Source organism: Halichoerus grypus, chromosome 14, assembly GCF_964656455.1.
Source record: "Halichoerus grypus chromosome 14, mHalGry1.hap1.1, whole genome shotgun sequence".
NCBI lineage: Eukaryota > Metazoa > Chordata > Mammalia > Carnivora > Phocidae > Halichoerus > Halichoerus grypus.
In genome coordinates, this window is record NC_135725.1 from 66625750 (window position 1) to 66769928 (window position 144179).

Here is a 144179-nt window from a genome sequence, read left to right on the forward strand (position 1 = left end):
TTTTTTCACCAATTAATTTGTCATATATTTACCTAGTGCTTACTCTATGTAAATCGTAGACCTAAGTTTTTGCAGGTGCTGGACACACACTAGGGAATGGAACAAATGAATTTTCTGCTTTTATGGAGCTGAAATTTGAGGAGGAGGAAACAGAAAATAGATGAGCAAATAAGTAATATAATTTCAGGTATTTTCATGCAGGATGCAAAAGAAAGGAATCAAGGATGACTTCTAGGTTTTGGAGAATGGTTATGCCATTTACTGAGATATAGAAGTGTAGGGTTTTCAGTGGGCAAAATCGGGTGTTTGGTTTTGGACCAGTATATTTTGAGATGCTGACTCAATATTAATGGAAATGTTGATTAAGCAGTTGGATAAAGGAGTCTCTGGAGCTTGATGGATAGGTTGGATCACAGCAATGACTCTCCACTGCAGCAACCCTGGAATTAGGGATAGGAGCATTGGTAGTGCAGCCTGGGGCAGTAAATAAAGGCTGACAGCCCCTGGTACCCTGGACTGACTTGTAGTCCATATATCCCATCTAGGGGCATTCCCATATATGCTCAGGGATGGTTACTCTGAAAGGAAAGGAGCTGGAATTGTTGGAGAAGTATGTGGGAGCTTGAAGCGAGCAAGGAGATTTGAGGGCTAATGCTGATGTGATCTCATTGATACCTTCAAATTAGGAAGGTATGGCATGTTCTGGTAATAGATGTACATGCAAAGTGCTATATAATTGCTAAAGTGTCCCAATGTGATTATATATTTTCACTGTATAATTAATTCAATTAACATTTATTAATGTCTACAGAGTAGTGATGTTATATTAGTGGAGACAGTATGGTATAATACGAGGGTACTGGATTTGGAGCCAAAGTAAGTAATTCTCCCTTAATGAAGAACTTGTTGCCTCAGCTGCTGGGAGTCCTGCTGGCAGACGGTCATCAGCTGCCACCACCTTCAGGGACTGCTTCAGCCGCAGAGAACCATGTTTGCTAACTTCATACCCCTTCCTGGGGTGGCCCACATCTAAAGTGGAAAGACTGGGGCACCTGGGTGGCTCAGTCGTTAAGCATCTGCCTTTGGCTCAGGTCATGATCCCAGAGTCCTGGGATCGAGCCCCGCATCGGGCTCTCTGCTCGGCGGGAGGCCTGCTTCTCCCTCTCCCACTCCCCCTGCTTGTGTTCCCTCTCTTGCTGTCTCTCTCTCTGTCAAATAAATAAATAAATAAATAAATAAATAAAAACAAAAAATAAAGTGGAAAGACTGTGGGCAGGCCACAGAGAAAGTTGGGCCTGAGAAGCCCCAACAGTTCTCTTATAGGATGTTTGAATCTTCCCAGCCCAGGCATCAAACAGTGAGTGAAATCTCTGAGGTGACCTCAGCCCCAGTGATCACGTGATTGCATGATCCCAAGTGAGGATTGACTAGCTGAGCCCAGTCAGCCCTCAGATGAGCAAAATAAATGAGTGCCATTATCTTAAGCCACCATTTGAAGGTGGTTTGTTCACAGCTATAAATAACTGCAACTATAATTAAATTAAATTATTTCTTTCAGCCTCAATTTCTCTATCTATGATATGGGAATAATTTTATTAAAACTTCCCGAACCTATTTCATGAGCATGTTGTGGAAATAACTTTAATAGTATATGTAAACTTGCTTTATAAGGTGTAAGAGGCATTAGAGGTGCAATTTATTGTAATTATCACCATAAATCATCATTAACTTGGAAGAGAGTGTACAGAATACCAAAAAAGCATGGCTCCTGGTTTCAAGGAGCAATGATATTAACTTTCAGCTCATTATAATTTATCCTAAGCACATGAAGATTTGTGGTGCTGTATATGGGAAAAAATTTTAGATGTAAATAGAAAGGTCTTAAATGGGAAGGGGGAAATGAAAATCAAGAAGTGGGTTTAAAAACAATAGTATAACATCACTTTTCCTTATCTAGCTCTTCTATATAGCTCAAATCAGAAGAGTATTTTCTTTTTTTTTAAGATTTTATTTATTTGTCAGAGAGAGAAAGCGAGAGCACAAGAAGGGGGAGTGACAGGCAGAGGGAGAGAGAGAAGCAGACTCACTGCTGAACAGGGAGCCCAATGCAGGGCTTGATCCCAGGACCCTGGGATCATGACCTGAGCCGAAGGCAGACGCTTAACTGACTGAGCCACCTAGGCACCCCAGAAGAGTCTTTTCAAGTGTATTTGTAGAGGGTACAGTTTTGTCCTGTCCAGCTTCAAACACAAAACTTGGCACTTAACAATTTCCTCCTTTGCATTCACTTAACATTGCCTCTATCTTGTCTTTGTTCTCTTCTCCTATATACTTCAGATGCCTATATCTCCAACTAGATACAAATGTATTTAAAGAAACATTCCAGAGTTATTTCATAGTTATGCTACAAGAGTAACAATCATAGCACTTTTTAAATAGAAGGTACCTAACACATGTTTATAAAATAAATGTAAAATCTAAACAGTGCAAATATGATTTAAAAGATAATAAAGGATAATAAAGGTACTTACTACCAAGCTTTTTAAAAATTTCATTGAAAATTGAGAATTCAACTACCACCTTAACCAGATTTTTCTTTAAATTTTTTTTTTTTTATTTTCTAGAGAGAGAGAGAGAGTGAGCAAGGGGGAGGGGTAGAGAGAGAATCTCAAGCATACTCTGCACCAATGGAGCCTGACACAGGGCTCTATCTCACAACCCTGAGATCATGACCTGAGCTGAAACCAAGAATCAGATGCTTAACTGACTGAGTCACCCAGGCGCCCTGAGATCTATAAGGTTCTAAGGGAGAGACTACTCCATTAGACTATCTCCCATGGTGACTATAAGCAGCAATATCTCTTCCCCCTGCTGGCCTACAGTGGATATATAGCATGAACAAGAAATAAACTACTGTTGCTTTTTAAGCCTTTGATAATTTTTGTTTGGTTTTGGTTTTGTTTTGTTTTCCCACAGCATAACTTCGTGGTACAATCTTACTGATAGAGCTCTTAACACTTAGTGACCAGAACTGATTGATGGGCTTGGTAAAGCTTGAGGACAGCGAAATCACAGCTCAAGTACAATTTCTCTCCTTTCCAGTTCTTTGTCAGTGGAATATAAATCGGCTTAGTAATTCAGCACTTAATTTGCGATGCCAACTTGTTACCACAGAGACCACAAGCCAGCACTTCTAATCATATATACTATTTAGGCTTTCCCAATTCTTTGTTAAATGTTGTTAAAATAGCCTATAGTGTCTCAAATTATATCTGGAGTTTTCTTAGGGGGTTCCCCAGAGAATACAATGAGACCCAGAGATTGCTATGCAGAAAGCCAGTTCAAGAGTGCTGTCCAGAACAACACCTGTGACCAAGTGCAGAAAACAGGACTGGCCCCAGGGAGATGCTGAACTGCGAGGCTATCACAAGGCCCCTGCTGACTGTATGGCCAACTGTTTAGATGACCCTTTATATTTGTCCTGGTTGAAGCAAAGGGGCTTTTGTGTCCAAGCATCAGCCAGTCATTGGATGTAGCTGGTCACAGAGGAGGAGGTGTAATTTCAGCGAGGCAGCTTGCTTCAGGGGAGAGCAGTGCTGGGAAGGGGCTCAGCTGTGTGCTATCAGCAGCCATCACTCCTGGCAGCTGAAAGAACTTCTGCCTCTGTCCTGAAGGGTATTCTGTGTGGGACAACACATCTTCCACGACAAGAGTAATATAAATTCCTAAAAAAATTATTGGCGCCTGTACCAGGTTATCTCTTACGGAAACCGTTACCTCTTAGTTTTTGTCCACAATGATCTGTCCACTTGGACTGTTGTTTCCCAATCTCCAACTGTCAAAAGCGTATTTACCTTTAAGGATTCAGCTCAAAAGCCATCTAGGGAAACCCTACCAGGAAATGATGCTGTTTTCAACCATAATTTTTTTTTCCTCTTTTGGACTCTCTTGGCACTCTACACCAGTCCTGTGTTATGTTTGCTTTGAATGGGGAAGTCCCGCTAAGTGAATGACTATGAAGCTGCTCCTCAAGCCTGAGACATAGAGAAACTAAGATGGAAGATGGTGGGGGGTGGGGGGTATAACATGAGAAATTAAGACAGGACATTCTAGTGCCATTTGATTCTCTGGGGTCTCGCACAGATGACCCTAAACCTGGGAGTCTCAGAGTATCTGCTGTCCCGTATCATGACTTGTAAGCTAGGTTCTTCTCTCTTTCACCATATTCTATGGACTGTTTCCCTGTTATTCTTCAGTAGAAGCTTCAGTAGAAGATTGGTTAAATGTTCCATTCTTGACTTGGCCTTGTTTCAGAGACTTAAAGGGAGAGCAGGTCATTTCAAGGCCTTCTGTCCCCATTCCCCACCTCTGACCCCATCCCATTCATGGCTGAATCCTGCATGGTGGCTGTGGTAAGTATGGAGGAATTTTGCCAAGGGTGAGGGAAATGTCAGAGAGTAAGAATCTGAGCTGTCAGGTCTAACTGTTCTTTTCCAAGTGGAATGTCTCCCTACAGAGTCAACCTCTGATTATCTGTTTTAATTTTTATTTTGCAGGGAAGTAATTTTTTTATGCTTTGAATTAAAATTATTCATACGCATGTTTTATTTCTTCATTAGACCTTAATTTACTTGAGATAAAGAGTAAATTTAGGAAAATCACTAGAAGACTTAATTTTCCCATTGGCAAAATGAGTGGCTATAATTCTTCAAGGGTTCTTCCATCTGCAGAACTTATTAATTTTATGTGAGTCAGCCTAAAATGATAGGATGTCACAATTCTAGAAAGGTTGAGAATACCTTATCTCGGGTTTCCGTATTAGTTTGCTGGCAGATATGCTGCCCACATCTTTTTGTTACTGTCAAGTGAAATAACTGCTCTGGAACAGAGGGCGAGAATAACACAAAGAAAGTAAAACAAAGAAATTTCACAACAGCCACCATCAGGAACTCAGGGGCAATTTGACTTAAAGCAGCTTGAAATTTTAAAAGAAAAGCAGAAAATGCAATCTTTTCTTATTTGCTTTCTGTTTCTTCTTTAAACAAGCACACTCTACCTCCCCAAAGACTTTCCCCTAAAAAGAAAACACATTGCACAGCTTGACCTGTAATTTAAATCACAATGAAGCTTCCAGTTAGAATGTATCTTCATCATAAATCTGCTATAAATCCCCCAGTGTTTGGTTAAATTCCCTTACCCTCTTAAACAGCATGACCCCAGTTTTATTTTCCCTAGATGTAAAATGTTGAATTATAGCTTATTTATGAGCTTCATGAATAAGACTAATCCGGTTGCCGTTTATAGAGAAATTCTCACCAGGTTATTACACTCCTAGATCCCATTAACTAATAAAAAATATTCAAAATAAAAAAATTACTCCAAAGTAGCCTAAGCAGAATTGCTGGCAACATTTCTTTGTATAAAAAGAAGATGCCGGGCGCCTGGGTGGCTCAGTCGTTAAGCGTCTGCCTTCGGCTCAGGTCATGATCCCAGGGTCTTGGGATCGAGTCCCACATCGGGCTCCCTGCTCGGCAGGAAGCCTGCTTCTCCCTCTCCCACTCCCCCTGCTTGTGTTCCTGCTCTCGCTATCTCTCACTCTGTCAAATAAGTAAATAAAATCTTTAAAAAAAAAAAAAAAAAAAAAAAATTCATCAAAAAAAACAAACAAAAAAAAAGAAGATGCCACTGGCCAGCACCATGAAGAACATTTCCTCCCATCGTCCCTGCTCAGCACTTCCACCTATGCTAAATCCAAACTGCTTTTTATAAACATTTACAAATCTACCTGTCTAGCCTGTCACTTATTCTTAGTGGGATATTACTTCTTCACTAAGAGTCCACTCCCTGTGAGCAGTGGTTAAAATCGTTCAGGTTTTATGTTTTTGACCTAAACCTGGGTACCCACTATAAATCCAAACTTGACTGAGAATGTCCAGCATCTGGTGAAATAGGTCAGCTGGGGTTTCAATGACCTGAGGGCTTCGGTAGTCACATGAAGAGGAAAATTACTGGAGGCATTAAGACTGCTAGTTATTTCTAGGGCAGTATAAGATTATTGCAAAAAGTTATGCTTTGTAATCAATAAAATAAAAACTGATATCCACTACAATCTAAGCTCCATAAGGCAGAAATTTTTGTTGTACTGCCCACTGACATTGTAAGCATTCGAGCATTTGTTGAATAAATGGATGGACTTTAGTCCTGGCTTTTCTCTGTGATCAAAGTCTAGTTCTATGATCCCGCTTCTTCATCTATAGAGTGGAGATAATAAAAGAATTGTTGGGGTGCCTGGGTGACTCAGTTGGTTAAGAGTCTGACTCTTCACCTCAGCTCAGTTCTTGATCTCAGGGTTGTGAGTTCAAGCCCCACATTGGGCTCCATGCTGGGCATGGACATACTTAAAAAATAATAATAATAATACATAAATAAATACTTGCTGAGTTACATAAAGTAACTTAGGAAAAGTGTTTGGAACTTGGCAGAGCACAAGTATACATCAATATTTTAAGCAATAGAATTACTTAATAACAATAAGATGACTCAAGCCAAGTCTGAAATAAGATTATTTTAAATCCTTGAAGACCAGTGATGGGCATAACTGTTGTCTGAAAGTGGCAAGGCCTGTTTTTTCCCCTAAAATGTGAAGGTTTAAACTTTTAGGGATTAAAAGGCTTTGTTTTTGGAGAATCATCTGAATGGATACTCAAATTTACACAAATGTAGAGCAATGGTTCTCTGCTAGAATAGAAAGATTTTAGATATATAGCATCAAGAAAATAAACAGCTTTGCTTAATATTATAACATATTTATATTACTGTAGGCAAAATCTGTTTCTCTTAAAAACATGGTCCTTGGGGGCGCCTGGGTGGCTCAGTCGTTAAGCGTCTGCCTTCGGCTCAGGTCATGATCTCAGGGTCCTGGGATCGAGCCCCACATCGGGCTCCCTGCTCTGCGGGAAGCCTGCTTCTCCCTCTCCCACTCCCCCTGCTTGTGTTCCTGCTCTCGCTATGTCTCTCTCTGTCAAATAAATAAATAAAATCTTTAAAAAAAAAAACATGGTCCTTGGGGCACCTGGGTGGCTCAGATGGTTCAGCGTCTGCCTTGGGCTCAGGTCATGATCCCAGGGTCCTGGGATCAAGCCCCACATCGGGCTCCTGGCTCAGCGAGGAGCCTGCTTCTCCCTCTCCCTCTGCCTCTCTCCCTGCTCATGCTTTCTCTCTCTCTCTCTCTGTATCTCTGTGTCTCAAATGAATAAATAAAATCTTTAAAAAAAAAATGGTTCTTTACTATGTATGAATCTAGATTATTCTATGCCGTACATTATTGCTTGTCTTTATAAAAGTCAATAAGCAATTTCTTTTTTTCCAAACAGTGACTCATAGAAATTGGAAGAGGGGAACTGGAAATGACAGAGAAGACTGGGAGACATGATTTTCATTGCCCACTGACAAAGGATATAAAGAATTAGATCTGGATTGCTGAAGCCCCATATGAGCTCTGCCGTGAATGTCCATAAAATGCTGTATTTTGAAGGAAAAACAGCCTCAAACTCTTAGAAATGTATTGATGTTACATTATCCTGGTCTGAAGTCCCTTGGGAAACAAAGGGCAAGACCCCACCCTTATGTGTAGGAGTGGGATTTGGGGAGAGGAAGAGTGGAGACTGAAAGGGAATAGCCAGAGATATCATATTTCTGATACAGAAACATAAGTATTTTGTACAACTTTAGAGGGGGCAGAGACTGGTACTAATACATATTTATTGAAGTGGGAATTTAAGTCAGAATTCAAAGAATAAGAAATACTTGTGACTCTAGAGGACTGAAGAATGATGTAGAGGAGTACAGGGAAAATGTTAATTACAGAAGACGCAGAGTTTGTGAGATAAACATCCAAAGGTGAAGAGTCTGTTTGAATCTAATAAGAACTAACTTAGTAATAAAAGGAAACCAGTTGGAGGAAGATCAAGCAGATGTGTATGGATTTGAAATAAAAAGATACCATGATGACAAAGAGAACAATGAAATGAGAATTACATTTGAGAAAGGGGAGCCAGTAATCATCTTCATAAAGGAAGGGGTGTGGCAAAACAGAAGAAAGGAGATGAGTAGCTTTGGCCATAAGCCAGCATGGAAGTGATAAAAGCCAAAGAGAGCTGAAAAACTGAAATTACAAATATGAAATAAAAATTTGCATTTTATGAGTACTGTGTGAAAATATTTTCTTAAGAGCTAGTTGGTACCAGACTTCTTTCTGTTTTTTAGGAAAAGCTACTTTCTATATGGAATGTAAGAATCTGAAAGCAATGCTTGGCAGGTGCAAAACAGAGATCATTGATGTTCTTCATGAAAAGTAAATGAGAATGATGAGGGAACAGAAGGCAAGCTGAGGACAAAGCACAAGCTGACACCCTGCAAACCTCCACCCCCACTCCCACGTGGGATATATGTGACATTCCTCAGGCACTCCTGGCTGCCCTCAAACTAAGGAAAGGGAAAAAAAAAAGCAACAAAAACAAATGGTTAACTAATAGAGATCACAGTCCCACAAGACATGAGCCTCTATCAGTTTACAAATGTCTCAGTGATTTACAAGGAAAAAGCATTCTTATCAATAGCCCAACTTCCATAGACCCATAGACTCAATTTCCTGGAGCCCTAACATCACCTACCCATCCACAGTGATGTGGGAAACAAAGGTAGAAGGGAATGTAAATAAAATAAAATTTCCTTGTAACCTGCAGCCCATGGACAAGGACTTGTGATAGGCAGAGTATAACATTAACCTCCCAAGTGTCTTAATGTTAATGATTTGCTAGAGGGAAAAACCACCTTAACTTGACAATGGCAAGGTCTCAATATCCTGTGGGTCCTCGTTAGCATAAAAATGTTCTTTTGAAAACTTCCCTTCTCCCTTACCTCCCCGCCAACTCCCAGGTATGTAATCAGCCATTCCTCAAAACTTCAGTGCAGCAACTCTTTCTGCCCATGGGTCCTGTCCCCATGCTTTAATAAAACCACCTTTTTGCACCGAAGAGGTCTCAAGAGTTCTTTCTTGATTGCCGGCTCCAGATCTCACCCCACCAACACCAACTCATCTACATTAAAAAACTACATCAAGAAGACCTCCTCTAATATGGTTGACTGAACTTCCCTTTATACAGTAATACTGGATAAAATATAATAATAATTATATAAACCATATGCCCAGCTCAATAACAAAAACCAAAAAAAACCCAAAAAACAAAAAACAAAAAAACACAACAGGAAATTCTCAGTGCCAGAAACAAACTGAAAAATTGCAACGCTCCCACATTTTATAACCTGGCTATATGGCTCAGGAGCCAGTGGCTGGGTTTCAGGGCACAAGCATAAGGCCTGGACAGTGAGGCAGAGGAGCAGGAACTAAGCCCTTAAGTAAAACCTCAAGCCTTAAGCAACTGCCAGTCACTGGGACTGAAAAATCCCACCTGCTAGTCTGGGGAAGAAGAGAAGTTTGTTCTTTGCCTGGGGCTTTGAATAGGGGTTACAAACAAAAGGTACCTGTGAGAAATAAAAACCCCAGGCCTGCATGACATAAATTTACAATATCTGCATAATTCAGGAACCACAAACTGAGAAATAATCATTCACAAATGCCCCAGGATATTTAAGAGGCAAAAAACCCTGGCAGAAACAAATACATAACTGTTCTGAAGGGACTCTTTCACAACTCGGCATAAGAGACTCCCGTAAACAAAACCACCCCATCCCAGAACAGTACCAGGGGAGGATATAAATCACTATGAGTAAAACTCAGCAAATGTTGTAAATAGTAGAGTTAGGAACTCAAAAGCTGGAAGTACCTGAAAGAGAAGATAAAGATATTTGATTAAAGAGGCAAAATAGCAGAAATTATGATGAAAGAATATAGGCAGATTTCACAAAGAACCAAACATAACATGTAGTACTGAAAACAGTTTTGTCATTGAAATGAAAGTGAATGGGCCTAACCGGATCCCACAGGTGAATGAATGGTCACGTCCTTTTCTATTACTTAAATTATGTTCAGCTATATTTCTTGTCAAACAGGTTATACTTGGTGTATTCAAAATGTGCTGCTATGCAATACAGTTTGACAATATGGACTTCCCATCATTATCAATTCATTCCTTTGAACCCCAAGTTAATCTCTCAACAAAATGAATCAACCTTTCCTTATGTCTGCAGGGAAGGTAAAGTCCTTTCATTTTTTCTTCGGTCCTAAGTTGCAGGGAGAGAGGATTCATCTAAGTCCCAAGAAGAGCTACTTTAGAACTCTAAAATTAGAAATGTGCACCCAGGGAAAGACTGTCCTTCCGTGTCCTGGAAGAGTAGACCAAATCTTTTTCCTAGGTCCCCCTTATGGCTTTATCAGTGCCTTTGTTGGTGCTGCCCGCCTTTACATAAGGACTAAAACTCCCCCGGCCTGTCAATCTTGAACCTTTCAAAAGATTTTGATCCATGGTGATGAAACAAGAACAGTGTTTTATTTTTACTACATTTACCCTATGGTCTATCTTTACTTCCAGCCCTTCCCTCTCCAAGTTAGGGCAGTATGAGTGGCTTTGTGCCTTGATCTTCTCCACTTCCCTGTGATCTCGGGAGGCATTAGTTATTTCCTCAAGTCCATCTGTACTAACGGAAATTCCTTACTGTTCCTGGCATGCTGGAAGACTAAAATGGGTATAGATCTGTCCTTTAATAAGCAATTTTCATTTTAGTAAATACTTTCAGTAGAAGTAGATATGTATATTCTTATAACAACTCAGAAGTGCTCATCTGGCAAAAGTGCATTTGCATCTGTTTTCATCCATTTGACTTAAATATATAAGCTAATAATTAATCTATTAAATAAGTGCAAAGGCGAACAGCGTCCATTTTCACCCCCGAAGAAATGTTTATTTCACAACTTGGTAAAGCCCACTTTAGGGTTTGTTGGCAAATTAAAATTCTTTCCTCACAAAGTGATGAAGGGGACATTGTTGAAAATAAATGTATATTAAAATTGAATAGACCACTGCAATGACATGGATGGAGCTAGAGAATTATGCTAAGCCAAAAAGTCAGGGGCGACTGGGTGGCTCAGTTGGCTAAGCGACTGCCTTTGGCTCAGGTCATGATCCCGGAATCCCAGGATAGACCACATCAGGCTCCCTGCTCAGTGGGGAGTCTGCTTCTCCCTCTGACCCTCTCCCCTCTCATGCCCTCTCTCACTCTCTCTCTCAAATAAATGAAATCTTTAAAAAAAAGTCGGAGAAAGACAAATACCACATGATCTCACTCATATGTGGAATTTAAGAAACAAAACAAACAAGCAAAGATAAAAAGAGACAAACCAAGAAACAGACTCTTAACTAGAGAAAAAACTGATGTTTACCAGAGGAGAGGTGGGTGGGGAATGGGTTAAATAGGTGATGGGGATTAAGGCGTGCACTTGTAAACACTGGGTATTGTATGGAAGTGTTTAATCATTATATTGCACCCCTGAAACTAATATAACATTGTATATTAATGATACTGGAATTAAAATAAAAAATTTAATAAAAAACTTGAATAGGACCAATATATGTGAGTTGTAGAATGCAGCGGATGTAGGAATCAAAGTAGACAAAGATAAATACTTAAAGATGTTAGGCCAGTAACCATTGACAGTACAGAAGGGGGTGGGATATGAGAGTAAATTATTCTTTAGTAAACAAACCAAAACCACCCCAAACTTACTCTATCTTCTTAAGTAGACAAAGAATTTCAAAACACAGGCCCATTCTTGGTAATTCTTGGTAGTCTGACCGGTGTCCAATGCTGCAAAGCCATGGGGGGGGCGGAGTTTTAAATAAATGGTTTAAAATAGTATACCGGCTGCAACATCTTTTTATACATCACCTAGGTATAGTACTACAATGCACTCTGAAGCGGTCCTTCCTAAATTACTATTATCAGTACGCTCAACTGTGAGTAAATTGGTCAGTTTTGTTTGTTAAGAACAATACACACTAATAAATGCAGAATCTGTTCTTAGTGGTCCTGGATTCTGAACACGAAGAGGAATAGTATATAGCAATTTAAGAGTACGCGCTATGGAGCTAGACTGCTTGGGAACAAATCCCAGCTTCTCCAGTTACTACTGGAAGTAAGTTCGCTCATCTATAAAATGAAAACAGCGTCACGGATTTCACAGAGTTGTTGCAGGATTTTAAAGCCCTTGGAACCCAGCCTGTCACGCAAAGCTCAATAAATATTAGCTGTCGGGTTTCCAAAGAAATTCTCTGAAATGTTAGTTCTGCCACTGCTTTATCGAAGTGCAGGGAGGGGAGCACCTATTTGTCCACCTCCCGCTGCCGGCCCCACACAATTTCTCCTCTGGGATCAGCACGGCTTCCCGCAGCGTCCGCGAAAACTAACGTCCCTCCCCATTGCGAAATTTGAGATGAAAAAGCCCGCCAGGGTCCGGAGCCAGGAGGGGCGGAGCCAGAACGCGCCCCACAGTCCGCCCAAATTCCGCGCCTCCCCAGCCCGGACAAAGCGCAGCCTCCCATTCTTGATAAATGTGAGCCAAATCGGGTAAATCCTGAGGCTTCTGAAGTACAACGAGGACACCGGCAACAAGGATTCCCGCCTCCCCGCCTCCACGACTCTAAGGCTACAGCGTCCGTACAACCAAGCCCCGCCAAACCCGCGGGACTCCGGACGGGGCGGGGCCGCTGGGAGGACCCGAGGCCTACGGGGCCTGGGGTGGGGCGGGGCCGGCGCGGCGCGAGGCCCCGAGGCTGAGGTGCGTGGCTGCCCAAGGAGTGCCGGATGCTGAGTTCAACACATGCCACTTGCTCTTTTAGTCCTCAGGCCCCAGCCGTCGCATCCCCAGAGCTGCCCATGTCGTGACGCTCTTTCCTATCTCCCTGTCACTTTGGTTGTTCGATGGGAGGGAAAAATTGAACCTCTAAGTCAGGCATATCCTAGGCACCGGCCAATGAAATAGGCAGTGGATGTGGGGTCCTTTGCTCGCGCCGAAATTCAAAGGTATAAATATTTCCGGCCCTGATGCGGAGCGCGGGGCGAGTGTTGCAGCTGCTATGGAGGGCTTCTCTTGGTAGCGCCCGAAGCCTGGCAGAGTGGGCCGGCTTTCTGCTCTTGTAACCAGGAGTAGCTTCTAGGGCGCCTCAAGCCGGGGCGGCCTGGCGCAGCGGTGAGGCGGGTGCGTGCGCGCGGCTGGTTGGGCCTAGTCTGGCATTCCTTGGCTGGAGAGGAGGAAGGGTTGTTTTTTTGTGTGTGCCAGGGGAGAGAGGGGTCAGCAAGAAGGGCCCTCAAACTAAAGTGAGTCCTAATGGGTTCCCTGACAGAGTGGCTACTTCCTTTCCAGCCTTGGAGTAGGGCAAACGTGTTGATAGAAAGGCCTGGTGGGGCTAGGGAACAGGCAGAGTGAAAACAAGCTGGAGAGTATGTGGGATTCATCTATTTAGTGAATATTGATGGCACTTCCCTTTCCCGGCGCCCTGGAGTCAGGCACTATTCCGGCGTACAGCGGTGGACGCAGGCAAAGATTCTACAGGAACTTGCATTACGATAGTCTGGATAGACGAGTAAATAAATACTGTGTAGTGTCATCCTAAGTACGATGAAGGAAAAAGCAGAGTGAGGGGATGGGGACAGGTGCGTTTTTAAATAGGGAAGTCAGAAAAGACCCTAGTAAGATTACGTTTGAGCAAGGACTTGAGTGTAGTAAAGAGCGAGTCATGTCATTTTTGGGGAGCAGGACATTATGGGCAAAGGGAGTGGGATATGAAATAATCAGTTTCTGTTAGAGTATGATAAAGATGGAAGGTAAGCCTAGAAAAGTAAGTCGTTGACTTCAGGTTGAATTAATGGTTTAATTCCAATTAATTAAGTTGGAAAAAGGTGTCTTTACATCAGAGGAAGTAGCTCGGCAAGTGGCTGTTTTCTATTAAGCTGTCATTCTTACGTTTTAGTCTTTTACATACATTATGATTACAGATTTCTGTCCCACTTAATGTATTTCTGTTTTATACAGAGCTGCTTTGTGGCCTGTTGGATTCCTAGCAGACGTTTACCTGTCCAAGTCAGTAGTGAAAATGCATGTTAAGTCAATCATCCTTGAAGGATTTAAGTCCTATGCTCAGAGGACTGAAGTCAATGGTTTTGACCCCCTCTTCAATGCTATCACTGGTTTAAATGGTAGTGGGAAATCCAACATATTGGACTCCATCTGCTTTTTGCTGGGCATCTCCAACCTATCTCAGGTAAACTTTCTGATTTATGTGAATTATAAGTTTGGGGACCCTCAAGGGGATTCCACATTGAACTTAGAGACTATTGCAGTATTCTCTTCATTTGCAGTTTTGTTTATGCAAATTATCTTATACCTCACCACAGTCCTTTAGAGGTAGATATTATTACTCCGTTTTTCAGGTGAGAAAACAGAAACTTTGTGTTGCATAAGGTTCATCCCTTTAAGATGTTTGGAGCAACACTCAAAGTCAGGTATTCTTTAAGGCAGTCTTCTTCCAGAGTCTGTATTCCTATGCACTCACCCTGCATTATAATGCCTTTTCAGGATCTAAAGGAATTGGATGAACAGTGAAATTCTTAGATGCTGTCTTCCTAAATCTTTCAAATGAACTTCAGTTAAGAAATGAGTGGAAAACCATTCAATGCAGGGGTGGAAAAGTCCTGTGGAGAAAGGCACTCATTTTAGGTGTTTTCCCATTTTCCTTGCTTTTCTTGGTTCTGAATGCAACTGTCTGTCCTTGGCTACTTAATGGATACTACATGGGTGGTTTTCCAACAGCAAGAAACCCAATTTTAATGCCATTTTGTGCAGTATGGGGTTTTGTAATTGATAAACTTTTCTTTTGTTTTAGGTTCGGGCTTCTAATTTACAAGATTTAGTTTACAAAAATGGGCAGGCTGGTATAACCAAAGCCTCAGTGTCAATCACATTTGATAATTCTGACAAAAAGCAAAGCCCTTTAGGATTTGAGGTTCATGATGAAATTACAGTAACAAGGCAGGTGAGTGGTTTCAAAATATCTGGATATCTAAGAACTTATGTCTGAGGTGTTTTTTGGCTATATGACTTTCGTGGAGAGAAAGTTTATGAGCAAAATTGATCAAATACTGACTAGATTTCTTTTTTTTTTTTTAAGATTTTATTTATTTATTTGACAGAGAGACAGCGAGAGAGGGAACACAAGCAGAGGGAGTGGGAGAGGGAGAAGCAGGCTTCCTGCTGAGCAGGGAGCCCGATGCGATGCAGGGTTCCATCCCAGCACCCTGGGATCATGACCTGAGCTGAAGGTAGATGTTTAACTGACTGAGCCACTCAGGCACCCCCTGACTAGATTTCTTAAGAGTATCTTCCTTATGTTAAAAATTTGATCATGCAGTGCTCGCTTCGGCAGCACATATACTAAAAAAATTTGATCATGCAAATTCTACCATTTACCAAGAGGATTGAAAGGGATCTGAAAAGCCATCAATCAGTGTAGACACTCAACCATGCTTAAATCTTGAACCATACTTGAATCTTCTCTGTGCTGGAATACCTATAGTTGGGATCTTGTTATCTTCTGAGGTAATCTATTCTGTTACTGGACAGGTCTAATTAGTTATTCCTATAAAATGAGCCAAAGTATTGTCATCAACTTTTCCACATTAAATCTGGTTCCTTGAAAGCATCGAAAAGCAAATCTAATGTATTCCATATTTTAATATTTAGGTTTAATATTTAGGTGTTAAATATTTAATATTTAAGCTAAATCTCTAGGTCTTTCAACTGATAATTGTTTCTATTTCCTTCACTTGTCTGATCACACTGAATACAAACTTGCTCTAGTTTTTTTATGCCCTTATTATTTTTAATGCATGGCAACTTAAATTGCATTTACCAGAAATAGTCTCCTTAGGACAGGATTAAGCAGAATTGTCATTTCTTTAATTTTAAGTGTCCTTCTGTTTTCCCCTATATGACATTGGAGAGTTCATAATACATTATGAATTCATATCTGATTTACTTAAAATCACTCTAATTTTTTAAATGTGTGTTATTAGCTGTGTTACTGCCATTTCTGTATGCAGGTTTTTAAAACCAGTGCAGGACCATACATCTGTCCCTTTTTTCTTACAGTCATACAATGTTACTTTGTCAGTTTTATTTTTAAAAATTCTGTTAAGTCCTGTTTACTCTCCATCTTAGCATTATGTAACTTATGAATCCCCTTTCTATTTTAATAAAAACCTCTGGCTAAAAAAAAATAAGGCATTGACTAGGATAAAATCCTGTTGTGTGTCATTAAGTATCCATGAAATACTTTTAGGAATTTTCAGTAAGTCTGCTACTAATCTACCTAAAAATCCTTTCCTCATGCATTCCATATGCCTGTATTTTCACCAAAATTTTGTCATAAGGATTTTGTTAAAATATTTATGTATATTAGGTCTGTTCAAATATATTAATATCAGCTTCATACTCCTGTCAAGAAATGAATTAACACTCATTCAGTATTTTCTTAAATGTTTGCTGTGTGCTGGGCATTCTTGAAGGCACTGGGAAATACAGATAGAAGAGTGAGAAACATCTTATTAAGGACCTCAAAATACTATGGGTGAGATGATTATTTAGGTGACAATAGAAGTGCAATAGTAGAGTCTGAACAAGCTGGTGTCTGGTATAAGTTGTTCTTTGAAGCTCTATGATTACTCTTTTTCTTTCAAGAATTCACAAGTCATGTCTTTATTAACCCCTTTTAGAATCTTGTCAAGGATTGTTATCAAACTGCTTGCCTTTGGGGCACCTGGGTGGCTCATTCGGTTAAGCGTCTGACTCTTGATTTCAGCTCAGGTCATGATCTCGGGGTTGTGAGGTCAAGCCCCCTCGTGGTTCTTAACGCAGGGCGTGAAACCTGCTTAAGATTCTCTTTCCTTTTCCCTCTTAAAAACAAAAACAAAAATGAGAAAAACCAAAACAAAACTGCTTGTCTTTAGTATCTGACTTCTGTTCTTTGGAAATTAAAACGTGGAGGAAAGAGGGGTTAACCTCTGAGCGTGGAAAAATTGCAGAAAGAGTGATCAGGGTTAGAATATGTTTTACACATGCTTGGAAACAAAGTCAAAAGTGACCTTAGAGATCTAGTCCAATGCAGGGGAGGTTAGGAGGATTGTGCATGGTTATATAACTAGTTAGCAAAAGTCTTTGGATTGAGTCAGGACAATTGACGTCTATATTCTTGTTGACCATCTCACACTTCCTCCATTACTTACTCAGGATTGGTTTTATTTACCATTAGTTGGACAGAACAAACAAGTGAAACATATTTGGGAATTTATCATCTTAGTTCAAGATGTGTATGTTCATTTATATTTTTTAAAATACTTCCCTTTTAGGTGGTTATTGGTGGTAGAAATAAATATTTAATCAATGGAGTAAATGCAAACAATACCAGAGTACAAGATCTCTTCTGTTCTGTTGGCCTTAATGTTAACAACCCTCACTTTCTCATCATGCAGGTATTTTATTTATGGTCTTTATATAATGGTTTTGACATCGTTTATTTTTTAAGTTATTATAATAGGAGAAGTGCTTCTTTTTGGGTTTTCCATTTTTTGTTTTCTATTGTACTGGTATTTGGGTACCTGTTAAGAGTATAGGTTGTTTATATGTACTGATATGTTCTAAGATACACATTTGAAGAATGTCTAGAAGTAAATTTCCTTGACTTATTTTGTTATTGCAAGAATAATACACGGTCACTGTAAAAATTTTTAAAAATATATTGTCATAATGTATCCTTTTAAAGTACTGGATTCAAGCATTTCATTATTTCAAATATATACTAAATTTTAAGTAATTTTCTTCCTTAGAAACTTATTCAAATGAAAAATAAGTGCTAATACTGTCTTGCCCTTATATTACCTCACTTGACCCATCCATCTATCCTCTTAGAAAGTCACAGCAAGGCCAATGGCAGGATCCTGATGCAACCAACATTATTTTTACCACATCACAGCCTCAAAGCTGAAAATTGATTTCAAATGAATCTAAATCCTAAGTAATATGATGCCCCGAGAGTTGGGTTAGTAGGGTTTTGTTTTGTTTTTTGATAGTGATATGCTGGCATTGAAATAAAAGATTTTACTCTTTTATTTGAGGCCCAGAAGTGTGCAATGTATTTCTAGAAATTATCTTGGAGCACAGCCATTAAAAAAAAAAAACAAGAAGTGTTTAACAGTTATGCCAACATTTATATATTTATATACTTGCTGGAGACTTCTATGTCATTGTTGTTTCAGAAATATGGTCTGAGTTAACTTTGTATTATTTAATAACTGTATGTCACTGGTAAGTGAAAAGGTAAATAGCAAATTTCTGGAATTATAAGGTACCTTTGGTCTCAAATGTAATGTAGGTAAAAGAAAGAACTCCCAAAAGATTTGTATATTAGGATGGAACAACTTCAGGGCAGATAAACATGTATGCCTGTATGACTCTATCATTATAGTAACTGCCATTTTATTTTTCAGGGCCGAATTACAAAAGTATTGAATATGAAACCTCCAGAGGTAAGGATACTATTTGTGGACAGTAAAAATTATAATTGTAGATATTGTTTTTAATCTTTTAAATCAATTTTTTAAGCATAATTTCTTCCATTAAAATTCTTGGAAACATTACTAAGAGTGATCAGTAAAGAAAGTCATTTTTTGGTTTTTGTTTGTTTTTTACTGTTTGGCACTGTGTCACCCCACCTTTTTAAAGCTGTATAACATAACCCTTCTGAGCCTTTGTTTCCTCATCTGTAAATTAGAGTCAAAAGTCCTTATCTCAGGTATTTTGAGGATTAAATGAGAATGTTTAAGAAAAGCCACGGGTCATTGTTGAGCAGATATTTTTTAATGTAGGTGTAAGTGATATACTAGTTTCAAGTGTGCAGCATAGTGATTAAATATATGTCGTCATTGCAAAATGATCCTTGTAAGTCATTTAACATCCATCACCACAATTAAAATTTTCTTTTTTAAAGATTTTATTTATTTATTTATTTGACAGAGACACAGTGAGAGAGGGAACACAAGCAGGGGGAGTGGGAGAGGGAGAAGCAGGCTTCCCGCTGAGCAGGGAGCCCGATGCGGGGCTCGATCCCAGGACCCTGGGATCACGACCTGAGCCGTAGGCAGACGCTTAACGACTGAGCCACCCAGGCGCCCCAAAATTTTCTTTTTCTTATGATAACTTTAAGATTTACTCTCTTAGCAACTTTCAAATATACAATACAGTATTAACTATAGTCACCATGCTATATATTATATCCCCAGGACTTTTGTAACTGGAAGGTTGTAGCTTTGATCACCTGTACCCATATTGCCCACCCACTAACCCCTATCTCTGGCAACCACTAATATGTTCTCTCTGAGCTCAGTTTTTTCTTTTTTTCTTTTTAGATTCCACATACAAGTAAGATTATACAGTATTTGTCTTTCTCTGTCTGACTTATTTCACTTAGCCTAATGCCCTCAAGTTCCATCCATGTTGTCACAAATGGCAAGATTGTATTTTTTAAAATAACTGAATAATATTCCATTGTGTATATACATATCACATTTTTTTTATCCATTCATCTGTCAGTGGACACTTTGTTTCCATGTCTTGGTATTATAAATGAGGTTGCAGATACCTTTTCAAGTTAGTGTCTTTGTATTCTTTGGATAAATATCCAGAAGTGGAATTGTTGGATTATATAGTAGTTCTATTTTTAATTTTTTGAGGAACCTTCATAGTTTTCGATAATGGCTGCACCCAATTTACATTCCTACCAACAGTACATAAGGTTTCCCTTTTCTCCACAGCATCACCAACACTTGTTTTTTCTTGTCTTTGTGATAATAGCCATTCTGACAGAAGTAGTAGTTCATGGTTTTAATTTGCATTTCCCATGCATGATTAGTGATGTTGAGTACCTTTTATATACATATTGGCCATCTGTATGTTTTTTGTGAAAAATGTTTGTTCCCATACACATGTTCCTTATGTATTTGGATATTAACCCCTTAGCAGATTCATGACTTACAACTATTTTCTCCCGTTCCGTAGGTTGCCTTTTCATTTTGTTTGTGGTTTCCTTTGTTGTGTAGGTTTTCAGCTTGATATAATCCCACTTGTTTATTTTTGCCTTTGTTGCCTTTGCTTTGGTGTTAAATCCAAAAAAATCCTCACCATGACCGATGTCAAGGAGCTTAACCTCCTGTGTTTTCTTCTAAGAGTTTTATGTGCCCAATATTAAAAGAAATTTGACTGTATCAAGCAGCCTTTCTCAACCAGTGTTCTGTGTCAGAATTAAACCCTACAGAAGAAGATTTGAGTGAAATTAATTCATTGCATACAGTGGATTGCTTAGGGCATAGGGTATTAAGACTTAATTTTAATTTTTTTCTTGGAGCCCCCTTGGAAAGAGTTGGTATGAAGGAATGAATGTTTTGTATAAGAACAAAGTCTCTATAGTTACTCTTTTCTATTGAGAAGAACTAAGAAGAAAAAACTGATAATTGATAACACCAGTCTGGTTTGAACATAGGTCATGTATATCTTCTTTAGATAACATCTTAAGGGAAACTTCTAATTTGAAACCTGTCAAATACATAGAAATCAAAATGGTTTTGAGAGAAATAATCCTCTTGAGATAAGGATTGATGGTGAGTAGAAGCTTCTGAAAAAGGAGTGCTGGTAAAATTGTTCTACTTTTAAAACATAATTGATTAGTGTTTGCCTTTTTCAGAGTGCTTTTCACATGAATTACTTTGTGTAATTCTCAATAGTGTTGTGAGATGTTAAGTACCCTGTGGATGAAGAAACTGGCACAAAAAATTAGAAATTTCTAAAGTGACAACTGAGTGTTGTTAGTCTTTACTTTTTTAGACTTATATATGAAGGAAAAGAGGAGGGAGGAATTACTGGCTTCAATTTTATTTTTATTTTTAAATTTTTATTTTTAGGTAATTTGTATATCCAACATGGGGCTCAAACCCACAACCCCAAAATCAAGAGTCACACGCTCAGCTGACTGAGCCAGTCAGACACCCCTGGCTTCAATTTTAAGAGAGATTTACTCTGCAACCTCAGTGTAGCATGCAGTTTGATTTTAGGATTGGAGTAAAGGTCAGAAATATTTCTTGAATGTTAGGGCTATGGGTAATACATGCACTTAACATCTCTGATCCATTTGGGATACTTTGGTAAAATGCTTAGTGAAGTTAAGACCTTAAATTATATACTTTTTGTAAACTCCAATGAAGTTCTTTCTCTTGGATTCTAAAAACATTAATATAATTGTCTTTCCAGATTTTGTCCATGATAGAGGAAGCAGCTGGAACCAGGATGTATGAGTACAAAAAAATAGCTGCCCAGAAAACTATAGAAAAAAAAGAGGCTAAGCTGAAAGAAATTAAGACGGTAATTAAATTTACATAAAACGTTTTTAAAGACGAGAGTAATTTCAGAGTTTCTCTGCTGTAAAGAGGAAATTCCCCCTCCCTGGTTTTCCTTGGACTTCATGCTTCCTTTCCTTTTCAGTTTTTTTTAATGGTACTTTCATACTGAAAAATTTGATTTTCCTTTATTTTCCAGATACTTGAAGAAGAGATTACTCCAACCATTCAAAAATTAAAAGAGGTATATACTATATAGAGGATAGCCAGCTAGAACGTCTCTCAGATGGTGACATATTCAAGATTATACAAATAGAGATGAAATGTATACCACGTCTCAGGAATTTTTCTGTGGGAGAGATAGGAGTTAAGAGTTGGTACTTGATAATCAGCTTTCTGCTTGTAGAGGGCATGTTCTTCATATCTATTAATCATTGCTCTTCATAATCTCAGAAAATGATATGCCAGATTGTAATACTTTGTTGAAGAGAAGTCTGAATTTTCCTGGATAATTGGAATTAGTGAACTATTTCTTGAGGATATCACAGTCCTAGTAACCCTGTTGGTAGAGTGAATAACTTCTAGGATAATAGGGGCTATCACTGCAATTACTGCTGTCAAGACAGTTGATAAGTGAGGGGTACTGAAACAGATGTCCAGATTTTTTCTATAATCTTTGTAGCTTCTGACATCATCAATGTTTCAGTGAAAAAAATGCACTTAGAGTGCATTGATTTTAAAGTTACACATTTAGGAATTCATTAAATGCTCATTAAAATTCGATACTTCTCAAAAGTTGTCTTCTGAATCCATATAGTAGTGTGGATGTTATTAGAAAAACTGAAAAGTGATCTTGAAGGTATCCTGTTTATATGAACGGTTAGTAGAAGACACTAGATCATGAGTTTAAACCTAGGTTTTATACCTGATTTTGCCAAATTCTTTCTAAATCTGACAACATGGAGAGGTCATTTAACCACACTGAATTCATTTCTTCTCCTGCAAGTTCGAGATTTTAATTATTATTCTGTTTGCCCTAGCAGGTCCTTATTGGAATCAAGTTTAGTAATGTGTGAGCATATGTTTGTAAGTAGTTACATGGTTGAATGTTGGGTAGGCATCTTGGTAATATTACTACAAAATACATGTAATAGTGTATCATTGGTGGTTGTATAGGTCATATTTATAGACTACTTACTAACCCCAGTTTATGAACCTTATGTCTACATTTCTTTGTTAATTCCAACTGCCTGATTATATATTGGAAGAAATAGCCACATGGGATTCACTGGAGATGGTATAATTTTGTCTGAAAAGCCAGAGGTCTAATGTTAAAGTTTCTATAATCCATGATCACTAATCTAAGACAAAATCTATTATGGGAAATTTTATACATGTTGCTATAGTTTGAGTCTTTCTAAATTTGTTGAAAAATACGAAGTTTGAGTTATACTTTATTGGTGATTTCTTTTCTAGGAAAGATCTTCCTACTTGGAGTACCAAAAAGTAATGAGGGAAATAGAACATTTGAGTCGTTTATATATTGCCTATCAGTTTTTGCTGGCTGAAGATACAAAAGAACGCTCAGCTGAGGAGTTAAAAGAAATGCAAGATAAAGTTGTAAAGCTTCAAGAAAAATTGTCTGAGAATGATAAAAAAATAAAAGCACTGAGTCATGAAATAGAAGAGTTGGAAAAAGGAAAAGATAAGGTCAGATATATACGTAAGAATAGATAATATACTGTGAAAAAGTTATATACAATAACTAATATTCACTGGGCATGGTCTTCCATATTGATTTGTTAATCTTAATGTATGATAATAAATAGCTTATAAAAAGTAAATCTTCTAGAAGTCATACAAGAAGATAATGACATGAGTAAATTATAAGTACGTTGATTGAATTGGGTGCATTTGATTATAGGAAATTGGAGGTATACTCCGATCTTTAGAAGATGCTCTTGCAGAAGCTCAGCGAGTTAATACTAAATCTCAAAGTGCCTTTGATCTCAAGAAGAAAAATCTGGCAAGTGAAGAGAACAAACGCAAAGAGCTAGAGAAAAATATGATTGAGGTAAGTAAATACGAAGTTCAGTTTAATTCCAGTAGTATACATTTGTCTGTTACATTAATATTTATTGAGTGTGTGCTATGGACCAAGTATAGTTTGGGTTAGGAATATAGCAGTGGATTTTTGTCTTTGACAATTGGAAATATTGTTACCATTAGCTTAGTAGAGAATAGAAAGAAGTACAGTGTGAAGATAATAGGCTTGAGGTGCCTGTTAAACATCTAAGTAGGGATGTTGATTAGGTAGTTGAATATGGGAATATTGAATCCAGTCTAGATAGACAAACCACAAAAAGGCTTCTTTTATATGCACTCATTTTCTTAGGTAATCCCATCCAGCCTGGTAGCCCTAAAATACCATCTGCAGGGTGATGTTCAGATCTATAATTAACCTTGACTCCTTCCCTGAATATTTGTCCAGCTATTGGATTGACGTTTTTACATACATGATTAACAGAAAGTCTAAAACTTAATGTATCAAAAAGAGAACTCTTAAATATTCCCTGCCTACTCAAACCTCTTTTATTTTATTTTTTTTAAAGATTTTATTTATTTGACAGCGAGAGCAGGAACACAAGCAGGAGGAGTGGGAGAGGGAGAAGCAGGCTTCCCGCCAAGCAGGGATCCCAATGTGGGGCTCGATCCCAGGATCGAAGGCAGACACTTAACTACTGAGCCACCCACGTGCCCCCCAAACCTCTTTTAGTAGCTGAATTTTCCCTATGTTAGAAAATGGTACCAGACACCACTATTAACCTAATTGTTCGGTCCAGAAATCCTGGAGTCTTCCTGCATTCCACCTTTTTTCTCAAACTCCATATCTAATCCATCAGCAAACTCTCTTGACTTTAAAAGTACATCCTGAGTACAGCCACTTTTCATCACCTCCATCACTGCTAACCTGCAAGCCATCATCACCCATGAGGGATGCTATAATAGTGTCCATATCAGTTATCCTGCTTTTACTCTTGCTGCTCTACAGTCAGCTCTTTACAGAAGCTGAAATACAAATTGGATCACATCACTCTTGTACTTAAAATTCTTTAATGGTTTCAAAGTCATGTGTATAATTGAGCCTTTACCATCCCTACCTGATAGGACTCCTGGCTCCTTTCCACTTGCTCACTGTGCTCCAACCACAGTTCCTCAAACACCTAAGCATATTCTGCAGAGTTTGCCTAGTATTTGTCCCCCTAGTATCAGCATGATCATTCCTTTTATTTCATGTAGGTTTCTTCTCAAAATGTCACCACAAAAAGGCCTTCCCTCATTGTTCTTAAAATAGTAGTTTCCATCACTTTCCGTCCCTTTACCTTGCTTTATTTTTTCCTCTGTCTTCCATTCTAGAATATAGGGTCCCTGAGGACCATGTCTTTAATGTCTAGAACAATGCCTGGTACATGGTAAACATCTAATAAATACTTAATGAATCATGAGTTAAACATGTGGGCCAAAATTTCTGGTCACTTTCATGTAAATAATATAGCTGGATTCTATTTTTTTCCAGTGCTGGTATCTTAGTATATATGGTGTTATAGGGCATATAACTTAAAAGATGTTAAGTATTAGTAATGCTGTTCCCATAAGTATTTAATATTTAAATTTTATGGCCTTTGATAGTTTATAAATTTTCGTGTACACGCTCCTAATCCTACAGTCTCTACTTTGAAGCTTAGAGTAGAATGGTTATTCAATTTTAAAGCTCTAGAAAGTGATTTTTAGTTTCTTCAAATGGTTGGTTTGCACTATAATATTTTAGCTAATTTCTAGATTAGACTGTAACATATGGAATGAAAGTATTTCTGGTAGTATAAGGGCACGTTTATCTGAAAAACAGGGTGAATTTCAAAATGGAAATAAAGTATTTAAAGTTATGATGGTTAAATTATTTTCCTTTTAACCATGTCCACTTCAAAATGCTATGAAATTTGATGACCTAAAGGTATAGGTGTATAGGAAAAAATGGATGTCTTTCCTAAAACCTAATACTTTCCAATCTTAAACTCTTTCTGAAGGATTCTAGAACTTTAGCAGCAAAGGAAAAAGAGGTTAAAAAGATAACAGATGGGCTGAACGCCCTTCAGGAAGCAGGTAACAAAGATGCTGAAGCTTTGGCTGCTGCACAGCAGCACTTCAATGCTGTTTCCGCCGGCCTGTCTAGCAGTGACGACGGGGCCGAAGCAACTCTTGCTGGTCAAATGATGGCCTGTAAGAATGACATAAGTAAAGCTCAGACAGAAGCCAAACAGGTAAATACAGACATTAACGACCGTGTGATTGCTATTTTTTTTTTTTTTTTTTTTAAGAAGCTGCTTCTCATTATGCTTTAGCAGTTGTTGTAAAACATTGACAATAATCAGATCAGTGTCATGGAATTTGTTATTCTGCCACTCTATATCTTAACTGCTAAATATTGATGACAATAGTTTAAGATGCTATACAACATTAACTACCTTCATAGGTTGGTTGAAATTGTAAATTCAGTAAGTGCTTTATTTGTAGTATTGTATAGAATATTTGAGGTTAATTTCTTGTTCTTTCTTATTTCTTTTCCCTGTTTTTGTTGGCAACATAAAGTTGCAGTCTTAAGCTTTAACAGGAAAACAAACATCCTGTCCATTTCTGTGCCCACCACACTTAGTCCTTACCTTTCGTCCTTGGAAGTACCTCTACCTCCCTCTCACCCCATTCTAGTCTTCCCTTTCCCTACACTGATTTCATAATCTTTAAGGCTTGTCAGTGAAGGCTTTCAAATTTGTATATATATATTTTTTAAAGATTTTATTTATTTATTTGACAGAGACACAGTGAGAGAGGGAACACAAGCAGGGGGAGTGGGAGAAGGAGAAGCAGGCTCCCTGCTGGGCAGGGAGCCCGATGTGGGGCTTGATCCCAGGACCCTGGGATCATGACCTGAGCCGAAGGCAGACGCTTAACGACTGAGCCACCCAGGCGCCCCTCAAATTTGTTTAGATAGTTGTGCAGCTTTTAAAGTCCTATGGATGCAAGAGTTTTGAGGGCAGAAAGAAAAAATACATATATTTTTTCACGCATTTTTAAATTTTTTTAAAAGACAACTCCTCTTTAAAAATATATACAGATGTTCATGTCTGTGTTGGTATTAATCCTGTTCAACATTTTCTGTTACACGTTTGCACCTTTTCCATTCACAGATGATGGTCACAAAAATCTGTAAGAAATCAATAGAAAAACTTCCAGGTCCTCTCAGTTTTTCTGTTAACTTACTATATATTGGGAAAAGTCCACCATTATTCAGTTTTAGATGAGGTGACATCCACCTAGATCTCAGAATACTGGTTCATTCTTTTAAGGAACAGTGTACTCAGTTACATAAACTAGCATTTGAATATCCAACTCCTAGCACTGAAATTTCTCTTGTCACTTTAGTTTCCCATTCCAGTGTAATTTTCTTATTGCTCAGTACAGTTTCTCCACTGTTAATTGAACAACACTCACAAATACACAAATACAAATACACATATGAAAGGAAGAGAACTAGAGTTCTGATTACTAGCTTTCTATTGTGTTTTTAATTTAACCAGCTAATGACAGTTATTCTTGGATATAATTTTTGAACTCAGTAATGTAATCTTTAATAAGTATTAAAAATATGGACTTAAATTATAAATTATTCGATGAATTATGTTAAGCATATATTCATTTAGACTCTGAGTAGTTTTCTGAGGAGAAAATACTGGGAAATGATTCATCCCTTGAGATATTAATGCAAGTGACCTAACAGTTACATTTTCAAGGCTGATGTTTCTTAAACCAGTCTGCATTTGTGGCCATTTAATCATTAGCACTGTTTGCCTCACATAGTCTATTAAATTTTCAATAACAGGCTCAGATGAAGTTGAAACATGCCCAACAAGAATTAAAGACTAAACAGGCTGAAGTTAAGAAGATGGATAGTGGCTACAGGAAGGATCAAGAAGCTTTAGAGGCTGTGAAGAAACTTAAAGAAAAACTTGAAGCCGAAATGAAAAAGCTAAATTATGAAGGTTTGCATTTAAACACTTGATATTAAATCATTAGGAGGTAGTGATTGTTGATAGAAACGAAATTAAATAAAGGAAATAGCAAGTACGAATTTTTTTTTTACTCTATTAATGGGTGTTAGTGTAAGAAATATTTCTAAATACAGTTGATCCCTGAACATAAGCTTGAACTGCATGGGTCTGCTTACTTGAGGCTTTTTTTTGTTTTGATAAATACAATTTAGTACTGTAAATGTATTTTCTTTAACTTACTTAATTGTAAGAACACAATATATAATACATAAAACATACAAACTATGTGTTAACCATTTATCTTCTCCATAAAGCTTCTTGTCAACATTTGACCATTAGTTAAGTTTGAGGGTCAAAAGTTAAACACAAATTTATGGGTGTCTGCTTCAGTGGGTAGAGCATACAGCTCTTGATCTCAGGGTGGTGAATTCAAACCCTATGTTGGGCATGGAGGTTACTTAAAAAAACAAACTAATCATGGATTTAGAACTGTGTGGGGCAGGGCTGTCAGTGCCCCACCCTCCTCCCAAGTCACCCCATTGTTTAAGGGTCAACTAAGTATAAAACAGCTGTTCTTTTTAATCCCAGTATAGTTAATATACAGTGTTATTTTAGTTTCAGGCGTATAGTATAGTGATTCAACAGTTCTATATATTACTCAGTGCTCATCATGATTAAGTGTATTTTTAATCCACTTTACCTGTTTCGTTTCACCCATCCGCCTACCACCTTCCCCATCAATTTGTTAACTATAGTTAGTGGTTTTTTGGTTTGTCTCTTTTTTTTCCTTATTTGCTGCTTTGTTTCTTAAATTCCACATGAGTGAAATCATATGGTAATTGTCTTTTTTGACTGACTTATTTCACTTAGCGTTATACTCACTAGATCTATCTGCGTTGCAAATGGCAAGATTTCATTCTTTTTTGTGGCTGAGTAATATTCCATTGTATATCTATATCATATCTTTATCCATTCATCTATTGATAGACACATGGGCTGCTTCCATAATTTGGCTATTGCAAATAATGCAGCAATAAACATAGAGGTGTGTATTTTTTCAAATTAGTGTTTTCATTTTCTTTGGGTAAATACCCAGTATTGAAATTATTGGATTAGATGGTAATCATATTTTTAATTTTTTGAGGAGCCTCCATGCTGTTTTTCATAGTGGCTACACCAGTTTGCATTCCCACCAACAGTGCACAAGTGTTCCTTTTTCTCCACAACCTTGCCAACACTTATTGTCTTTTGTTTTGAGTATAGCTATTCTGACAGGCGTGAAGTAATATCTCATTGTGGTTTGGATTTGCATTTCCCTGGTGGTTAGTGATGTTGAGCATCTTTTCATGTGTCTGTTGGCCATCTCTGTGTCTTCTTTGCAGAAAGGTCTGTTTATGTCTTCTGCCCATTTTTAATTGGATTATTTGTTTTTTTAGTGTTGAGTTGTTTAAGTTCTTTGTATATTTTGGATACTAACCCTTAATGGATGTGTCATTTGTAAATATCTTCTCCCATTCCATAGGTTGTCTTAATTTTGTTGGTTGTTTCCTTTGCTGTGTAGAAGCTTTTTATTTTGACATAGTCCAATAGTTTATTTTTGCTTTTGTTTCCTGTGCCTCAGGAGACCTATCTAGAAAAATGTTGGTATAGCTGATGTCAGAGAAATTATTGCCTATGCTTTCTTCTAGGATTTTTATGGTTTCAAGTCTCACGTTTAGGTCCTTAATTCATTTTGAGTTTATTTTTGTGTATGGTGTAAGAAAGTGTCCAGTTCCCCAACACCGTTTGTTGAAGACTTTTTCCCATTGTATATTCTTTTCTGCTTAGTCGAAGGTTGATTGACCATATAATCATAGATCTATTTTGGGGCGCTCTATTCTATTCCATTGATCTATGTGTCTACTTTTGTGCCTGTACCATACTGTTTTGATTACTGCAACTTTATAGTATATCTTGAAATGTAGGATTGTGATACCTCCAGCTTTGTTCTTCTTTTTCAAGATTGCTTTGGCTCTTCAGGGTCTTTTGTGGTTCCATACAAATTTTGGGATTGTTTGTTGTAGTTCTGTGAAAAATGATACTGGTATTTTGATAGAGATTGCATTACATCTGTAGATTGCTTTGGGTGGTATGGTGAATTTAACATTTGTTCTTCCAGTCCATGAACCTGGAATACCTTCCCATTTGTTTATGTTATCTATAATTTTATTCATCAGTGCTTTATAGTTTTCAGTATACAAGTCTCTTACCCTCTTGGTTAAGTTTATTTCTAGGTGTTTTATTATTTTTGGTGCAATTGTAAATGGGAATATTAATTTTTCTTTCTGCTGTTTCATTGGTGTATAATTTTTCTTTCTGCTGTTTGATTATTGGTACATAGAAGGCAACAGATTTCTGTACATTGATTTTGTATCCTGTAACTTTACTGAATTCATTTATCAGTTCTAGCAGTTTTTTGGTAGATCTTTTGATTTTTCTATATATAGTATCATGTCATCTGGAAATTGTGAGAATTTTACTTCTTCCTTACCAGTTTGGATGCCTTTTATTTCTTTTTGTTGGCTGATTGCTGTGGCTAGGACTTTAGTATCATGTTGCATACAAGTGGTGAGAGTAGGCATCCTTGTCTTGTTCCTGATCTTAGGGGAAAAGCTCTGTTTTTCCCCATCGAGTATGTTGTTAGCTGTGGGTTATTTATATAGGGCCTTTATTATGTTGAGGTATATATCCTCTAAACCTAGTTTGTTGAGGGCTTTTATCGTGAATGGATGTTGTACTTTGTCAAATGCTTTTTCTCCATCTATTGAAATGACTGTATGGTTTTTATCCCTTATTTTGTTGATGTGATATATCACATTGACTGATTTGTGAATATTTAACCACCTTTGCAACCCAGGAATAAATAAATAAATTTGATTGTGGTGAATGATTTCTTTTAATGTATTGTTGGTTTTGGTTTATTAATATTTTGTTGAGGATTTTTGCATTTATATTCATCAGAGATACTGCCTGTAGTTCTCTTTTTTTAGTGTCTTTATCTGTTTTTTTTTTTTAATCAGGGTAATGCTGGCTTCATAGAATGAATTTGGAAGTTTTCCTTCCTTTTCTATTTTTTGGAATAGTTTGAGAATAGGTATTAACTGTTCCTTAAATGTTTGGTAGAGGGGCACCTGAGTGGCTCAGTCGTTAATCGTCTGCCTTTCAGCTCAGGTCATGATCCCAGGGTCCTGGGATCAAGCCCCACGTCAGGCTCCCTGCTCTGCGGGAAACCTTCTTCTCCCTCTCGCTCTCCCACTCCCCCTGCTTGTGTTTCCTCTCTTGCTGTGTCTCTCTCTGTCAAATAAATAAAAATCTTAAAAAAAAAAAAAAAGTTTGATAGAATTTGCCTATGAAACCGTCTGGTCCTGGACTTTGGCTTTTTGGGAGTTTTTATATTACTGACTGACTCAGTTTCATTTTTGGTAGTCAGTCTGTTAAACTGAAACAGGAAGAAATAAATTTTTGTTGGGTTATATGTTTCTAGGAATTTATCCATTCTAGGTTGTCCAATTTGTTGGTATATATTTCTTCATAATCTTGTCTTACAGTTATTTGTATTTCTGTGGTGTTGGTTGTTATTTCTCCTCATTTCTGATTTCATTTGAGTCTTCTTTATTTTCTTGCTGACTCTGGCTAAAGGTTTATCAATTTTGTTGATCTTTTTTAAAAAAAACCAACTCCTGGTTTCTTTTATTCTTTTCTTTTAGTTTCTCTTTCATTTGTTTCTACTCTAATCTATATTATTTCTTTCTGCTGGTTTTGGGTTTTGTTTGTTCTTTTTCTAGCTCCTTTAGGTATAAGGTTAGGATGTTTGAGGTACTTCTTGCTTCTTGAGGTAGGCCTGTATTGCTATAAAATTCCCTCTTAGAACAGCTTGCTGCATCCCAAAGATTTTGGACCAGTGTGTTTTCATTTTCATTTGTCTCCATGTACTTATTTCCTTTTTTTTTTTTTTCCTTGGTTGTCCCATTCATTCTTTAGTAGCATGTTTTTATCCTTCATGTGTTTGTACTTTTTGAAGACTTTCTTGTGGTTGATTTCTAGTTTCTTAGCATTGTGGTATGAATTTGTTGAGACTTCTTTTGTGGCCTAATATGTGATCTATTCTGTAAAATGTTCCATGTGCACTTGAAAAGAATGACGGCCTTGCTGGATAGAATACTCTTGGCTACAGGCTTTTTTTCTTTCAGCACTTGAATATAGCATGCCACTCCCTTCTGGCTTACAAGGTTTGCACCAAAAAATCAACTGATAGCCTACGGAGTTTCCCTTGCTTGTAACTGTTTTCTCTTGATGCTTTTAAAATTCTCTATAACAACTTTTTGCCATTTTAATTACTATGTGTCTTGGTTTGGACCCCATTGAGTTGATTTTGTTGGGGTCTCTCTTTGCCTCCTGGATCTAGACTTGTTTTCTTCCCTAGATTCAAGAAGTTTTCAGTTATTCTTTCTTCAAATTTTCTGCCCCCTTTTCTCTCTCTCCTGGAATCTCTACAATGGGAAAGTTATTACACTTGATGGTATTGCTGAGTTCCCTAAGTCTGTTATCATTTTTTGTTATTTTGTCTATCACCTGTTCAGCTTGATTGCCTTCTGTTACTTTGTCCTCTAGGTTGCTGATCTGTTCTTCTGCCTCCTCTAGTCTACTATTTGTTCCATCTTGAGTATTTTTAATTTCGTTTATTGAGTTCTTCATCTCTGATTGGTTCTCCTTTATGTTTTCTGTCTCTTTGTTAAGGGTCTCACTGAAGTTCACTCTTTTCCAGGTCCAGTGAGTATTTTTATGATCATTACTTTAAATTCTTTATCAGGCATATTACTCCTCTCTGTTTCATTGAGCTCTCTTGCTGTGATTTTTGTCCTCTTCTTTCCTTTGGGGATATATCCCTGCATCTCCTCATTTTGTCTCTCTGTGTCTGTTTCTACATGTTAGGAACATTAGCTACGTCTCCTGCTCTTGAGAGTAATGACCTTCTGAAGAAGAGTTCCTGTAATGCCCTCAGCGCAGTGTCCCCTGTTCACCAGAACCTGATGCTTCAGTGGTATCTCCTATGTGATATGTGTACCCTACTCTTGTGGCTAAGCTGCTTTTGCCTTCAGTCTAGTTGTCTGGAATGTCTCTCTTTGCCTGTCATGGACAGGGTTGGAACCCTGAGTTGTTAGTGGGCCAGTCTGGGGCTGCCTTGGGCTTGAGTTGAGTCAGACCAGGTGTTTGCCAGAGAGGAAGAAGCTGCTGAGACCACACAGATACCCCAACACTGCCCCTAAATCTGGGGTCAGTCAGCAGCTAGTGTCAGGGGAAGTGAGGGGGGGAGGGGAGAAGAGGTAGGTGGTGATGGCCCATTAGCACAGAACTGCTGGGGTAGCACAGAACTGCTTGTTGTTTTCCCCTGAGAAAGCCCTTGGTAGGTGAGGCCTACAGTCAGACCGGGTATCTGACCCCAGCCTACTGCTGAGGCCTCAGTAGGACTGGTATATGTAGTTATCTTTCCCCTCTCTGCAGCGTAGGGAGTTATTTTAGAGTGGGGCTGGTCCCTGTTGGGGCTGTTTGTACCCTGCCTGGCTTGGACTGCTTTGGATGGGCTCTGACCCAGGGCGTATTGGAGGGGCAGGTCCACACGAGAAAGCAGAGTGGGGCAGCAGTTTTATCAAGGTTTGCACAGGTCTGTTGTGGGAAGGGACAAGTCTGCCAAACTTGGGTGAGATGCACTGTTAGCAAGCTAGGTGGAGACCTATGCTGGTTCCTGCAAGTGTCTGTGTGTCTAGGATCCGGGGGGTGGCAGAGGAGGAAAATAGTGCCTGCCAGCTCTTTTGTTCCCGGAGAAGTCTCCCAAGGACCCCTGCCCCTCCAGCACATGCTCTGAGATTGGTAAACAAATCTCCCACCAGAATAGTCCAGGCAGCTTTTCAAACTGCTGCTTTTATGCTGTGTCTCTGTGGGGCTATTTGTCGTGCTATCTCTTTAAGGATGGGGAGTCTGTTTCCTCTCACCCTCTCAGCTCTCTTAGAGCTGAGCCTGCTGAGTTTTAAAGTTCCAAGTGTTAGTCCCTACAGATCATAAGAACTTGTGAAATTATGCCCCTCTGGTTTTCAAAGGGAAATGGTTTTTTTGTTTTGTTTGTTTTGTTTGTTTTTTAAGATTTTATTTATTTGAGAGGGAGAGAGAGAGAGAATGAGCACGAGAGAGCACAAGCAGGCAGAGGGAGAAGCTGACTCTGCTGAGCAGGGAGCCCGATGCAGGGCCTGATCCTAGGACCCTAGGCTCATGACCTGAGCCGAAGGCAGATGCTTAACTGACTGAGCCACCCAGGCGCCGTTCAGTGGGGATTTGTTTTCCCCTTGCGGTTCCCTGTGCTTGGGGTGCCTGGTGTGACTACAGTCCATTTCTCTCCCCTTTCTGTGCCCTCGGTGTCCCTCCCTTCCATTGACAATCCTGCAGGTCTGCTTGGCTCCTGACTGTATCTCTGCCCTTCCTACCCTGTTTCATGTGGCCTCTTTTCTACATTTAGCTGTGGAGGGTGTTCTGTCAGCGTTTGGGCAATTTTCTGGGTTACACTGATGTAGGTGTTATCTAGTTGAATCCATGGGATGTGGTGAGGTTAAGATTCTCCACTTTACCATCTTCCCAGCTCTTTGAATTTTTGAAAACTCACTACTGACAGTTTCCTGCTTTGGTCACCAAAGTGCCATTTGAAAACTCCCAAAATGTCATTTGTATATTTCCACATTCGTAGTTATTCAATTCATATATTGTTTTTGGAATGAAAATTTCTGTTACTTGTTGGTAATAATTGTCTACTTGATCTTTCATATTAAGCATGCTTTTTATTTAATACCAGAAATTTGTATTTTGCTTCTAGGAATGCTTTGGAAGTAGAGGTTACTGATAGTTTCTTTAAAACTGTAGAATATTTGCATTTTTAAAACTGTTTCAATTTACTTGTGATTTACTGTTCAGAAAACAAGGAGGAAGGACTTCTGGAAAAGCGCAGGCAGCTATCTCGTGATATCAGTAGATTGAAAGAAACATATGAAGCTCTCTTAGCCAGATTTCCTAATATTCAATTTGCCTACAGGTAAGAGATTTAAACCTTAAATTTTAATGTGGTAATAGCCAAGATATATTTTTATTTAAGCTCAAAGACAATCTGAAAATTTCATTACATCAAGATTTCTGTATGAAAAATATTGTAAGCTACTTTTCCTTAATTGGTATTTTTTCCCTAAACACTTACTGAAATGTTAACCAAGATATATTTTCATTTAAGATGGAAGACAATCTGAAAATTTTGTTAACATTAAGATTTTTGTATGAAAAATATTGTAAGCTGCTTTTCCTTAATTGGCATTTTTTTCCTTAAATGTTTATTGAAATGTTTCAAGTGTTGGCAGTGGGAATTCTTAAGACCAAAATGAGGGAAATTAAATCTCAGTCCAAAGTTTCTTTAAATATCTACATTAACATTTTACAATTTACAAATTTACATGGGTTTTTTTCATGGAATACTTAGAGTAATATATGTATTACAAAGATTATAGCCTCAGGGGAGCCTCGGTGGCTCAGGCAGTTGAGTGTCTGACTTGGTTTCAGCTCAGGTCATGATCTCAGGCTTCTGAGATTGAGCCCTGTGTGGGGCTCTGCACTCACTCTCTCTGAAATAAAGTTTTTTTTTTTTTCTTTTTTTAAAGATACAGAGAGAGAGAGATAGAGCAGGAACACAAGCAGGGGGAGTGGGAGAGGGAGAAGCAGGCTTACCACAGAGCAGGGAGCCTGATGGGGGGGCTTGATCCCAGGACCCTGGGATCATGACCTGAGCCGAAGGCAGATGCTTAACGACTGAGCCACCCAGGCACCCCTGAAATAAATCTTAAAAAAAAAAAGATTATAACATCAAAGTTATTTTTGTTTCATTGAAAACAATATGTACTGAAAGATCTTTTGAGTGACTTAAAACAAGAGTTGGCTAGTCATCTGAACATTAAATTTTTGTTTTTCTTAAAAGTTTACATGCTTTTGATGTGTTGCTAGGACGAGCTCTTGACTAGTAAAATACAACTTTTTCTGTTTTATTGTTTCAGATTAATTTTTGTCAACTGTTCTGTTTTAGGGATCCAGAGAAGAACTGGAATAGAAATTGTGTGAAAGGACTTGTAGCTTCCCTGATTAGTGTGAAAGATACTTCTGCAACCACAGCTTTAGAACTGGTGGCTGGGGAACGGCTCTACAATGTTATAGTAGACACAGAGGTAAATTAATTAAAGAAAATTTACAATTCCTCCTTAGCTGGAAAAATCATGAGCTGCTAGAATTAAGTACTTTCTTGATGTTTTAAGCTATTCCTAAGGTTGGTTGTCTTTACCTGTTATCTTTAGCTGTTCAGTTAATGACTTTTTATTATATTATTGATTATAGTATATTTGATAAACTGTATTCCCAAAGAAGTCTTATGCTTACTTAGGAATCCAGAATGCATATTATCAGTTTTAGACTTTCCATTGTTCAGGATACTTGCACTGTTTCTCTCTGAACGTTTTCTGTCATTAATATTTTATTTCCTTATTTCAAATGCACCATTTTTTAGGTTACTGGAAAAAAGTTACTAGAAAAGGGGGAATTGAAACGTCGATACACTATAATTCCACTCAATAAAATTTCAGCCAGATGTATTGCTCCAGAAACTCTGAGGGTCGCTCAGAATCTTGTAAGTCTATTCTTTATGTTTTATGTACATCTTGTTTTTTAGTTTGGTTTTGTTTTGTTTTAGTTAGAGGACATTAACTTGGGGTACATAATCATATGTAGAACCACAAAATTTTGTTGTTACCATGCCTTAAACATTTAAGCTACAAAAAAAGGGTTGGCTTTTGTGAAAATAGATGGAAGGACCAGTAGAAACAGTGGAAAACTAAAACTACCTTTGATATTACAAAGTTGTAATGTTAAAATGTCTTTAAACCTTCAGTCCGGTCACATGACAATCACATGATATTAAATTTCCAATCTCTGAGTTACGAGAATTACAGAGTTTATAAATACCAGAATTCTTCAGTTTTTTTTCATGCCAGACACGGTTAAACTGCCCACAGTGACATCTGTTATCTATCAGTCTTATAGAGATGCTTCTCTATTAGAGTTTCTCTCGGTTGCCTTCCAGCCTCTGGACATACAAAGCAGGGGACCAGGATACCCATTCAGCTGCTGAGGTGGATCTAAAGTGGTATTGCTATTAGTAAAAAAATAAAAACAAACCCCAGAGGAGTACAAGGCAATACATTTAAAAGGCAATTATAGTTGTGTAATATTGGGTAATAACATGAAGCCAATCCTAATGTTCAGCAGTGTTACCAGTTTGTTATTGAGCAGGCATTCCAAGTGCATCAGTTGAAAAGACAGTTCTGTGAAACTTAGAAATGCATTTATAATTAAGATACTAAATGGATACTCAGTGTTCTTGCTGCTATTGAGAAGCCTTCAGTGAAAATTATTTTAAAATACAGTTGTATTGACATGTATACTCTCAGGAGAAGGAAAATGAGTGCAGAGTAATTGAAAGGTAGTGTTTCTGGTTAGTACTTTGTTTACTTTGAAAACATCACCATTAGGTCTGGAAGATTTTGGAAGTTACTTCAGCTTTTGGACAAGTCCCAGTGTAAGAAGTGGGGTTTCAGGTAGCAGCAAAAATACTTCTAGCCAGGTCCCTTAGCCAAACCTTTTTAATGATAGCTGCTATGTCAGAGTGCAATGCTGAACATTTGTTATACAGAGCTGCCTTCATTTTGATTTCTCTTGCTGCTACTAAGCTCCTTAAAGGATGCTTAGTTGTTTTAAAAAGATGGGCAGAAGTACACATCAACAAAGGTTGAGAAGAGGCAGTTGAATCAAAATACAGCACTGAGGGATTTAAAATTTTTTTTACCCTCTCAATGGCTAGTTGTATTTTTCTGTAACTGATAGGTGGCTGCTTAGCATGTTTAATTTGAATGAAAAAGTATTCACTATAGAATAAGCAAATTAATAATTGAAATAAAACATTTTATATAATTGTGTTGATCCAGCAATTGCCGTATTTTAACTAAGAGTGTGTCCAAATAGTCCATTTTGGATTTAGAAACTTGGTACTGGCTCCTGCTTAATAGACACTCTCATAGTACCTGGTACTTTAAATATTTTACTTAGCCATAGAAGTTTCAATGTTTAAACTTGAAATTTTTTCTAAAACTCTTGTTTTCCATAGTATTTTAGAAAGTTCAAAAGGAATTGTAGTGCTAGGTAAGTGGTACTTAAATTTCTAGTATAGCAGTTCTGTTTTGTAAAATATTTGAAAAGAAAGGGGTAGTATGTACTATGACATATTTGTTGTTTTCCCACAGGTTGGTCCTAACAATGTTCACGTGGCTCTTTCCCTGGTTGAATACAAACCAGAACTTCAGAAAGCAATGGAATTTGTCTTTGGAACAACGTTTGTTTGTAATAATATGGATAATGCAAAAAAAGTGGCCTTTGATAAAAGGATAATGACTAGAACTGTAACTCTAGGGGGTGATGTATTTGATCCTCATGGGACATTGAGTGGAGGTAGGTTGCTTTTTTGTTTGCAAGGAATAAAAATAGCTAATATTTAATTCATTCTATGCCAGGTGCTATATATATTTGCTTTTTTTTTCCCCCCCCTCATTTATTCCTTACAACTAGTCTATAAAGTTTTATTTTCCCACTTTTTTAGGGAATGAAATTGAAATTAGAAAAGTTTAGTAATGCATTCAATAGCAAATAGTGTTAGAGCTAGTATTTTAACTCAAAGAGTTGGATTTCAGAGCTAATGTTGAACCTCTACTAAATATTCTTTCCTCTGTATGTTTACTGAGAACTTAGGATATGCCAGGAACCATACCATTAGTTCATTTAATGTTTCAGTAGCTCTAAGAGATAGGTAAGATTGTAAAAAGGAGAAGCAGAAACAGAGTTATTAAGCATATCAGTTATTAAGCATATCAGAGTTACTAAGCATATCAGTGACTTAAAAATCTAATATTGAAGTGCAAAGATTTATGGATTTGACTATTTATTTACTTTTAGGGTTGGTTGTGGTTTTTTTGGGCTTAAACCTAAATGACTAAAAAAAAAAAAAAAGTAAAAATAAATAACTAAAAAGATACACAAGATATGAGACAAACAGCAACAAAAAGAAAGCCTAGAAGACAAGATTAATACTCGGTACTAAATGTATTGAGTCAAAAGGAACTGGAACTTTAAACTCAAAATGGATGAAAGACCTAAATGTGAAACAGGAATCCATCAAAATCCTAGAGGAAAACACAGGCAGCAACCTCTTTGACCTCGGCCACAGCAACTTCTTTCAAGATGCATCTCCAAAGGCAAGGGAAACAAAAGCAAAAATGAACTATTGGGACTTCATCAAGATAAAAAGCTTTTGCACAGTAAAGGAAACGGTCGACACAATTAAAAGGCAGCCTACGGAATGGGAGAAGATATTTGCAAATGTCTTATCAGATAAAGGGCTAGAATCCAAAATCTATAAAGAACTTATTAAATTCAACACCGAAAAAACAATCCAGTCAAGAAGTGGACAGAAGAAATGAACAGATATTTCTCCAAAGAAGACATACAAATGGCCAACAGACACATGAAAGAAAAAATGCTCAATGTCACTTGGCATCAGGGAAATACAAATCAAAAACTACAATGAGATACCACCTCACACCAGTCAGAATGGCTAAATTTAACAACTCGGGAAATAACAGGTGTTGCCGAGGATGTGGAAAAAGGGGAACCGTCTTATACTGTTGGTAGGAATGAGAACTGGTGCAGCCACTCTGGAAAACAGTATGGATGTTCCTCAAAAAGTTAAAAATAGAGCTCCCTACCACCCAGCAATTGCACTACTGGGTATTTACCCCAAAAATACAAACATAGTGATCCGAAGGGGCACATGCACCCCAATGTTTATAGCCACAATGGCCACAATAGCCAAACTATGGAAAGAGCCCAGATGTCCATCTACAGGTGAATGGATAAAGAAGATATGGTATAAAATACACATATATACTTACACAATGGACTAACTCAGCCATCAAAAAGAATGAAATCTTGCCATTTGCAATGACATGGATAGAACTAGAGGGTATTATGCTAAGTGAAATAAGTCCGAGAAAGACAAAAATCATACGATTGCACTCATGTGGAATTTAAGAAACAAAGCAATGAACATAAGGGAAGGGAAGGAAAAATGAGGAAAACAGGAAGGCAAACCATAAGAGACTCTTAACTCTAGGAAACAAACTGAGGGTTGCTGGAGGGAAGGTGGGGGCGATGGCGTAACTGGGTGATGAGGGCATTAAGGAGGGCACTTGATGGAATGAGCATTAGGTATTATATGCAACTTGTGAATCACTAAATTCTACCTCTGAAACTAATAATACATTATGTGTTAGTTAAATTGAATTTAAATAAGACTCAAACAAAAAAGTAAAAAGAATCATTAGGCAATATTGATTGTATCAGTTTTTTCTTTGTAACATACAGTGATGTATTAATTTCAGGTGTACAATTTAGTGATTCGACAATTACATGCAATACCTAGTGCTCATCCCAACAAGTACGCTCCTTAATCCCTGTAACCCATTTCACCCATCACCTTACCAGCCCTCCATCTGGTAACCATCAGTTTGTTCTCTATAGTTTAGAGTCTGTTTCTTGGCTTATCTCTCTTTTTCTTCTTTGTTTCTTAAATTCCACATATGAATGAAGTCCTACAGTGTTTCTCTGACTGACTTATTTCACTTAGCCTTATACTTCCTAGTTCTATCCATGTCTTTGCAAATGGCAAGATTTCCTTCTTTCTTATAGCTGAATAATATTCCATGGTGTGTGTGTGTGTGTACGTACATACATACACACACATACACCACCTCTTCTTTAGCCATTCATCATTCGATGGACAGGTGGGCTGGTTCCATAATTTGGATATTGTAAATAATGCTGCAGTAGACATAAGGTGCATGTATCCCTTTGAATTAGTGTTTTTGTATTTTTTGTGTAAATACCCAGTGGTGTGATTGATAGACCATAGGGTAGTTCCATTTTTAACCTTTTGAGGAACCTCCATACTGTTTTTCACAGTAGTTGCACTAGTTTGCGTTCCCACCAGCAGTGCAAAAGAGTTCCTGTTTTTTAACATCCTCTGCCACACTTGTCTCTTGTGTTTTTCATTTTAGCCATTCTGACAGATGTGAGGTGATACCTCATAGTTCTGATTTGCATTTCCTTGCGGAGTGATGAGCATCTTTTCATGTGTTTAATGGCCATCTATATTTCTTATTTGAAGAAATGCCTCTTCGTGTCTTCTCATTTTTTAATTGGATTTTTTGGGTTTTGGGTGTTGAGTTTTATCAGTTTTTTGTATATTTTGGATACTTATTAGATATGTCAGGTGCAAATATCGTCTCCCATTCTGTAGGCTGTCTTTTAGTATTGTTGATCGTTTCCTTTGCTGTGCGGAAGCTTTTTATTTTCATGTAGTCCCAAATGTTTATTTTTGCTTCTATTTCCCTTGCCTTGAGAGATGTGTCTAGAAAAATGTTGCTATGACCTATATCAGTGACATTACTGTCGGTACTGTCTTCCAGGAATTTTATGCTTTTAGGTCTTACAGTTCCGTCTATTCCATCTTGAGTTTATTTGTGTGTGTGGTATAGGAAAGTGGTCTAGTTTTATTGCATGTAGCTGACCAGTTTCCCAACACCATTTGTTGAAGAGATGTCTTTTTCCCATTGGATATCTTTCCTCCTTTGTCAAAGATTAATTGACCATATAATTGTGAATTTATTTCTAGGTTTTCTGTTCTGTTCCATTGATTTGTGTGTATGTTTTTGTGCCAGTACCATATTATTTTGAATACAGATTTTTAATGTAACTTGAAGTCTGGAACTGTGATACCTCCAGATTTGCTTTTCTTTTTCAAGATTGCTTTGACTATTTGGGGTCTTTTGGGGTTCCATAGAAATTTGAGGATTCTTCTAGTCTGTGAAAAACCCTGGTTGGTATTTTGAGAGGGATTGCATTAAATGTGTAGATTGCTTTGCGTAGTTTGGACATTTCAATAATATTTGTTCCATTCCATGAGCATGGAGTATCTTTTCTTTCTGTCACCTCTATTTCTTTCATCAGTTTTTTGTAGAGTTTGGAAATATAGGTGTTTCACCCCCTTGATTAAGTTTCTCTTTCGGGTGCTTCATTATTAGTATATAGAAGTACATTTATGCACATTGATTTTTGTATCCTGAATCTTTACTGAATTCACTGATCAGTTCTAGGAGTTTTTTGGTGGAGTCTTTAGGGTTTTCTATATATTGTATCATGTCATTTGGAAATTTTGCAAGTTTTACTTCTTCCTTACCAATTTGGATGCCTTTTATTTCTTTTTTGTTGGCTGATTGCTCTGGCTAGGACTTCAGTACCATGTTGAATAGAAATGGTGAGAGTGGGCATCCTTGTCATGTTCCATACCTTCGAGTAAAAGCTCTGTTTTTCCCCATTGAGTAGGATGTGAGCTGTAGGTTTTTTGTAGATAGATGGCCATTATTATGTTGAGGTATGTTCCCTCTAAACCTACTTTTTTGAGGGCTTTTATTATGAATGGATGTTCTACTCTCTGGGATGCTTTTTCTGCGTCTGTTGAAATGATCATATGGTTTTTGTCCTTTCTCTTGATGATGTGATGTATCACATTGATTAATTTGCGAATGTTGACCCACCCTTGCATCCTAGGAGTGAATCCCACTTGATTATGGTGAATGATTTTTTTTAAATGTAGTTTTGGATTTGGTTTGCTAACATTTTGAGGATTTTTGCATATATATTCATCAGAGATACTAGCCTATAGTTCTCTTTTTTTGTGGTGTCTTTGGTTTTGGTATTAGGGTAATGCTGGCCTCATAAAAGGAATTTGGAAGGAATTTTCCTTTTTCTATTTTTTTTGGAATAGTTTGAGAAGAATAGGTATGTTAACTGTTCTTTAAATGTTTGGTAGAATTTGCGTGTGAAGCCATCTCGTCCTGGACTTCGGCTTTTTGGCAGTTTTTATATTACCGATTCAGTCTCCTTGCTGGTAATCACTCTATTCAAATTCTCTATTTCTTTCTGTTTCAGTTTTAGTAGTTTATGTTTCTAGTTTATCCATTTCTTCTAGGTTCTCCAATTCGTTGGCATATAGTTCTTCATAATATTTTCTTAGAGTTGTTTGTATTATCTGTGTGGTTGGTTGTTATTCTCTTTCATTTGTAATTTTATTTGAGTCTTTTCTCTTGTTCTTTCATGAGCCTAACTGAAGATTTATCAGTTTTATCCATCTTTTTAAAGAATCAGCTCCTGGTTTCATTTATTCTGTTCTTTTAATTTCTATATCATTTATTCCTGCTCTAATCCTTATGATTCCCTTCCTTCTGCTGGTTTTGATTTTTGTTCTTTTTTTAGCTCCTTTGGGTATAAGGTTAGGTTATTTACTTGAAATTTTTCTTGCTTCTTGAGGTAGGACTGTATTGCTGTAACCTTCCCTGTTGGAACTGCTTTTGCTGCATCTCAAAGTTTTTGGACTGTTGTGTTTTCATTTTTATTTGTTTCTGTGTATCTTTGGATTTCTTCTTTGATTTTTTTTTTTTGGTTGACCCATTCATTATTTAGTAGCATGTTTTTGTCCTCCATGTATTTGTGCTCTTTGTGGATTTTTTTCTTGTGGTTGATTTCTAGTTTCATAGTGTTGTGGTCTGAAAAGATGCATGGTACAACTTCAGTTCTTTTTGAATTTGTTGAGACTTCTTTTGTGGCCCAATATGTGATTTATTCTGGAGAATTTTCCATGTGTACCTGAATAGAATGGGTATTCTGCTATTTAGGATGGAATGTTCTGAATATATTTGTTAAACCCATTTGGTCCAGTGTGTCCTTCAAAGCCACTGTTTCCTTGTGGATTTTCTGATTGATCTATCCATTGATCTAAGTGGGGTGTTAAAGTCCCCCTACTATTATTGTGTGGCTATTGATGAGTTCGTTTATGTTATTAACTGTTTTATGTATTTGGGTACTCCCATGTTGAGTGTGTAAATATCTACAATTGTTATGTCTTTTTGTTGGATAGTCCCCTTTATTATTTTATGGTGTCTTTGTCTCTTGTTACAGTCTTTGTTTTAAAATCTATTTTGTCTGATATGTCTGTTCCAGCTTTCTTTTGACATCCATTTGTATGATAAATGTTTCTCCATTCCTTCACTTTCAACTTCAGGTGTCTTTAGGTCTGAAATGTGTCTCTTATAGGCAGCATATAGATGGGTCTTTTTTTTTTTTTAATGCATTCTGTCACCCTATTTTGATTGGAGCATTTAGTCCATTTACATTCAAAATAATTATTGATAGGTGTGTACTTATTGTCATTTTGTTACTTGTTTCTGAAGTTTTTCTCATCCTTTTTCTTTCATGGTGTGCTGGTTTTCTTTAGTGCTATATTTGCATTCCTTTTTCTTCTTTGCATTTCTTTTAGTCGTTTTTAATTTCTGGCTATCTTTTGATTTGTATATAATATCTTTTGAATATAGCAGTCTATATTAGGAAGCAATTTGCTTAAGTTTGAACCCATTTTTACCGTTCTCCCCCCATTTAGGTATTTGGATATTTTACATCGTTGTGTTTTGTGAGTTCATTGACTGATTTCTTACAGAAATACTCATTTTTATTACTTTTGTGTTTCCTGCTTTCTTACTGTCACTTTGGTCTTTCCTTCCTAGTCAGTTCTCTTGCATGTCTGGTTTAGTGGTCATGTACTGCTTTAATTTTTGTTTCTTTGGAAACTTTCTTTCTCCTTTTATTCTGAATGATAGCCTTGCTGGATAGAGTATTCTTGGCTGCATCTTTTTCTCATTCACTTTCAGTATATCATGCCACTCCCTTCTGGCCTTCAAAGATTTTGCTGAAAAATCTGCTGATAGCCTTATGTAGTTTCCCTGGTTGGTTACTGTCTTCTTTTGTTTTGCTCCTTTTTAAAATTTATCACTACATTTAGACATCTTAATTATAATATGTCTTCATGTGGATCTGCTTTTGTGGATTTTTGGGGGGGTTCTTCATGTGTCCCGGGTCTGGTTATCTGTTTCCTTCCCCAGATTAGGGAAGTTTTCAGGTATTATTTCTGCCCACCAGCAAACAGCATGGTAAGTTTTCAGGTAAACTTTCTACCCCCTTTTCTCTCTTATTCTTCTGGGATCCCTACAATATGAATACTATTACATTTAATGGAAGTCACTGAGTTCCCTAAGTCTATTCTATTTGCATAATTCTTTTTTCTCTCTCCTGTTATTTTCCATCCCTCTGTCTTCTACGTCATTAATTTGTTTTTTTGCTTCTCCCAGCCTACTGTTTGTTGCATCATGGGTGTTTGTAATCTCATTTATTGCACTCTTCATCTCTTGATTGGTTCTTTTTTTATTTCTGCCTTAAGGGTTTCACTGATGTCTTCCACTTTTCTTTAAAGTGCAGTACCTTTATGATCATTACTTTAAATTCTCTTTCAGGGCACCTGGGTGGCTCAGTTGATTAAGCGTCTGCCTTCAGCTCAGGTCATGATCCCAGGGTCCTGGGATCAAGTCCCACATCGGGCTCCCTGCTCAGTGGGGAGTCTGCTTCTCCCTCTGCCCCTCCCCTCTGCTTGTGTACTCACGTGCTTGCTCTTTCTCTCGCAAAAATAAAATCTTTAAAATTAAATAAATAAATTCTCTTTCACTCATGTTACTTGTATTTGTTTTGCTTGGATCTGTGGCTGTGGCCTTTTCCTGTTCTTTGGGACAAATTCCTCTGTCTTCTCATTTTGTCTAAGTTTCTGCCTGTTTCTCTGTGTTAGGAAAGTCATCTCCTTTTCTTGATGGTAATGGCTTGATGGAGAAGAGGTCTCTGTAGTGCCTAGCAGTATAGTGTCCCCTATTCTCCAGGACCTGGTGTTTCCACGAGCGTCTGCAGTGTGTCCTGGCCTCTTTATCCTTCAGGCCAATTGTCTGCAGAGGCTCTCTTTGCCTATTGTGGGCAACACTGTTTAGTCCCTGGCCTGAATGTGGAGCATTTTTAACTAGGTGTGCTCTGGTCTGTTCGTGAAATGAGACCTGTTGCCAGTGGAACCGAAGCCCTGTAAAATTCCCAGGTCGGGAGACATGGTGTTGCCAGGGGTTTGCACTGGTCTTCTGGGGGTGGGAGCCTGCTATTCTGGGATTGAGGCAAGAGTGATTGGGAAGGGGGAAACCACCTGAGCATGGGAGATGGAGTTTGGTGTAAGGATGTTAGGTAGCAAGTGTCTGCTGGGTTGGTTCTCACATGTGGCCCTATGTTTATACTGAGAGGTGGGAGAGGGAAATGATGCCTACTCGTTCCTTTGTTCTAGGAGGGGTCTCTCTGTGAACGCTGCCTCTCTGGGACATGCTTCCGGATGAGCTCACAACCTCCCCACTGCGTGCCCCAGGTGCTCTGCAGAAAGCTGTTACCATGCTGTTTGCTGGTGGGCTGTTTGCCCTACTCTGTCCAAAGAACAGTACCTTTGGGGCTCTCCCAGACCCAAGCACACTGACCTTTAAAATTGTAGGTTCTAAGCTCTGCCGGTTGCCAAAACTCATGAAATTTGGCCCCTCTCACTTTCGAAGCTAGTTGTTATGGGGATCTGTCTTCCCTGTGTGGCCTCCCCTGTGTGTTAGTCCAGCATAACTCCCACCCCATCACGGCAGCCGTTTCTCTCCCAAACCACGTCTCCACACTTCCTACCTTCTTTGATGTGGTCTCTTTTCTGCCTTTACTTGTGGAGTTTGTTCTGCCAGTCTTCAGGTCGATTTCTGGGGCATTTTGGATGATTTCATAGTTATCTAATTCTATTCATGGTATGAGGTGACCCTAGGGTCCTTCTATTCTGCTTCCGTCTTCCCCGCAAATCTGAGGTAGGTTTTATATTATTTTGTCCTCAAAATTCTATGTGGTAAATAGGATGGGACTTTTTTGTTTTGTTTTTTAAAATAGGAAATTGTGGGTTTGGAATGACTTAATCCAGAGTTTTATTTCTAACTTAAGGATTGGGTTTTCTTTTGATTACCTACCGTGTCACAGCTATTTAATTAAATACTGAGAAATTTTAAAGTGTTTTAGCCCTCAAGGAGCTCATAGTGTAGTAATCAGTCCTGTTGCTTTTTTAAATTTTTCTCAAGTAAGTCTGTTCCTGTTTTTTTGGGTTGTTTTGTTTTGTTTTGTTTTTTTCTCTTGCATTTTGCCCTATTAGGATATTCTAGTCACTGGAAAATTTTTTTTTTAATTCAGTACATTTTTACCCTTGTTCAGGAAACGCTAAGTTCTAATTTGAGTATATGCCACTGCATCTGTGAAAAGTAAAACAAAAGAATTAAATCTGCCCTTGAGAATGAGATAATGATCATATTCTTCTTATTCTAATATTTGCCACATTGAGTTTCCAGATCTATGTTGAGTGATCAAGTAGCTAACAAACACTGAATAGTACTTCCTGTGTACCAGGCAACATTCTAAGACTGTGCCATTCAGTACAGCAGCCAAATGTGGCTCTTTACATTTAATTAAGATAATTAAAGTTAAATAAAATAATTTACTTGATTGTCCTAGTCACATTTCAAGGACTCTGTGACCACAAATAGTTAATGGGTAACTGCGCAATGCAGATACACAACATTTTTATTATTTTATGAAGATCTGTTCTCAGGGCTTTAAATAATGAACTCTTTTCATCCTTATAGCAACAATGTGGCAGGTGTATTACTATCATCTGCAGTATACAGTTGTAGAAACTAACTTACAGGGTGGTTAAATAACTTGCGGGTAAATGGCAAAGCCCAGGATTTGAATTCAGGTTATCTGTTTTCCCAGTTTGTGCTTTTAACAAAACCAAGAGACTGTATAATGCCTGTTGAGGTATCAGGTGACTTAATTTCTTTCTAGGCCAAGAAAACAATAGCCAGCGAAATGAATTCCAGTATATACAGTAAGAGGATTAATATCTGTAATTGGAGGATAAAGAGAGATCAAATATTTTTAAATGTGTAAAATAGAAGAAACTTTTTAGATTTCATTGATTTGGATGTTCTTGAAGTTCCTACTTCAGGGATGGCAAATATCTGTCCCTGTATCATATTACCAAAGTGCTCATAATAGCATTGCTAATTGACCTTTGCATTCTCCCATCAAACCTAGAGTTTTCTTGCCAACATAACTCAGCCTGTTGTTGTCAGACAATTATAGTTGCTTGTAAAGTGAAACCAATTTCCTCTGCTTCCTCTGCTATATCAAAGTTTAGGCCAGATTATGATGCGGTAAAAAAGAGCCCCCAAATCTCAGTGGCTTAAAATAGTACCATAATTATGCTACTTTACCTGTAGGTCATTTTTCTCTCTGTTCTGTGTTATTCTCATTCTGGAACCCAGGCTGAAGGAAAAATAGCCCCTACTTTGAACATGCTTTTCTTAGGGGAGAGGGAAAACAAATGGTGAATTATGTGCTCCCTTTTAAAGCTTACTTTCAAAAGAGGCACATTTTCCATTTCATTGGCCAGAGAAAACTACATGGCTAAGCTGATATTGGAGAGGAAAATGGCCCTGAGAGGGATGGGCCCAGTAGGAAGGGGCAGTGATTATTTTGAATAAACAATCCACCACATCTGCTTAGAAGTATTTTCTTATCAAGTATATATGCCCTAAGATTCTAATGATAAAATGAATTCTATATCTTTATAAGCTTACTATAAAAGATTTGCCATTGAATCTTTTCAAGTATAATTCTTAGAAAGTTTTTGTCTACTAAATATGTTGTAACTTAATGTCTAAGGCCTGTTAAAATTTGTTTCTATCAGGTGCTCGATCCCAGGCAGCTTCTATTTTAACCAAGTTTCAAGAGCTCAAAGATGTTCAAGATGAGCTGAGAATCAAGGAGAATAAGCTACAGACTCTAGATGAGGAATTAGCAGGTCTTAAAAACACAGCTGAAAAGTAAGACTTCTGTCAGATTAAATTATATATTAAAGTTTCTTTCTGGTCAAAGACTTGCATGGTAGAAAATGAAAGAATTTTATCTAAAGAAATATAACTTTTGCCTTTTTTCATAATATCCTTGGTTTTATTTGAATAAATTGTGAGTTGATAACTTACATATCAGTTATTTTTTCTGATAAAAATAATGTCTTTGTTATAAGAAAATAGGGGAAGCTAATTAAACAAAAGGAAGAAAACATCAGCCAGATATTTTTCTTTCCCTGTTGAGATATACTGTTAACATTCTACTGGGATTGATGGGGAAATCCATAGATACTCTGGAGGTTGATACCAGAGGATACTAGAGTCCTTGATTTGAAATGATAAACAGTATAGCATCAATCACATGTCAACATTAAGTTTAGCAGCTTGTTGCTGTCTGATAGATAATAAAGATCACTGGGTTTCCCACTGAGGAAGTAAACAAGTTCATGTAGAAAGTCACTGTAAAGTGTTTCCTTAACAGTGTTTCTTCTGTGTAGGTGTGGATATGGGTATGCATGTGTGCTTTTCAACATTACTTCTGTTTGTGTATGATATAGGTAGATACATATTTTTACTTTTTTTGAAATTGGGATCATGCTATTTAATGTAACCTCTTTTTGTCAATTAATGTTATTTACTACTAAGTGTCTCCTATGTCCCAAGTACTCTTTTAGGAGCGGGAATATAGCAGTGAACCAAACAGATAAATCTCTTCCTTCTTGTTTTCATATATATAGCTGGGAAAACACAATAAAAAAAAGTTAAATTGGTAAAACATATTAGATAATGCTAAGTTCTAAGAGGAAAAATGCCACAAACTTAAAAAGTACATTATTTGAAACTTTCTGATTTTTTCCAGTCTCTCTGAAGATGACAAATGGGAACAGAGTTAAAAATAAAATCACTTTATTTGGAATTTGCAATACTGAATAAAGGTTAAAATATGTATGTAGATAAACTTTAATATATATATATTTGTAAATTTTTAGCTTTCATTTTCTGAATTATGAAAGCTTAGAATGGTGCCAAAACTTTTTTGGAATACTATACATATGGAAGAGATGGTCATAATCGTTCTAAGATAGAAATTGTATCAAAATGCCCACTTTCAAACATATACATGTGTAAAGCCTGATTTTACCTTCATTAACATAAATTACCAAAAAGTGAATGAACTTTTCTCGGAAAAAGATGGGAAGAAGATTTCTGAGATCTGTGGAAGCTTTGGCAAGGCAATGAGTTTGTAGTTGCATTTGGCTTCCGTTAAATGATCCAATACTACTGAATAAAGTTATTTTACAGAATTGTCTTGTGGACTGATAGTGGCATTGAGGTCAAGGAAAGGAAATAGATTGTTAAAAATATGAGAGTAGAGGGCCCCTGGGTGGCTCAGTCAGTTAAGCATCCGACTCTTCATTTCAGCTCAGGTCTTGATCTCAGTGTCGTGAGTTCAAGCCCTGTGTTAGGCTCCATGCACCTTGCATGGAGCCTACTTAAAAAATATGAGCGTGGAAAGGTCCTAAAGCCATTCTTTCACGGACTGTATTAGGAAAAAAGTTTCTAACTTTTTTCAAATTTCTGCATTCCACATTTTTAAACGAATTGAGAAATGGCTTGAAAATTATGGTTTTAATTGCTGTCAAGCATTCTCAGGCAAGAATACTCAAGGGAATATTTATGTTTTATAAGTTGCTTCCTTCCTTTTTCCTCAGACCTCATGAATTTCTAGTGCCAAGCTTCCTTGTGAATTTATTACAGCTTGAAATTTCACTGCAGCTGACTTAGCTAAATACCTTCCAAAGAAAGAATTTTCAGCAGCTAGAAATGGGCTAGAATTATAGGATTTGCAAGTAGAGCACACTGTAATGTTTAAGTTCAGTACTGTGCCTTTTTATTTTTTTATTTTTTTTATTTTTGCGAGAGAGAGAGAGCATGAGCAGGGGAGAGCAGCAGAGGGAGAGGGAGAAGCAGGCTCCCCACCGAGCAGGGAGCCTGATGCGGGACTTGATCCCAGGACCCTGAGATCATGACCTGAGCTGAAGGCAGACGCTTAACTGACTGAGCCACCCAGGCGCCCCAGTACTGTGCCTTTTTAAACTATCGGTCTCAGTACAAAATGTAGGGAACTTTAATATTTGAAAATGGGAATTGATAACCAGATTTTTGAAATTTTGTGTGGTGGTTACATTTTAATGTGTTTTTGTGGTGGGGAGCTATTGTGGAGTTTTTCTTCTTGGTAAGGATCAGTAGGAGAGACCATTTTTAAGGGAACCTATTTATTCCAAGGTTATTTTATATTGTGAGATTACTTTAGCTAAGAGCCTACAGTTTAAATGCATATCTCAAATATCAGAAAAGTTGTGATCATTTATTGTAAATTTCTTTTTCTAAGGTATCGCCAACTAAAACAGCAATGGGAGATGAAAACTGAGGAGGCAGATTTATTGCAAACCAAGCTTCAGCAAAGCTCATATCATAAGCAACAAGAAGAATTAGATGCTCTTAAAAAAATCATTGGTAGGTTAAACACAGAATGTTTTTATCTTATTTCTACTGACAACCTTTAGACATTTTAGATCTTCTCTTTATTATATATTTATTTGAAGTTATCACTCTAAAGATTTTTATTAGATATTATTATTATATTGCCAAGTTCTGCCCATTTGCAGCAGTATACATTTCCACCAGTGGCATATGAAAGTTCTCATTTCTCCAAATCGTTTCTTTTCTGGAAAGACTAAAATATCTCCAAATCTGATTGTCCTGAAGAGATAGCATATTAGTATTTTAACTTACAGATCCTTGATTTGCTGGTGAAGCTTAGGATCTATATATGTTCCTTGGACCTTTTGGTTTCTACTTCTATTTTCTGAATTTTCTATTTCTTTTCCCCATTTTTCTTTTGAGTTGTTTATGGTTTGTTTCTATTCTCATACTTGAGTGCTGATTTCTTGTAGACTGTCTGCATTACGAATATCTTTTGGTTTATGTGCTTGTCTTTTAACTTTGTTTATAGTATTTTTATTAAACAGAAATTTTTAATGTTTGACATAATTCAATTTATAGCCACCTCTACCCCTAATTTTAAGAACTTGTCTTACACTTAATTAGAATTTAATTGTATATGGTAGTTTTAGTTTTTCTCATTCTTTAGGACAATATTCCCACTAATATATTTTCTTCCCTTTTTATAAAAGTAATTTACCCATTTTGTTCACCCCCCCACCTCTGCCAACCATTAATCTGTTCTCTGTATGAGTTAGCTAAGATTTTTTTAAATTGGTTAAAATAAGATTCCACATGTAAGTGATATTGTATCATATTTCTCTTTCTCTTTTTTAACTTAGCATAATGCCTTCAAGGTTCATCCATGTTGTTGCAAATGGCAAGGTTTTCTTTTTTTGGCTGAATAATATTCCATTGTATATACACATACATTTTCTTTATCTGTTCATCCATGGGTGGATGCTTAGGTTGTTTCCATATCTTGGTTGTTATAAATAATGCTGCAGTGAACATAGGGGTGCATATATATTTTTTTGAGTGTTTTTTTCTTCAAATACCCAGAAGTGGAACTTTTATTTAGATCATATCTATTTTTTAATTATTTGAGGAACCTCCGTACTGTTTTTCATAGTTGCTGCACCAATTTGCATTCCTACCAACAGTGTGTGAGGGTTCCTTTTTCTCCACGTCATCTCCAGCACTTGTTATTTTTCTTTTTTTTTTGATAATAGCCCTTGTAACAGGTGTGAGATGGTACCTCATTGTAGTTTTAAGATTTGCATTTCCCTGATGCTTAGTGATGTTGAGCATCTTTTCATGTAACTATTGACTGTGTGTCTTCTGTAGAAAAGTGTGTATTCAGATACTTTACCCATTTTTTAATCAGACTGGCTTTTTCTTTTGAGTTGTATGGGTTCTTTATGTATTTGGGGTATTAACCCCTTATCGATAAATGATGTGCAGATATTTTCTCTCATTCGTTAGGTTGCCTTTTGTTGATGGGTTTTTTTGCTCTAGCTTTTTAGTTTGATATTGTCCACTTATCTTTGCTTTGGCTGCGTTTGCTTTTAGTGTGAAATCCAAAAAAATCACTGCTGAGACCAGTGCCAAGGAGCTTTTCACTCATGTTTTCTTCTAGGAGTTTTATGGTTTCAGGTCTTACATTCAAGTCTTTAATCTATTTTGAGTGAAGTTTTATGTGTAGTATAAGGTAGTGGTCCAGTTTCATTCGTTTGCATGTGGCTGTCCAATTTTCCTAGCACCATTTATTGAAGAAACTGTTCCTTCATTGCATGTTCTTGGCTCCTTTGTCATAGATTAATTGACCATACATGCATGGGTTTATTCCTGGGCTCGTTTTGTTCCATTGATCAATGTGTCTGTTTTTAATGCCAATTCCATACTGTTTGATTACTAAAGCTTTGTATTATAGTTTAAATCAGGGAGTATGATGCCTCCACCTTTGTTGTTCTTAAGATAGCTTTGGCTACTCAGGATCTTTTATGGTTCCCTACAGATTTTAGGATTGTTTTATTTCTGAAAAAATGCCATTACAATTTTGATAGGGATTTCAACAAATCTGCAGATTGCTTTGGGTAGTCTGAACATTTTAACAGTATTCTCCCAATCCATGAGTACAGCGTATCTTTCCATTTATTTGTGCCTTCTTCAGTTTCTTTTATCAGTGCTTTAGTTTTCTGTGTACACATCTTTCTACCTCCTTGGTAAATGTATTCCTTTGTATTTTGTTATTTTTGATGCAATTATAAATAGGATTTTTTTTTTAATTTCTCTGACAGTTCATTATTAGTATATAGAAATGCAACAGATTTTTGTACATTGGTGTTGTATCTTGCAACTTTATTGAATTTATTAGTTCTGACAGTTTTTTAGTGGAGTCTTTAGATTTTCTGTATATAATATGTCATCTGCAAATAGAGATAGTTTAACTCCTTTCTAATTTGGATGCCTTTGTTTGTTTCTTTCTTTCGCCTCATTGCTCTGATTAGGACTTCCAGTACTATGTTGAGTAAAAGTGGCAAGAGTCCTCCTTGTCTTGTTTCTGATCTTAGAGGAAAAACTCAGCCTCTCAGTATTGAGTACGATGTTAGCTGTGGGCTTGTCTTGCATGGCCTTTTTTATGTTGAGATACATTTCATTTATACCCACTTCGTTGAGTTTTATCATAAATGGATGTTGAAATTGGTCTAATGTTTTTCTGCATCTATTGAAAACATGCTCTTTATCCTTCATTTGGTTAATTTGGTGTAGCATATTGATTGCAGATGTTAAACCAGCCTTGCATCCTTGGAATAAATCCCCCTTGATCATGGTGTATCATCCTTTTAATGTATCGTTTAATTCAGTTTGCTAATATTTGCTGAAGATTTTTGTGTCTGGGTTCATCAGGGTTATTAGGCTATAATTTTTTTTTCCTCTGGTGTCCTTGTCTGGTTTTGATATCAGGGTAATGCTGGCCTTATAAGTTTCGAAGTGTGCCCTCCTCTTCTGTTTTTTGAAAGACTTCAAGATAGGTATTAAATCTTTGAATGTTTGGTAGAATTCACCAGTAAAGCCATCTGGTCCTGGGCTTTTGTTTGTTAAGAGGTTTTTGATTACTGATTCAATCTCATTACCAATTACTAATTGGTCTGTTCAGATTTTGTTTCTCATGATTCAGTCTTTGTAGGTTGTAGGTTTCTAGGAATTTATCTCTTTCTTCTAGGTTGTCCTATTTCTTGGTATATAATTGTTCATAATAGTCTCTTCAGATCCTTTGTATTTCTGTGGTATCAGTTGTAATGTCGTCCTTGTTTTTCTGATTTTATCTGAGCCCTTTCTTAGGCTAGCTTAAAGTGTGTCGATTCCTTCTTTCTTAGAACTAGCTTTTACTTTCATGGATCTTTTCTATTATTTTTTGGTCTCTTTCATTTTACCTTTGCTCTGATCTTTATTTCATTCCTTCTACTAACCTGGGCTTTGTTTTTTGTTTGTTTTTTAGTTCCTTTACATGTAAGTTAGATTGTTAGAGATTTTTCTTGTTTCTTAATGTAGGCAGTTGTTATAAACTTTACTCTTAGAACTGCTTTTGCTGCATCCCATTAAGTTTTGGTATGTTGTATTTCCATTTTCATTTGTTTTAAGGTATTTTTAAAAAATTTTCTTTGATTTCTTATAGTGATATGCACTGAAAAGTAGTATAGGACATTGTGTAGTCATGGTCTCCAGGGTTATATTTGTATCTACATTCTGAAACAGTGTATGGCAGTTGTAACAGTAATGTGCTCATTTTATCTTGGTTTTATTTTTTTCTTTGTAAATTAGAGGTATTTCTCCTATGCTTCATCCTAGAAAAGTTTTCTTAGTATTTCTCTACTTTAAGAAAAGGCATAAATGAGCAAAGAATACAACATAAGCTTATTTATGAAATTAACTTTAAGCCTTTGGCAATTAACTAAGGGGAAAATACCATAGTTATACTGTCGATTCTGGTTTAAGAAGCGTACTAAAGGTATTAAAGAGATGATCTGTGATCTTTTAAGTAAGTTGCAGGTAAAGTTTATTATGTTCCTCAAGTTCATATGCTTGGAAATACTTTCTTCATAGATCTTTAGATGATTAAAGTATGGCTCTTAGGTAGGATCTGTGTTTCAACATAACATTTCTAGAATAAGGTTGGAACAGTTAATTTTTTTAAATTTTAGCCTCCAGTTTTTCAGACCATTTCTTCTATTAAAAGGTGCATTTATAAGGCATTAATAAACCATTACCTGTAACTACTAATAGTTGGAAGACCATTAAGCCACATTTGCCTACTTTATGATGCAGAGGAAAGTGAGGAGACCTTAAAAAATACCAAAGAAATTCAGAAAAAAGCAGAAGAAAAATATGAAGTATTGGAGAATAAAATGAAAAATGCAGAGGCTGAAAGGGAGCAAGAACTGAAGGATGCTCAGGAAAAACTGGATTTTGCCAAAACGAAAGCAGATGCTTCTAGTAAGAAAATGAAAGAAAAACAACAGGTAATAACCTTTCTTGAAATGGAACCAATCTTCTATTGTCAATATAGAGCTGAAGGTGGCCTTACTCATCAGTATTCACCACAACATCTAGAAGCACACTATGGTTCTTTAGGAAATAAAGTATTCATCTTCTAAGTCATTTTGCTGAAAACCTTGTAATGTATGTCATAATTATAAGGATGGGTTGCAATGTCTTGCTAATTTTAGAGAAAGAGCAAAATTGCCTTTTTGTAAATGCTTCACTTAAGAGTAGACCAAAGCTTGTATCCTGTAGTAGAGCTATGTCCTATCGGCTTGAGTGGTGACATTTCTATTAGGTGATCATCTATGTGAATGGATACTGTGAAAGATAGATACAAGACAAAGCATGTTACTTTACAAAGTGCCATTCAGTTGTAGACTGGTGGTGATAACTGCTTTTATCTTTTGGATAGTGCCAAAACTGGAATTTGAACCTAGCCTTTTCTGTCTCCAAAGGCTGTGCTCTGAATTGCTTTTCTAGATGATTTTATTTAAATCTATTTTTCTTCATATTCTGTCACTAAATGCCTGCACAGAGTATTTTCTAACAAACTAAAGGGTATAATGGGAAAGAAGAAAATTGAGAAAACTTTTTTTTTTTTTACATTGAATAATTGTTTTAAAAAAGGCTTTTCCTCTGCTAATTTATCTCTTATGTAGAATTCTGTATTTTTCTCTGTAGGAATAAAAGGATAAAGGAAATAGTTTATGCTAATTTGAACCTGTAAAAACTACATACGTTTGTCATCATTTTTTTTTAAGTGTAGGAAAATAAATTTCCTTTCTCCTTCTTTCTTCAGGGGAAACAGCTTACATGTGTTTTGGTAGTTGAATAACTAAGCTGTGGGTCTTACCTGAATGAGAATCTTACAAAGTTTGTTGATATGTATGTATTCATTTTTCAGTAATTAATAGCCTGTTGAGTGTAGATAATGGTTTCTTATAGGAAGTTGAAGCTATCACTCTGGAGCTGGAAGAGCTCAAGAGAGAGCACGCATCCTATAAGCAACAGCTTGAAGCTGTAAATGAAGCTATCAAATCCTATGAAGTACAGATTGAAGTAATGGCAGCTGAGGTGGCTAAAAATAAGGTAATGTTTACTTACCATATTGGAGAAATAGCAAATGTTAATCACTTACGAAATGTTGGCTTGAAGATGTTTGACTTTAGAGGTCTCAATCTCTTCATTCTTGTCTTGATGAGAGGCAAAAACAGTGATTACTGATCCAGAAAGAGTACTGAAATAATACTAATTGTTTTAGTCTGGCTCTACTCTGAAGACAAAAAGTACACAGTAATTCGAACAGGCTAAGTTTAGAAAACTGACTGCAATAGGAGTTTGGAATGATGTGTGCTGGATCACTAAAGAGTAAAGAGAGTGTTCAATGATATAGGAGCAGCAGATATGGGGAGTAGGGCTGAGGAAGTTCACCCATGGAAGGAACGAATCTGGCAAAGAGCCTCATTGCACTTTGTAGGGCTGCAAACCGGATCTCGTTGGAGAAGACATAACTGTGGCCTCCTGGTGGTGAAGTTTGAAATGCCACATGGGATGCCAGGGGCATTGGCCATGTGAACATGCTGCAAAGCCCCACTCTCCTCTCCCCCCCCCCCGCCCCCCGCTTGATGTTGGGACAGCCATGCAAGCTGCTAGCCCTGGCACATGACAAACTTGCTTTTGAGAAAAGCATGCCAGAACTGGGATGTAAAACCTCTTTCTACAGTTTCCCTACAGCATCCTTTACTGGTGAGGCTGACTATAGTTGCTGCTGGTGGGGGAGAAATGTTCTGATATCAGAAGCGGGGAAGTAAAGGATTTAGGGCTGAGGGGATTTCCCATGTTAGACATTCTGTCACCTGCAAATTCATATTGTGGTATGTCTTTATTAGAGATTGTCCCTCCTGAATATTGGCTACTCTCTTGTCCCTTTCTTTGATTTTGACTTTGAATTGTTTCATATTGAGGTATAATTGATACGTATTAGTTTCAAGGGTACAGCATAATGATTTATTTGTATATATTGCAAAATGACCACCCCAGTGAGTCTAGTTAACATCTGTCACCACACAGTTATAATTTTTTTTTCTTGTGATCAGAACTGTTACAATCTGCTTTCTCAGCAACTTTTAAATATACAGTACGGTATCATGATAGTCACCATGCTGTTAAAGTTTTGTCATGTTGCTATTGATACTATCGGTAAATATCCTTGATTTTCATTGTAACTGAATGTAGATAGCTTTCGAAGAGGGAGTTGCGTTCATTTGACGTTCATTGTGGTGTTTTTGCCTTACTTGTGTCGTCTACTTCTACATTTTCTTTTATGTTTTTCCTTTGAAATGATTATTTTAATGTTGTATGTGGTATTTTGGAAAGTAGGTCTTTCCTCTTGATCCTCCTCTTGGCTAAATTCAAGTTTTTTTGTTTGTAGCACATTGTCATATCACTAGAATAACAGTTTTTACTCTTTTTTTGAAATTAAGAGACCAAAATGCTTCTCAGCTTTGTGTTTTGTGTTGCTGATTAAATTTTCTAGTTTCTGTTCAGTTTCTATTTTGCCTCCAAAGTAAATTTTAGTTTTTTAGAACTATCTTTAATTTTTTTTCTGATTTGTTGTCTTAATCCCATATTTTTCATGTAGCATTTAAAAATTAGATACGTGTTTCCAAAAATAAATGTGAAAATAATTAGGTACTCCTTTCTCAATCTAAATAAAGTCAAAGTTAGAACATGTACCTATTTCCATTTCTCTTTATGGAAAAGTATAAAATGGATCACTTAGTTTTTAAAGGTTGTTCTTTCAGGCTCTGCATTCTAAATTGTTTCCTTTCCTTGATGAGAGTATCAAAGGACACTCCCAGGAGGCTAAGAAAAGAAACTGCCTATAACTAATTAGACAAAACGAAAATTTCATTTCTGCTCAACCCTAGTGACAGATTTCTATTATAAAAAAGATTAAAATAGTCAAAACTGCAATGCAGTTTTTTTTTAAGGATTTTATTATTTGAGAGAGAGCAAGCACAAGCAGGGGTAGCTACAGTGGGAGAGGGAGAAGCAGGCTCCCCACGGAGCAGGGAACCCAATGCAGGGCTCCATCCCAGGACACTGGGATCATGACCTGAGCCAAAGGCAGACGCTCAACCTACTGAGCCACCCAGGTGCCCCTGCAATGCAATTTTTAACCTGTAGCCCTGAGAGAATCTTCATAAACATGTTTTTTTTTTTTACATATGGTGTTTGTTAGTTAATAAACCTGTGTCTGTTATTTTTCCCTTTGGTTAATATCACCAGAGTATTTTGCACTTGCTTTTCTTGTTCTTCAAAGGTTTCAAAAAGCTAAAATATCTTCAGGTCTTTATATGAATGCCATGATTTATTTTCCTTCCTCAAAAGACCCTCTAATGACACAGTTTAAACATTATAAGGAATTTAAAGCACTTTGAGAACATTCAATAACCTAACCATAACATTAAGTATTCTTTGTTGCTCAAAATGATAATTTCCTAATGAGCATGCCTAAAATACTGCTAGATTTTTTATTTGTGCTTTTCATCATGAAGAACCGTTCTTCCTCAGATGCTTGTAGCAAGTTGTCTTACTTAGGTTTTCCCCCTACCTAAATATGAGTTGAACTAGGTTTTTTTTGGTTTAGATATTTGTGTGAGTTCTTTTGAAGCAAAGGGGTTTGCGGGGCAGGGGATTAGTGATAGACTGAATTGCAGTTATAATTACCACTTTGGAGATTGAGTAGCTTCAACCTTGGGAACTAGGGGAAAATAAAAATCAAAGCAAGAAAGTTTTTCTTTGTGCCACAGATCTATTTATTCAGAAAGTTTCTCTCTTATTTTTCTGTTTTGACCCTTGTGCTAGAACCAAACATTATGACCTTCCATTTTCACTGGTAAATATGGCTTATAACTATAGAAGGGAAAAGTAGAAAGCCCCAGCCCACATTCTACCCCTCCTGGTAAATGATATTTGGGGATCTGTCATATTATCTTCTTGTTAAGTACCAAAAAATGCCACTTTTCTGAGACCTCAAAAGTCAGATTCCTATAGTCTCTCCTCCCCTCTGCAAGTTGATCCCAACTACGCTGTATCCAGCAGAAACTTTGTTGCTTCCAGCATGAACACTGCAACGCATCTTATTTCTAGTGGTAAAACAAATTTTCTCCTGTATGTAAATTAGCCATTTTAATGGGGATATGAAATGTAGAGGGTTAGGTGACCATCTGCCTGTAATCACATTCCCATCTTGCCCTAAAGTTTGTTAGATCTTTTAATAAACTAAAAATAGGTCCATATTACCTTGCTATATGTTGTCTTTGAATTATGTTTCAGGAGTCTGTAAATAAAGCCCAAGAAGAGGTGACCAAGCAAAAAGAAGTGATAACAGCCCAAGACAACGTAATTAAAGCTAAATATGGTGAAGTAGCAACACATAAGGAACAAAACAATGATTCTCAGCTTAAAATTAAGGAACTGGACCACAACATCAGCAAACATAAACGGGAAGCTGAAGATGCTGCTGCAAAGGCACGTTTGTGTTGTTTATTTTTACCCGTAATCAGATTTTTACTTCTAAGTTGTTGAAATATTCTGGTAAACTGCTCAATGAAGAATTCAATAAAATGGCAGAACTGTGTAACATAATTTTGAGGCTTACAGCTATTTTAACGGCTTCTCAGCAATGTTCATTTTCACCAAATGGCATAAATGTTTTGTTTCTAAATTTCAGGTATCCCTATCTCCAAGATGTTTTACTGAATAGTGGTCTCCCATGGAACTGACCATTTTTTAATACCGAAATATTCATAGAACTATTAATATGTTAATAGTAAATATTATTTCAAAATGAATTAAAAACTCAGAGAAATATATATATACAGGCACCTTCTAAAATAAGGACTTAATTGGCTTCCAGATGTCCTTGTGAGGATCTGTACAGTCAATTTTGCAGCCTCTGAAATCTGATTTTTTTTTTTTTAAGGATTTTATTTATTTGAGAGAGATACAGCGAGAGAGGGAACACAAGCAGGGGGAGTGGGAGAGGGAGAAGCAGGCTTCCCGCTGAGCAGGAAGCCTGATGTGGGGCTCGATCCCAGGACCGTGGGATCATGACCTGAGCCAAAGGCAGACGCTTAACGACTGAGCCACCCAGGCGCCCCTGAAATCTGATGTTTTGCTAAGCAGCTATCTTTTTGAGGTTATCTCAGTTTTTGGTCACTCTTAAAAAGTTTCTTCCTTCTATGTATCACAGTGTCTTAAGTACTTAAAAAGAATACATGCTTTTGCAGAAATTCATTGCTTGGTTAAGAGGCTGTACCCATGAAGTCTTAGTAATTCACCCATCATGTTTTCTGATGAGTGTGTAACAGTTTGGTGCCTTTTAAATCTTCTTTAGCACCTTAAAAGTAGAAGAGATTTAACTTCAAAAAAATCAGAACATACAAAACAGTCACCCTACCCTCTGAAAGAGCCATGTGTGCCTGTTCAGGTTCATTACTTAATTTAAAAAATACAAATATTTTCATAGCCACATCATTAATATCCTAATATTTTATTGTTGATTTCCCATTAGGCTGGTAGCCTAATATTAGTGGATTCACTGAAATATTACCAATGTTAATATTGTTAATAGTTTTTTGTAATTGAAAATGCCAGTATGGTGATTGCTGGGGGATTTTATTTACAGTTAAGGAAGTGAAAAGGAGACTCACAAGTGGAACTGCTAAAAAGTCAAGGATTCTTTGAAGTATATAATTTATCAAATATTTATTGCATACGAAGTAGTATCAGATAGTAGCCAGGCCCTGAAGATAAGGATAAGCAACATGTACCCAGAATGCCTTCATAGAGCTTATGGATCAGCAGGGAAGGCAGACTGGAAAGGATCCTCTTTGGAGCCTGGAGGTGAGACAGTACCCATGGAATTAATAAGGACAAACAAATGGACAAGGATTCGATTCTACCAGTCAGAACCAACCTTAAACAATTTTAGTAGAAGAAAGTCTTCCTTAAGCACTATAATTTAAAATTTTTAACTGTTTATATTATATAAAGTACATTACTGTGCCTTGTTAAAATGGAGCAGCTAAGGGAATGGAGTCAATGTTTAGGGAGTTTTTTATTTATCTAATAATTCTCCTCAGAATTGTCAGTCAAGATTAGGCTTCCATAAATTTACCAAATCTATGACTTAAGTATTCCTATAAGAATTTTAACTTTCACAACTTGTTTTTGAAGCAATTGATTGAATTTGACTTATATTTCATTCTAACAGAGGTGTTTTACATATGCTTTGTATAAATTTGAGCTAGCTGGCTATTCTTCCAGTGCTTAAGTAATGGGAAGATCTTTTTTTTGAGCCTATCCTCCAGGTAAAAATATTCATACTTAGTGTAGGTTTACTGTTCACAGTGAACCTCATTTTTACAAATGAGTCATTGATTTAAAATTACTAAATATTTAAGAAACTTTTTTTGAGACAGCACAAGCAGGGGTAGGGGCAGAGGGAGAGGGAGAGAATCCTCAAGCAGACTCCCTGCTGAGCTCAGAGCCCAGGACCCTGAGATCATGACCTGACCCAAAACCAAGAGTCAGAGGCTCAATCGACTGAGCCACCCAGGCGCCCCAAGAAACTCGTTTCTAAATGTCCATTTGCAAACAATGACAGATGCTTCTATTATCCTCTGTGGCTAGGTCTCCAAAATGTTGAAAGACTATGACTGGATTAATGCAGAGAAACACCTCTTTGGGCAACCTAATAGTGCCTATGATTTCAAAACCAACAACCCAAAAGAAGCTGGTCAGAGACTTCAGAAGTTGCAAGAAATGAAGGAGAAACTGGGGAGAAATGTCAACATGAGAGCTATGAATGTTCTGACAGAAGCTGAAGAGCGGGTAAGTCCTTTTCCTTGGACCGGCCACCCGAGTAGCTTCAGTGGCTATCTAGGACCCCGGCAACAAGTACTAGAGGAAATCTATTGCTTGATGCCCTTGCTACCGAATTGCTTTCTGTTTTCCCTTTCTTTTTCAGTTCTTTCTTATTTCATTGTTTTGCATCATCAATTATATATTCTGTTGTACCTTGAATAACTTTTCTATTGGCTTTGCCACAAACATATTCTACCCTTTTCTTATTCTTGGCGTAAATAAAAACTCTACTTTTTGTTCTAGTTAACTTCTCACATTTCTATCCTTTCTTTCACTTGCCTTGAAAGGGCTTTGAAAAATAAGGTATACTCTGCTGTCTGCCTCCTTACCAGTCATTCCATAACTATTGTCTTCCTTTTGACTCTAGGGTATACTAGAACCATTACCTAAGTAATGATTAATATTGTTATATCCATAACCACTCCTCTATTAATCTGTAAGTCCAGCAGCATCTTCTGTTTTAATGCTCACTTACTTGATAATGTTATCCATCTCCCCAACCCTGACAAAACTTTTATAGTCTGCCATGTTACTAGAAAAATCCACAGGGGAAAGCAATCCGTATTCTTGACAGCTCCATAGGAAATAGCTGAGTAATTTTATGTTATGCCTTATACCACCTTTAATTTTGCAAAATTCTGTTTGAATTTGTATCATAGAGTTATGAGAGCTCTCTAAAAGTGGTAATACTTATGAGCTCAATTACTTTTAAGAAGTTTTGCTATAATGGGGTTTTTTGTAACTGTTATTGACTTTTGTGTCTACAAAGAATATAATGTTAGATACCAAATAGGCTAATAACGCTCATGTTGTGATCTATCTATAAAATGTTCCTGGTTTTTATTTCTCCATTAAAGCTTTGCAATATATGCCATATTTGTGGAGGAGAAATCTTTGGTCTGAATTTGAACTGCATATCGTGAAACTTATTCACTTGTTTGCTTTTATTAGATAATGAAAACTGGTCTAATATTTTTTAAAAGAATTCTCCAATTCCCATTTCCTTACCAGAAGGAAAGGCTCTATCGTTAAGTAAGATGGCCTTTTGTTTTGTTGTATTTTGTGTTTGTCCAAATAAGAAACTACATGGAATTATGCAAGGAATAAGAGAAAATTGTAGAGAGGAGTTTTAGGAGCTTGGCCATTAAGCAGAGAGACAGCAAGGAAGCGAGCAGGACTGGCTAGAACTTTTCAGGGAGAATTTGAAGCCTCCTTTGAAGCTTTGAGGAGAAATGAGTTAAGAGGATTTTTAGAAAGTTCTGCTGCTACTCATGGTGTAATTATCCCTCTGCAGCCTCCCTCAAATTTTTTTCAGTGAATTTCTACATTAACCAGGAAAAGACCAATCTGAAGGTGTGCTGTTTGAGCTGAAACTTGAGGCACCAATTATGTCAGATACAGAGAAAGAGCATTCTGGGAAGAGAGAACAATGCAGGGGCTAGAAGGCTGTAATGAGCTTATTATGTTCAAGGAACTGAAAAAAAGACCATATGGCTGGAGCCTGGGGAGGAGTGGGATGCCAAAAAGTCAGATAAATAAGAGCCAAATTATGTAGGACTCATACATCATGATGAGGAATTGAACTTTTGTGTCACTGCTAAAACTGACCTTAAGAAGAAAGCATGCTAGGGCTACTTTTGAGGTTACATACGACACATTTTCTTTTTTGCCTTGGCTGTTAGAAAGATCTGGTGGGAGTATTAGTGGAATCAAAATACTTCAGGAGCTTGTCCTATAAATTCTCAATAGCAACTAAATTTTACCTATAGGTGATATATTTACTTTCATGATTTGGTTTACATTATAACTCTTAATGCAGTATATCTTTGTTACACAGGAGTGTACATATTATATATAAAAATTAAACCTCTAATCCTGACTGAATTCTAGAATATAAAGAAAATTTTATATTTTTCCAATTAAGTATGCTTTTTATCTTACTAGTATAATGACTTGATGAAGAAGAAGAGAATTGTAGAAAATGACAAATCCAAAATCCTTGCAACTATAGAAGACCTTGACCAGAAGAAAAACCAAGCCCTAAATATTGCTTGGCAAAAGGTATTTGAACCAAAAATATTATCATTTATTCTATATGAGGAAAGGATGAAGAATGGTCAGTAGGTTTATACACTGAGATGAATTTAAAATGGATGATTTGCACACACTCATGCTTTAATTAAAACCTTCTAGACTTGACTGCTACCGATTTGCAAAGGTAAATTTGTGTCCCTCCATCATACTCTCACAGTCTACTTCTCTGGTTCCTAAGTTATATTAAATTTCTGACTTTCTAGATTTCTTTATTTTTCATTCTTAACCTTGTTTCCACGTCTGTGTTACTTTCAAAGGAGATACCATTTGTCTGAAACCTTAGATTCTGTCCAATTTCTGCCATACCCCACTGCTGGGAAGCTGGAAGCAGTCTCAGTTTTGCACTGGGGAAGCTCTGATTGTTGGAAAGCACCTCCCAAGGACTCCTTTGGTTCTAACTTCCTTGGTTTCTCTGGCCCAGGCTCAAAGAGGTCAAATATTCCTTCTCAGAACATTACTCTAACAAGATTGGCATACTCCTTACCACTTACAAGTTATTAACTGCATTTCAGAATTCATAATTATGCATTCTGTAGGTTTTTTTTTTTTTTTTTTAAAGATTTTATTTATTTATTTGAGAGAGAGCACATGAGAGGGGGGAGGGTCAGAGGGAGAAGCAGACTCCCTGCCGAGCAGGGAGCCCGATGTGGGACTCGATCCAGGGACTCCAGGATCATGACCTGAGCTGAAGGCAGTCGCTTAACCAACTGAGCCACCCAGGCGCCCCATTCTGTAGGTTTTTAGCAAAGCATTTTATACGTTAAATTAACAATTCCATAACTGATAGTTAGCCATCCATATTTTATAGATGAAGAAATCAAAGCCTAGAAAGTTGAAATAGCCTAAGATCATATAGCCAAAGGTGGAAAAACTGGAATTCTCTTTTTCTAGATTAGAACCAAAGTTAAAATTGCCTTTAGTTGCTAACTGCTGTCGCCCTTGTTGCCCTTAAAAGGGCAGTGAGCAAGGAAGTTTAGAATTCTCTTTCACTGGACTGTCATTCAGCAAAATCCTAAGTGCCTTTTTTGTTTTATCTTATGACAACTTTGGCAGATTTCAGGATTCTTTACTTCCCTGACTGCATGTATTTGTCTCCTGTAGGATAATTCCTTAGCCTCTTATGTGGAAGTTTTCCTGTATCTGTCCTAACAAAAGACTCTCAGCCAAAAGATTCCAAACATAAGTTACTGTTCTGTTTGGTACTTCAACAGTCCCATGCCTCTGGGATTTAATTGGGCACCTTGCCTCTTTTTTTGCTTTTTATTTCTGTAATTATTCATAATTCTGAAAACCTCATTTTCAGTAATGGCAGCATAATTATCCCTTTCAGTCACCTTGTTTTTACTACTCTATAACTTATTTTCAGTGTTCCATCTCTCTGTGGTGTTTGTTTTAAAATACATGCAAAAAGTTGGTCCCATTATTCTTGTATAAATGTGGACTTAACACTGGATCTGAGAGGTTTTGTCTCTTGTTTTCCCCATGGGTCCTGGACTTAGTGCAAGTACAGATTTATCCTTTAAATTGATGTTCCCCCAATTTCCAAGGTTCTCTCAAAGCAGGTAAATTTATTGAATACTTATATGTCAAGTACCATTCTCATATTAATTTTCTCATTTAATCCTCACAATAACCTATTGAGGTAGTAGTGTTATTATTAGCATTATATATTTCCTTCTGGCTTCTAGCACACTTCATTCAGAAAGCCAGAGTATTTTCAGCATTGGCTATGTTTATTTTTCTGTTTCCTTCTTAACGTATTGGATTTTCAGAATTTGATTGCATTTCACCTTTATATCTGTCCATGAATGTAGTGCATTTTCTATCTTGAATAGGGCTGTATTCTTCTCTGCCCATTAACTGATGATAAGTTTCTCTTTTACCCTTTGGAGGAATTTCCACATGGTATCCATGGTCATGTTAAGGGTTTAGTAGTAGTCTACTGTTTTAATCCTCTGTTTAGTGCTTTTCTCTTGCCTGGCCAAAAAATTAAAGAAAAGAAAAAGAACCAAAGGTGTTTATAAACGCTGCTATCTTTATCATTCCCAAAAAAGACAGTGGTCCTCTCCATTGTGATGAACCTCACCTAGCTCTAGAAATCTATCCCAGATAAAAACTAAAACCTATTAACCCTGTGTAGAATATTACTCAGCATGTAATGCAGTTGCTCTTAAAACTGTATTCCTTAATACATCTGTATTCAGTAGCACTGATTGATTGTATCTGGATCTCATTAGTACCAATATTCATGCACTTGAATTTGGGGATTTCTCTGGAGAACATGACTGTCAGATCCTCATGGGTTTGTGCCTGTGAATGTACACACTCAAATTTGATGAACTCTAAGATTATTAGTTGTGTATTTGAAAATTCTCAAATCATTGATCAAGTGTGTATGCACAGAAATTACCCAATTACAATTCAAATATTGACCTAAATCTCTAGGTAAATCTGTGGCTTAATGGGGATAAACCAGACAGCTTCTTTAGCCTTTTTCTGTTGGGGTCTAGTCCTGTTCCTGTCCTGTTCCTGTCTTTTGACAACTTCTTTGGCTGAGAAGAAGCCTACAGAAAAGGACCATTCAACACCTTGAACAGATCTGGTGGTTTGATTTCATGCCTCTTTTTTTCCTAGACTTCACCTTGATCTTAGGCTTTTTAAGGTTGGCTGATAACCACTGGCCTATCAAAACAGTCAAAACAAGTTTTATAAGAGAACATTTTATGCCAAAAAAGAGTTTTCCTTTTCTGCCTCTCCCAACTGCAACTTCAGTTTCCTGTATTATACAGTTGTGTGTCTCTGAAGGTTCCTATAATACAGCTTACAACAGTATCAGAATTCCAGGACAGAGTTAGAAGTATAGCCTGTAGTTCCCCTTGGAAGTTAGAGCGGAGCTCAGTAAATTTTTTCTCTAAAGGGGCAGGTAATAAATATTTCTGGCTTTGTGAGCCATATGGTCTCTGTTGCAATTACTAGACTACTGTTTTAGTGCTAACAGCCATAGACAATATTTAAATGAATGGGCATGGCCAGATTTGTCACATGGGCCATAATATGTCAAAACCTGAGTTAGTAACAGACAATAAAATGCATCTGCTAGATTGAATATATACATACCAACATTTGATTTTTCTTGGAAAGCTTTCTATATTAATCTTTTTTTTTTTTAAATCCAGGTGAACAAGGACTTTGGGTCTATTTTTTCTACTCTTTTGCCTGGTGCTAATGCTATGCTTGCACCACCAGAGGGGCAAACTGTATTGGATGGTTTGGAGTTCAAGGTTGCTTTAGGAAATACTTGGAAAGAAAACCTAACAGAACTTAGTGGTGGTCAGAGGTAAGCAATCCCTTTGCAGTATTATAATTTCTCATTCCTCTTATTGTATTATAACCCATCATGATCTCACAGCTAAGCAAAACAAAATTGAAAATTGTTAGGTAATCTTTACACGTAGAATTTAAGGAGCTTAATATGTAAGACTGCAGATTTTTTTTAAGAACATTTGATTAAAATAGTAGGCAACAGGGGCACCTGGATGGCTTGGTTGAGCGTCCAACACCTGATTTCGGCTCAGGTCATGATATCAGGGTCATGGGATTGAGCCTCACATTGGGCTCCACACTCAGTTGGGAGTCTGCTTGGGATTCTCTCCCTCTCCGCCCGCTTGCATGTGCGTGCTGTCTCTCAAATAAATAAATAAACCTTTAAGATAGTAGGCAACAAAGGAGAAATAAGGGTAAGCAATTAGAAAACTAGATAAAATATATGAAAAACAACTGTTTTCAGACTTTGGGAAATGAATAGGCCAAGAATATGATACCTGAGAGCAATGAAACAAAACTGCTGAGCTCAGTGTTCACCCCAGCTTTCTCCATAGGAGAATTTCTGGTTTGCAGGTGCAGGGAGGGGAATCCATATGAAGCCTAGTAGTCTCACTAAGTTAAAGAAACAGATTAGAATTTTGGGAGGCCCCTGCTTAGCATTCAGTCTGTACTGTTCCCGAAGTGAAAGCTACTCTACACACACAGCAGAGTTCATCACATACCCTGAAGAGGGCAAGCTGATCCTTATGTAACTTGAGACTCTAACATAACACAGTGTCAGGCATCTGATAAAAAGCGCTGGACAGAAATCAAGAAAATGTGACTTATAGCCTAGAGAAAAATTATTCGATGGAAACAGACCCAGAAGTGGCAGGTGATAAAAATAGGAGACAAGGAAGTTATAGAATTATGTTAGTTATTTCCAAGAATTACGGGGGAAAAAGAACCTAGTGGAATTTCTGGAGATTAAAAAAAATGCCTGAAAGGAAAAGTTCACCACATGACATTAACAGATTAGACAGTGTAAAAGAAACATGAATGACTTTGAAGGCACAGCAAATAGAAACTATTAAAGCTAAACTGAGAAACACAAAACTATAAAAACAGAGCTTCAGTGACCATCAAGCCATCTAACATACGTGTATTTGGAGTTCAAAGAAGAAAGGAAGAGGCAAAACAGAAAAATACTTGAAATAATGGCCCCAGATTTTCCCAATTTGATGAGTTCTACAAACGCACAATCTTCATTTCTGTGAATGCTCGGTAGGATAAACACATCCCCTGCCCCCCCCCCATACATACAATAACACAGCAAAGCATGTTATATGAAATTGTGATTTTTATATGCCAATGATTAGAAAAATCTTAAAGCAGCAAGGGACAAAGAGAAAAATGACTTCGGGCTTATTGTCAAAACTGTGCAAGCCAGAAGTCTAGAACAACATCTAGAAAGTGCTAAAAGAAAAACATGTCAACCAAGAATTCTATGTCTAATTGAAATATTCTTTAAATTGAAGTCAATATAAATATTTTTTTCAGAAAAGCAAAAGCTGGAGGAGTTTGATCCCAGCAGAACTGTACAAGTTAAAGGAAGTTTTCAGGTGAAAGGAAAAGGATTTACCAGAAGGAAACTTGGATCTACATAAAGGAGTGAATTCAGATAATCAGCATACTAAGGAGAAACTTAAGAGGTCATGTGGCCTCCCTCCTTACCTGCTGCAGAGAACCAAATAATTAAAACCTACTAAGAGAAAATCGTGAATATTCACATTAATTAAAGATGGTTATTATTTATTTTTCCCTTTCAGGATGTGCAATCCTAGTCCTTAAATTGTTCTCATGTGCCATATGATGCCATCATGTTACTCTTACATATGTAGAAAATACTAAGACCTGTTAATTTTCCTTGTGAAATCCTTTGTCATTTTTATAATTAGAATAATGGTCCCTTGATTTATTTCATTGTAAGATTCCTAAATATTTTAACAGTATAAGACACATTCTGGTGACTGTTAAAATTGAATTCCACAGTTCAGATCCCAATATCTAACTTTTTTTGCCAAAGTCCTAGAAAATATTTTGAGGAAAACCTAAAATGTATGCTTATTTTCTTATTGGACCTGAAAATTATTTCCATAATTAAGATACAAAATTATTTTTAGATATATACCATTATTTTAGATGTATATCCAGCACAGTAGTTTTAACTCTTGGTGAGATATTTTTTTTCTGAAAAATTAAGTTGGAAGAAAGCTCAGTGCCATAAGCATTTGGCACAGAGAAGGCCAATGAAATATAATTTTAGGTTGCTTGAATGACCTCAGCTCCCCTCTATTGAGGTAGAGTCAGTCTCACTGTTTTTTGCACTGTTTCATACATTTCCCTTGCTAGATATTTTGGTTTCACCTTAAAAAAAAAAAGCCTTTTTTAAATAAAATGTTTAAGAAAAAAATATAAGAATTATTAGGATTCTGAACAAAACCAGCTACAGTTACAGGGGATGGTTAGCTAGAAGAGAACTGAAAAAGACCTATAGAATCTGAGATGCCTAACTACAAATTTTAAATAAGGTGTATTATTAGGGTTCTCCGGAGAAACAGAACCAGCAGGGCGTGTATGTGTGTGAAGAGGTTGTTTTTTAATAAGGAATTGGCTCGTCTTATTGTGGAGACTGAGAAGTCCCACAATTTGTTGTCTGCAAGCTGGAAATCCAGGAGGGCCAGTGGTGTAATTCAGTCTGGGTGTGAAGGCCTGAGAACCAGGAACACTGAGGCAGAATATCCATGTCCCAGCTCAAGTAATGAGGCAGGAAAGAACAGATTCTTTCCTCTACCTTTCTTAATATTGAGTCCTTCAGCAGACTGTGTGATGTCCACCCACATTGGAGAGGACAAACTGCTTTACTGAGTCTTCCAATTCAAATGCAAATTTCACCCAGAAATACCTTCACAGACAAACCCAGAAATAAAGTTCAGCCAAATATTTGAGTACTCCGTAATCCAAATAAGTTGACACACAAAATTAACCATCACATAATAATTGTTTGAACTTCTGACACTGGGAAGTAATGGGCTATAATCTATACAACTTACTCTTAAATGGTGCCAATAAGAATGTGTATGTACTCATAGATGCATGCATAGTAAAAGTTTGAAAGAGGGCACCTAAACCAGTTACAGTATCACCAAGCACTAGCGGTTGTCTTAACCAGTAAGTATATGGCCCTCACTCGCCTGCTACCTAGGCATCTAACAGCAATTGGGGAAGGAAAGAGAATACTTAACATGATCTTTCCTTAAGAGTAAGTGCCAATTATCCTGATTCTTTGATTGGAAAGAATATAAACCTGTTCAAAATAAAACTCCATTGAAGAGAAAAAAGGAAAAGCTAAAATAAGAGAACCATTTTAATACAGCAAAAATGTTGAAGTTTGGAACTTAAGATTCTTTATTTCTATGGTGATCTTTCAGTTAAATCTGCACTATTCCATAATAAGAGGATAGCAGATTTGCTTCAGTGTTTTGGTAAAGAGTGGTAAAATCAACTTTTGATAACTTCTCTTTTGGTCTTTTTTGCAGGTCGTTAGTAGCTTTGTCATTAATATTATCCATGCTCCTCTTCAAACCTGCTCCAATTTATATCCTGGATGAGGTAGATGCAGCCTTGGACCTTTCTCACACCCAGAATATTGGACAGATGCTGCGTACTCATTTCACACATTCTCAGGTAAGAACCAGAAAAAACGTCTCCGGGATAGTTTTAGTTATTTGTTCTTCTGAAACTATTCTTTAGTAATGGCCAATATGAAGATATTTAGGATTGAGAAATATTAAAGCGTTGTGTATCTCTTTAAATATATAGTGAATATTTACATATACTTACATTCAAATGGATATAGGAGGAAAAAAGGTTTGGTTTCCTATTAAAGAAAGAGCCAGGCATTACCATTGTTGGTTGTACCCTGAGGGAGAATCTTAAGTTTCCCATAATTTGGAATTAATTTAACATTATTTTTTTCTCTAGCTAGCTGCCAGAGGATACACACCCAAAGCAAGACTGTTTTAGGAAATCAGAAAATCACGTGGTACTTGATGGGGGCACTCGTCATTTTTCCTGGGTAGGAAATAGAGAAAAGCCCCTTTAAGAACAGTTTGTTTTTTATCGAACTGTTGCTGCAGGAACTGGGCCTGCCGCACATGGTTATATTGGTAATGCACCGTACAACTCCGGGGGGCTTCACTTATCGTAGTTATCACAGACTATTATTATGGTAGTCTTCTTAGCAGGTAACAGTGAAGTGGTACCCTTTCTTAATTCTGTAAATGTTCCATTTGAGCTAGTGGTAGTGCTTGTAGGAACTAGTAGCCTTCTTTGATACTCTTAAAATATCAGAGAGAAGGCTATTTCAGCGGGGCATTTAGAGCTAGCAGCAAAACAGTGATGCCAGCTAGCTGCAGAGGACAGCAACAAGCAGTCAAGCAGCAGGAATTAGTAAACCTGGGTGATGACGCACTCCAGGTAAAATTAAGAGACTCCTAAAACCAAATTTAGAAAGCTAGAATTCATCTACGTGCCCAATATTAGAACTATTTGTTACTTGCATTTGAGGATGGTGCATTTGCTTTGAGCCAAGCTTTGAAAGAAGTAACAAAATCAGCATATCTCCAGACAGTTCTTAACCCCAGAATAAAAACAGGAGTGCATTTCTTCAGATTACAAAAAGTATCTTTTATATTTTCTCTTTTTCCCTTAAGTTCATTGTGGTGTCACTGAAGGAGGGTATGTTCAACAATGCAAATGTCCTTTTCAAAACCAAGTTTGTGGATGGTGTTTCTACAGTAGCCAGATTTACTCAGTGTCAAAATGGAAAGATTCCAAAGGAAACCACATCCAAGGCAAAAGGACCCAAATGACCGCATCTGGAAGTTAAAAGTACAAATTTACCCCTTCACCTTGACCTGTTTTTTAAACAAAGAACTTTGGCTTTACTTATTTATGTAAAAATGTAATGTTTTGTTACTTAACCCGTATCTTCTCTTCCTTTATGTAATCACTTATAAATGAGTATAGATTCCTCTCTTCTTAATTAGTGTAACTGTGGTCCAATTACTGTGATTGTGATTTTATGCATGTCCTCAAACGTTTTCTTACACAATTCTTTTATATATATATTGGGGAGCCTGAGATACATGGTTGGTGGTAAATTCTGTTAGCAAAATTAAAAATCAAAGAAACAGATGAAATTAAATTATAGGATAAATATAGCTGATAGTCAGCTTTTAATTAGTTTAATTCCTAAGGTAATATTAGTGTGTTTTCTGTTGTTAAGAAAGTCATTTAGGTAAGGAAGACTTACAAAGCAAGTATCTGGACCAACAATGGGAACACAAAGGATGCTGTTAGGCATGCAGGAGCTGTTTGTGGTTAGTTCTGTGAAGATACAATGCCAGAGCCCTGATGTAGACTCAGTGATGTTTGGATATCATGTTTCTATATGCTTAGTAATTGGTCTGTGCAATCTTAAGTTTTTCAAAAGTCTTCACCGGTTTTTAATAGAAGTCTGGGAGAAGGTCTGTTGCATGCTGCCCTCCACGTTTATCTGAAGTCTCCTGTTTTCAGAGATTTTTGTCAGGCTTTTCATAGTCCAATCAGTACAATCTATTGGTGAATGAGAATGTATTTATCTTCCTTCATTCTTATACATTTATAAAAAGACCCATCTATTTTACCAAAAGAACTCAAAATTTGTTGATTATTATATTTCTTAATGTCTTCTGCTTTCCAGTTCAAAAGGTTGAATTTCCTTTAAGAATTCAAAAGAAGCACTACCACCCACCATAAGATTACTATATGTAGGTCCTGTTATTTCTAGGTACATTGCCAGAGCAGTGTCTCCAAACTTTGAATCTTGAAAGCCCTCATATGATCTAATCCCATCTTGAGTATGTTATTTTGGCCCCACATCCCTTCTTGATACTTGAGTCTTATTAGTTCCTTTATGTTATCCTTCCCCTATATATGCTTATAGTTCTTGGCCTTGGCTTTAACATTTCTCATCCTTCCTTCTCATGTCAGATAACACATCGGAAAGGATTGAATCTGGAGTTAGTTCTTGTCCATTGTGGGAGGAGAGGGAGACAAAGCTGTAAATGCTGAAGTACAGGAAGTCTAATACCACATATGAGACAGACAGGAGTTTATTTCCTCTCAAATGCATTGCAAATTGTTTGCCAGTCAGTTCACACTTGCAGCAAGGTCACATACCTGTTGACCACAACCCAGTCAGCACTGGCTATTAGTTTTATTACTTCTGATTTGCTAGTTATAAAATGGTACTTCATTGCTGTTTTAACTAGCACTTTCTCAATAACTTGTGAGGTTGAATATTTTGCCATATGAACCAGTTTTCTTTACTGCATATTTTCTGTGTTTGCTTCCCTAATTTGTGTCATACATAATCTTGCTCTTGGATGAAAATCCTCAAACATTAAATTTTTGTTGAGTCATGTTCATATTCTTTGACTAGAAGAAAACATGAAGGGGAAATGAGGACATTTATTTCACAGATCTGCAATAATAGGAGTAACTGACATTTACTGAGCTCTTTTCTACATCAGATGCTATTCTCATTTGCACATGTTCTCACATTTGAGGTAAGTACTGTTGATCAGCATTATATAATTGAGGAAACTGAGCAGACAAGTTAAGAAACTTGTTCACGGTGGCAGCACAGTTAGAGGCAGAGCCAAGATACCAGTCTTGGCAGCTGGTCTCCAGACTCTCTGATATATTATATATTACCCTTCTGACAGGTGGAACATTTGTGTGTGTTGTACATAATAAATTTAAGACCCACCTCGATGAGCAGTATGCAAAATGTGAGAAAATTATTTTAGGAAGAATGTCAAACATTTGAAAAGGATTCCTTTTTTTTATTGGGTTTGTTTGGGCATTTCAGGTACACTAACAAAGGCAAAAGCAAAAACTTGAGAATCCCTTTTCTAATATGGTGAAGCAATCAAATAGGCCAGCCACTTCCACAATCATGTCATCTGCAAATCGGGGCAGGTTTTCTTCCTTTTCGATCTGTGTGCCTTTTATTTCCTTTTCTTAACTGCCCTGGCTTGAGGTTCCAGCCCAATGTTGTGTAAGAGTAATAATGACAGCTGGCATATTTACCTTTTCCCCAGAATTCTGAGGAAAGCATTCAGTCTTTCACCACCTAAATGTTAGCTGTAGGCTTTTGGTTTATATTCTTTATCAAGATAAAAAAGTTTCCTTCTATTCCTAGTTTGATCGGTTTTGTCATGGATGCGTTATTGAATTTTCATTGCCCTTTCTGCATTGATTGATATGATCATGTAACTTCTTTAACCTGTTAATATTATGAATTACATTACATAATTTTTGAATATTAAACCTACCTGTTATTCCTAAATTAAACCCCATTTGGCCATGGTCTATAATTCTTTTTATGTATAGGCATACCTTGTTTTATTATGATTCACGGATAACTGTGTGTTTGTTTTTTTATACAAATTGAAGGTTTCTGGCAACTGTGCAGCAAGCAAGTCTGCCAGCACCATTTTTCTGACCGCCTTTGTTCTCTTTGAGTCTGTCAGTTTGGTAATTCCCATGATAATTTCACATTTTTTCATTATTTGTCATGGTGATCCGTGATCAGTGATTACAACCCACTGAAAGCTCAGATAGATGATGGTTAGCATTTTTTAGCAATAAGGTATTTTTTAATTAAGGTATTTGCATATGCTGTCGCACACTTAATAGACTATTAATAAATATTTTTATATGCACTGGGAAACCCCCAATTTTGCCTTGTGATACTTGCTTTGTTGTGGTTGTATGGAACAGAACCTAAAATAGCTCCAGGGTACGCCTTAATTACAGGCTTCTGTTTGCTTATAGTTTGGTCCTGATTTTTGTGTATGTTCACGAAGGACTTTGACCAGTATGTTTTCTTTTTCTTTTCTGTTTTTCCCTACTGGCTTTCTTTGGTTTTGGGATAATGCTACCTTTATAAAATGAATTGGGAAATGTTCTTTCTTCCATTTTCTGTAGAATTATATAGAATTTTTCTTAATCCTTTAAATATTAGCATTTTCCTGTGAAACTGTCCGGGCCTAGAGATTGGGGGGTGGGATGGGGCGAATGAATATAAAGTACAATTTCTTTAATAGTTATGGGGCTACTTAAATTTATCTATTATAATGGATAGCTTTGTGTTTTTTGTGGAATTTTTTCCTTCTAAATTGTCAAATTTGTAATTTGTGTAGTTTGTGTTTTTTTGTGGAATTTTTTCCTCCTAAATTGTCAAATTTGTAATTTGTGTAGCGGTCATGGTATTTCCTCATTATCCTTTTGATGTCTTCAAGCTCTGAAGTGGTATCACTTGTTTCATTCCTGGTATGGGTAATTTATGTTTTTTTCTCTGTGTCAATCTTGCTGAAGTTTGTCGATTTACTGTCTTTTCAAAGAACCAGTTTTTTGTTTCATTGACTTTCTTTATTGCCTTTCAGTTTTCAATTCTTTGATTTCTGCTCTTTCCTTTTTTTCTGCTTGCTTTGGGCTTACTTTGCTCTTTTCTAGCTTTATGGTAGAAGGTTAGATTATTGACTTGAGACCTTTCTTTCTAGCAAGCTATATCATTTAGCTTCATCTCACAAAATTTGATATGTTGCATTTTCATCTTTAAGTTCAAAATATATTCTAATTTGCTTTGACATTTCTTCTGACTGTTGGATTCTTTTGGAATGTATTTAATTTCCAGGTAGTATTTTCTTACAGATTTCTAGTTTTTTCTGTTATGGTCAGGAATCCCTTTTTTTGGGGGGGGGGGTTAAAAAAAAATGATAGATTTAGAAAACCAAAAGAGGTGCAAATTCAATGGTCTAATATTCCATTTTCTAAATAAATAAGAACAAAGTAAATAGAAAGGTGGAAATAATAAAAGGTAGAAGTCAGCATATATAGGACCGAAGAACAGTGGAGAAAAAATTAGTGAAACTGCTAACTGGTTCTCAAAAGAACAACAAAATCAGTCTAATATCAAGACGGAAAGAAGAGTTACTATTATGGCTCTTACCTAATTAAAAGGATACCAAAAAAAATTACGATTTTTTATGCCAATAAATGCAGCAATTTAGACAAATTGGAAAGATAAAACTCAACCAAAATTGACAAGAATAGACAAAACCAGAATAGCCTCACATCTATTAATGCAATTCAAATGACTAAATATCCTCCCACAAGGAACACTTTAGTCCCATGGGGTTTCACTTGTAAATTTTACCATTCAAGGAAGAAGTAACACCAGTCTTAACAGTCTTTCAGAAAACAGAGGGGGAGAGGAACACTTCCAACTTTTTTTATGAGGCCAGGGTTTTAATACTAAAACTTGACAAAGACATTACAAAACAAAATTACAGGACAGTAGTCCTCATGAACATAGCAGAAATCCAGAAAATATTAGCAGACTGAATCTAATGACATCTATAAAAGATAATAAACCGTTTTCATGTTTTTAACAGATGGTACTGACAGCTAGATATTTATACAGAAAAACAAACACTGCCCTTCACAACATACACAAAAAAATAAAGATGAGTCATAGCCTAAAAGCAGAAGTTTTAACACTTCTAGAAGAAACAAAATCTTTGTGACCTTAGATTAGGCAAAGATTTCCTAGAACGCAAAAAAAAAAAAAAATTTAAAAATGTATCATCCAAAGACTCTTAAGAAAATGAAAAGACAAAGCACAGAATAGGCAAAATTATTTGCAATGTACAGAGCTGACAGAATTGCATGCAGAATGTATAAAGAACTTGCAACTCCCATGTGAACATTTGCATGAAGGGTGGGAAAAACTGTCACCTGAACATAAAGCAAGGCAGGGCAGCGCACTGTATTAGCAATACTGACTGCATTTTTTCACTGCTGTGCATTTGAGTGTTTCTTAAGGGTAGGTTCACTTAAGAGTGTCTTTGATGAAGCCGTAAAAATTAATTTTTTTATCTCCTCCTACATCTTTCAGAATCTGAGTGATAAAGTGGGAATTAGATAAAAAGCACTCTGCATACCAAAACATGGTTATTTTAATGAAGCAATGCAGTTATTTCAGTTGGAGTCTGAAGTAATAGTTTTCATGAATACCATTTTTACTTGAATAGATGACTAAGACAAACTATGGTTATTGAGTCTATGGTATTTGGTAGACATTTCTTAAAAATGAACAAAGTGAGCCTGTCATATTAACCTGACATTTGTTGCAAATAATAAAATTGTAGCTTTCAAATGAAAATTAGAATTTTGGCAAACTTGTATTTGTCATTGTGAGCTGGACATCTCAATAAAGACTTTTCTGATAATACTGGCGGTAATATTAACAAGCAGGATTTTTTTTTTAATATATTGTATTCTGAAATGTATGTGTTAACATTTTGAAGATTTGTATAAATAAATGGTATTTTCCCATGACAAATGTAAGATGCTACAAAATCCTGCATGGGTAAAGTAGCCCTTCATTATTGTACCCTATAACATTAAAATTGTACTAATCTTGTACTCAAGACCAATTTTAATGTTACAGAGTATAATAATTTTATTGATAAGGTTTCAGATTCCACGTGGCAACAGACTATTAAGAAGTGATCACTTGTTGCATTGTTGTTAGTGTCAAGAAAGAATATCTACATTATCTAATACTCCTCCTTTCCAGCTACATACTTATTCTCAACTCTAGGTATGAAACTTGAAATAACTTGTCCAATGTTACACAGCTAGAAAATGAGGGGTGGGAGGGGGGAGCCAGGATTTAAACTCGGACTATCTAGCTAAAGACTCCACCCATACTCTTAGCTGTTAGAATACAACAAACCATGAGTTAGGTATACTCCTGTGTTTGTGCCTAGAGCTGAGATAACACTCCCACTCTACCCTGCATAGACAAGATTCTCTTGTTACTTGCCATGCATGGGTGGGAGCAAGGAGAGATACATTTAAATACATTGTAGAAAACAAAGTTGTTGCAGCTAAAGCTCATGCCACTGGTCATTTTATGCCAATCTAGGGAGATAATGTGGCTACTGTTCCTTAATTGTATGACAGAATGGTAGGCATAAGCTGCCCCATTTCTTGCCACCAGTTAAGGACCAGAGTTTTCTTTCATGGGTTGAGGCTTTACATGTTACCCAAGACAACTTTTCTTATGTGGATTGTAGGATGGGCTCTGTTACTCGATGGTCCTAAGTATCTTCTAAAGTTTACCTCAAGGCTCATTGCTCCTTTCTGTATATTGTCCCTTGTGTACATTACTGCCTTGTTTAACAGTTTGGCATTCTATACCTCTAAGCACCCACTTTATGGAGTTCCAGCCTATCCTAACCTAACTGCCTTTATGAACCCCACATGCCACCCAAGCTGCAACAGTTGCCACTCCTGGACACAGCTTGCTGCTTTGTCTGTTTTGGTTCATGTTCTTCTCAATTTGGAACAGTCATTCTGTACCATTCCTATCAACCCATCTTGCAGGGTTCTACTCAGAAAACATCACCTCTATGGATCATTCTCTATTCCCATCTTCCTTTCATAAGGCATCAAAAAATATTGCCTAATAGTAACTGTACTCATCTTATTAAAGTTCTAGTAGATTGAAAATTGCTAAGTGCAACTCTTTAGAGCCCATAACCTACTAAATGACTTGATCTCAAAGATGATTTCCTTAATGAAAGAGTGTAAGAACTCATAAAAGTTAAAGATGAAATAGACCATGGTACTTAGTTCATGTACCACACTATGGATTAGCAAACTGAGATTGACCCACATTCACTATGAAAAGTTACCATTGGGGTTTGACATATAATCATATGTGTAATGAAGTCCCACAGTAAAATTTTATAAGCAAAGATTTCATGCTAGAGACTTTTCCTCCAAGGAATTCAAAGAATCTATAGTATCAGCCCTTTTTATATGTTGTATCTATTACTTTCTCTTCTATGTTTCATAGGTGTGGGAAGTATATAAGTTGTCTAAACTATTGTGTTCCAGAGTTGAAAGGTTTTTATTTCACATCTGTCAGCTTTCATGAAAAATTGAAGATGACACACACAAATGGAAATATGTTCTGTGCTTATGGATTGGAAGAATTGTGTTAAAATGTCCACACTACCCAAAGCAATCTGCAGATTCAGTGCAATCCCTATTATACCACCAGCATTTTTCACAGAACTAGAACAAATGATACTAAAATTTGTATGGAGCCACAAAATAGCCAAAGCAATCTTTTTTTTTTTTTTTTTTTATCTTTTTTTTAAAATTTTTTTATTGTTATGTTAATCCCCATACATTACATCATTAGTTTTAGATATAGTGTTCCATGATTCATTGTTTGTGCATAACACCCAGTGCTCCATGCAGAACGTGCCCTCCTCAATACCCATCACCAGGCTAACCCATCCTCCCAACCCCCTCCCCTCTAGAACCCTCAGTTTGTTTTTCAGAGTCCATCGTCTCTCATGGTTCTTCTCCCCCTCCGATTTCCCCCCCTTCATTCTTCCCCTCCTGCTACATTCTTCTTCTTCTTTTTTTCTTTCTTAACATATATTGCATTATTTGTTTCAGAGGTACAGATCTGAGATTCAACAGTCTTGCACAATTCACAGCGCTTACCAGAACACATACCCTCCCCAGTGTCCATCACCCAGTCACCCCATCCCTCCCACCCCACCCCCCACTCCAGCAACCCTCAGTTTGTTTCCTGAGATTAAGAATTCCTCATATCAGTGAGGTCATATGATACATGTCTTTCTCTGTTTGACTTATTTCGCTCAGCATAATACCCTCCAGTTCCATCCACGTCGTTGCAAATGGCAAGATCTCATTCCTTTTGATGGCTGCATAATATTCCATTGTATATATATACCACATCTTCTTTATCCATTCATCTGTTGATGGACATCTTTAGCCAAAGCAATCTTAAAGAACAAAGCTGGAGGTATCACAATCCCCAGGATCAAGATACACCACAAAGCTATAATAATCAAAATAGTGTGGTACTGGCACAAAAGTCAACCCACAGATAAGTGGAACAGGATAAAGTGTTCAGAAATAAAACTGCTTATCTGGTAATCAATCTGCCACAAAGGAGGCAAGAATAAACAAAACTTTAAATCGCTTAGTAATTTAGATCTAGAAGTTTGCTTTTGTACTAATTAAGATTAAAAATTCAAGGCATATTAATTTGAAGAAGAGGAAAAAAAAATATCTAAAAAAATGTTTATCCTGAGATTGCTTCTAGCTCAACATAAGGAAGCAGGAATTAAACACATCCTGATTACCTCTGCTTTTGGGACCAGAAAGAGTATGAGTTAATTTACTTTTATAAATAATTCCAATGCTTTAAGCCATATTTTCCACTCCCTCTCTCATAATTTCTATCAGGGCTAAATGGACCAAAAATGTACTGTGCTGCTAATCTATGCCCATGCTATTCCCTGGTTGCTGCTTAAAAATTTAGACGGCAAAATGTAGATTCAGGATAAAGAGAAAAGAAAACAAGCATACAGTGACTACACCCAGTTTCATCTATGACCTGATTTTAACAGCTCAACAAAGTTGCCATTAGCATTCTCACAGATGAGAAAACACAGGCTCAAGACAAGTTACTTTCCTTGCTCAGTTAAGGTGCAGCCAATCAGAATTTGATTATGTCTCTTTAAGTCCAAAGTTCATGATCTTTCAACTACACAATTGTTTCCAACACATTATTTAGTAATGTAAAAACTAAAGGGAAAAATTTTTCACGGGAGATTTAAATATGTATGAGCATAAACTTTGAAATGAACTCCTTTTGCCTCCAGTCTCATAAAACTGTAAAATAACAAAAAAATACAAAATAAGTACAAACCACCACAGAAACAAAAGTTTAGCTCAGCATTTATCTAATTATGCAGATGAAGGGTAAAATAAAGTTGTTGCTTAGAAAGAGACTATGGTGTTATCTGCTGCAGAGCAAATTCTTTTAATTTTCACATGTTAATGTGAACCATGACTAATTTTTCCCACCACTGCCCTCACCTTGCACCACAACAAAACCTTGCACAGTGTGCCATAATGGCATTTGGTCATCACCTACTAGGAATACACCATATACAGATTAAGAATAATCCTGTTCTGGGCGCCTGGGTGGCTCAGTTGGTTAAGCGACTGCCTTCGGCTCAGGTCATGATCCTGGAGTCCCTGGATCGAGTCCCGCATCGGGCTCCCTGCTCGGCAGGGAGTCTGCTTCTCCCTCTGACCCTACCCCTCTCATGTGCTTGCTCTCTCATTCTCTCTCTCTCAAATAAATAAATAAAAAAATCTTTAAAAAAAAAAAAAAAAAAAAAAAGAATAATCCTGTTCTCCCCTCAGGCAAGGGAAGCAAAAGCAAAAATAAACAATTGAGACAATACCAAAATAAGATTTTGCACAGCAAATGGAACCATCAGCAAAACCAAAGGTAATCTACTGAGTGGGAGAAGGTATTTGCAAACGATATATCCAATAAGGAGTTAATATCCAAAATATATAAAGAACCTAGGCAACTCAACACAAAAAACAAACCAAAAACAAATAATCCTATTAAAAAATGGGCAGAGGACCTGAATAGACATTTCTTCAAAGAAGACTACAGATGGCCAACAGACACATGAAAAGATGCTCAACATCATCATCAGGGAAATACAGACCAAAACAATGAGATCACCTTAGTCCTGTCAGAATGGCTAAAATCAAAAAGATGAAAAGTGTTCGTGAGGATATGGAAAAAAAGGAACCCACTGTTGGTGGGAATGTAGATTGGTGCAGCCACTGCAAAATAGCATGGACGTTCCTCAAAGAATTAAAAATAGAACTAGTATACGATCCAGCATCCCATTACTAGGCATTTACTCAAAGACAAAAACACTAATTCAAAAAGATAGATGTGTCAGTTACTATTGAGAATTTTTTTGATGCCTTATGAAAGGGGGATGGGAATAGAGAAGGATCCATAGATGTGGTGTCTTTTGAATAGAACCTTGAAGAATGGGTATGCTGTTGATGAGAGTATTATGGAGGGACTGCTTCACTGAGAGAAGCAGAAGGAAAAACAGACTGGAAACAGAAGGCGATGCCATTCCAGGCAAGAGAGAAGAACATGCATAAGTCATGACAATGGGACACTGAATGTTGGGGAAATGAATTTTTTTCTATATGCCTGGATTATAGACTGTGCACATGTAATCAAGAAATGAAGCTGAAGGATAAGGAGGAAAAAGGAACCCTTGGTTCTGTTGGTGGGAATGTAAATTGGTGCAGGAACTATGGAAAACAGTTTGGAAGACCCTCAAAAAATTGAAAGTAGGACTGCCATATGAAGAAAACAAAACACTATCTGAAGAAAACAAAAATACTAACTTGAAAAGATACCTGCACCCCTGTGTTCACTGCAGCGTTATTTGCAATATCCAAAATATCAAAACAGCCTGTGCATCCATCGACGGATGAATGGATACAGAAAATGTGGAATATTATCCAGCCTTAAAAAAAAAAGAAGGAAACCTTGCCATTTGTGACAATATGGATGGAGTTTGAGGGCATTTTGCAAATAAGTCAGAGAAAGACAAATATTGTATGATCTCACTTAAATGTGGAATGTAAAATAAACCAACAAAAACCCCAAGCTCACAGAGAGTAGACTGGTGGTTACCAGAGGCGGGGGGTGTGCAAAATGGGTGAAGGGGGTCAAAAGGTACAAACATCTAGTCATGGGGATGTACAGCATGGGGACCGTAGTTAGCAATACGGTAGCGTACATTTGATAGTTCTTAAAGGTATCTTAAAAGTTCCCATCACAAGAAAAGAATTTGTAACAATGTATGGTGACAGATGTTAACTAGACTTATTGTGGTGATCATTTTAACACATACAAATATTGAATCATTATGTTGTATACCAGAAACTAATATAATGTTACAGGTCAGTAAAAGAAAAGCTGGAAAAGCAGTCAAGGACTGGACTGAAAAAACTATTCGACTTTAAACTGTCCTCTTAACAAGTCTGATGTGAATGGAAAATTGATGCTAGAAAATCTAATCAGCAATCAGGAAAATAAAAATGGAAACTCCCTCCTAAAATATAAAAAGAAATGGTCAGGGGCGCCTGGGTGGCTCAGTTGGTTAAGTGTCCAACTCTTGGTTTTAGCTCAGGTCATGGTCTTGGTCCTGGGATCGAGCCCCGCATCAGGCTCTGCATTCAGCATGGAGTCTGCTGGAGATTGTTTCCCTCTCCCGCTCCCTCTGCTCCTCCCCTGCTCGCTCGCTCTCTAAAATAGATAAAATCTTTAAAAAAATAAATTTAGGGGCACCTGGGTGGCTCAGTCATTAAGCGTCTGCCTTCAGCTCAGGTCATGATCCCAGGGTCCTGGGATTGAGCCCCACATCGGGCTCCCTGCTCAGCGGGGAGCCTGCTTCTCCCTCTCCCACTCCCCCTGCTTGTGTTCCTCTCTGTCTCTCTCTCTGTCAAATAAATAAAATCTTTAATAAAAAAAATTAAAAAATTAAAAAATAAATTTAAAAATTAAAAAAAGGAAAACGGTCAAACGAGAAAAACAATATGACGAAAGTCAATAATATGTGGATATGGACCCAAGATGCAACCTTGGAAATTTAGCACAATTCTAACAAAAGCAGTAACCAGATTAAAATCTTCTTGAATGGGGAGAAAAATGCTGCAGAGGCAGGTAAACGATATTCATGTATTTTTGGCAAGATCAGTGGAAAAGAAAACACAACAGAAACTATCCACTTCTGATTTCTTTTTGTCAAAGGCATCATCCATAACTAAATTGAAATTTGAAGTTTGATACATTCAGACTTGAATTCACAGTGTGTCAATTGTCAATTCACTAACTCCAGGCACACTATGAAAATCTACTACACTTTTTTGCTGCCACTTGCTTTGTGTAAACTACAGACATGATGACAGACCTAACAGTAACAAGGATGGGAATCAGGCTCGACCCATATTAGATGTTTAACCCTTAGAGATCTCTGAATCTGCCTGACAGAGTATCAGAATCAAGTGTCTTTAACCTGCCTCAGGTAGCCCCCTCTCTCCTTCCTTCCTCCTGAACCTACCCAGTCAAGTCTTGCTGACAAACCTGAGCTCACATTTTCACCCAGCCTCCTTTTGGTCTTTAATCACTGGCAAGCTCTTGTAGGTCCCATGCCAGAATTTCTGCAGGACATTTTTCCCCTCAAACCACAGTTTTCTCCAAAGCCCTGTTCCTACCAGACTCCCAGGTCCAGCCTTAGCTTCTAGAACAATAGTGCAGGCTAGGCTAAGCCTTGGATCCCCTGCTTGTCTGGGAAGGAAGTTTGGATAGTTGTAATATTTTTAACTAAAAATATTCTAAAGGGCAACGTGAGTCATTACATTTTTTCTTTATCTAAAAGAACATCAAAAGTTTGAGAGTGGGGCGCCTGAGAGTGGGGTGCCTGAGTGGTTCAGTCGGGTAACCTTCTGCCTTTGGCTCAGGTCATGATCCCAGGGTCCTGGGATCGAGCCCCGCATCAGGCCCCCTACTCAGCGGGGAGTCTGCTTCTCCCTCTCCCTCTGCTGCTCCCCCTGCTTGTGTTCTCTCTCTGTCAAATAAATAAAATCTTTAAAAAAAAAGTTTGAGAGTAATGCCAACTAATCTAAGCAAACAGTTATTGCAGAATCCCTTAAATCAATGATGTCCTCTAACATATCACTGGGAACATTAGCAAATAATCCAGATGAAAAGTCTTATTGCACGTTAAGTTTATATATGTAGCGACTGCCACAAATGGAAGGATTTCTTAGTGCTGAATCATTCAGGGTCAAAAACATCAGATTAACTAAGTGTACACAAGCCTGTTTTAGTCATGTGCAGTTTGTTACAGATTCCACTGAAACTGCAATTAGCAGTCTTTGTGTTTTTACATCTTTCCTGAGAACACATGCTCACAGCTTTTCAGTCCTAGTTTTTAACCTCACCCAAATTGCCATTCTTAATCTGAATTCCTGTTTGCAGAAAACATTCCATTTCAATTGGTATGTTCTTACAGCATGTACGGATTACTGAATGTTAAAAGGTTTCAGAATGAGTTTTATTTTTTTAATAAAACCTACATCTTCTTTTTGATTAATATGATTCAGGATATAAAATAAGTATGCAGCAATTATTTTGAGAGAAAACATGGAGGCAAGCTATACACTGAACACTTGTGCTATCGGACATTTCTTAAGAAAGCAAAACAGCCTCAAACAACATACAGGTTTTCCATTCCCTATGCATATGGAACAAAATTAAAATGTACTAACAGTAGTGCTAGGCTTTTAGAATTATTCTGGGGTATTCTCCTCTTTTCAAACTTTAAATTACATCATTAAAATCATGAAGTTTTAAAAAATTTATTCTGAGTTATAAGAAAAATGGATGTGCACAGCAAAAGAAGTGCAAAATTGATATCTGTAAATGAAAAAGAAAATGGTTTCTCCCCCTCTCCACCCACATTCCTATCTCCAGACTAACCCCGTTAGATCACTTCTGTTTTAGTCTTTCTTTTCTAATCAGTATTTCCATCCCACTGCATTAGGATCACCTGTCAGTATCGCCAAGTTCCAAGGTTTTATTTGAGCAAGTTACTTGTTGATCTAGAAGATATGGAAGTGACCTTCCTATTTAATTGGCTTTGAACAGAAATTCCATCATGTGTTCTTTTTTTTTTTTAATTAAGATTTTTTTTTTTAAAAATTATTTGACACAGAGAGAGAGAACACAAGCAAGGAGCCCCATACGGGGCTTGCTCCCAGGACCCCAGGTTCACCACCTGAGCCGAAAGCAGACACTTAACCGACTGAGCCACCCAGGTGCCCATGCGTTCTACTTCTTATTTGCATTCTCAATTAAATATTGTCATCTGACTACTCCTTGTTGGGTATTGGACTTCTCACAAGCTAGACATGGCAGATCAACTCTAGCCTAAGACTCAGATTTGAGTGCTACAACAATCCTTCACTTTTACTCTAAACATAGAACATGAGTTTGTCTCTGATCCCATTCAGTTATTTTTACAAAAGAATTCAAGACAATGTTTTGTGTCAGGTTTTCTGCTGCTGCTCGTGTATCTAGTTATTTATGTTTCAACAGTGAATGGTATAGTTTCTATATAGTTTGAACTTTGTTTAGATAATGTTGAATCAATTTTACCATGGTCCACTGACCTTTCTCACTCCCCTCTGGGTAGAAAGAAAATTATATCCTGAGGGAGGAACAAACTCTCTAGGCCCCAGAGCCTTATAAAGGTTTTCTTGGTTCAAACAAATAGGAATTTTTCCTTATTTATTCCTAATTTTTCCTTACTTATAAATGTGAACACTTTTAGGAGAATACTACATATGTTTACTTTTTTTGCTTATTATATCAAGTGGTAAAAGATTACATAAAAGGTTTAGAAGATGGTATGCAAAAAATGTGAAATCACAGGATAGTGGTATAATGAATTCCTTATATTCGAATAATTCATCCATATTATTGTTATAGTAGTATACTTCATGTTTTTAAAGTGTTTTTCAGGATAACATTGTGAAAAAGGCTAGGAACAACCATAGTTTGTATCCGAATTGGATGCTGGGACACAAAGGAAGTTAAAACAGATTCAGTGTAGAAGAAGCCTTGTGATGTGAAATTTCCCTGCTTAAACAGGATATCCTTAACTCTGTTTTGTTTCCAAATCAGTCTAGTCTGAGCTGATCATACACATTTATAGCAATTTATTAGCCATCATCTGAAAAAAGGAAGATTCTAACAGCAGTGAAAGTGGATAGAGAGAATATCTAAGAAATAACCACCTACATATGAAGAAGCAGTAGGCTGTCAGAAGCTTCTAGTAGTTAAACAAATTAACCAAAAAAAAAAAAAAAATCACCTAGAATATTGCGTATGACATGATTCTGCAATATAAATATAAAGAATAAAGTATTCCCAATACAGAGAAAATATGCTTTAAAACTTTTAAAACTATAAATACTCAAAAAATTAGGAATTAAGCAATCCTTTTCCCAATATTTATGAAACAAGATAAAATATATAAAACAATATATGATAAATGAAACAAGAGCCTGAAATAAAATAGTGCTGAGAGACAAATTAAAAGAAACAGCATAAGACAAGAAAATTTATGGTGATAGCAAATAGAATTAAAATTTACATTACCAGCTGTTAAGATCAGTCTGAAAAATCAAATTGATATTACGGGAAAAAATGTAAGTTTTCAGTTACAGAAAAAGAAAGAACAGAGAAAAAGAATTAAAATAACAACGTAGAGTTTAGCCAAAAGAGACAACACACAATAATTACTTCTTGAAGAAGAGTCCAGAACAAATGGACCAAAAAAAATTAAGACATAAGAGAAGAATATTTTCCTAAGGTGAAAAAAGATTTGAGCTGAAAAGGTCTGAGTGTTTAATGCTTAATAAAAACACATGGATAAATCCTTTAAATATATGATATTTAAATATATATAAAATTTAAATGTACATAGATAATATATAAATATTCATTTAAAATATAAATAATTTCATATGCATTTTGGCAAAGATGCTGTACCAAGGGAAAAACTCTGGCTGGTCTTGACATCTCCATCACAATATTATATATCAGAAGATATTTAGAATCTACAATGGAAAAAATTGTAACAGATGAATTCTATATTCAGCCAATTTGTTAAATCAGGTGAGAAAGCAATAGAATAGCATCTCAGATATGCAAAGTTAGAAAAAAAAAAAGTATCACCTACTTAGTCTTCCTGGGAAAGCAAAACAAACCAACAACAACAAAAAAACCTCCAATAAATAGTCCAGGTACACAAGGGATAAATCAAAATACAGAATCAAATAGGGAGGGTGCAGTTTAAGATATTTAATGGTGACCACTGAAATTGGGATTGTTGAAATTATTTTTAAATAATCTTATAAAATAATGCAAATGTAAAAATAATTACTGAAAGAAAACAATCAATTCACCATGAGATGTACCTGGTCAACAAATGGAGAACTGTAGGCAGAATCAATCTTTGAGGTGTGCCAAAATATCACATACTTTTCTTAAAAAATAATCCGGGAAAAAGGCTTTAATCCTGCTTCCATAGATGTACACTAACAAGTACTGATGCCCTATTTGTCCATAGGAAATGGAATAAAGTGGATAGAAAACAATTGTTTTAGTTCATATTTGTGTAATATCTCTACTAGGCACTTTACTGTCTCTACTGGGTGCTATTTTTGCATGCTTAATTCTTACAACATGTTGAAAGGTGGTATCATCAAGTCTATTATACAGATGTGGACAATAAGAATCAGGCTGTTAAGTAATGTGTCCAAGGTTGTATGGATAATATACGATAGAGCTAAGATTTGAATACAGGTCATGTCATTCCAAAGCCTGGACATTCCATTCCAAAGCCTGGGCATCTCCTGTCCCCATTATACCATTCCCATCAATGTCCAGTTAAATGGTTTCACGAATCACTTAAGACAGAAGCTTTTTATCTTCATCTTATCCTAGGCTAAACTTAGCAGTTTAACATTGAGCAGCCTCTGTTTTTTCAATAGACAATGTGTACTGTATAAATTATTCTAAGATTACACCTGTTTGACCCATTTTAAAATCCATGATGATTGTTCTCATGAATCATCACAGAGAACCATATATATATCACCTTTTAAAACAGGAAAACCCCCAATAAACATGTCCTAATAGTGATTTCACACAGCAAAATAATTCCAAAGCTATGTTTCCACTTAAAATTGCATATAGTCTGCAATCTACAGATGTAATGCAATCCCTATCAAAATACCAATAGCATTTTTCACAGAACTAGAATAAATAATCCTAAAATTTGTATGGAGCCACAAAAGACCCCAAATAGCCAAAGCAATCTTGAAAAAAGAACAAAACCAGAGGTATCACAATCCCAGGTTTCAACATATACTACAAAGCTGTAGTAATCAAAACAGTATGGTACTGGCACAAAAATACACACATTGATCAATAGAACAGAACAAGGAGCCCAGAAATAGACCCACAGGTATACAGTAAATTCATCTTTGATAAAGGAGGCAAGAATACGTAATGGGAAAAAGACAGTCTGTTCAACAGTGTTGAGAAAACTGGATAGCTACATGCAAAAGAATGAAACTGGGCCACTTTTTAACCTCATCCACAAAAATAAACTCAAAATGGACTAAGGACCTAAATGTGAGACCTGAAACCAATCCTAGAAGAGAGCACAGGCATTCATTCCTCTGACATCAGCCACAGTAACATTTTCTAGGTATGTTTCCTGAGGCAAGGGAAACAAAACCAAAAATAAACAATTGGGACTCCATCAAAATAAAAAGCTTCTGTACAGCAAAGGAAACAGTCAACAAAACTAAAAGACAACCTACTGAATGGGAGGAGATATTTGTAAATGACATATCCAATAAAGGATTAGTATCCAAAATATATAAAGAACTTATATAACTCAACACCAAAAAACCCAAATAATCCAATTCAAAATGGGCAGAAGACATGAACAGACATTTCTCCAAAGAAGACATACAGATGGCCAACAGACACATGAAAAGATGCTCAACATCACTCATCATCAGGGAAAAGCAAATCAAAACCACAATGAGATCACCTCACACTTGTCAGAAAGGCTAAAATCAAAAACACAAGAGACAGTAAGTGGTGACGACAATGCAAAGAAAAAGGAACCTTCATGCACCATTGGTGGGAATGCAAGCTGGTGTAGCCACTATGGAAAATAGTATGGAGGTTCCTCAAAAAATTAAAAAATGGAGCTATCATATGATCCAGTGATTCCACTACTGGGTATTTACCCAAAGATTAGAAAACACTAATTTGAAAAAATATGCACCCCATCTTTATTACAGCATTATTTACAATAATCAAATTATGGAAGCAGCCCAAGTGTCCATTGATAGATGAATGGACAAAGATGTCAAACACACACACACACACACACACACACACACGCACCCCGGAATATTACTCAGCCATAAAAAAGAATGAAATCTTGCTATTTGCAACAACATGCGTGGAGCTAGAGAGTATAATGCTCAGTGAAATAAGTCAGAGAAAGACAAATAACACATGGTTTCACTCATGTGTAATTTAAGACACAAGCAAAGAAAAAAAGACAAACCAAAAAACATACTTTTAACCATAGAGAACAAACTAGTCACCAGAGGAAAGGCAGGTGGGGGGATGGGTGAAACAGGTGAAGGGGATCAAGAGCACACTTATCAGGATGAGCACTGAGTAATGTACAGAATTGTTGAATCACTGTATTGTACACCTGAAACTAATATAGCCCGATATGTTAACTATACCAGAATTAAATTTTAAATTGCATGTAGTCTTTATTATATCCCAGTGGTGCCCAACTTAAATGCTTTTCCTTCTGATTTTTAAATTTAACAAACTACCTGAACAGAATTCAAATAGGTTAGATTTACAATGTACAACTGAGTTTCATAAAACAGAGAAGCTGTACAGCATAGTGATGTTTACTACGTTTCCATTAGAAGTCTACATTCTAATTATTAAGTGGTCACAAATCTGTATTTCATGAAAATAAAAATTTGTTATAATCATAATGTATTATAATTATGTTGCCTTAAATTTATTGGGGCTTTAAATTTTATTAGAAGCATTAAAATAAAATTAGAAACAATTTAGCTCCCAATATACTGACATACTGTTAAAGAAAAAGTCAACCTCACAGGCCAAATTAACTCCATGTGTGCATTTGAACATTAATTAAGTGCATGTGGTTCAGATTGGTGTCCATGGATCTGGATTTAGGATGAATACTTCAATGCCATGAACTTGGAGACAGTCATAATCTGGTATAAGCCACTCTGCTCTAAAGTTAAGGTAACACTCAGAAATGCAGGAAAACCATGACAGAACTAAGACTCAGATATTGATACTTAAGTTCAAAAGATTTATAAGTAACCATCATGTATAGATAGTCACCAGTTCAAACACAGGCAAACATATTCACCTTCCATCTTGCATACACGGGTCATGAAATAGATGGTACAAATTTTTATTGGCCTTTGCAACCTCATAAAACAAAGGACGAGTTCTGACTATATGTTTTTTAACAAACTTTTTACAAAAATGTGGTTCGCTCTTGAAAACACACGAAAGATAATAAAAATCACTTGCAAAGAAATAAAATAAATCAAAAACATAAAAATCACTTGCAGTGTCATTACCCAGTTATGACCAGTCCATATGGTCACGTTTTGGTACTTCTATTATATGTAAGGCATATACTTTCTTTTTTTTTTTTTTAAAGGTGCATGTTTTTACATTTTTTCTTTAACAACATATGAACAAAACTTGCATATCTTTAAATGTTCTTTTACTACGTAATTTAAAATGGAATGTATAATTAAACTCCTTCCATCAGTTATAGCATTTGCTTTTATATGTGACATCTTACTATACACATATAAGTTACAGTCTACATCTGGGCTGTACACAGCACCAGCTGGGCTTAAGGGTTAACTTGCTTCAAGTTTATGCACTCCTTGCTTATTGACCTAAGCCTCTCGATCTGTAGCAGAACTTACTTTCTTTGAGATTTGCAGACCACGGGCCTTAGGAGTGGAGGACCAAACTTCCCCAGAAGGTAAGGCCTAACTTCATTCTCATACAGATGTCAGCGAGTCTGTTCAGGGTCATGTCCACATTCCACTCACCGCCTGGGCACCTGCTTGTCCTGCACATAGCGCGCGCCTCCCCCCCCCCCCCCCCCCCCGTTTTCCCCATGTCTTCCCCTTTAAAGCCCTCTAGCTTCGCCTGGACGGGGAAGATGGCCTTTGAGACATTAGTTCACCGTCTTCCTAGGTTGCCGATTTCCTGAATAAAGCAACCTTTTCTTTCCCACCATCACTTGTTTCTAGAGTACTGATTTTCAAGCAGTGAGCAGCTGAACCTGAGTTTGGAACCGGTTCTCTATCTGGTAACATGATGGAATGCATTTACATTTAAATGACAAATAATTATGGAAATTGTTCATATTTTGGAAAAAAAAATGTACAAAAGTCATGTGCCTTTTAAAAAAGTTGTATATATACATACTATATATGTATAATGTGTATGTATAAAATAGAAAAATATTTTAGGCAATCTAATAATTGTGGGTCCTTTGATTATTTGCAGATATTTAGTTGTAACTTTGCAATGAACAGTGCTATAATTAAATCTTTTGCACACATCCTATATATCTGCTTTTTCAATGCTTGATACATGATAGTGTATTAAATGAATAAGTGTTTATTAAATGAATAATTTTCAAAGCCTTTATAGATGTAATTTCAAACATATAATTCTGCCTTTGATAAGATCTTTCCAACACTTAAAATATGTTAAATATGATAGTTTTATTTCTGAGATTTTTGCCAGGGCCTTGTAACAGGTCTTGTCTTTTGTCTATTTTTCGTGAGTCCATTGCTCACGCTACTTCCAGTATCCTTCTAAAATGCAGATCTGATCATCTCATTCTCTTAAAACTCTCTATTTATTCCCCTTTAGCCACAAACTAAGTATGCAAGGGCTGTCATACTTAAACTGGTCTGTGCTGCCAGGCCAGCCTCCACCACAGGACTCCTTGGCTCCTGCTCAGCTTGCTCCGGGGGTAGCGTGAGGCACACACTCATTCTTGCTCCACACCTCAGGCAGCATTTCTTCCCGATGAACCCTCATTCTTGAAAGCCCAATGTAAGCATGACTTTCTTTGCATCATGCATTTCTCCACGCACCTAAGCTTCCGAGAAGCTAGTTCTTCCGTTAGAGCCCTCAGGACTCTGAACTGTATTTGTTTGTATTTCTGTATCCTAAATTAGACCATCAACTGCTTGAGTTCAAGAACAATATTTTCACCTATGTTTCCCTAGCACCTTCATGACAATTAATGAATAATCCATTTTCCTCAGAGCAGGTTCAGAATAAAGGGAGTAACTACAATGCTTCACACACTCCTGATGATTTTCAGCACCTCGCTTTCAGTAATCAAAGTGACCAAATCCTGTTACACTTTACAGAGCAGAACTGGTAGTCTCAGGAACTTAGCATTTACAAAGTCCATTTTTTGGCAAAGACAGACACTACAACTGACTTCTGGAGTTCACCTATCTCCAGTTTCAAACAAAATGAATTTAAAATATAATCTCTATAATATGGTTTCATTTTTTCTTTGCTCAAGCTCCGTATTCTTTTTTGTGTGACTAGGAGAGAAGTCCACAGACAAACAAAACTCCACAGTAATTAGAAAGTATGGCCTAGAGCGACCTCAAAGTGTCCTAAAGGAAAAAGAATTAAAGTTTTATCCAGGGTAGCATCGTTGAGGTAGATTAGGGTTATTCAGTCTTGTCATGATATAACTTATCTATAGACAATTTTTACTCTTGTCCTCCAGATTTATCACTTAAATGAGCTTTCCTGACTCATGGAAACTCATAGCCTTCTCATGCTCTGAATTTTCTCACCCCAGTCAACCAGGGAGCCAGGTCAAGATGAACTTTAAGTAACAGTGCTGAGTATGTTTTATGACCTGACTCAACATTAGAGAACAGAAACATTTATATTATGTGCAAAAACAGGCTGCTGATGTGGGCATATTGGGGTCACTACAGGATGGGTGTTCAGGAGGGCACAGGGAGTGGGGCAGGGCCTATAGAAACAGACCCTGAAACAGGCTGATGCTTGAGAAGGCCCTGGGGGAAGAGTCCTTATTCTGTCATCTGGAGATGCTGCTGAGGCAGTTAGGGACATAGCAAGGAGAATCCAGGAAGACCTGGAGTCACCAAGGAGCTCTGGAAACATCAAGCAGAGAAGCACAAGATAAGCCATTTTATTAAAAGCATTGCTGGGTTTAACCAAAAGGCGAGACTCCTCAATCTTCAGGGGTTTTCTAGCTGCTTGCCTTCTTTGCACACACACACCCCTCTCCATGCCAAACAGAGATGACTTTATCCACCCACCCTGAGCAGCTTTTATCAGTCCCCTCAACCATGCAGACTTTCTCTTACCAAATCTTATTTCCTCTAAGAGATATAGCCACTTTTTCCACAGCCTTGGCATTCTGTACTCAGCCCTCTTGTTTTCTGCTTATATTTTTTACTTTAATAAACATCTTGTTAAGTACAACATGGTATAGAAAAGTATACAAATCATAAGAGTATAGCTTGATGAATTAGAATGAATGCATCCACCCAAGTGGCTGGGGACCCATTGTTTCCAGAATATCTGTATGGGAGAAGTTAGGACTGGAAATATTATCGGAAAGGGAGGTAGTCCTGGGGACATGACTTGAAGTTGAATTTATATAGTTCCATTCCCAGGAAAGCAGAACATGAACAGTAAAGAAGAAACACAGTCCTAAGATCTGGGCCAAGGAGGGAGTGAATAAGGAGTGTTATGATTCAGCATCTAAGGGACCACCAGGGTTTATCCCTGACATACTAAGGTATTCTGACTACCAGTGAAGCCTCAGAGAAGACCAATGCTAGCAGTTGTTGGGAGGTGGGATGTGGAGGGGGGAATCAATGGTGGAGAAGGAGGTTCTGGAAAGTGGGGATTGAAGGGACAGAGGAAAAAAGAGAAAAGGAAATGCTCAAATGAATTACAAGAGGCAAATAACAAGCTTTATTTCTACACTGGTCTTATTACCAGGCTCATAGGGAGAGAATAAAACACTTCTATTTTTCCAGGTTTATTGAGATATAATTGGCATCCCACATTGTATAGGTTTAATGTATAAAACATGATGATTTGATATACATTGCAAAATGATTACCACAGTACGGTTAGTTAACACATCCATCATACCATTTGTGTGGGTGTGGTGAGAACACTAAAAATCTATTCTCTTAGCAGCTATCAGGTACACAATACAGTATTATTAACTATAGTCACCATGCTATACATTAGATCCCCAGAACCTACTCATCTGTAGCTGGAAGTTTGTACCCTTTGAATAACATCTTACTGCATTTGAAAATAGGATCTCCTCCAGCTTTTACAGGTTTGCTTTGGCAGGGAAGGACCTTCAGTCAGCTCAGCTGGTAGATCCACAAGCAGGCGGGGCTTGCTGTTGGGGTCTCTAGTCCGGTGAGGATGCTGCCCATGTTCTGAGGTGGGGAGCTAGTGAGGAATGGCCACTTACTGGGCTCCTCGGCCGGTGGGGCTGCTAGCTGGGCTCTGCAGTCAGCCAGGGACCCTCCTTGGACTCCTCAGTCACAGCGGATGGGTGGGAATGGCAGACCGTGCTCCCTGGCCTGCTGGTGCCCCCAGTGGAATTCCAAAATGGGGGAGGGCTCCCCAATGACTCCTGGTTGGGTGGGACCTCAGGCTGTGCTCCCCCCCCGGATGGTGCCACTGGCTGTACTCCACATTCAGGTAGGACTGCAGACGGGGCTTCCCAATTGGATGGGGACACAGATGGGGCCACACGGTACATCCAGTAGTTGGGTTTGCTGAATGGGCTGGCAGCTGGTTAGGCTCTGCATTTGGACATGGTTTCTGCCTGGGCTCTCTCTTCAGATAGGGCTTCTAGCTATACCATGCAGTTTGGTGGGGATGGAAGCTGTGCTTTATAGTTGGGTGGGGTCAGTGGCTGGGCTCCCTGTCTAATAGAGGCCACAGGCTGGGCTTTGCATTTGGGCAGGACCTTAGCCTGGACTGGCTGCTGGGGGCAGCTGTAGGCTGGGCTCTCTGAAGAGTGGGTGTTTGTAATATTGTGATTATAGGACATCTACAGTTGGTCTAGTCCTGGGATGTCAGCAAGGAGCTCCTAAAGCTCCTAGAATTTGCTAAGTGAAGAGAATGATAAAAGTGTCTTTTGTTATTTTAATGAATGACTACTGAACCACCCTCAGGTAACCTAAGGATTGGGGCTGGTTGCTAGGGGAACCAACAGCCTGATTAGAGGGTTGGAACTTTCAGCCCTTACATCCCTCCCTCCCCAACCTCTGAGGAAGGGAGAGACTCCAGAGATTGAGTTCAGTTACCAATGGCCAATGATTTAATTAATCATGAAGCCTCCATAAAAACCCAAAAGGCTGGGCTTGGGCTGGCTTCCAGGTTGGTGAATTGTGGAAGTGCTGGGAGAGTGACACAATGGGAGTGGGCATGGAAGCTCCAGGCCCCTTCCCCACACCTTGTCCTATGGATCTTTCCATGTGGCTGTTCATTCATATCCTTTAATACCTTTTGTAATAAACCCATAATCTAATAAATAAACTGGTTTCCTGAGTTTGGTGAGCTGCTCTAGCAAATTAATGAAACCCAAGGAGAAGCTTGTGGGATCTTTATAGCCAGTGGTCAGAAACATAGGTAACCATCTGGACCTGAAATTAATATCTGAAGTTTGGGCAGTCTTCTGGGACTGAGCCCTTAATCTGTGGAATCTGACACCATCTCCAGGTAGATAGTATCAGAATGGAGTTAAATTTGTGGGACATGGGGTCAGTGTCTGCCGAGAATTGAGTTAATTGCTTTGTGGTGCTGGAAAAAATACACGTAGAAGTCTGGGCCCCATGGCTGCCTGGAGTCTTTATCAGGGTCCCCTGGTCAGGCGGAGCTGGAGTCTATGCTGCACTGAGGGCAGGCCTTAGTTCATGCAGTAACACAGCTGTAGGGCAGACCTGTCTGCCCGGGGTCTCTGACCAGGCCTCCCCGTCAGGCAGGGCTGGAGGCTATGCTCCACAGTGTATAACACATTTAAATATGTAATATATTTTAATCAACATCCTTATTTCAAATTCAATTATTTCTCACTTATGCCCTTAGAAACAGGCTTAACTTGCTCTTACTCTATATTTGTATTTGTTCCTATAGAGAACTTAGAGATGAGAATTCAGAGCTATATGGATTAAAACGAGGAACTGGAGAGAGAATAGATGTGACTGGGATTTACAATATCTCACTGAAACACACTTACAGAAACCAGAAGCAAGCCGAGAGGCTTAAGCAAATCTGCCATAGAAGTGTGTCCTTCCCTGGGGTCCATGAGACTGTAGGAGCTGCTAAGACTACCTGTGCTTTCGGGGCAAATAGCATCCTTCATTCTTTTCTTGTTCCATGGCAGGCCTCTGACTCTCACTACTTTAATGAGAATGTAACAAAAAATAGAATTTGTGATTTTTGCTCAGTGCAACGATAGTGCGTTGTTCTGGCAAGATTTTTACATAAGAGAACGAGAGGCACAGAGGAAGGACTACATCGCACAAACACCACTCAGAGAAGCTGCAGCACAGACAGATGAAGAAACTTGCTTAGGGTGGTTGTTAGTAAGAGGGGGAACAGGAAAAAAGTCTTTTATTTTTTTAATTTAAATGTCATGACCAGGACTAAAATATTTATGGGAATTTGATGAAGGTAAGAATTTTTAGGAGGCATGGCAATTATTAGAAGCTAAGTTGTTCCTTTTTATTACAAGAACTATTTAATTTAGTGCATCACCAAGGCATAGTATTATGGTCAACATTCTTGTTATGCTGCATTTAAAAAAGTTTTAGTTGCACAAAGAGAATATAGAGATGCTATTATTGTGATGTAGATGTTAAAATCATTTTTTCAATAAAGCAATTTATTCTCAAAAATTACTAAATCCTTAACATTTAAGAAGTCATTTCACTTAGAAAGAAAAACACAGAAAAATTAAGAGATCTTTACTCTTTGTACTAGAAATGTCAAACAACTGCATTCATTCATAAATAGGTCAAATGAGCCATTTGTCAAACAAACACTTAAAGTCTTTATTATGTCAAGGAGTGGTGAAATCATTTAATGCATGAGAAGAACTGAAGCTACAGGATAATTCAAAAACCAGCCAAGTAAAAATGGTCTAATAAGAAAGAAACTACTGAATGTTCCTTACTGTTATTTTGTTTAGGTTTCTTAAATGTCATGACCCTAATTTATCAGAATAGTAATGACTAAGTAATGCTTAACATTCTTTTGTGAGGTTCACAATAATCTATTTCTAAATTTTTTAGGCTGGGTTTTGAGGTTCAAATTCCAATTAGGATGGAGTAAATACACTCCACCCTACTTCTTCCACTTATTAAGACTTATTAAAAGCTCTAGACCAAATACATGAAGGCACTAACTGAGAAGCCTGAAAAGTAAATAACAGCAAGCAGATTTCAGAGAGAAATTAAAACTCAAAGAATAACCAATACAGCCTTGAGTCTCCTGTTTTGTTTTTTTCTCGCATGACTCCTACCTTAGGTTTTAGGGTACCCCAAATCTGTGGGTATGGACAGAAAAAAATCACCAAGAAATTCTCCCTCCTTTTCTGGCCAAAGGTTGAGGAAAGGGAGCCCTGTCCAATAGTTGTAAAGGAAATTCCAGTTTAAAAAAAATTCTCCCAGTCCAGCCCTACACAAAGCCCCAGCCATGAAGCTGCTCTTGCTTAGCAAGGACTACAGTGATGACTGCTCAGGCACCTAAAACTGTGAGATAAAAATCCTTCATTCTGACCAAAAGAACCCACAAAGTAAGTATCCATGGTCCAAAGAGTGTGGGATTCATGTTATTTTTCTCTTTTTTTCTCACACCATTTTGCAGCTGAGGTAGATCCAATTCTAGGAAGTCTGTGATGGCACAAGACACTAAAACTTCAGCTTAATGGCCAGAGGATCAACAAGAAGACACTGTGTGTGTGTGTGTGTGTGTGTGTGTGTGTGTGTGTGTGTGGTGGGAAGAGGGGGAATCATAGAGAGGAATGATTTATAGTAAGAGATATCTAAATCTGTGTATGATGTCCAGCACTCACCCTCTGAACTGCACAAGCAAAAAACTGACCTGAGGTGTGCTGTCATACTATAGCGTAAACCACTGACAAGTTCCCATATTGGCACAAATAGCGCTGCATAAACTTTGAAAACTAAATTGATATCTAAACCACAGACCACAAAAGACAGGTTAAGACTTGCATCTGAACCTAATAGGTTGGTTGCTGCTAAAATAAAATAACATTCTCTGAAGAATTTAACAAGCTCACAACATAACATCTAAAAAGTTTTGGATATAGTTGAAAAGTACTTGATGCAAAGTACCAGTAAAAATCTCAATAAAGCTCACAGATGCTAGAGAATTCACAGATGCTAACCCTGAAATGACCCAGATGCTGGAATTACCAAACAACTTAAAGCAGAAATAACCATGTTATATGAAGTAAGGGCAAATATCCTTGAAATGAATGGGAAGATAGAAGTTCTTAGCAAAGAAGTAGAAGCTTTATAGAAAAAAATATGGAAATTTTAGAATTGAAAAATACAATAATGGAATTTAAAAATATTGCCTAAATAGTTCACTTGCAAACTGGATATGACAGAGGAAAGTTGAACTTTGAACTTGAAGACAGACCAGTTGAAATTTTATAATCTGAAAAAAGAAAAAGACTGGGAAAAAAATGAACAAAGCCTCAAGAACCTTGTGGGACAATATTAAAAATATTAAAAAATAAATATTCCTGTCACTGGAGTCCCAGATAGAGAGAGGAGGGAAAATCAATGCAGAAAATTTATTTTAAGAAACAATGACTTAAAATTCCCCGAATTTGGTGAGAAGATATGAGCAGATATGAGAAATTTGGTGACATCTAATCAGGATAAATGCAAAAACAAAAACAAAGAAAACCAAAAACAAACTACATCCCAATATGTAACAAACTACTAAAAACTGAAAATGAGGGGAAAAAGTCTTGAAATCAGCCAAAGGAAAACAACATACGATATACAGGCAAACATCAATTTGAATGACCTCAGATTTCTTATCAGAAACCATGAGGGGCAGAAAACAGAGGAAAAGTATTTTTGAAGTGCTAGGAGAAAAAACTGTCTATCCATAATTCTCTACCCAGACAAAATAGCCTTCAGAAATGAAGGAAAGGGGCACCCAGGTGGCTTAGTCAGTTAAGTGGCTGACTTCAGCTCAGGTCATGACCTCAGAGTCCTGGGATTAAGTCCTGTCAGGCTCCTCACTCAGGGGGAAGTCTGCTTCTCCCTCTCCCTCTGCCCTCCCACTGCTCATGCTCATGCTTTTTCTCTATCTCAAATAAATAAAAATCTTAAAAGAAATGAAGGAAAAATGAGGACATTCTAGATGAAATAAAATGAAGAGAAGGAAAAGTTTATAAATTTGTCTGACAGGGTTGTCAATGGGTCTTTCTGATCTTAAATATACATATCTTCTCCAAAGCACCACCTCTGTCCCACCTTGGCAGCTTCCAAGCTTTTCTTAGCCATGGCCAAAATTATAAAAGAGGCATACTGACAAGTGAAATAAGGAGCATGTTTAGTTGGGATAGTGTTACATTTGATAGGAGGAATGAAAATAAGAATTTTTAATGTCATTTAAAATCTTAGTATTTAAAAATAAGAGTTGAGTTTGTCTTTTAATAGAATGTATAAATATTAAGAGGCTAGGTACTTTTTCACTGCTCCTTTTGCATATAGTTCATTATTTCTGATTCATGTCCTCTTCCTTCTTCCCCCTCTTTCTCTCCTCCTACTATATATAAAATTTTATATACATATTTACTTATTTTATATAAATATATACATATATATAAAATCCCTAACAAAACCTAAAGACATAAAATCAAACAGCTATGTAGATAAATTAAAATGAAATCTAAAACATGCTCAAATAACCTGCCACAAATCAGGTAAGAGAAACAAAAATGAAAAACAGAAGGACGAAGGGAAAACAAATAAGAATGTGTTAGGCCAAAGTCCAAGCATATTAATAATTACATTAAATGAAAATAATGCAAACACATAAATTAGACAGATTTTCAGATTAAATTCACAAAGATGACCAGTTATATGCCAGGATAATTGTGCCCTAGGGAAAAGTAAATACCCAAACACTTTATGGAATAATGAATAAAGAGAGTTAAACAGATACCTGGAGGCCTGGAGTTTCATCATGATCTGTTTGTTAGAGTGGGGGCATATGGAGGCTATATAATAAATGAAAACTGGCTCACAGGGGGACACCGAGTGCATGCACCCACCTAGCGGTCATTATCCTGCTCCAAATGTAGTCAGAATAGACATCATTGATAATGGGACACCATCTACATTGGATCCTCGGCCTGTGGGGTGAAAGTCATTCTAGTGTGAAATTCTAAGTGGAAGCTTCTAACACTGCCAAACTCCTTTCCCAAACAGCAAATCAAAAATACTATATCCCATGGAATTGGTAGCATTTCGTGCCAGTCTCAATCTACAGAATGTAGAGTTGGTGGTCCAGCCCTTTCTGCACTTATTTCACTAGTCTGGCTCCTGCAAAAACCAGATGAATCCTAGAAACTGGCATCAGACTCAACCAAAGAGTAGTCCTAATTATAGCCACCACACCAGGTGGAATACCTTTGAGCAGACTGAAACAGCCCTGGTTACCTGAAATGTAGCCACTGATTTATCAAATATATTTTTTTCCATCACTATCAGATTAGGGGATCAGAAATGGTTTGAATTCAGATAATAGGCAACAGTATATATTTACAGCTTAGTTCCAGGATTATCTTGGGTTTTCCTTCTGCTATCATAATATATTGTGAAGCGGTCTGGACGACCTACATATCTTGCAAAATACCACGCTGATGTACTATATCAATGACATCATTTGTATTATGCTAGAGGAGCAAGAAGGGCTGACTATTAGGGAACTTGTTACAATACATGTACTCCAGAGCATGGAAGATAAACCCTAGGATGACTCCAGTATGCCACATTAGTAAAATTTTAGTGGTTTAGTGGTAACAGGTATTCCAGGACATCCCATACAAAGTAAAAGATAAATTAATGCATCTTCACCTTCTAATACAAAGAAGAACAGTGACTAATTGGTCTCTTCAGATTCTGAAGGCAGTATGTTCAACAACTAGGAATAGTTGTTGTGTTGACCCATATACCAGGTGACATAGAAGCTTTGAGTGAGGCCCCAAGCAGGAAAAGTTCTTTAGCAAGGGCAGGCACTGGTGGAAGCAGCTTTGCCACTTGGAACATATAACCAGGCAGACCCTGTGGTATTACCAGCTATGAGAAAAAACAGCATGTTGGAACTCACACAAGCTCCAGTGAGATATTCACAACACAGAGGGCAGGGCCAAGCCACCTGCAGCAGAAACTCCAATATCTTCTGAAAAACAACTCCTGGTGTGCTACTGAGCCCTTGTAGAGATGGAGTACTGAGCTTGGGGTACCAACTGACCATACAGCCCCAAGTGCCCATCATTAGCTTGGTTCTGTCAGATTTACCAAGTCGTAAAGTCAGGTGGGCCCAGCAACAATCCATCTTTTTTTTTTTTTTTTTTAAGATTTTATTTATTTATTTGAGAGAGAGAGAATGAGAGACAGAGAGCATGAGAGGGAGGAGGGTCAGAGGGAGAAGCAGACTCCCCGCTGAGCAGGGAGCCCGATGCGGGGCTCGATCCAGGGACTCCAGGATCATGACCTGAGCTGAAGGCAGTCGCTTAACCAACTGAGCCACCCAGGTGCCCCATCAGCAACAATCCATCTTAAGATAAAATTGCAACATCAAGAATCAAGCACAAGTCCCTTATCAGCTAGCCCATGACCCCCTTGTAATTTACCACTGTTACACCCCCGTCCTCGTACACATCTAGTCAATCTCGTCCTCACCCGTTCAATATCGGGAGACCACATCAAAGTGATATCCATACACCAAACTTCCCCTAACCCAATGGTCAGAGTCACACTGTAATGGTGGCTCATCCCAGGGGCTGGCAAGGAGCGAGGGACATGGGTAAGTACCCAGAGTCTATCACCTTCCAGGATGCCCAGGTCCCTGGAGACCAAAGTCCCAGGATATAGCACAGGCTCTAGGGGTGAAAAGCTTACCTCTGGCAAGGTCAAAGTCTGTAGCAACATGATTACACGGTGTAACCCCTCGGGGTCAGTTTTTCCTCCCAGCAGCTGCAAGAGGTCTTGAATTCATCACAGAAGACCATTGTGGTCTGCTCCTCTGGCCTTCCCAGAACAGCGTCAGCACATTGCTTCCTTTCTACCCAGCCCAAGTTCCAACACCTTGAATGGGGGAGCTGGCCCCTCCACCAGGAAAGGTTCTCTTTTGAACACCATGAGTGACACCGGAAAGCCAGAACCAGGGAAGAGAAGGGAATGTGAGGCTTCCCAGGAAGGCAAACGGGAGCCCCAAGGGTGGACTATGTGGTTTAGGGTATGTGGGGGAGTAAGTGTGGGTCCAATGGAAGCACAGGGAGAGAATGGGCTGGGATGTGCTGAGCATCAGCTCAGAGAACGGTTGAATCAGATACGAGGTGCTGCTGCCGTGACCATTCTTCACAGAGGAAGCCCAATCTTGTGGAATCTTGGGAAATATAAGGGAATTAGGAAAGCGTGGCAAGGGAGTCCTAGGATGTGAAACACCTGGATGCCCCAGGTGCCAGAAATCCCTTGTCCCAGACTCCTCCTTTAAGTCTGGTTCTTCCCACCTGACACAATAGGACACAGTACAGAAGGGGTCCATGCCTATGCCCAGTAGTATGGATTTTCATTACCATTGCTGATTGAGCTAATATTGCCACGAAGGGGCATCTAGAATGGAGAGTGCTGGTCCACTGGTGGAGAGAGACAATGAGTACCACCTGTGGCTCTGAGACCAGCTGAAGGGGTTGTAGTTTGTCCCACCAACTTTCCTCCCCACTGAAGTTCATTCAAGAGAGGTCTACTAGAATCCTATAAAAGTTGCTCCTAAATTGTATATGAAGAAGTAGATTCAACTTGCACAAGGGGTGATTTGTAGACACTATGATATATCACCCAGATGCCCCTTCAGTGAAGGACTTATTACCCCAATTGTTGCTGATTGACAGCTGAAGGCTATCTCAGGGTCTGGCTCAGCTGCAGGGAGTCACCTTGCCCAAGGTTGCATCCCTTCCTGGAGGAGTCTACGTCTAGTGAATGATTGCTAAAAGTAAATAAAGGCCTGGCCATTTTGAACCAACTCAGGACAACTGTTAAGGGGTGTTCCAGCTTCAGAGCAACTCCAGGAGCAGGCTGAGGCTACCATTGGTCCTGGGTGCCTCATAGTTTGACTTCTCTCTCTGCTCAGTCCTACTTCCTTCTCCTCTCTTCCACAGGGATGTCTCTAAGGGAGCTCCTTAATAAGCATTCAGCAAACTAACTCAGTCTTAGAGTCAGCTGTGACAATACTTCACACTCAGTTTGAATTTCTCTTTTTTGTATTTGTTAATTTCTGTCATTTTCTTTTAAAATTATTCTTGAGTAATTTCTCTGTGTCTTATTCTCTAGACTGGAGAAATTTAGGACTGAAAGAAACAGTACTGGCCATCTACCTGGTTTTCTTCTTGTGTAGAATACATTTTCCCCATATGATGTTCTCAACCTCAATCTGTTGAATATTTTCAATGGTTTCCAGATTAAACAGTAATGCACAGCTGTAATGTTTACAAAGTCTTCTCCTATGATGAGTAGAAATCTGCCTTCTTGTGTCTGCTACTCATTTGCCTTTGTTTTGTTTATTAATCAACTTCCATATGACAGTTTCAAATAAATAGCATGTTCTCTGCCGAATCTTCTTGAGGCTAAATAAATCCAGTTTCTTCAGCCACTCCTCATATGTTCTTATCATAGTTCCACCTCTCCTACAAACTTTGTAAACTACTCATTCTTTTGCATAGAGACAACTCAACTTTTTGTACTGTTCTGTCATCCCCTTATCAGAAGAATCTTGTCCAGGATGGGTATTCATACAAACAAGCAAAAAAACAAACAAATGTAGATTGACTGGACAAATAATACTTCAACTTATTTAATCTTTTCAAGTACTAATATACTTAAAGAAATATCCAAACCTTTTGATTGAATCCTCCTAATCCATGACTCGCCCATAAATGTTATGGTGGGTATTCTGGTCCCTTTGTAGGACTAGTATGATTTATTAATAGTATCCTTACTCCATGGAATGATTTGACAAATCAGAGGTAATTCAATTTTTCATTCTTTTGGTTAAAAGTAAGTGACTGATTTTTTTTTTTTAAGATTTTATTTATTTATTTGACAGAGACACAGCAAGAGAGGGAACACAAGCAGGGGGGTGTCGGAGAGGGAGAAGCAGGCTCCCCAGAGAGCAGGGATCCCGATACAGGGCTCGATCCCAGGACCCTGGGATCATGACCTGAGCCGAAGGCAGACGCTTACGACTGAGCCACCCAGGCGCCCCAAAAGTGAGTGACTGATTCTTATTCTGAGTGGCATCACTAATGATAGCGTGAGATTCAGCATTCTGTGCTCTGCTTCAAGGACAGCAAAAGGGTGAACTAGCTGCCAACTTGACTGACATTTTATACAAGTGACATGAACCAATATATCTCCAGTACATGGCTCATTGAAAATTATAATTGTGTATTTAAAAATGTATACAAGCCATATTTTATACTGGCAGCATGTGTTTTGTGGAGCAGGTAACACATGACAAGAAACAAACATCCTTAAGTTGTTAAGGAAATCAGGCTGCTATCTATGTTAACACATTTTTTTTTTTTTTGAGAATGAGAAGTGTCCACTTCAATGATAAATTCTAATTATTAAATTCTGTTTTTAACTCTGAGTTCCATAGAGGGCTGAAATCCACAGCTTTTGATAACTTAAATGGCAATTTGCTTTGGAAACTACAATGATATGAGGCTTATGTCATTAGGAAGAAAAACTCATTAAATTAATTCCCAGTTCCTAATTTACTTTAGGAAATTATTAATGTTGAAAAAATTAGTTGGGAAGAAGATTGATGAGTTTAGTTTTCTCACGGAACACTGAGGTTATAAAAAAAGTCTACTGATTTATCATTTTTATATTGTGTGTACTTCCTATCTTAATGAACAAGTTGACATTTTGTTCACACGATTTTTATTATTTCATAGTTCACTAAGAGAATAAGCTTTCTAAGAGTTTCTGTCTTAGATATTTAGCATAACAGATATGAGCACAAGCTTTAGAATTGGGCAGAAGTTTAATTCCCAACTGCCTATTAGCTATGTGACCTTGGTCCAGGTTTTTTTTTTTACCTTTATCAGCCAAATTTTTCTCATCTGTAAAATTAGAATGGCAGTAACAACTACTTAATAAAATTGTAAGCATTAAATGAGATAGTACACCTATACACTGTATGTGTTCTCAAATGGTCATTATATTTTAGATGGAGTAAGATTCAGGAGCTTTGGTACAATTAATGCTTTCTATTATTTAAGTTAATTGTTTTCTATATTAATAAGAGAAAAATGACTCTAACAGGAACGTTCATTAATACTTAGAGAATGGTTAAAGAGGAAAAACTCAGGTATTCTGACTCCAAAGGCCATTGTTCCCCACATCTTAGCACAAAACACAAGAGTGTCTTATGGAGAGAAGATTAGTGGTAACTTTTTTTTTTAAAGACACAGTACATTTTTCTTTAGGGCACCAGGGAAAAAAGCTACAGGTAGATTACATTATAAATATTTGACATAAAGAAATCTCAAGAAGGAAGGAAAATGAATATTAATTTTTTACTGTGTGCCAAACTCTGTAATAAGTATTTGTTTAAAAATCAGTACCACCATCATCATCTCATCATCAGCCTAACAGTAAAGACAGATGCCATTAACTAAGGACCTATTATACAGCAAGGACTTTACATAGGCTATTAAGTTTGATCCCTACAATGACCTTATAAGGTATACATTATTTTGTCTAATTTATTGATGAGGAAGGCCAGGCTTAGGAAGTTGAAGGAACTTGCCCCAACTCATATTGCTGGTGAATGTTGGCACTAGAATTGGCACCTACTTCTGTCCAACAAGGACCAAAAAGAAGCCACGACTATTCTGTTTCAGTTTGCTTTACTTTGGGTTGCATCAACACAATACAAGATCCTCTCATACATTTTGTATTATCTCTTAAAGGTATGACCTTTGGATATCACTGCAGGGAGCACAGAGAGGGACTGAGTGAGCTCCAGGCTAAATGCCAACAGTTGTCAGGACCACCTCCATGATTTTACAATCCCCTTGAATTTTGTTCAGCGTCTGTTGGACATCACTCACCAACCACATAGGAATGTGTTCTACTTAGGCCTGCACTTCGTACCTCTGCTGCTATAGCCCAGGGCACCAAGGTTGTCCCAGTCACTGCTGTAACCTCAGCCGCTTCCAGGGAGCCCCCAGTCTTGCTGAGCACTCTGGTATTCATAAAAATCTGCCTTGGCCAGCAAGAGCTCTGCCCCCAAAGAATGGCTGGAGAGCGCTTATATATATGTAGCAGAAGCTATACCTTATGATTTATTCAGGTGCCTGTCCCTCAAGTGGTAGTTCAGCTGTCTTGGATTTTTTCTCTTAAAATATGTACCATGCAAGCTTCCCCAGAAATGAGAAGGTTCAAGCTGTTCCATGGTTTACATAGGGGTTTCTCTGATGGAGACTCTCTAGAACCCATAGAAATCGGATCCAACCTATAGCTCAAAAGCCTAATAGATTATTTCCTCTTCACCAAGTTGCCTCATAAGTGAATTATAGAAATTCGGTTGTGAAATAAATATTGAAAAGAAAATATTGGCCTCATAATGAAAAGGTAACATTTCATACATTTTAGGTACCAGTTAAATTTACATACATGGTCTTTAAAGCAGTTTGGACTTTTGGCACGGACTATCAGTATCATCTGTTGCATTAAATCTATAATGCTGCTACTCAAATTCAGGAATAATTAGAGGCACCAAGAGATACACAGGGATCTCAGAAGGGAAACTGGTTGAAAAAAACTAACAAACAATATATTATGGCAATAATATCTTTCCAAGGTACAGAAAAATGGCCCAAGATACCTTAACTGGTTTCTTATCCAAGGCTCTGAGATCTCAATTGTGAAAGATATTTTACCATGGAGGATAAAAAGAAAACATTCCAGAAGCTCCAGTGAGTGAAAGGGAAAGAAAGGTCACTAAGGCAATCAAGGTGAATGATGCCTGCGTGATGCCCAAGGTTCAGACTGAGAACAAGAGGGACTTCAAGGTTTACGGACTTCAAGGCAAACCTAACAGCTTAGCCAATGGGCTGGAAGGTCAGTGAAGACATGTAGTAAATCAAATGCAGTTAGTTCCCGATGCACGACTGCAGTACTAAGAAGAGCAAGTTCGTTTGGCAATGGCTTCCTTCATTAGTAATTTAAGCTAAGTTTGTATCACAATATTCCCGGTCTCTCTTCGAACCTTTATTACATTCTCACGGCTGAGCTGGGACTACAATATTTAAAGCTACTTGGAAAGGGATGCTGTTTTGTGGGAAATGGGAGAACCAGAAGGGTTCAAACAAAGGAAAGTTTGCATGGAAAAGTTGAAAAAAATAAGAACATATAATTTTGTAACTTGCAGGGACCTTAAATAGCCATCCTGCCTTGTATTTGTTATAGTCATTGTAACCCAGAGAGTGTTACTCCAGATCACAGGTTCAGAGGTTGGACTGAAACCCATCTTTTTTATTCCTACTGCAACATTTTTTTTCCAGTCAAGGAAATGCTAGAGAAAATTTAAAAAAAGGGCAGCGGGGGGCGCATTATAAAGGAAAATGGCCAGGAGCTCACTGGTCATGCTGGAGAATTTTCTTACGGTCAGGTACAATTTTTGCTAGCATATTCTTGTTTTAGCAAATATTTACTATGAGCCAGGCACTTTCTTATTTAATCCTCACAATATTCTTGTGAGGTAGGAATTATTGAATTTTTGAGTAATGACACTACGGCTCCAAGAGGTTAAATAACTTTGCTCAAGAGGAGAAGGTAATGACCCAGCCACTTTCCCTGAATATTTAAAAATGGGGTTTGTGAGGAGGTATGACCTGGCTCCAGCACACTGCTGTCCCGGTCATTTTCATAGGGAACTCTAGAGTTTAAATAGCAACTTGGAGATTTTTATAAATTGAGGCAAGTGTTTCAGACATTTGTCAGCAAATGTCTGGCATCAACCAGCTATTGGGTGTCAGCTATGGCCTTTGGCCAGGATTATTCCCTGGAACATTAATACATGGAAGCTCTATTTCTATATTTGCACTGCTATTGAGGCATTTTCAATAATTCAAACTAAACCAGGGGGCTGATGACTTATAACTGTAGAAGAAAACAAATACAGACTATTAAACTGAACAGCTAAAGAAGGATTTTGGCAGAAATTGCTTCAGACAGTTCAAATGAGAAGTGATTTTTTAAAAAACCTGCTTATTATGGCAATGTGGGTAAATGGCCTTCCTTTTACTTCCTGAATGTTGGCTTTGACCACGCTCTCCCTCTGATTCTGGAGGAAAAAGTCTTACATGAAAGGTGAAATTATTAATGTCAGTCATCTCTGTCTGCCAATTGCTTGTAAGCAAGGCCTATCCTCAGATCAGAAACTGGAATTCTTATGTCTGATTAAATTTCTATTATAGGAAAATTTAAATAAATAAAAAAACTATCAAGAAGATAATAAAAGACATAATCATATTACCTTGAAATAAAAGCTGTTGATCTTTTTTGCAGGAACAACATAATTTTATAATAAGCATTCTTTTAAGTAAACTTTGCACATATCCATTATTATTTCCTTAGGATAAATTATTAGAAGTAAACATTTGGAGTCAGAGTTTATGCAGGAATTTAACACTTTAAAGATAGGTTTCAAGACTGCCCTCCCAAAGACTTCGTGAACTAAGCTTACTACCGGCTCTATCAAAGTATTAATGATGCAGTCTTTTGTATTTCTTCAGGAAAACACCAGATAGCTCCTTTGTGGTGGAGATAAATTGGGTCCCAGGAGTAATGGAAACAAAAGGGCCTGACCTTTGGAATTTAAAGACATTATTTTGGATTATTTGTGAGAACTGTGCTTAAGAAGAACCTGAATCTAAAGATTTGGGAGGACAAAATGAGGACTTTTGGTGAGCTGCCCAGCCCTACCTGGAGGGTTATGTGTACATGTGTGTGTTTGTGTGTGTGTGCGTGCAAAATGTTTACTCAAAACATGGAGGGTCTGATGGGTTGAACAGGGAAGTATTGCTTTTATTTTTCTAAGTTTCCTTTCCTAAATTTTAGGTAAAGGAAGATATTATTGCAATATGTCATAATTTACTGACAGATTGATTTTATAATTGTTTATTGAACACCAAGTGAAAAGATCAGTGTTCAAGATTTTAAATCAATTAACATGAAGAAAGCACTCATATTTTTCTTTCTTTCCAACTTATTAAAGCATTCTATGAGAAGTTAACTGCTGTGCCGAGATGCCATGTGCTTTGACTAGAATAATAAAACTGGATGTGCATTTCTGGAAATGAGTCATGTGGCTTTAATAGTGGATAAAAAGGGCATAAAAATAAAATGTTTGAATAATTTTGGCTTTGAGAAAAGAGACAACAGAACAGACCCAAGATCATATTAAATAAACAAGAACATCGCATTATTCAGGATGAGTTGCTGGCACACATGAGCTGAAGCAGGAGTTTCTAAAGTGAACTAGGAGTGGGCTTCTCTATGAATTTTGCCAGTGTAAATGCAGAGGCTTTGGTATTTCATAGACCTATCAGGCTTGTTTATAATAAGAATTTCTGTCGTCAGAGAAGCTTTCAATGATAGAGGCAGTAAAGGGGTAATAAATGGTAAGTATGATATGATCCCTGTTTTTTTTTTTTTTAAGATTTTATTTATTTATTTGACAGAGAGAGACAGTGAGAGAGGGAACACGAGCAGGGGGAGTGGGAGAGGGAGAAGCAGGCTTCCCGCTGAGCAGGGAGCCCAATGCAGGGCTCGATCCCAGGACCCTGGGATCATGACCTGAGCCTAAGGCAGATGCTTAACGACTGAGCCACATAGGCGCCCCAATATGATCTCTGTCTTTAAAGAAACTTCAGTTCAAGGCTGTGAATGAGAAGTGTGGGTGGATGGATAGTATTGAGGAGAGGCTGGATCAAAATGCCAAAGTGTTTGAATTTATATATTTTGAAAAATGCATTTCTCTGATTGTAAAAATAATGCAGTTTGTTATTAAATACTTTGAAAAAAAGCAAAGTATAAAGAAGATAATACAAATCATCCATAATCTCACAAGCCTTTTGACTCAAATGCTTATACATGCATATATTGTATATGCATATAAATTTTATCTTTATATCTTAATTTGGAAATAGGTACAGGAGAGATAACAACTCAAATAATTACTGTCTTAGTTTCACCAGAAGTTTGGAGGATAAAGTTATTCATATCTTATTATCAGTCTCTATGCCCTGGGATTCCCACAAAATTCTTGGAGGTGTTATTCTCACCTCTGAGCTAAGAATTTATTAATATAAAATCCTTTGTTGTGGATTTGTTAATATGCATTTGAGCATTATCTAAAATAATATTTTTAAAAAGAGCTTATTAAAGATGCATGTATAAATTGAGTGGTTTACCTCATTACCAGCCTTCTTTTGTTTAGAATCATTTGCTAATTGGAAATTTGAAGTTAATACCTCTGGAAATAGAAAGGTAATTGATCTAATGTTAGACTAGGTTCAACATAGTTAAGAGGTTTCTCTGACCCATTTTCAGAAAGAATCTTTAATCTTTCTAGAGCTAATGTTGCTATCTCTATTTTCCTGATATATAGCCTACACATAAAAAATGATACATTTATTCCTTCAGTATATGTAAAAATTTAAAGCATTGTTGTAAGTTAGTTTTTATTTTTTGGAGATGTCAAACTCTGCAAGAGATGGTTTCTCCTTTTTTTCTTGATCACAGGGAAGCTCAAATCAAATTTGTATCATACCTTTAGTACACAGAAGACATAATGAATGGCTTGCACTTTGCGTTTAATCTTATCCTGTCTTACTTCTCTATCTTTATGTCCCTTTCCCTCATTTCCTTGTCTGTGTTATTTAACTTGGTTATGTATAAGATCAGCCAGATTTAAAGCTGAAATCCCAGTGGCTTACCACAACAATGGCTTATTTCTTGTTTATGCACGTTATTGGTTGGTGTCGGGGTGTCTGCTCCATGTGTCACTCAGCAGCTCATGCTAAAGTTTTACCATCGGTAGCTGCACCACCTGGAACATGCAGGCTGGTCATTGTAGCAAGAGAAGAGTCTGGAAAGATGCACATGCTATTTTCACTGTTTCAGCCAGCAAGTAACATACTTCTGTTCACCTTTTTGTTGCTTTATTGACCATACTTGCTTCACAGCCCAACCCAATGGTAGAGGCGTCAGGAAAAGTAAGGGTTTGGCTGCAGTACTTGGTGAGCAGACTGCCTCTGTCTCAGTGTATCTTTGACGGGATTTTGAGAAGTGGTTTTGGAATGAAGTAGATTATAAATAATATAACTATTGTCATTTTTGTAGGTCAAAAATGGTTAAATATCAGCAGTTTTATGTAGTTCAGCCTAGTAAATAAATGCATAATGTCATAAGCATTTTACTGAGTTAACACAGTCCTTGCCCTCAAAAGAGAGACTGCCTATCAGCAGGAGCAAGTCTGCATACAAATAACTGCAATTCATTCAGAGAACTGTGACAGAGATGTGTGCAAAGCATCCTGGCAATAGAGAAGAAAGCACGACTAGTTCTATAAGAGCTTGTTAAGGGAGGTGTCAGTTGTTGATTGTTAATGGTCATCCCAAGGAGAAAGTACCTAACTTCTAGACAGAAGGAATGACATGCAAAGAAGCATAAACATGAGGAAGGGAGCCTTGTTTAGAAAAGCCTAGTAACAGAAAAAGTAAGACAAAGGCTAGCTTGAAATGAGGTCATAAATACAGATGGGATCAGGCTGGAGATGACTTTGTATGTCATGCTAAGCAACTGTCACTTTTTTGCCGATGGCAATTTGAAGCTACTGAAGGCCTGGGGGGATGGGATCAGATCCCTCTTCAGGGGATGAGGAAGGAATTATGCTGTAGGAAATACGGGATGTTTTATGTATTTATTTTCAAAGATTTTATTTATTTATTTGACAGAGAGAGACACAGCGAGAGAGGGAACACAAGTGGGGGAGTGGGAGAGGGAGAAGCAGACTCCCCGCTGAGCAGGGAGCCCAATGCGGGGCTCAATCCCAGGACCCGGGGATTATGACCTGAGCTGAAGGCAGATGTTTAACAGAGCCACCCAGGTGCCCCAGTACTGGATGTTTTAAAGAAGAGAGATTCTAAGGTACTTTTGTGTTTCTTTTCAATGTGGACACATTCTTTAAACTGTGCAGTAAAATCTCCCAAATTTTTAGTGATCAAATATCACAAAAATTTAGGCAAGAAAGGAGATGGATGGGCATGGTATAGACCAGTCTCTGGTTAATATTGGGGAGGAGAGTGGCTGGTGAAATATTTATTGTAGTTCTAGCTTATCACCTGAACCTGGTACACTGGCACCCTCTAAGTTTTCTGCAGTATTAAAAAAAATACTGTTTTTGGAATCTTAGGAGTTAGACGAGACCTTAGGGGTTTCAAGGTCTACACTTGTTTTCTATGGGAGAATTTTCCTTATATTTAATAAACTTGAAAATGGTCATTGAGTCTTATGCTTGAATAGGCCCTTGAGAATCTAATTTGTTCTCAAGACAGATCACTCCATTAAAGAACAGTGAAAGTGTTTTGCTGTTGTTTGCCATTACAAAGAACGATACTTGAAAAATGGGAAGAAAAGCAAGTTTGGCTAGCAGCCCCAAATAGAGCCTTTCAATTTTAAACTAAAATACCTATAATGATACATGACTCACCTTAATGGGAAAAAAAAAAGTCACTTAAAACTATAATGAACAATAACCACTTCAACCTTTTAATATCTTTGTGTATTGGGGAGACAGTTATTATCAGAATGAAGACAAGTTTCTTACACTGTCCTCGTCTATGGAAAAGTTTAATAGGAGGAGTGAGAATGAACAAATGATATTTCAAAGTCTTTGCCAGTTCAGAATAGCAGCCCTGATGAAGGTAAGGCCAATAATGATACGATGGTGTTAGAGATGCAGAATCAGGAAGGGTCAATCGGCCCACATAATAAGGGGGGGGGGGGTGTTGAGTGGGAAAGTCTGAGCACGAGCAGCCCTAATCTTTCACTAAAGGCTGCTACCCACTCAAATGCCTGTGTGACTGATGATTTAGAGCTTTTCAGAAAAGTTCCATTAGCTTTGTAAAAATGTGGGAATTCTCCTCTGTATCTGGCAATGGCTTTTGTTGTTATTCATGACGTGACTTAGATGTCAACTGGGATAACCTAATATTTGAGATTGAAATGAAAATGACTCAAAGTGAAATATGCCTGCCACAGGGCTGCTAAATGATTGTCTCCTTTCCCGTGAGATTCCAAGTGCCATGGGGGAGCTGGAGACCTATTCACATGATGGTCAGTAGTAAAGACGGCCATTGTAACCCAAATGGGTACCTCTTCTCCATCATACGTTCTCAACATAGACAATTTCACTTCCAAGAGGGTGGACATTTGTTCTTATCGGTGGGGGTGAGTAAGGGAAAGAACAGAAACTCTTATTCTTTTATGAATGAAGCACAGATATATACACAGTACACAAACAGACATACAGTATATCCGTGGTATTAAAGTTTCATGAGAAAGCAATAAGGGAAAAAAAGATCTAAAAAGACTCCTTAAGACTCCCTACTGTGTCACATTTACCTAGGCTATGATGTGCATGGCATCCCATGTTGTACAGTGTGGTGGTCCTGGGTGGGAAGGGAAGGAATTTATGACTTTCCTGAGTCATGTAGGTTTCTGAGCTTCTGCTTCCCTTGAATTGGATAATTTTCTAGATCATTCCTCCATGGCACGCATGCTGCCCCTCTTTCTTCTAGTGTCACTCTCACTATGGAATGCCATTTCTTTTCTTATCTCTTTAAAAGAGATAGGATAAAATCTTCATCATTCTCCTATCCGCTCCTTGGTTCACGAACATAAGGTCTATGGCACTTTGAAAACTGGATAAAGATAAAAATATGTTATATTCTTCATGAAGCCCTTCCTATTCTGCTTATTAGAAATGAGTTCTCTCATCTCTTTATCCCCTAGCAATTATTTTTGCACCTCAAAACTTCTACTCTTGAGATTACTGTGCATTTTTCTTACTCTTTCTACTGCAGCTTAAACTTCCTAGCATCAGAAACCATAATCTTATTCATTTTCATAGCCTCTCCATGTCTTGTATGATGCCTTAACTAATATCACAGCAATCAACCTCATAAATCTGGGAGGGGAGGGCGGAATTGGGAGCAAGAGAAACTTTTAACAATGAGTTTCAAGACAAATCAAATTTGAGATGAATGATGACTAATGTGAAGAGATTCTATTAAAATGTAGTCCTTCTGTTAGGGAAGGAATAACATACATTTATTTGTGAGCAATATGATTCAAGTCCATTTTAGCTGCATATCATAAAAGAAAGGATAAAATGTCAACGTGAGAAAGATAATGAGATACATGTGCAAATTCTTCAAAGAGGAAGAGGAGACACAGAGGGAGGCTTTGGGTGGGAGACTGAGCAGACGTCCTCATGGCGGTGCGGGCAACTGCAGGGGAATAGTGTCTAGCTCTGGATGTGCTTAAATTGTATTGATGGCTCTTTATATCTCTTTGATCAACCTCTAATATCTATCCTGTTTCAGGCCTACGTCCCTCTACATTGCTTCCCCCAAAGCCTACAGTCTTCAGAACCCATTTTCTCCTCAGTTTGATTAACTTAAACACGTGCACTGAGTGCCTTATGTTTCGGGCTCTTTGTAAGGCATGAGGAATACATGGAGGTGTAAGACCCCTCCCCTGCCTTCAGGAGGACTTCACTGAGGAAGAGCCTTTGAAAGATAAGTTGGCTAATTAGATCAGGAGAAGGGAGGAGAGGTATTTCAGGCCCAGGGAACAGCTCAGAGTCAGAGCATGGACTGCACGCACAGACGCTGGATTGATACGGTTTGCCTGAACCTCGTGGGAGGCCTGGGGAGAGATATTTTCGGGGGAACTCAGCTAGTTTATGCTCTGTTGGCTGCCTGAGGAAAACCTGCCACATAGAGTTCTTCATTTCTAGTGAATCTCTGCTCCCTCTGCCTTTCAACTCTAATCCTGAATGTTCCTTCAGTCGTTCCTAATCCTAATTAAGTGGCATTTGGTAACACGGGGGAGAAAAGTCATCTCTTTTTTACAGACCAATAATTACTGTAGTTAATTAGCTTACATTTATAAAGACAATGCATGCCTAATTACATCAAATATAGCCCCCATTCAACCAATTAATTATTGAAGCAAACGTTTTGGGGCACATACTCTGCATCTAGAATAGTTCCATCATTCAGCTCTTCGACTCAGGAACTGAAGAACTTATTTTTACCATCTCTAAATCTCACTTTTTCCTTTTTTTTTTTTTTAAAGATTTTATTTATTTATTTGAGAGAGAGAATGAGACTGAGAGAGAGAGCATGAGAGGGGGGAGGATCAGAAGGAGAAGCAGACTCCCTGCTGAGCAGGGAGCCTGATGTGGGACTCGATCCCGGGACTCCAGGATCATGACCTGAGCCGAAGGCAGTCGCTTAACCAACTGAACCACCCAGGCGCCCCGCTTTTTTTTTTTTTTTTTAAAGATTTATTTATTTGAGAGAGAGAGAGAGGGAGAGCACAGAGGGAGAAGCAGACTCCCTGCTGAGCAGACAGCCCTATGCGGGCTCAATCCCAGAACCCTGAGATCATGACCTGAGCTGAAGGCAGACGCCTAACTGACTGAGCCACCCAGGCACCCCTGAATCTCAATTTTTCACTTTTTAAAATGAGACCAACTACATCTATCTCACAAGATAGTTTTGAAAAGTAAAAGATAATTCTTATAATGCATTTATGTCAGTTGCATTTGTGTCAGTCTCCCTCCCTGTTCCGTCCATCCTTTCTGCCCTTCTCCACCCTCTTCTGTGCCCCAAGTCTGATTCCTACACACTGCATCGCCCAGACTCCCTGGGCTGGCTGGTTTCTGGTTGCTTCTGGCCAATGCAAGGCACTGATAGGAGACAGGAGAAAAGAAGGAAGTTGGTCTTTCTTTTTTGCTTTCTCACTTCTTATGTGTCCTGGTTCTGGCACATTATGGTGAGAGATTCGACCCTCCTCCTGTCCCATGGCCCTTCTTCCATGGCACCAGCTCTTACATAGCAACACTCTTCTTCCTCTTGTCCTTCGGGTCTCAGAGCCATAATTAATGGCTTTCACCTGTTTGTAGCTCCTGGGCCCTTCAGCATCTGTTGTTCATTCTCTCTGCCCAGTCCTCTGTAAGGAGTACCTTCTTTAAAGGCCCTTGAGTTGAAATTATCTGAGTGGAATTTGGTTTCTTGCAGGACCTTGGCTGATGCGGCCTGTTTCCAACTGAGTGTACATCTGGCATGTAGTTTATACTCATTAAATATTAGCCATTCTTGTCTTCATTCATTCTTTTGTCAGGCTTGTTTGATATGTGTGTCTTTCTTGTGCTAAGTTCAGTAAATGTTACTTAAATTTATAAAATGTTACCTCCTTCTTTCTCAAACACCCACATTACTCAGTGGCTTGTGGATCTGAGACAGAATCCATCTTTCAGAAACTTAAACCAAGAAGGCAGTGAGCATTTCTATGAGAACTTTCTCCCTTTTACTTCTGAAACAACTGAGAAATAGGAAGTCAGTGGCCTTTCTCCTGGTGATCCCTTCCATTCAGTGAAGGCCTTCCTTCACTGGTGAGCACGAATGACAAGGAGGAGACAGACAATTTCTGCTTATACTTTCAAGAGGATAGTAGTTCCTAGTTTAGCGTCAGATGCAGGGACCATAGGGTGAGGGAGAAGACTGTCCTCCCTACAATCAAGAATTGTAAGAAAAAATACTTTTAGTATACATATTTAGTATACTTTTAGTATTCTCAATGAGAAAATGCTTTTTGGAAATCTGTGTTCATGAAACTATACCAGTGGGATGGCAGCCATCCAGACCATCTTGGAATTTCTTCATTTGGCACCAACAGAGACCTAAAATTTTATACCATGGTTTTATACCGCAATCCTCATATAGCACTCCATTAGGATGTTCTCCCCAACCATGCCTCCTCTGCCTCTGAAGCATTTTTGCTGAGCTGCTTCATGCTCAAGGGCACAAAGGCTACGCTCTTTTCAGAACAGCAAGGAGAGTAGATTCTTGGGAGACTGTGTTCTACTTTGCAGCTAAGGCTGGGAAAAGAAGCACACATGTTGGCGACAACAATGTTCAAGATGACAATAATACAGGAAGGGACTCTAACACCTGGGGCAAAAGATGAAGGCAGAACTTGGAAGAAGAAGAGGCCTCAGCTCAACACTGAGAAAGTCCTTAAGGCTTTCTGATCTGATGTTAATCGGTGAGAACCTGAAGCTGTCTTTCCCCTGTGCCTCCTCCAGGTTAGAAAGCTCACGCTGTCAAATACCATAAGTAGGTTGGAATTCTTGGGGTCCCCTTTGACCTATATTTTATGATAATTCTTTCAGGAAACCTTGGATTGCATTTCTGCAATCATCTTTTCTGTTTGAATTTGCAGTTACATAAAGGACATATGCCTTCTTACCCCATTGATCCAAGAGCCTATAAAAATAAAACTTTTTGTTTGCTTGCTTTTCGGACGTTGAGATTATGTGACAGAGCAGGTCAAATGTATAAATGTAATACATACAATTGTGCTTGGTTGTAAAATCTTCTGATGTCTTGTCTCTGTTCATTATCAATAACAACACTGCTGAATAAAATATAAAACTCAAATATCTTTATTGGGATAAAAAAACCAATATTTCAGACCTCAAAACTCATAATAATAGCAAAACACTTATTTCCTTGAAAGAGCAAAAATGTGTGTTTTCCCTCTAGTGCTTCTGACATCAAAAATTTATTCTTGTCTAACAATTTCAGCTTGAGGGCTGGAAATTACGTAATCTCTACATATAACATTCCTATTTGCACCATATATTGATTCTGGTAACCTTTCATACTGATTAGATTGTTCGATTTTCTCAATGATTTTGCAACATAGCAAAGAAAGGCATCAGCAAACAACAAAATGGTTATTTTTAAATTACCTGAATACACACACAGAAGTAAAAATCCGATATCTAACAAAAGTAAATAAAATAAAAACTAAAGCCTCCCATCACCCAATTCCCAACTTTCACAGTATTATTTCCTTCCTTGTAGGGCTCAGAACTACACACATGCACACATAGATACCCATGCATATACATGTAGGTGTATTTATACTCACAGATAAATGTATACTTTTTATAAAAATATTACTGTAATTAATGCACTGTTGGCAACCTGCTTCTTTCATTTAACAATAGTACATAGAAATCTGTCATTCTTTTCAACAACTGAATGGTATTTTATAAGAAAATAATTTTTCTATTGATGGACATGTAGGTTATATTTAATCCTGGTTTTTATTCACTCAACCATTCAATAAATTTCTATTGATTTCCTATTATGTGCCATATTTCTGCTAGGTGCTCAGCTAATAGTGAACAAATCAAATACAGTCCCAGCTCTTCAAGAATGTAGATTCCAGTGAGGGGAACAGAAAAAAAAAGTGAATCAACCATGAAATGACATAATTACAAATTGTGTTCAATGCCATGAAGTCAATAAAGATGAAAAAGAGAGAATAATGGGAGGTGTCTTTTAGCTATTGTGAATAATACTGCTATGAACATAGGTGTAAAATATCTCTTTGAATTCCTGCTTTCAATTCTTTTGGGTAAAAACCACATAGGTTTTGATATTGATTTTTCCTTCGTCAGAGCTCCAAATTCTTGTACTGCCTAATGCATGGTATCAAATTAGAGATCATGAAAATGAGGGATCTAAGGTATAACCAAGAAGAGAGACAGTGTGATATCATAGAAAAGTATACAGAATACAAATTCAGCATAGCATGGGTGAAAGTCTAGATCCAACTCCTTGTAGCTTTTTGATCTTGGGCAAGTTAACTTTACTGAGTCTTAGTTTTCTCATCTGTAAAATGGGATAAAAATGCCCACCCAATGTACCACAAAACTGTTATGAGAATCAAATGGGAAAATGTAATTAAAATACTTTAAAAATTGAAAAAACATATGTAATATTAAGTGATGGTTCAGCAACTATGTGTCTTCGAAAGCTCTTTAGTGTCCATTATTAATACTTCTTCTTGTCTTGTTTTAAAAGATTTACCAATAATTTGTTAATATAATCTTCACATAATAACTGCACGTTTAATGTGTACAATTTATTAAGCTTTGGCTTGTGGATACTCCTACAAAACCATCATTATCATCAAAATGATGAGCATATCCAGTCACCTCCAACAGCTTCCTCATTGCCCTCATAATCTCTCTGCCCTACGGCTCCCACCCCATTACCGTCACCAGCAAATGATGACAGGCTTTCTGTCTCAGAGATCTGTTTGCATTTTTTAGAACTTTATATAAGTGGAATTGCTCAGTGTGTATCCAGTCTCACAGGACGGGGCTGCAATCCCCTAGTTTCCTTCTCACTTGTTAAATGATGTTTTATGGGCCCATCTGACCCCACTGACTTCCCATAAAAGAAAACCAAGGGGAGAAGTAGGGGCCCAGAACATTTATTTATTATGTATTTACAGCCACATCATTTAAACTGCAAAACACCTGAATTATATTCTAAGAGAATACTACTTTGAGATTAAGGGTAGAAAAGGAGATAAACTGACAAGAGTGCAAATGTGAAGGTACAGGAATATTCACTGCAACTTGAAACAAAAAAATAATTGAGAAGAACTTAGGTGCTCATTAATAAGTGGTTGATTAAATAATAACTTAAAACCATGTAAGCACATATTCTGCATTCATTGCCATTCAAAGATATCATGACTTAAATTTTTTTTAAAAAGCAAGCTGAAGAATAGTATGGGTGATGTGATTTCATTTACATAAAATTATCCACAGCAAACTCTCTACTAACATAAACTAACCACAAATGCAGAATGCATTCTGGAAGGATAGCCACCCAAATGTTTACAGTGGCTCTTTTTATATTTGGGTGATGAGACTGGTGGTAGTGATGATGAGGGGGTTCTTTTTACTCGTTAGCACTTCAATTTTCTACAAAAACTCTTTTCTCTGATGGCAGATAAATAGAAAAGCATGAGGTGAAAAGCATGAGTTGCTGCTATACCAGCCAGATCTACTCTCAGCTAGGCATTAACTTTAAAGATATAAGCTGGGGCGCCTGGGTGGCTCAGTCATTAAGCATCTGCCTTCGGCTCGGGTCATAATCCCAGGGTCCTGGGATCGAGCCCCGCATAGGGCTCCCTGCTTGGCGGGAAGCCTGCTTCTCCCTCTCCCACTCCCCCTGCTTGTGTTCCCTCTCTCGCTGTGTCTCTCTCTGCCAAATAAATAAATAAAATCTTAAAAACAAACAACAACAACAAAAAGCTTTAAAGATATAAGCAGAGAAATGTATGTAAGGGGTTATATATAAGAATATCAACAATAGTTATTTTTGGATAGTGGGATCATGGATTTCTTTTACTTTTAAAATTTCTGTATGATCATTTTTAAAAACTCTAACCCTACCTCAGTGATAAGAGTAAATACCTTCTACTTTGAAAGTAGAATAGCATGAAAATACATTCTAACCTGTTCTTCCAGTCAACAAGGTAAAAGAACAGTTCTGTATCTTTGGATACAGTAAAGGGAAAAAATTTTAAACTACTTCTGGTATAATAATGGATGTGTTTATGCTTCAAACTTCTTTTTCTATCCAGTAAAGGGTTTTCTAAATATAATGGTTATTTTTGTCACAGAAATGCCAGCAATTGTCATAGCATGGGAAATCAATATCAAACTCTCTAATTATTGCACTAAGAAACTCATTCATTGTAATGAATTCTCTGCTGTTATTGAAGAACTAGAAATTTAATAAGAGTATCTATTCATAGTCTGTTATTGACCCCAAACTGCCAAGTCATTTAGGACAAGAATATAGGCCAAATAAAGTAACTTGTTAAAGAAGTTACGAGTATGAATAGTCACCCTCTCCTTTATTTAAGCCCATAAAAAGATTTTTTAATATATTGAACATGGAAAGGACATTATAAAATGAATGAAAATACTCTGTCAGGGTGAAGAATTTAAAAAGGTGAATAACTAAATCAAGTCTTAGTTTCCTTCCTTACTGAGTAAAGCATCAGAGAGATGTATAATTTTAAATCATATCTTGACAGATACAAAATTGAACAACTACATTAGGAAAATTCCCAGAACTGAATGACATATTCCTGAGAGTTTCTGAGATATCTAAAAATAGTATCTTTAAGGAAAGAAACCACCCCTTTAATTACTTTGAAATCTTAGCTTTTAGCTAGGCAGAACTGTTAAATGACTGAATAAGTAAACTGGGAATTTATTGATTACATATCTAATCTGATGAATAGGTATGATTGTGAAGTAGTGATATGGCCAATATCGTTAAGGTGTTCTCTCATTAACCTACTCTCATTAAGCTTCCATTCTCTCTATTCCACCAAAACGACATTTGCCATGATCACCAATGGTCTCCAGCTTGCCAGATCTGGTGGTCCTTATTTTACTGTTTTACAGTTTTTGGTAGACTAGATTGCTCTTTCTTTCCTGAAATTATTTTCTTTGCTTCTATGATAAAACATTATTGTGTTTTCTCTCAGTCTCCTTTGTTGGCTTCTCCTCTTCCAATTAATCTGTAAATGCTAGTGGGCTTGGCAACCAATGCTTTTTCCTTTTTTTCTCTTCTCACACCCCCTTGATCTCAACTGATTATAAATACTGATTGCTCTCTTATGTATCCTCACAGTGCTGCTCTCTTCCCTGTATTCTAAACTTGGCTACCCAGCTGTCTACTGGACATTTCCAGCTAGATTGTAAGCATTTCAAAATTAACATGCCCCAAAGAGAACTTTTGATTTCGGATTCTGTCTCCAATCAAAACTGCCCTTACTGCAAATAAATAAACCCACCTTCCACCCACTGTCTTGAACCAAAAATGTAGGAATCTTTGATTCCCTTCCTTTCCTCAGGGTCTCACAACCAACTCAACTCATGTTAGAATTGAAGACATGTACTAAGTCCTCTCTTGTTTCTCTGCCTCCAAACTATTACTTTAGTTCAAGCCACAATATTTTTCCTACACTTAAGCAATTGTCTCCTAACTGGTACCCTTGTTTTCACTCTTTACATCCACCTTCATCCCCAATCTGTATTCCACAAGGACTGGCATTTTTAAGGTGTGAATTAGATATTGTTGCTCTGCTTAAAACTTCCAATGATCTTCCACTTCACTTGCAATAAAGTAAAATATTCTTACCAAAGCTCACAAGGTCCTATATGATTTTGTTTCTGTCTACCTTCCCAGCCTCATCTTCTCTTTTTTAAAGATATTATTTATTTATTTGAGATAGAAAGAGAGAGAGACAGAGAGACAGAGCACGAGCAGGAGGAGGAGCGGAGGTAGAGGGAGAAGCAGGCTCTCCACTGAGCAGGGAGCCCGATGCGGGGCTCAGTCCTGGGACCCTGGGATTACAACCTGAGCCAAAGGCAGATGCTTAACCGGCTGAGCCACCCAGGTGCGCCTCAGCCTCATCTTCTATAATTATCTTTTCACTATGCTTGATAGACCCATTGGACACCTCTCTGTTCACCATATTTGCCACATCTAATTCCACCATGAAATCTCTGCATTTGCGCCCATCTTTGTATATAACAGGCTCCCTTCTCCTAATCCTCTTTTCAGGGCAGGCCTCTATCTAATAATTAAAAAGTTAGCTTAGATGTTACATTCTCAGAGAGGCTCCACGACCAGAATGAAAGCTCCATGAGAGCCAGAATTCTAATGAGTTCATCTTCCATTTCCATTAAATTGGCAAACTTTAATCATATTTATTTATAAGAAAGCTTCATACAAAGAAGAAAAGAAAAACATCTTTAAACATTCATTCATTCATTCATTCATTCAACATTTATTTATTGCCAGGCACTGTGCTAGGCACTGAGTATATGGTGGTGAACAAAACAGACTTGGTGATCACGGTTCTCATGATGAATTGATATAGATGTAGAAGGATACAGATATAAAACAAATATACACACAAATATAACTATCAAGTGTGACCATTATTATGAAGGAAAATAACAAGGTCTATGAAAGACAGAATAACTCCAGATGATTTGGGGATGGAATAATTTAAGTTGAATCAAAAAGTCTTCTATCACAAAATGACATTTCAGGTTAGATCTGAGAAATAAGTAGGAGTCAGATGAATAGGTAAACATGTAGATTGGGATTCTAATAAACTATTAGGACTACAAAATCTTATGACAAACTTTCATATTAAAAGCTATCTAAAAGGGTAGTTATGATTCACACAATTCATACCCTATGTGATCTGCCATAGAGTCTTCCAGATTTTACTGCCCTCATGGAGGGACTTCTTGAACCATAACCTGGTACCATTGCAGACTTTCCTATTCTGGGCCCCACTCAAACTGGTAAGTTTCGTTTGTCTGTTTGCTTTTGTTTTTACATTTGTAGTACAGAGGTCTGCATGGTATTCACAGTATGAAATATGCTACTTCCAGAACCCAGACTGGCTTGCCACACATTGGGCTTCCTCCTTTGCAGCAGAAGATGCACTGTGCAATAATTTGATCATATATATATATGTGTGTGTGTGTATATATATATATGGCAATGGGGAAGAGGGAGAGGGAGAGAGAATCTCAAGCAGGCTCCATACCTAGCATGGAGCCTGACGCAGGGCTCAATCTTACAACCCTGAGATCATGACCTGAGCTGAAGTCAAGAGTCGGACACTTAACCAACTGAGCCACCCAGGTGCCCCTGATTTTACTTTTTGAGGGGATGTCCCACTGTGTTCCTGATAAATGCCCTAAAAATTTTATGTATGTGGTAAGCCATGAATATTTGTAGGATTTACCTCCTATTCTTTGGAGAGCTATAAAATAAGAAAGTATTGAGAAAAAATAATAACATTAAAAACTATTTAGTCATATGGAAAACTTGCTATGTTAGTACAGTAATTGAGTTGCCAGTATAAAATGGTACTTACACTGATTACAACTCTAAAATATGATGTATAAAGACAAACACTAGATGGTAAAATATGACAGATTATTTGGAAAGGGTAATTGTGGTTCATTTTCTCCTAATATTTTTTTTTGTAGTTTTAAATTTTATTATGTTATGTTAGTCACCATACAATACATCATTAGTTTTTAATGTAGTGATCCACGATCCATTGTTTTCGTATAACACCAAGTGCTCCATGCAGTACGTGCCCTCCTTAATACCCATCACTGGGCTAACCAATCCCCCCTCTACCCTCCCCTCTAGAACTCTGTTTGTTTCTCAGGTCCATAGTCTCTCATGGTTCATCTCTCCCTCCAATTCCCCCCACCCATTTTTCCCTTCCTTCTCTGAATGTCCTCCACGTTATTCCTTATGTTCCACAAATAAGTGAAACTATATGATAATTGACTTTCTCTGCTTTACTTATTTCACTTAGCATAATCTCCTCCCGTCCCATCCATGTTGATGTAAAAGTTGGGTATTCATCTTTTCTGATGGCTGAGTAATATTCCATTGTATATATGGACCACATCTTCTTTATCCATTCATCTGTTGAAGGGCATCTCGGCTCTTTCCACAGTTTGGCTATTGCGGACATTGCTGCTGTGAACATTGGGGTGCATATGGCCCTTCTTTCACCACATCTGTGTCTTTGGGGTAAATACCCAGTAGTGCAATTCCTGGGTCATAGGGTAGCTCTATTTTTAAATTTTTGAGGAACCTCCACACTGTTTTCCAAAGTGGCTGTACCAACTTGCATTCCCACCAACAGTGTAAGAGGGTTCCCCTTTCTCCACAACCTCTCCAACATTTGTTGTTTCTTGCCCTGTCCATTTTGGCCATTCTAACTGGTGTAAGGTGGTATCTCAGTGTGGTTTTGATTTGGATTTCCCTGATGGCTAATGATGATGAACATTTTTTCATGTGTCTGTTAGCCATTTGTATGTCTTCTTCAGAGAAGTGTGTGTTCCTGTCTTCTGCCCACTTTTTGACTTGATTATTTGTTTTTTGGGTGTCGAGTTTGAGAAGTTCTTTATAGATTTTGGATACCAGCCCTTTATCTGTAGTGTCATTTGCAAATATCTTCTCCCATTCTGTGGGTTGCCTCTTTGTTTTGTTGACTGTTTCCTTTGCTGTGCAGAAGCTTTTTATCTTGATGAAGTTCCAAAAGTTCATTTTTGCTTTTCTTTCACTAGCTTTTGGAGATGTATCTTGAAAGAAGTTGCTGTGGCCGATGTCAAAGAGGTTACTGCCTATGTTCTCCTCTAGGATTTGGATGGATTCCTGTCTCACATTGAGGTCTTTCATCCACTTTGAGTTTATCTTTGTGAATGGTGTTAGAGAATGGTCGAGTTTCATTCTTCTGCATGTGGCTGTCCAATTTTCCCAGCACCATTTATTGAAGAGACTGTCTTTTTTCCATTGCATGTTTTTTCCTGCTTTGTCAAAGATTATTTGACCATAGAGTTGAGGGTCCATATCTGGGTTCTCTATTCTGTTCCATTGGTCTGTATGTCTGTTTTTGTGCCAATACCATGCTGTCTTGGTGATCACTGATTTGTAATATAGCTTGAAATCGGGCAACGTGATGTCCCCAGCTTTGTTTTTCTTTTTCAACATCTCCTTGGCGATTCGGGGTCTTTTCTGATTCCATACAAATTTTAGGATTGTTTGTTCCAGCACTTTGAAAAATGTCATTGGAATTTTGATCCGGATGGCATTGAAGGTATAGATTGCTCTGGGTAGCATAGACATTTTAACAATGTTTATTCTTCTGATCCATGAGCATGGAATATTTTTCCATCTTTTTGTGTCTTCTTCAATTTCTTTCATGAGTGTTTTGTAGTTCCTAGAGTATAAATCCTTTACCTCTTTGGTTAGGTTTATTCCGAGGTATCTTATGGTTTTTGGTGCTATTGTAAATGGAATCATTTCTTTAATTTCTCTTTCTACAGTTGCGTTGTTAGTGTATAAGAAAGCAACTGATTGCTGTGCATTGATTTTGTATCCTGCCACATTACTGAATTGCTGGATGAGTTCTAGTAATTTGGGGGTGGAGTCTTTTGGGTTTTCCACATAAAGTATCATGTCGTCTGCGAAAAGAGAGAGTTTGACTTCTTCTTTGCCAATTTGAATACCTTTTATTTCTTTTTGTTGTCTGATTGCTGTTGCTAGGACTTCTAGTACTATGTTGAACAACAGTGGTGAGAGTGGGCACCCTTGACGTGTTCCTGATCTTAAGGGAAAGGCTCTCAGCTTTTCCCCATTGAGGATGATATTCGCTGTGGGTTTTTCATAGATGGATTTTATGAGCTTGAGGAATGTTCCCTCTATCCCTATACTCTGGAGAGTTTTAATCAGGAAAGGCTGTTGTATTTTGTCAAATGCTTTTTCTGCATCAATTGAGAGGACCATATGGTTCTTCTCCCTCCGCTTATTAATGTGTTCTATCACATTGATTGATTTGAGAATGTTGAACCACCTTGCATCCCGGGGATAAATCCCACTTGGTCGTGGTGGATGATCCTTTTAATGTATTGTTGGATCCTATTAGCTAGGATTTTGTGGAGGATTTTGGAATCCATAGTCATCAGGGATATCGGTCTGAAATTCTCCTTTTTGATGGGGTCTTTGCCTGGTTTGGGGATCAAGGTAATGCTGGCCTCATAGAATGAGTCTGGAAGTTTTCCTTCTGTTTCTATTTTTTGAAACAGCTTCAGTAGAATAGGTATTATTTCTTCTTTGAATGTTTGGTAGAATTCCCCAGGGAATCCATCAGGCCCTGGACTCTTGTTTTTTGGGAGGTTTTTGATCACTGCTTCAATCTCGTTACTGGTTATTGGCCTATTCAGGTTGTCAATTTCTTCCTGGTTCAGTCTTGGCAGCTTATAGGTTTCCAGGAAGGCCTCCATTTCATCCAGATTGCTCAGTTTAGTGGCATATAGTTGTTGATAATAATTTCTAATAATTGTTTCTATTTCCTTGGTGTTAGTCCTGATCTCTCCCCTTTCATTCATAGTTTTATTAATTTGGGTCCTTTCTCTCTTCTTTTGGATAAGTCTGGCCAGTGGCTTATCAATCTTATTAATTCTTTCAAAGAACCAACTTCTAGTTTCGTTGATCTGATCTACTGTGTTTCTGGTTTCTAATTCATTGATTTCTGCTCTAATTTTAATTATTTCTCTTCTAATGCGTGGCTTAGGCGTCGTTTGTTGCTTTTTCTTTAGTTCTTTAAGGTGTAGAGTTAGTTGGTGAATTCGGGATTTTTCTATTTTTTTGAGTGAGGCTTGGATAGCTATGTATTTCCCCCTTAGGACCGCCTTTGCAGTATCCCATAGGTTTTGGACCGATGGGTTTTCCTTCTCATTGATTTCCATGAATTGTTTAAGTTCTTCTTTGATTTCTTGGTTGACCCAAACATTCTTGAGCAGAGTGGTCTTTAGCTTCCAAGTGTTTGAATTTCTGCCAAATTTTTTCTTGTGATTGAGTTCCAGTTTTAGAGCATTGTGGTCTGAGAAAATGCAGGGAATAATCTCAATCTTTTGGTATCGGTTGAGACCTGATTTGTGACCCAGTATGTGGTCTATTCTGGAGAAAGTTCCATGTGTGCTCGAGAAGAATGAGTATTCTGTTGTTTTAGGGTGGAATGTTCTGTAAATATCTATGAGGTCCATCTGGTCCAATGTATCATTCAAAGCTCTTGTTTCCTTGTTGATTTTCTGCTTAGATGATCTGTCCATTGCTGAGAGTGGAGTATTGAGGTCTCCTACAATTAACGTATTGTTATCAATATGACTCTTTATTTTGGTTAACAGTTGGCTTATGTAGATGGCTGCTCCCATGTTGGGGGCATAGATATTTACAGTTGTTAGATCTTCTTGTTGGATAGACCCTTTAAGAATGATATAGTGTCCTTCTGTGTCTCTTATTACAGACTTTAGTTTAAAATCTAATTTGTCTGATATAAGAATTGCTACCCCAGCTTTCTTTTGAGGTCCGCTGGCATGGAAGATGGATCTCCATCCCTTCACTTTCAGTCTGGATGTATCTTTAGGTTCAAAATGAGTCTCTTGTAGACAGCATATGGATGGGTCCTGTCTTGTTATCCAATCTGCAACCCTGTGCCGTTTTATGGGAGTGTTTAGGCCATTCACGTTGAGAGTGATTATTGAAAGATATGAATTAATTGTCATCATGTTGCCTGTGAAGACGTCGTTTTATAGATTGTCCCTGTAAATTTCTGTTGTAGATCACTCTTGGGGTCTTTCTCCTTTTATAGAACCCCCCTTAATATTTCTTGCAGGGCCGGCTTAGTGGTCACATATTCTTTCAACTTCTGCCGGTCATGGAAGCTCTGCATCTCTCCATCCATCCTAAATGAAAGCCTTGCCGGATACAGTATTCTTGGCTGCATGTTCTTCTCATTTAGTACTCTGAATATGTCTTGCCAGGCCTTTCTGGCTTGCCAGGTCTCTGTGGATAGGTCTGACGTTATTCTGATGTTCCTCCCTCTGTACGTAAGGAATCTCTTCCCCCTAACTGCACTTAAGATGGTTTCCTTGGTTCTAAGATTTGCAAGTTTTACTATTACATGCCGGGGTGTTGGCCTGTTTTCCTTGATCTTAGGAGGGGTCCTCTCTGCCTCTAGGACTCGAATGTTTGTTTCATTCCCCAGATTAGGGAAGTTCTCAGCTACGATTTGCTCAAATACATCTTCTAGTCCTCTCTCTCTCTCCACTCCCTCCGGGATTCCAATGATTCTGACATTGGAACGCCTCATGGTGTCACTTATTTCTCTGATTCTATTTTCATGGATTCTGAGTTGTTTTTCCCTGGCCTCCTCTTTTCCCTTTTTATCTATTATACTGTCTTCCAGATCGCTTATTCTCTCTTCTGTCTCAGTTACCCTAGCTGTTAGATTATCTAGATTGGATTGGATCTCATTGATAGCATTTTTAAGTTCTGCCAATTCACCTTTTATTTCTGTCCTTAGAGACTCTATGTTGCCATTAATTGATTTCTCCATTCTAGCCATTGTCTTCACAACTGCTAGCCTGAATTCCATCTCTGACATCTTGGTTATATCTGCATCCATTTGTAAATCTGCAGCATAAGTCATAATCTCTGAGTCTTTTCTGTTTGGGGGGCTCCTCCTCCTAGTCATTCTGTTGATGGGTGTTTGAGGGAATGTATAGAGTCCAAATTACTGACCAGAACCCAAGCAAGATGCACCTGTTTTCTTGGGACCTTAGGGTTGCTGGCCTCTTGTTTTCCCAGCCTGTCTTCTGCAGGAGGGGCCTGCCGAGCTGTTACTCAGGCAACCCTGTTTGGGTGGAGCTGCCCTGCACCCCTGTGGCGGGGGATGGGCTCAGTGGGAATCAGTCTTTGGGGCTTTTGTTCTCTGGCGCCTTTCCGCGTCTCTTCTGCAAGTCAGAGCAGAAGAGACCGTTTCCAACCCTCTGCCTCAGAGCAGAGAGATTGCAGTCTGTTCTTCAGTGAGCTCTCCAGGCCACACCGTCTCCGTTTCTGTCCGTGCTGCTATAAACTGCAGCATCCTGGGTTGTGCGCCCCTCCGCAGTGCTTCCAGGCCTGCCTCCAGGTCGGGGCACTTTCTGCCCTTTGTGCTTCTAAAACTGCCAGCTGCTCCCAATTCGCGCAGGCGCGACTCCGCCGCTTGGGGTTTCCACCCCGGGGGTTGCAGTTCACCGGCACGTCCCCGGCGCACCGGGTTTCCGTCTTGGAGGCTGCAGTTCGCGTGGGCGCGACTGTCGCTCCGGTTTCTGTCCGGGGGGGCTGCAGTTCGCGTGCGCGCGACCCCGCCGGTCTGGTTTTCCACCCCGGGGGCTGCCCTAAAGTCCTTTCCCGACGCTACCGGTCTGCGAGTCTGTGCCCGTCCGCAGCGCGCAAGGCTGTCACTCACCGGTGGTGTAGGATCCCCACGACCAGGCACCCTCCTGCCTCCGTTTATCCTCCAATATCTGCCCGCAGAATCACGGCTCTCTGCTTCTACCTCAAAACCAACTGCCTGCGATATTCTGTTTGTAGAGATCCAGATATTCTTACATCTCAGGCTGGTTTCGTGGGTGCTCAGAGTGGTCTGGTAGATACCCAGCTCAATTCCGGGGACCAGTTGAAATAGGGTCCCCTACTCCTCCGCCATCTTTCCCCTCCTCCTTCTCCTAATATTTTAAAAAATTTCTCTTAAAACAAAAGAGGAAAGTAACTTCTTGTAGGTCTTTGGCAAAAAGGCAGCAAGGACCTCACACACTAAGTTTGGTGAATTACGTTCTTGCTGAGCTAGTCCATTTTTAAAAAAATTTTCTTTCTTTACCAATTCACAATACTTGTGCTTCCTCTGTTAATTATAGTAACATTTTACTTGTCCTATGGCTTTTCTGATTGGCTATTGGCTTCTTTTGTGAAAATTGTAACATGTCCTATTTGGGAGTTGGTTAAGATTTTGAGGAGGTAGGGAAACAAAGACTCCTTCACTTCCTATCTCTCTGGCTTTTGTAAATGCCCCAAATTTCTATAAAATGCCTGCATCCAAGTGTTATAGTCACTTCATCATCACTGATTTGCTGGAGTTATCTTTTTGCACCTGACACCAATAGTCTAATGAATCAGCTACACTTCATATCTCCAGGTGATAAAGATACTGTTGTTGTTTTGGTATATTTTTAATTGGCCCTGTACATTTGTCCTGGAAGGATCCTTCCAGAAAGTCTGGAACCATATGGCCAGGCTGGGGCACAGGTTGAAGGAATTAACTCTTGCAGATAACCCTTAAATGACCCCAATGGTGTTCATCAATGAAATGAGCCCTTTAGTCAAGTTGTTAGAAACCTAGCTCATCACCTGTGATGATATGGTGACGATGTTACAAGAATTATAAGATTGCACAGCAAGTGCTGGATAATGACCTGGAACCTCCTGGCTGTGAGACATATGGAATTTACTTTAATGCTTACAACCTCAAAACTTGACCCCATGGATTTCATAACTGGTAAGAAATTTTAAATTCCCAGATTATCCCAGAATCAGGTCCTCTCCTTGACTAAACCCAGAATCAGCTGTAGACCTCAGGGAAATGGAAAGGGGATGTTGGAGGTGTCAGCTCAACATTTGCAGCTCTGAGTTGAGACTGCTTGTTGTTGATTCCACTCTGACCTCAGGTATCTCAGTTTCCCAGATCTCATCTTACTTCCCTACACATGAAGAGAAAAGGAAAAGTTTTAAAAAATGTTGAGCACCTATCATGTTACAGTGACTACTACGCACATGTTTTAAATGAAGGTATTTCATTTTCATCAGATTCCTTCCATTTGGCTTCATAACATCCATAATAGTGGTGAAATGTAACACAAAAGTTTTCCCAGTAAGTGCAGAGCTGGAATATGAACCCAGGGCTCTCTGACTCTAAAATTGCTCATTTGATATGCTGTATCTTCTTTCACAGCAAGTATCCAGTGACAAAACCTCTGCCCATTTTCCCTGTGCCCCAGTGACTTAGTGCCTGCCATGTTCTCCAATTCCTATTAGAGGCTAGATTTCTTACCTGCTACTCTTGGATGTTCTTCCTCTAAACCTGGATCTATTACTACTCAGAGCTGACTGCTGGCTTGCACCTTGGATCATTACCAGTCATTTGCTTCATTTGTTCTTAGACAGCTGAGATCTGTTATTTAGCATGTGTGCTGGTTAATTTTATGTGTTAACCTGGCTAGGCTATAGTACCCAGTCATTTAATCAAACACTGATATAGGTGCTCAGTTGACTTTAAAAGAGATTGCCCTTGGGAATGTAGGTGGGCTTCATCCAATCAACTGAAGGCCTTAAGAGCAAAAACAGGTTTTTAGGAGAAGTTCTGCCTCAAGACTGCAGTTTCAAAACCTCACATCAACAAGAGAAAGGATAAAAACAATATAATCATTTCAATAAATGCAGAAAAAGCATTTGACAAAGTAAAACATCCATTCATGATAAAAACCCTCAACAAAGTAGGTTTCAAGGGAACATACCTCAACATAATAAAGGCCATCTATGAAAAACCCACAGCTAACATCATACTCAATGGGGAAAAACTGAGAGCTTTTACGCTAAGGTTTGGAATAAGACAAGGACGTCCACTCTCATCACTTTTATTTTACATAATGATGGAAATTCTAGCTATAGCAATCAGACAACAAAAACAACTAAAAGGCATCCAAATCAGTAAGGAAGAAGTACAACCTTCACTATTTGCAGATGACATGACTATATATAGAAAACCCTAAAGATTCCACCAAAAAACTACTAGAACTCATAAATGAATTCAGTAAATTCACAGGATACAAAATCAATGTACAGAAATCTGTGCCTTTCTATACACTAATAATGAAGCAGTAGAAAGAGAAATTAAGAAAACAATCCCATTTATAATTGCATCAAAAATAATAAACTACCTAGGGATAACTTTAGCCAAAGAGGTGAAAGACCTGTACTCTAAAAACTATAAAACATTGCTGAAAGAAATTGAAGATGTCACAAACAAATGGAAAGACATTCCATGCTCATGGACTGAAAGAATACTGTCAAAATGTCTATACTACCCAAAGCAATCTACAAATTTAATGCAATCCCTATCAAAATACCAACAGCATTTTTCACAGAACTAGAACAAATAATCCTAAAATTTGTGTGGAATCACAAAAGACCCCAAATAGCCAAAGAAATCTTGAAAAAGAAGAACAAGACTGGAGGTGACTCTTAATCATAGGAAAGTTGCTGGAGGGGAGGGGAGTGGAGGGATGAGGTAACTGGGGGATAGAAATTAAGGTGGGCCTGTAATGTAATGAGTACTGGGTATTATATAAGACTGATGAATCACAGACCTGTACCTCTGAAACCAATAGCACATTATGTGTTAATTAATTGAATTAAAATAATTAAAAAGAAAACTAGAGGTATCACAATCCCAGATTTCAACATATACTACAAAGATGTAGTAATCAAAACAGTATGGTACTGGCACAAAATAGACACATATCAATGGAACAGAATAGGGAACCCAGAAATAAACATACAATTACATGGTCAATTAATCTCTGACAAAGGAGGAAAAAATATCCAATGGGAAAAACAGTCTCTTCAACAAATGGTGGTGGAAAACTGGACCACTTTCTTATACCATACACAAAAATAAAATGGATTAAGGATCTAAATATGAGACCTGAAACCAAAAAAGTCCTAGAATAGAACACAAGGAGTAACTTCTTTGATATTGGCCATAGCAACTTCTTTCTAGATATGTCTCCCAAGGCAAGGAAACAAAAGCAAAAATAAACTATTGGTACTCCATCAAAATAAAAAGCTTCTGCACAGCGAAGGAAACAATCAACAAAACTAAAAGGCAACCTTTGGAATGGGAGAAGATATTTGCAAATGACATATCTGATAAAGGGTTAGTATCCAAAATATATAAAGAACTTATAAAACTCAACACCCAAAAAACAAATAATCCAATTAAAAATGGGAAGAATACATGAACAGACATTTTTCCAAAGAAGATATCCAGATGGCCAATAGACACATGAAAAGATACTCAACATCACTTATCAACAGGAAATGCAAATAAAAACCACAATGAGGTATCTCCTAACACCTGTCAGAATGGCTAAAATCAATAACACAACAAACAAGTGTGGCAGAGGATGTGGAGAAATAGGAACCCTTTTGCACTGTTGGTGGGAATGCAAACTGGAACAGCCACTCTGGAAAAAAGTATGGGGGTTCCTCAAAAAGTTAAAAATAGAATTACCCTACAATCCAGCAACTGCACTAAGTATTTATCCAAAGAACACAAAAATGCGAGTTCAAAGGGATACATGCACCCTAATGTTTATAGCAGCAATATCTAGAATAGCCAAATTATGGAAACAGCTCAAGTGTCCAACAACTGATAAATGGATAAAGAAGATATGGTATATATACACAATGGACTATTACTCAGCCATAAAAAGAATGAAATCTTGCCACTGTAACAACATGGATGGAGGTAGAGTATTATGCTAAGCAAAACAGGTCAGAGAAAGACAAATACCACATGACTTCACTCATCTATGGAATTTAAGAAACAAAATAAATGAGCAAAGAGAAAAAAAAGAGAGACAGGCAAACCAAGAAACAGACTCTTAACTATAGAGAATAAACTAATGGCTACCGGGGAGAGGTTGGTGGGCGATGGGCTAAATAGGTGATGGGGACTAAGGAGGGCACTTGTGATGACCACTGGGTGTTGTATAGAAGTGCTGAATCACTATATTGTACACCTGAAACTAATATTACACTGTATGTTAAATAACTGGAATTTAAATAAAAACTTAAAAAAAAAGAAAAAAATCAATGTGCTGACTTGGTTAATAGACAATCTATTGATAACCCAATGTTTGAAACATTTTGGAAAAGTAAAACGTTGAGAAATTTGTAAAATTTATGGATGTCTATGTGGCAGTGATTTGTTTATGCACAAAGAAAGCATTTAACAAATTTAAGAATTTTAATTGAAGCAATTCTCTTCCTTATTTATCAGATTTTTGAAAATTCAAAAATAATTCATAACACATCTTTCAATTAAAAAGTTAATTAATCGGGATTACCGGGAAAATATTGTCGTGATCCTGACTTGTTTACTGAGAATTATCCATTATATTTTTAGCCTATATAACCACCAGATCCTACATTTTAACTGAACATTCCTTTTCTATAGATTGATATGCCAATGTGCCTTGTGGCTTGATTGATTCTTTCAATCATACATTTACTTATCAAATGTTTATTGGGAAGTTTTATTATAGGCATTGTGCTATGCTCTAAGGACTACAACACTGAGAACAGGGACCCTTCCTCTCCTCCATGGACCCAGCTAAATAAGATACATCCCAGCAATCAGACAGTGAGGTGAGTGTTATAGGGGAGGATAGATTGCTTTGGTAACACCTGGGAAGGCAGCTACTCCATACCTTAGGGATCAAAAAGGCCAAGGGCAAGTAAGAACTAATTAGGAACTGATCAATGAGTAAGAGCTTGGTGAAGAGGAGCAGGGGGAAGGGGGATGTTTGCTCTAGGAAGAGAGACATTGACTGATAAAGACCAAGGGATGAGAGAATTCCCAGTGTGCTCAAGATATGAAGGCTATATCTGGAGCATATAAAGTAAGGGGGGTGTTGGAGGTGGGGAGAGTGGTGGTAAGAAAAGAAGCTGAAGACATAATCAGGGACAAGGCTGTAAACAACACATAAAGGAGTTTGGACTTGAACCTGATGGTGATCTAAACTCCAGAGCCATGCGTCTTAGACTGAACCAGCAACATGAGTATGGAAGCTTATTCCATGCACAGCCCCACCCAACTTACCTAATCAGAATTGACATCATAATAAGATCTTCAGGTAATTCATATACACGTTAAAGTTTAAGGAGCACTGATCTAGAGCTATTGAATGACTTTAATCAGGACATGCTGAAACAGATCTTTGACCTAATTTAGCTCTTGCTGTGGGTTCTGATCTGACCTGGAACTTTGTTTCTTAGGAACTTCCCAGGTGGCTCTTGGCTGCCTTTCAGATCTCATCTGCTCTCACCTTCCCCAGTCTTATTCTGTTGTAGTCAGACCTGCTTTAGGAAGATGCCTGTTTCTGAATACAGGAAACATGTTTCAGTTGCAGAGACTTTGCTCTGGCTCAAGATTCTGCCTTGAAAGCTCTACTACAGATATCTACATTTGTTCCCCTCACTTCATTCTAGTCTGTGTTCAAATATTACCTCTGCAGAAAGACCCCGAGTCCTCCCTATCCAAAATACCTGTCCTCTCATTCACCTTTACCTTTTTATCATAACATACATCACTACATGACACAACATGTTATATAATATGTAATATAGTTTTATTTTTTTTAAGACTTATTTGAGAGAGGGAGAGAGTGGGGGGGGGAGGGGCAGAGATCGAGGGAGAGAGAATCTCAAGCAGATTCCCTGCTGAGCACAGAGCCCAATTCGGGGCTCGATCTTAGGACCCTGAGATCATGACCTGAGCAGAAATCAAGAGTCAGATACTTAAGTGACTGAGCCATCCAGGTGCCCCTAGTTTTATTTATTTTTTTTATTTTTATAAATAGTTGCTTATTTGTTTGTTTACTACTGGACTCACCCACTACAATATAAGTCCCATGAAAGCAGGGAGTTTTCATTCATGTTTATTGCTGTACTTCTAGCACCTAGGTATTCAATGGATGTTTGCAGAATGAATGTATGATTGAATAAATGAATTAGAGTGTTAGTTAAAACAAAAAGAATCAAACACCAAATGCATGGAGGCCTAAAGCTACCTATCACTGACTCCCCAAACAAACATTCATTCTGCAGGGCAAAAGAACTAACCAACCCCCCCCAAGTTTAATGGCACAGTGGGAGTGAGAGCTCACAGAAGAAATTTTCTGACACTCAAAGTATTGTAGAAATCCTTGTACGATGGCAAATTTTCCTGTTCATTGGAAGACTTAGGGATCCTAGAGTCAAGAGTAACTGATGCGTGTGCAAAAGCCTGCTACATTTTAAAGACAAGGATGAAGTGAGCATCTAAATTTAAAAAAATATCAAACAGCAGGACTCATCCACTGCTGTTGACGTAGGGGAAGCACAGAATTTATCTTCAAGGATCCAAAGAAACAGACGCCATTATCCCTAAGAAACTAGGCAGACTAACACACTGATCAGTCACTAAAGACTTTGTAAATACCTACTGACTGACTGCTATGCATCAGACTCTGTTCTAGGCATCGGAGATAAAGAAATACCCTGAAATCATCTAGTCCCTGACTTCCTGTTTCTAATAGTCTGGGGGGTGGCGTCAGGGGGACCTCTCCAGGTAGGACTAAAATAGTTCTTTCGTTAATTGTTCTTTTTTCCCCTTGCCTTTAACACATATATACTACTTCATATGCTAAATTATTAGGATTATTATAACTACAAATATGTCTCATTTTGTAAGACTCTATTGAGGTAAACTTGATATAAAATGAAATTCACAGGTTTTAACTGTAGAGTCTGATGGACATTGATATATGGATATACCCATCTAACCACCACCACAGAACATTTTCATTGCACATTTATTATTTTGATGTCTTCCTGATGAACTGACCTTCCTACCCTTATTAAATGTCCTCTTTCTCTCAGGTTAACACTCCTTGTCTTAAAGTTTGCTTTCACAAGCTTGGTTAAAGATATAACTTATGGGGGCACCTGGGTGGCTCAGTTGGTTGAGCATCTGCCTTCAGCTCAGGTCATGATCCCAGGGTCCTGGTATCGAGCCCCACATCTGGCTCCCTGCTTCGTGGGAAGCCTGCTTCTCCCTGTCTCTCTGCCTGTGCTTCTGTTCCCTCTCTTGCTGTGTCTCTCTCTGTCAAATAAATAAATAAAATCTTTTTTTTTTTTAAAAGATATAACTTATGTAAAATGGCTAGGGTCATCTCTCTCTCTTCATACTCATCTGATATCTAAGTATTTAACTCAGGCCAACTGACCTGAGCACAGTAGACCCAATATCCAGGAGGAGAATGTTCTGAGAAACTCTTACCCTTACCATAAGTAAAGTTATGGATCTTTATGTGCCTTCTTCAATTCTTCAATTTCACTTCCTGCCCTATGCCTTTATGGCTTGAGGCTGTTCACTTCCTTTCTTGTATTCATCTTCATATTTAACCTTGTATTTGATGGCTGAGATGGTGTCTGACTTTTTGTCCTTAAACATGATAATTTGTACACTTTAGGCTCAACTGGCTTCTGGTTTCTCTAGGTAATTACTCTGCCAGATTCAGCCTTGGCTTCTGATAGCAAGCTAGTATTGATCTAAATGGACAATGCAGCTTTAGCAAGACCTCTGGGAGGAAGGACTGTTGCTGGAGACATTCAGCCCTCAGTTTTGGTGAAGAAGTATGAAGACAGTCTTTTCCTTGAGCTTTATTTAGTTATAGTCCTAATTTAAGTACACATCCTGGTTTCTGTGGTTGGCTTTGAGTGTTTCCCAAGCTTCCCATAGCAACACATCTATAAATCTACTTTTAGCTTGGTCACTTTTGTTCTTGCCTACTCTTATGCAGTTCGGTGTTGATTTTTAGTAAACTTGCAGAAGGTGATTTTCTGTCTAAATTCAGAGGGTAATTTACTTTATTTCACAATAAACAGGTATTTGGGGACTTCTACTTTGCCAGCCATTCTGCTAAACACAAAGCTCAATAGTTAAGAGAAAAGTTATACATGCAAACAAGTCATTATAATGCACTTTGAAAGCCTTTATGATATAAACACCAAAATGTACCTATCCTGACAAACATCAAAGTTTTCCAGGGATGCAACTTGCAGCTTCCCAAGCAGCCTAATGCAGCATGTAATATAATAGGCCAATGCTAAGGGTTCCCAGAGAATATACAAAGGTGGTCTAAGGAGTATATAATTCAAAAATTTCCACAAGAAACTTCAGCATTCCATAAAGGTGAAATATATCACTAATGGGCAGAATAAGCACATCTAAACTTGTTTGTGTTATTTTTCTTTGGTTATCCAAAGCTGCAAGACAGAAACTATACATTTAAGGAATGCTTTGTGGTCTGGAAGTTGTTAACTTGAAATTGCTTAGAGTTCCTTTACCCCAGAAGAATATGCTGAAGCAAGTGATTAAAATTCTGCCACTCTTCTGAGTGTAAAATCATAAAATACGCAAGGGTGTTTCATGTATATTGGAATAATTGTTCTTAAGCAAAGTATATTAATTTGTGCAGGTCAAATGTGAAACCCAACTCTTTCCAGCAATACCAACAAAAAATTCAAAACAAATACAATGCCTACCTGTTCTCCCAAAGCCTCTAACTACACGTTATTATAGGCATGCATGTCCTGTTATACAAGGTTATGATTTTCGTTTTACTCTGAGATAGTAGTTGTGTTTTATGGATAATGCCACACCCCTGAGGAAGGATTATCTCTTGAGGAAGAAACTGGGAGTGAAAAAGCATATTCTTAGAGGTAATAAGGAATACCTAATCATAACATTATGCCTCCAAATCTTGGAGGAAGAAAATTATAACTCTAAGGACAAACATGATAAAATTGACAAGCACAAAGTCATCTTCATATATTTTGAAACATATCATTTCTACTTGTTAGTTAAAGGAAGTAAAATCACATTTCTTAATTAAAATAGAAGCAAAAGAAAAGATGACAACCCTATTACCCATCTCTTGGGGGTATTAACTCTGCTGTTGGTAGTGTGTGGGTGTGGGTGGGTGTGGGTGTGTATTCATTCTTTGGCTCTGTAAAGGTGATTTGTTACAGCTGTGTCATAAATGGGAGTGAGGTCTGTATGAGGAGTGAAAGGAGGAGAGACTGGAGAAATGGGCAGGAACCATATCACTAAGACTAGATTTGCTAGCCTAAGGAGTTTGGATCATAGGTAAGGGCGTTTATTGTCATGGCCAATTAACTTTCAGATATTTTAAAAGGTGGATTGATTGTGTAAGAAATTGGAAACAGTAAGAAAAATGTGCGATATTTACATGAGAGAATCTGATGGACTACATTGACATAGAAGCACTGGAGATAGAAGGGGAAAGTAAGAGGTTGAAAAGGGTGTAGTTATAGAGTGGAGGTGGATGGAGTAAAGAAGGGAATTGGACGTATTTGAAACCATTCTCCAGTATTAAATATAAGAGGTGGCATTTAAAATATAGCATTATGTATTCACAAATCAATGTCATAGACCACATCAACAAAACAAAGGATAAAAATTATATGATCATCTCAATAGATGCAGAAAAAGCATTTAACAAGATTCAACATCTGTTCATGAGAAAAGTTCTCAACAAAATGGGGTTACAGGGACCATACCTCAACATAGTAAAGGCTATATATGAAAAACCCGCAGCTAACATAATATTCAATGGTGAAAAACAGAGATCTTTCTCTCTAAAGCAAGGAATAGGACAAGGATGTCCACTCTTGCCACCTTTATTCAACATAGCACGAGAAGTCCTAGCCACAGTGATCAGACAAGAAAAAGAAAAAAAAGGCATCCATATTGGTAAAGAATAAGTTACACTATCATTATTTGCAGATGACGTGATACTATATATAGAAAATCCTATAGATTCCACCAAAAGACTACAGAAATAATAAACAAATTCAGTAAAGTGGCAGGACCCAAAATTAATACCCAGAAATCAGAAGCATTTCTATACACTAACAATGAAGTCACAGAAAGAAAAATTAAAATAACAACACCATTTATAATTGCATCAGAAAAAAATACTTAATCAAAGAGGTGAAAGACCTGTATTCTGAAAACCATAAAACACAAATGAAAGAAATTGAAGATGACACAAATAGAAAAATATTCTATGCTCATGGAGTAGAAGATCCAATACTGTTAAAATGTCCATAATACCCAAAGCAATCTATATATTTAATGGAATCACTATAAAAATAACAACAGCATTTTTCACAAAACTAGAACAAATAATATGAAAAATTGTATGGAACCACCTGAATAGCCAGAGCACTTCTGAGAAATAAGAACAAAGCTGGAGGTAACCACAATTCCCAATTTCAAGATATACTACAGAGCTATACAGAGTCAAAACAATATGGTACTGGCACAAAAATAGACACATAGATCAATAGAACAGGATGAAGACCCCAGAAAAAAACATATATATATATATATATATATATATATAATCCATGACAAAGGAGGCAAAAATATACAATGGGGAAAAGGCAGTATTTTCTGTAAATGATGCTGAGAAAACTAGACAGCTACATGTAAAACAATGAAACTGGACTACTTTTTAACACCATACAGAAAAATAAACTCAAAATGGATTAGAGACTTAAATGCAAGACCTGAAACTATAAAAGTCCCAGAAGAGAATATAGGTAGTAATTTCTCTGACATCAGCTGTAGAAACATTTTTTTGAGATAGGTTCCCTATGGTAAGGGAAATAAAAGCAAAAAGAAACTATTGGGACTAACTAAAAATAAAAAGCTTTTGCACAGCAAAGGAAACCATCAACAAAATGAAAAGACAACCTACTAAATGGGAGAAGATATTTGCAAATGCTATATCCAATAAGGGGTTAATATCCAAAATATAAAAGAACTCATACAACTCAACACCAAAAAAAATAAAAATAAAAATAATAATCCAATTAAAAAATGGGCAGAGAACCTGAATAGACATTTTCCCAAAGAAGATGTACAGCTGGCCAACAAACATATAAAAAGATGCTCAATGTCACTCTTCATCAGGGAAATGCAAATCAAAACCACAATGAAATATCACCTCACACCTGTTAGAATGGCTAAAATCAAGATGACAAGAAACAAGTGTTGGGGAAGATGTGGAAAAAAAAAGGAACCCTTGTGCACTGTTGGTGGGAATGTAAATTTTTTCGGCCACTATGGAAAACAGTATGGAGATTCCTCAAAAAATTAAAAATGGAAATACCATGTGATCCAATAATTCCACTATTGGATATTTACCCAGGGAAAATGAAAACACTAACTTGAAAAGATATATGCACTTCTATGTTTCTTGCAGCATTATTTACAATAGTCAGACATGAAATAAACCTAAGTGTCCATCAGTAGATAAATGGATAAAGAAAATGTCATGTGCGCATGCGCGCGCGCGCGCGCGCGCGCGCACACACACACACACACACACAGGAATATTACACACCCATGAAAAAGGATGAGGTTGTGCCAT

The 144179-nt window shown here is 37.6% G+C and overlaps 1 protein-coding gene and 1 long non-coding RNA gene across 4 annotated transcripts; one reads left to right on the plus strand and one right to left on the minus strand.

Annotated features, from left to right (window-relative positions):
- The first annotated feature begins 13044 nt into the window (after positions 1-13044).
- SMC2 (structural maintenance of chromosomes 2) lies at positions 13045-78461 on the plus strand. Of its 3 annotated transcripts, XM_036080060.2 has the most exons (25): positions 13045-13213; positions 14048-14276; positions 14898-15047; positions 17419-17541; positions 18556-18594; positions 21368-21478; positions 21653-21697; positions 22930-23163; positions 23378-23527; positions 25539-25772; positions 27389-27548; positions 34554-34671; positions 35704-35842; positions 36178-36297; positions 37967-38171; positions 48508-48643; positions 51063-51187; positions 55505-55698; positions 56666-56809; positions 60062-60256; positions 62423-62623; positions 64601-64717; positions 67927-68087; positions 71653-71800; positions 72829-78461. In XM_036080060.2, exons 2-25 carry the CDS (start codon positions 14109-14111, stop codon positions 72985-72987), a joined length of 3576 nt encoding a protein of 1191 aa, XP_035935953.2. In that variant the 5' UTR covers positions 13045-13213; positions 14048-14108; the 3' UTR covers positions 72988-78461. The 3 variants fall into 3 exon arrangements, with proteins under 3 accessions (XP_035935953.2, XP_077917663.1, XP_077917664.1); XM_078061537.1 differs by lacking the exon at positions 56666-56809; XM_078061538.1 differs by lacking the exons at positions 71653-71800; positions 72829-78461 and adding an exon at positions 69614-69862.
- Positions 23523-56929, minus strand: LOC118527941 (uncharacterized). Its single transcript, XR_004913360.2, has 2 exons — positions 56859-56929; positions 23523-25729 (listed from the first exon to the last, which is right to left on the minus strand). It is a non-coding gene; the product is annotated as an uncharacterized LOC118527941 (long non-coding RNA).
- Positions 78462-144179: the final 65718 nt, after the last annotated feature.

Coding starts and splice junctions, on each gene's coding strand:
- SMC2 (XM_036080060.2), top strand. CDS start 14,109: ATGCATGTTAAGTCAATCATCCTTGAAGGATTTAAGTCCTATGCTCAG. Junction 23,528..25,538: donor TAGAGAAAAATATGATTGAG/GTAAGTAAATAC, acceptor CTCTTTCTGAAG/GATTCTAGAACTTTAGCAGC. Junction 51,188..55,504: donor TGCTCTTAAAAAAATCATTG/GTAGGTTAAACA, acceptor TTTATGATGCAG/AGGAAAGTGAGGAGACCTTA.